Source organism: Stylophora pistillata, chromosome 14, assembly GCF_964205215.1.
Source record: "Stylophora pistillata chromosome 14, jaStyPist1.2, whole genome shotgun sequence".
In the NCBI taxonomy this organism is placed as follows: domain Eukaryota; kingdom Metazoa; phylum Cnidaria; class Anthozoa; order Scleractinia; family Pocilloporidae; genus Stylophora; species Stylophora pistillata.
The window spans coordinates 15,221,180-15,357,413 of record NC_142532.1 but is presented as its reverse complement, the minus strand read 5'-3'; the positions used below and the strand labels follow the sequence as shown (position 1 = coordinate 15,357,413).

General features: G+C 38.7%; 5 protein-coding genes and 6 pseudogenes across 13 annotated transcripts; 4 read left to right on the top strand and 7 right to left on the bottom strand.

Annotated features, from left to right (window-relative positions):
- Positions 1–14,670: 14,670 nt before the first annotated feature.
- Positions 14,671–15,898, bottom strand: LOC148716755 (uncharacterized; annotated as a pseudogene).
- Positions 15,899–22,395: 6,497 nt separating this feature from the next.
- LOC111334204 (uncharacterized) lies at positions 22,396–32,345 on the bottom strand. Of its 5 annotated transcripts, none has more exons than XM_088745580.1 (7): positions 32,247–32,305; positions 31,265–31,330; positions 27,631–27,672; positions 25,296–25,549; positions 24,662–24,806; positions 23,793–23,917; positions 22,396–23,335 (listed from the first exon to the last, which is right to left on the bottom strand). In XM_088745580.1, the coding sequence occupies exons 4-7, from the start codon at positions 25,545–25,547 to the stop codon at positions 23,129–23,131; spliced, it is 729 nt and encodes a 242-aa protein (XP_088601706.1). In that variant the 5' UTR covers positions 25,548–25,549; positions 27,631–27,672; positions 31,265–31,330; positions 32,247–32,305; the 3' UTR covers positions 22,396–23,128. The 5 variants fall into 5 exon arrangements, with proteins under 5 accessions (XP_088601706.1, XP_088601705.1, XP_088601704.1 ...); XM_088745579.1 differs by lacking the exons at positions 31,265–31,330; positions 32,247–32,305 and adding exons at positions 28,524–28,663; positions 28,805–28,912; XM_088745578.1 differs by lacking the exon at positions 31,265–31,330 and having other exon boundaries at positions 32,247–32,345.
- Positions 32,346–32,634: 289 nt separating this feature from the next.
- LOC148716754 (uncharacterized) lies at positions 32,635–34,833 on the top strand. The gene is made up of 4 exons (XM_088746031.1): positions 32,635–33,079; positions 33,151–33,306; positions 33,382–33,512; positions 33,589–34,833. The coding sequence occupies exons 1-4, from the start codon at positions 32,652–32,654 to the stop codon at positions 34,752–34,754; spliced, it is 1,881 nt and encodes a 626-aa protein (XP_088602157.1). The 5' UTR covers positions 32,635–32,651; the 3' UTR covers positions 34,755–34,833.
- LOC148716753 (uncharacterized) lies at positions 34,781–36,462 on the bottom strand. Its single transcript, XM_088746032.1, has 2 exons — positions 36,091–36,462; positions 34,781–35,976 (listed from the first exon to the last, which is right to left on the bottom strand). The coding sequence occupies exons 1-2, from the start codon at positions 36,430–36,432 to the stop codon at positions 35,266–35,268; spliced, it is 1,053 nt and encodes a 350-aa protein (XP_088602158.1). The 5' UTR covers positions 36,433–36,462; the 3' UTR covers positions 34,781–35,265.
- A 5,371-nt stretch (positions 36,463–41,833) lies between these two features.
- Positions 41,834–42,683, bottom strand: LOC148716752 (uncharacterized; annotated as a pseudogene).
- A 14,767-nt stretch (positions 42,684–57,450) lies between these two features.
- LOC148716751 (uncharacterized) lies at positions 57,451–62,225 on the bottom strand. Of its 3 annotated transcripts, XM_088745562.1 has the most exons (6): positions 62,069–62,123; positions 61,743–61,772; positions 60,356–60,609; positions 59,719–59,863; positions 58,850–58,974; positions 57,451–58,392 (listed from the first exon to the last, which is right to left on the bottom strand). In XM_088745562.1, exons 3-6 carry the CDS (start codon positions 60,605–60,607, stop codon positions 58,186–58,188), a joined length of 729 nt encoding a protein of 242 aa, XP_088601688.1. In that variant the 5' UTR covers positions 60,608–60,609; positions 61,743–61,772; positions 62,069–62,123; the 3' UTR covers positions 57,451–58,185. The 3 variants fall into 3 exon arrangements, with proteins under 3 accessions (XP_088601688.1, XP_088601686.1, XP_088601687.1); XM_088745560.1 differs by lacking the exon at positions 61,743–61,772 and having other exon boundaries at positions 62,069–62,225; XM_088745561.1 differs by lacking the exon at positions 62,069–62,123 and having other exon boundaries at positions 61,659–61,778.
- A 6,276-nt stretch (positions 62,226–68,501) lies between these two features.
- Positions 68,502–69,461, top strand: LOC148716750 (uncharacterized; annotated as a pseudogene).
- Positions 69,462–83,867: 14,406 nt separating this feature from the next.
- Positions 83,868–88,174, bottom strand: LOC148716749 (uncharacterized; annotated as a pseudogene). Its single transcript, XR_015995439.1, has 4 exons — positions 86,766–88,174; positions 86,129–86,273; positions 85,260–85,384; positions 83,868–84,802 (listed from the first exon to the last, which is right to left on the bottom strand). The product of XR_015995439.1 is annotated as an uncharacterized LOC148716749 (transcript).
- A 7,101-nt stretch (positions 88,175–95,275) lies between these two features.
- Positions 95,276–108,767, top strand: LOC111346683 (uncharacterized). 2 transcript variants are annotated; one of them, XM_022953957.2, is made up of 6 exons: positions 95,276–95,603; positions 103,012–103,241; positions 103,343–103,468; positions 104,336–104,475; positions 104,860–105,098; positions 107,073–108,767. In XM_022953957.2, exons 3-6 carry the CDS (start codon positions 103,361–103,363, stop codon positions 107,096–107,098), a joined length of 513 nt encoding a protein of 170 aa, XP_022809692.2. In that variant the 5' UTR covers positions 95,276–95,603; positions 103,012–103,241; positions 103,343–103,360; the 3' UTR covers positions 107,099–108,767. The 2 variants fall into 2 exon arrangements, with proteins under 2 accessions (XP_022809692.2, XP_022809691.2); XM_022953956.2 differs by having other exon boundaries at positions 95,276–95,639.
- On the bottom strand, positions 108,494–112,092 carry LOC111335296 (uncharacterized; annotated as a pseudogene).
- An 18,752-nt stretch (positions 112,093–130,844) lies between these two features.
- Positions 130,845–132,649, top strand: LOC148716748 (uncharacterized; annotated as a pseudogene).
- The last annotated feature ends 3,585 nt before the right edge of the window (positions 132,650–136,234 follow it).

The window sequence follows — 136,234 nt, the reverse complement described above, 5'->3', positions numbered from 1 at the left end:
ACTTGAAAGTTTTCACCATTTTGCGAAATAACGGAAAATACCCCTAAAATAGCGGGAAAAAGCAAACAAGCGTCCATGTTTTAATTCATTTCAATGGTTTTTCCAGCTTGGACAATTGATGATCTAAGCAATTACGAAATTAAAGTGTGTGATGTTTACAGTTTAGGTGAAGAATAGGGACTTTAAGCAAACCGAGAACGTGGAAAAACAATAGATATAATTGGCAGAACTATAGCCCAGCACGTGCATTTTAAAACTTTGTACATTTCTTAGCTGTCATTTCAAAACAACAACGTGAAATCACCCAAATTTGCGTTGTCTGCGGAGCGAAACTGCGGCGGCAAATTGTTTTAATTTACGTTTGGAACTCAACGCTACTTTTATGCGTTATGTTGAGTTTGAGGTCTGGCGCTCTATGAGACGGTAAACACATGCAGCCATTTTCGAAATTCTAACTAAAAGTAGAAACTAATTTTTTAATCGATGTCTTCCGTGGCGTTACCGTCCTGACTGGTTAAAGTCCCTATTCACGGCAGGGACTCACATAAAAACATAAAATGTTATCTGTCAGAGATCTCAACGCCCACTTCTACACTTTTTTCCCATTTAAGATCAAAACACCTTCAAGCAGATAATAAAAAAAAGTTGAAAACTCCAACAGTAACATACCACTAGACTAGCGGCAATGACAACAAACATTAAATAAAAGGAAACTGAATTCAAAACTTCAGATACTGGTAACGACTTTGAAATGATCCATTGAATTGCGAGAAGTCAACTTTTCCTCGCAATTGAATTACACATCGCATTAAATCGATTCAAATATTTTACCACACGAACATTTACGACCATGCAAAAGTCACATTGAGAACCCTTCCACTGTAAAGAATAAAAAGCACAGGAAATAATTTCTACCTCACGCTAATGTTTATTCTTACATGTACAAACACATGCGACAGTTTGTCGTCTTTTCCATTTCTTACTGTGATTAAAAAAGCGCCCATTTCACAATTCTCAACATCAGTCCAACGCCTGAAAATCTATCATCTTATTGTAAAATTTGACAGAGGTATTAACAACGGTACTTTGGTGAAGTTTTTGGCTGTGTACAAAATCAAAAATATTTTTTAATCGACGTCTTCCGTGGCGTTGCCGTCCTGACTGCTTAAAGGACCATTTTCAACCGAGATGCCTTGCGCGCCCAAATCATCTTTCATATATGAAAAATACGCTGTTTCCCTCGAAGTTGCGGAATCGCTTTGATATCTTCTTCCATCTTACTAATTAGGGCTTTCAAAGTTCCATCTTGAATCATGTGCGAACAACAAACTATCGTAGTATCCATATCAGTAAATAGTTTTTAATTCTTACATGTATGACGGTGAAAAACATCATTTGAAAAGTTCATGCCGCCGAAGAAGCGGTCTAGAGGAAGGCCGGGTCTGCCCGGCTCGGCAAAGGTTATTCGACTTCGAGAGTCTGTGTATGATTTATGGAGGGCAAGGAAAACAACAATGGGTTTCGGTAACACTACAGACAGCGCTTTTGCAGAAATGTTATTGCATTGTTCCTACGATGGAACTAGAGACTCCGGGGAGATTTTTTCGAGGTGAGAATAATTATTTGACTGTTTTTTACTTGAGATCCTGAGATATGTATGTAAGTGATCTCATTTGTACAAGTCATTATTCTATAATTGAAATGCGTAAAGTAAATCAGTTTTGGCCAATATTGGTTATTTGTTTATATTTTATCTAGTGTTGAAGCCGAACAAATTCCTTCAACATCCATTAAGCTTTGTTCAAGTTTTATACACAGTCTCGATTTATGATTTTTCAGTCTCAAATATTTAGCTGCAAATTTGTTTACTGTGTTCTTCACCAAATCTTTGTTTTTCTTTTTAATAGTGTTTGTGAATGACTATCAGAGTTCGCCACTTAACAATAGCGCGACCCCAAAACAAAGACAAACGACTGCAAAGGATCTCGGATGAAAATGGGCCTTTAAGGTCCCAAATTTGCCCTTGAAGTACGGCAATCCGGCGTGCCTGTGAGGGTCACGTGACACGTCCCGGAATGTCTTAATACAGATTCCACTTGTTCATAGGTCTCCATAGCGCGAGGAAAACTTCGAGAAGATCTTTAGGAGTATTTTGAAAAACCATTTTCATATTTCATTCCAGTTTTATCTCATCTAAGAATCATATTGGAAGCCCGGCCGCTTTTTACTTAATTAATTTATTTTTTATTGCACTGCAACTTCTAGGCTTTTTTAAGTAAGAAAAGTACTTCTTTGTTTGCAGTAAAAGCAAAGTAATGATCAAGTAATTTGGATATATTAACAAAGTTGAAATGGTAAGTTGGCCACCGTAACGATTACAAAAGCTGACGTTTCGAGCGTTAGCCCTTCGTCGTTCCGAAAATATTTTGAATTTGCATTTTCGATATACTTGATCATTAAAGGCTGATAGTTTCGAAAGAACTGTTTGGGGCTGCGTCAGTGGGAGTAACGAAATAATTTGGATATATCAACAAAATTGAAATGGTAAATTGGCCACCGTAACGATTGTTTTCCGACGGCATTATTTTGGTAACGCGCTGAGAGGATTGCTAGACACGCTCAGATACCGAAATTTCCCACGCTTTCCATGCATAACCATACCAGCAGACATTTCGTAAAGATGGGCGATTTTAAATGTGTGTTCTTTTCAGCAATATTCTAAGAAAGAACGTAACCTTTCTGCTCGAAACAAGAGCGTCAGATCTATTTCATTGTGAAGAGTTGTTCTTGCAGCACAAAAGAGTACTTGTATGGTTTGGATATATCAACAAAGCTGAAATGGTAAATTGGCCACCGTAACGATTACAAAAGCGGCTGACGTTTCGAGCGTTAGCCCTTCGTCGGAGCGATATATTGTTATTGTTGATACATCCAAATTATTTCGTTACTCCCACCGACGCAGCCCCAAACAGTTTCTTTAGAAACTATCAGCCTTTATTTACTTGTATGGTTGTTTAGCCTCCCGGGATGGAGTAGAGGAAGACGGTAAGTTATGTTTCGCCCGCCGGCTTTGGATTATTTAACGAGTGCGGAGAAGATCTCACAATTTGTCCCTAGCACAGGAACGAATTTGGCTTGGGATGGGGGCCAAGTAAAGTTTGTAAATATCCTGAGCATCAGAGCAAACAGAAACCGTACAGAGGGATATTCAGGGAGATGTCGAGAAAAATATACTTACCCTTCGGTGTGCTTTGCAAGACTGGACAAGGTATGTCGAGATATCCTCCCACCCGCAGTAGGAGGATACCCCCTCCCCCCAGTGAGACTGGACTTGTGATGGGACCACCCTACTAAGGACATTTTTGTTGCGTTAGTATTGTGAGATATAGGAACATGTGGTTTTCGCTTGAAGTTAGCAGTCTTTTTGTTGGATTTAAAGGGGTGATTTAAACCGTTGTCGAAAGTTGAAGTTATTTAGTAGTCTGAACAAAACAAGGTAACTCATTGTAATGCTGTGTCGGAATACCGGCTACTTTTTAAAATGAACACAGCATAAGATAAAATATAAGTTTTGTCATGCCTCCGAGTTAAATTAGTATTATTAGTTTGGTTTTCTAGGGATATGTAGGAAATAATTATCTGATTATCTAGTGAGACTGTGCACTGCTCCGAGGGGACAACTAGTGATACACAGGTAAAATACTTAGTTCTTATTAACCGAGCGGGAGGTCTGTACGGGAGAATCTTGACCGGGATCGCCAGTACAGACCGAACGCAGTGAGGTCTGTACCAGCGACCGAGGTCAAGATTCTCCCATACAGACCGACCTAACACGGTTAATGAGATGTTTATTATATGACTAAACTGTACATATTTTGAAAGATCATCAACTCTAATATTGTAGTTCGTAATCTCACGAAATTCTAAACAAAGGCACATACTCAAAATTATCGTTGTTTTTCGCCTACTGTTTTACACAACACGTGAGAGCCATAAGCTATTGACTTCTCTTGAATACTGGGATTGATCTAATCTTTATGAAATCACGGTGTTTGGACTATGACAAGTTGTACAACAACTTGGAACTATACAATGAATATATGAAGTTCATATATTTTGAACTGCGGTTGTAGATACGTATGATGCACGATCCTCGCAGTAGAGAGCGCTATTTATGCAATAGCGAAAATCAGACCTGAAAAAAATCAGGCCTGTACGGGATTCGAACCACTGACCTCTGCGATACTAGTGCAGCGCGCTACCAATTGAGCTAACAAGCCAACTGGGAGCAGGCCGTTAAGTTGATTCGTAATAAACCCGTGATGATAAATCGTAACTTGGAACTATGATAGCTTTTTCTAGCGCAGTTATTTTGATAGACGCGTCGAGTGAATCATGACCTATTTTCAACCTGTTCGGTATCGCCAAATCGATTCCAACACTAGTAAGACATTTCAGTTGGAAGAATAACTCAATTTAGAAGGAGCCTTGGAAAAAACATTTGAATAAAACAAAAAGTCAATTAAATTGTATGGAATAAAAAAAGAAGGTTAAATGCGAATGAAATGGAATGATTCGATGTATAGTGATTATACTCGATATACTTACTAGTTTAGGAATTAACTAACAAAGGAAAGAGGTATTATCAGATGGAACATGTCAGAACTTACTTCGGCTGTGATGGCTTGTCCTATTCCATTCCCGGTCACTGCTAACGCATTTTTTCCACCATCTTTGAATACCAGGGCAAAGAATTTTGTCGAACTTATTGTTGCATCGATGGTCTCCACAAAAGCTTAATTTGAAACATGAGTTTGGGGAAGTATATGAACTTCAGAAAACAACAAAGGACAGAGAGTAGACGTAGTAATAGATGATCATTATTTCAGTTCCTGCGCTAAGGGTCCAGGAAACCACTGATTTTAAAAGAGTTCCTCAACCAACCAGCTGGAAAGTCAAACGAATTGCTACAATCGCAAAATTTTCACTGTTTTTTTTTATAATTTTATTAATGTTCCCTGGGCCCTAAGAGACCAGTGATATCTATGAACTTTAAAGCAAATGATAGTAAACTATTAGCTCCAAAATAAAAAATGGCTTGGGTCACAGAATTTTGGTAAAGTTTTGGGATGGAGAGCCTCCCCTTGGCAAGTATAAGGAAGAAATGAAAATACAATTCGCATTTTGATCACTGTTGGCGTTTGGGAAGTAACATATTCCCGCCACCTTTCTTTGAAAAAAGCTTCTTGTTTTCACCCGCCACTAAATTGAAGGTCAGTTGTTGAAGGTTAAAGTGACTGAAGTGACATTTAAAACGCAGTATCTAATATCAAGCTTAACATTCCTACCTCTCTTGCCCTTTCAGTGTTTTTGCGTGAACATGTCGCTCAAATATTTGAACAATAGTTCAAGGGAGTACCATCACATACAGGGATGTGGGGAGAATTCTCAAGAGACATGCATTATATATAACATTGTTGAGATTTAAGTGTCCCGGGGACTTCTGGGCAGGCAATGAAGCCCGCGTTATTCTTTAATATAACAGTATTATTTACGTATTGTCGGGATTGGTGGTAAAAGATCCATTGCAAGTCACATTGTTGTTGCTTGAATCCCTTCTCATAAGACCGTCATTCTTTTTGCTGACTGGGCTCCACAGTCGATAAATGGTATTTGGCTGGACTGGATGAAACTTGATAGGAGACATAAACAAAAGCCACACAGAAATTGATAGGTGAAATTTTATGTAAACGACAACTTCACTGATCAATCCTTTCATTTGATGCGTTTGGCATTTGCGATGTTTATTTCTGGGTATCTGTTCGCAATAGATTACATTCACTTGTGCATCGGAAACGAAAACTGTAACATTCCTTTCAGTTGACATTCCTGATCCGAAGATTGTCGAAACTCGAAACGCGGTATTATGTGTGTGACACGCGCTCTAAAGACTTATCACTACTCAAAAATAAGCCACCTTAATTGCCTTTTTAACCTGTCTTATAATAAGAGCTAGAAATCTCATGCCGTCTTTAAGAAATTTCGTGACTCGGGAGATCCACGTAGTCATGACATCTTTCATCGTATTTCTGAAACTTGACATCACTTAGCTCCACTTTGCCCGGTAACAGATCGGAGAAGGCTTCAAGGAAAAGAGGGAAGAATCCTTGAATATCTTTTGCTTTTGGACTGGAAATGATTTGCTCCGTTTCTTTGTAGGTCACAAGGATACTATTAATCAGATCGGCCATCTCTAGAACGTAAAAAAAAAGAAGGATATATCAGTGCCTTCGTTTGTCATAGATCAGATCAAATATCATACTTTTATCAAGTGAAACTGAAAAGTTCCTATCGTCAGTACAATGCCGAAAATCATACTTCTTGTTCTAACAAGTTGCTTTTATCAGAAAACACGCTGACAGTGTAAATATAACATAAACGGACATTTCCTAGAAGACTTAGCGCAATAGACGAATGCCAAAACTAATTAGAAAATAATCCCCGGGGTCTTAGCTTGAATTGTTTTGTCCATGATGCCTGCAAGTCACATATCTTTTTCCACTTTGGTTTACAAGACCACAGCGAATTTAATGGAGTGTTGGAAGGCTAAAATAAGAAAAAAATCACCAAAACTGAGCGAGAATGTTCAAGATTTAGTGTCCTCTAGAGTAGCTCAAAATCCCTAATAACCTTTCCGTTTATCACATTTGATTTTATTCCTCTTTTTTAAGGCAACGCGGAATTACGTTTTTTAGGACACGATACAGTATATTACCTTAGCGAGGCCATAAAATGCGGTCCACTTTTACAATGTTTTCGCCGTGCGTGTAGTTGACAGTGTGAAGAAGCAAAACTTAGATAGAAGACTGTAAACTTAAGCCCCGGCCAAACGAGAAATGTTGCGCCTCGCAACAAGACGCAACATTGTTGGGTCACCCAACATTTTCTCATTTTGCCACCCTGTTGCGAGTTGTTGCGACTTGTTGGCACTTGTTAGATAAAGTTTGACGACGGTCAAACTTTTTTCGCAACAAGAGCCAACATTTCCTTTGTTCGTGTCCACAATGCGTGAAATTTTCTCGTTTGGCCAGGTCAACGCAATATGTTGCGCTAACTCATGCGTATCGCACACTCAAAATTCGTATCCGCAATGCGGATTCACGAGAATGTTGCGTGTTGTTGGATATCGTTTGGCCACCCTCTTCCATGATAACATGTTGGGCGACCCAACAATGTTGCGTCTTGTTGCGTGGCGCATCAATTCTCGTTTGGCCGGGGCTTTAGCTTTGAAACTCGGCTCATCTTTTGGATAGTTCTTATGCTCACTTATATATTTTGCCAAAGCCGAACTGAAGTTGCACCTGATATGAAATTGTTGTTTTTTTGCAGGTGGGTTATCCGTGGCAACTTAGTTTTGTTTTTAAAGAGCCTATGCACCGAGGCTAAAAATGAGACGGGTTTTGAATGACTGAAGGGGTGATCTACGGACGCTGCTTTAACAGGTTGGTAAAGCTGAAGACAAAACATGGGCACTCCTGTAAGTAGCACGGCCATCCCATCCCCACTCTCTGTTACTGAATTTTGTATCAGGTTGGCCAAAAACCAGGGACACACTGCTGTAACGCGTATAGGATTGAAGCCCCCAAAAGTACAAAAACTGGCCAAAATAGAGGAAGAATAGACCGAGGTATTTTTTAAGTACAAATTATCCATTTTAATTATATTAAATCCAGTTTTCACTTTTCATCCTTGTTATTGTTTTTCTGAGGACCAATTATTGTACTTTCCCAACGAGCATTTGTTTCCTATCACATTTATGAATAATGATTTGTAGCATGTCTTTTTTACGCTACTTTTCTCTCACCAACTATTTTATTTTCTTTCTTTCTTTTTGCTTTTTCTTTTCTATCTTTTCTAACTTTCTGCCACCTGCAACATAATACTATAGGTACTTGTGTTCCCTACGCAAACCGGTAACCGTCAATCTATAGAAACGACTTTTGGCTTGAAGGAGTTCACGAAACTTTTGGCAGTTTACGAAACATTGTCATAAGCTAACACCTCAGTAGAAGTGAAAACAAAAGTCAAGAATCTAGGTATCACCAGGGATAAAACCTTGTCTTTCACTGAAAATATTAATGAAATGTGCAAGAAAGCTGGTTATGCCATAAGATCAATTGGTTGTATTCGAAAGTATCTTCTTTCTGATGGATTGAAAATGTTGGCTAATTTCCTTTGAGATTTCCAGGCTCGACTATTGCAATATTCTCTAAAATGATATCCCAAAATACCAGAGATAAGCTACAAAGAATTCAGAACACCGCAGCTCGAATGATAAAAGGAGCCCGCAGCTCTGATCACATCATACTATTATTAAAGAGGCTGCACTGGCTACCTGTGGAAGCAAGGATTCATTTCAAGATTCTTCTTATCACATATAAGATCTTAAATAGACAATCTGCAAACTGCTGGATATTGGAACCTCTGATCAAGGATTATCATCCACCGAGAACTCTACGATCGTCATCCCGTTCACTATTATGCGCTCCAGCCATAAAATCCAAAACATATGAAGGACGCACGTTCTCCACAGCAGCACCTCAGCTATGGAACACCATCCCAGAACATATGGAAAATGCGGACAGTGTTGCTACATTTAAAACAAAACTTAAAACATTTCTTTTTAAGAAATATTTCAGTTAATTCATCATCCTTGACGTTTTAGGACTGCTAAAGCTTTATTACTGCTAAAGCTTTATTACTTAATTACAGTATTTCATGTATAATGTCATATAGGTTAGAATCTTGATGATGCAATGTAATGGCTATTTAATAGGATTTCATAATGTAAAGCGCACTGGGGTCAGAAATGCACTTAATGAGAATCTATTTTATTATTATTATTGTTTATTAAGGAAGAGGGGAGGTTGTTTACTTGACAAATACCTGGTTTCTTCTATGTCTCAGCTTGACTTGTAACTGTGGGAGCTTTGATAAGTTTGTAATTATAAGCGTCAAGGTTAGTGCAATTTAGTAACACTGCATTGCATAAGAATGCTTAGTAGCTCTTGAACACGGAACATATATATATCTTATTAACCAAGCGCGAGGGTCGTACTGGGAGAATATCGGCCCGAGGTCTTGACAGTACGGACCGAGCGCAGCGAGGTCTGTACAAAATAGACCTAGGGCCGATATTCTTCAAGTACGATCCCGAGCAAGCTTGGTTAATAAGAGATTTATTATACGACTGAAGTTCAAAGGGACACAAGTGCGTTATCATTCGGGACCATTCGGGACAGTGCCGTTCCAATACTAAGAGAAAATTCGACCGGCAATAGAGCATTTTGATTGGTTGATTTTAGTTATTGGCCCTCTGACTTCCCGCGTCGTGTAATAATGATAGTTACTTGCTTGGATAAAGTTTGTTTTCCGTCCTTGCTTGACTGCTATAGAAGACTCTTACATGCGGTAGTAAATTTTTTCCACATGGACTGATGGCCTTATTTTGAAATAAATATAATTACATCTGAGACGACAAAGCGAGCCGCAATTTCACTTTAACGCGTGACACGCAAAAGAAATGCAATATTCCGAACAGCCTTAGTGCTGTTGAAGTCCTAAATGTAATAAAATCCTAAGCGTAATAACATTTTATCCTAAATGTAATCAGCCTCCAGTGCAATAGTTTAACTACGCTTGTGCATCCACATTGAGATGTTTAAGTGACAACTGTTGCAGCAGAGAATCCTCTGACCAAAATTCATGGCGTATTGAGGGCTCGCTTGTTGATTTTAATCAGCGTCTTTTTTTGCAAGAGACGTAGGCCAAGAGGCATTGCCTACAAACCTTCATACTGATGTGCTTTCGGCATCAAATTGGCAGATCTCAAAACAATAGAACGCTGACCAATCCGACCACTTTGACCTAACAGGCTTGGACAAGAGATTTTATATTTTCGGCAAGGAATTTTTCACGGAAAAAACTGCGTTTTCTTTTCAGTTATCACGGATAACGAAAAATTGTTTCACGTACCACGACTGGCATATCGTTCACAGTTTACGGCTTTTAACGTTTTACAATCACGAGTCACGACAATTAAAAACAAACGATCACGTTTCACGGTAAACCCTCTTGTTGGGGCAAAATTTCCCTTTGTTTCCGTTTTTTTCTCACCTACTTATCATTGTGTGCTTGTTTTTGCTCTTCGGTATTTTGTTAATTACGCTTCTTTGCTACGTACCGCACGTAAATTTAGTTAGATAGTTTTGCAGTCTCGCCCCCTTCACGCTATCAGAGTTTTTTGTGCCTATCTGTAAACGCTGTTCCAATCCCGGCTATCCTCAGCATTTGGAATTTACCTTTTTTTCTGACATTTGTAAAACATTTCCTGAGATATAATGTCGTTACTTCGAATTAGCTCTTGCCTGTTAACCCCTAACGGCCCCTGGATTCTCCATATTTATGCTGAGGGGCTCTTAAGTCTTACATTTAGAATGGAGTCGAGACACGCGAGACGAAATTGTTTGTCTGTCCATTTACCCATGCAGATTTAAAACACAAAAACCTGCGACTAGTTTTTGAAGAATCATAGCATGAAAACTAAAAGTTCTTAGCTCAAGCTTGGGATCCTAAAAAAAATTTATGAAAAGAAAAATCCGAATTTGCGGAAGCATCGTAGCAGTTATAAACGGAGGATGTAGTTAATTTAATTTTACCTCCGGTGTTGTTTACCCATTCCGCAGCCTAGAGACAATCATGATCAGAATTTACATAAACTTCAACATAATCAATATTCGGGGATAAAACTCGTTTATTGACGGCAGAAAAAGGCACATCACTTGCATTTTCTTCTCAATATATGGGACATTTTATTTCTATTTCTCCTTAGCGTCTTCCAAAATATGCCACAGACTGTGGTGGACATTATGTTGGAAGAAATCAAAAGTGATAACGCAGGAATATTGGCAGCGGAAGGCTTTTGAAAATTCTCAGAGTATACTTTCCTTAGTCTTAAAACTCATTAAATGGTCTTCAACGCAACCCTTTGCCTCTATTTTAAGTTAGACTTAAAAAAAAAATAAATAAACCCCGTTCTGGCTTGCTGGTATGTCGGCTGATAATGTCCTTGGCTGAGAGATTGTCCTCAAAATTTCATATTTTCCCTCGAAGCTTCGCTACTCGGCCAAATATTCATTTTTCGGACAATCTTTCAGTCGCGGACATTATCAGCCGGCATACCAGCCGCCCGAAGGGGTTTACTTACTAAATATCCAACGTGCGCTCGTCGAATAATTGTTACTTATCATTATCCTGATAGCCATTATCATCATCATAATTATCATCCCTATTATCATCGTTGTCACTGATGATTACTATCCACTGATGATTACTATCATCTTGATCATTGTCATCGCTACTATTAGCATTTTTATAATAATTATGACTATATAAAGAGATTATGAAAGATTTATCGACGCATGTATTAATGAATAGAAATAAAATCATACTTCTATCGTTTTGAAAGGGACCTGCTTTGTCTATCTTTGCAAAGATTTGAAACCATTTTTTTATTATAATGACGAACATTCGATGAATAACTGTTCAAGACGAGAGAAGAGATCTAACTCATTAGTACTGGGTATCAGCGCTTGCAGATTCATTAACTCTTATGCCAAACAAGATCGACTTTGCATGAAACTTTTTGGTTCCTTAGCTGTCAAACGCCATTAATTTTGAATGGTATAGCAACTCCTTTCGAAATATTACCTTACAAGTTTCGATAAAGTGATGTCTATGGAAAAAACTCAGTTTCCCAGTATCAGTCTTTCCAATTTTCCAAGACCTTGTTGTTAATACCAGTTGGTTTTAGTGATCACTCTGCGATTTTTGCTGTCCGTAAACTACATCGTTTGAAACCGCCTCTCCCAAAAGAAGTTGATACCCGGAATTTCAAGCGTTCCAATCATGATGCTTTCATTGAAAATCTAAACAAAATTTCATGGTCATTAATAAATTCCTTTGTAGACGTTGAGGACTCATGGGACTCATTTAAACAGCTTTATGATGAATTCGCTGATTCTCATGCCCCAAGAATCCGCCTGCGAGTCAGGGAACAAAAGATAATTATTTCAATCAACAGCTCTAGGGGACAAGAGGAAATTCACGTGAGACTTGGAAAAACCTAAATCAACTAAGGACCCGTATCCGGGGATTTTTGTATCCGCAAATTTTTTTTATGCGGATACTAAAATACCTGCGTCCACACGTAGCGTATACGAATCGTATACGACCGTCCACACGTATCCGATTCGTATCCGGACATCTCAAAGGATGGGTCAACAGAGCATGCGCATAACAAAGAAAGCTGAGCACGCGATAATTTTGGCGCCAAATTCGCGGCTTTCTTGTTTGTTTACTTGAGGTTTCAAAACGTGTGAGCTTGAAGAACGAAAAAAGTTCCTGTTAAAAAACACTATAAAAAATGTCTCAAGAAAAAAACAGAAAAAAACCAAAGACAGCTCATTTGTTTGGACGGACGATGAAGTATTGCTGCTTCTTAAAGTGACATTGGATTACAAAACAGCAAAGACTATGGTTAATATCGATCGGGAGTCGTGCCAAACCAAATATTCTGTCATTTTAGATCTCTTCAATGACCAATATCCTTCACAAGAAAATGCTTCTTCAATTGGGAAAGATTACCCACATAAGAAAGGGGAACTAACTAAGCCAATTTTGACTTCCAAGCTGAAACATATTCGTCAAAAGTTCCGTCAGGCTGTTGACAGTGGTAGAAGAAGTGGTCATGGCCGCGATGTTCTGTTATACTTCGAGCAATGCGAGTTAGTCTGGGGTGGTTCTCCTGCCACAGAAACCATACCGTCAGGTGTAGAATCTACAGATATTGATGATACCAATACTACTCCTGAATCTGTTAGTACTAACTCTTTTGAAGGTGAGGACGATTCATTTAATACTGGCCAGGAGGCAGTGGGTAGTCCTGAGCCAACACAACAAGCTTCATGCAATTCATGTGGTAAAGACGTCAACGAAAGAAGAGACTTACTAAATGCAAAATTGAAAGAATACAAAGGCGAAAAGTTGAAAAGAAAGCGACCAGCAGATAACCAGCTCTTAAATGTGTCTCAAGAGGAGCTTAAAATTAAAAATCAGCTATTAGAAAAGATGGACAAGATGGACAAAGCCCATTTGAATCACATGGAAAAACTAACAAATAATATGGAGAAGCTTACTGGATCCATATCAGAAGGATTTGCTATGCTAGGGCAAATGATATGCCAAGCCCCCGGTATGCAGCCACACTATATGGCACCACAGCAAAATTACATGTATAATATGCGAGCACCACCCCAAAGACCCATTCATGACAACTCAAGAAACTCGAACAGAGGACATTTTTCTTATACCCAGTCCTTTTTTTCGACTGATGATAACAATTATTAAGATAATTTTTCAAATCATAAAATAAACATAAGTTTTTATTGTTACTAGCATATAAAGCATATTGTTACAGTTCAGTTGCATTAAATATGCAAAAATACCGAGCATAGGCAGTTAATAAAACAGATAACAATTTCGTTATTGGTAACTGAAATGGGTATGTGTAGATGCCAAAATACGTGTGTATAAAAATACATAAGAAAATTTGTTACTGTTAATTTAATACCACACATTTCTATTATTTTGTGAAGTTTTGTGAATAAACTTTCTAGTGCAATGATTGTCATTTGAGTTATCCTTGAATGGTGCAATAGAGTGACTTTCATCCGTCTGTAAAATAGGAATTGTACAATTAGATACTGTTACCCCCTATTAGCTCCTAATAGTCTAACTCAGGACATGCGACAAACTAATCACAGGTAAACTCGGTGAGTGCACACTTCATTTCACACCCTGTAATCTGTAGTTTTTGGGAATAACTCCCTCGCATGATTTACAAAAGCCTTGTTCAAAGGACTCACACTTAAAAGAACAGTATGGACTGAATGTTTTTGGTATAATTTTGCCTTTTGGTAGCCTATTACACCCTAATAGTTGCTATTAAACAATGACTAGTGGTAATTGTTTCACAGACGGATGAAAATCACTCTAGCAGTACACTGATGCAACTATCATTGGCTATTAACCCATTAAGGCTCTATATTATTGCTTATAGTTCTACTAATGAAATTTTTGAAATTTAATTTTTAACGGAGCTGATAATTTCCGGTAAAATATGAACATATTTACACTCCGCGAGATTTCTTTAGCTTTGATTGCAAAGAATAGAATAACAAAGGCTCAAGCCTATAAGCCTAGTGAAAAGGATTATCATGAAGTTCATAGAACACCCTAAAATTCTCTGATTGTCTTGCTTCAGAGCACTTGCTATAGATTATAATTCAAAATGTATCACATTCTGGAGTTTACGTCATCTCACTTGCATTTTGTTATTTCAAATGTTTATTTTTTTGAATAGAGAAGCCCACATTCCCAAATTAAATAAACCATCCTATTTCAAATTACTCATATAGGTGATTTTCAAAATAATTTGTTTCCCCTGATATACACTAAAATAATAAATGTTCAAATCCCTCATCTTCAAGAGTAAAAGTACTGTGTAAGAATGCGCCTTATCTTCTTCCCTCCAACTTCATTGCAGTCAGTTCAGTAATTGTTAGGGTTTACAGCTGGCTGGAAACTTCTATCGTAATAGATGGCTGAAGCAACCTTTTCTTCTCCAACCCTCTCATTATTTACCTCACAGAAATTATGAAGAAGAAAACAGGCATAAATGATATTTGGCAGCTCAGTTATGTTGATGTCCATGGCTCGTCTAAGTGCACCAAAATCGCGCTTTTAATCGGCCAAATGAACATTTAATCACTATACCTGACTGGCATAGTGTCATACCAAAGTACTGCTCTTGAACTGTGGAGCCACCATTTGAGTATTCCTTCATAGTATAAGGCATCAGGGGGTATGCAGGGTCTCCAAGCAGCAAAACTGGAATTGGTTCTTCATCAGGAAGCACCTGTCGTCTACATGGTGGGATGGTCTTATTTTTAAGAAACAAATTGAGCTTTGAATTGGAAAAGACTCTGGCATCATGGACACTTCCTGGTCACTTCATTACAACATCCATAAAACAATAGTTATAATCACAAGCAGCTTAAACATTTAAAGTGCAATGGCTTTTTCTGTTGATATAATCTGTCGAGTTTGTTTTGGGCTGTTTAATTTGTATATGAGTCCCGTCTATGGCGCCTAAACACTGGGAAAAACTATGTGCTCTATGGAACTTCTTCACCAGGTTTGTCACTTCTTCTTCTGTGAAAGGAAGTTTTGTATACTTCTTTCCAAGATGTACAGTGATGGCCTTACATACTTTACCTACAATCTTAGATACAACTTGTCTTGAAATACCAAAAGCATTGTTTGTCATTCGTAACCTTCCCTCATCACTCAAGTAATACAGCGTGACTGCAACTTGTTTTATGACATCCACTGGAGTCCTCATTATTGTTTGTTTTCCTTCGATATATGGCCTAAGTTCGTCGGGTAATTTGTGGAGAGAACCACGGCTGATTCGAAATTTCTCTCTCCACTCTTCCTCAATCATTATTCCACCCACGAAGTTGTCCCACCAAGCACTAGTTCTTCCTGGTCGGACCCAGAATCTTCGTGGCCGTGTTAGTTGTCTTCCCGCTCTTGTGAGAAGTCTTTGGCATCTGATTCCTGAATCAGATATGGCTAGAAGCCGTATAATGCTTATACGTCTTCTCAAGTAGTTAAAGTTTAGATTGAACATTGCAACAGGTAGTTCGAGACACGCTATTAGGCTTGAAAGTAGTCCTAGTAGCATTGAACCCACAACGTTTCTGCTCGCCGCCATTTTGGAAAATCTCGCGCGGAAAAAGACTGGTTCTGATACTGTAACGTCAGCGTATAAAAAAATATACGGATACGAGCGTCCACACGTATCCGGATACACAGCTTATACAGAAATTTCCACTCTGGAGAGCGTATACAGAAATCTGCGGATACGAGCGTATACGGCGGACACGTGTGGACACTAGGTGTATCCGCATAAAAAAATTTGCGGATACAAAAATCTCCAGATACGTGTGGACGGGGCCTAAGCGGCGTTACTGCTCGTACGGCTAATAAAGCGAAAGGCAGGTGTAACATTTTTAATCGCTTCTTTGTCTTTTGTGCGAAAGATTTAAGGTCGACCCGTCAAACATCCATGAAAATTTAAACTATGGAAGATCGTTGTATCGAAGGTTTCTAGGGCGCTTAAAGAATCAAGAAGTTTTACAAAAGCCAGTTCTGAATTATGTATGAGTTAAAAAGAACGGGGATAAACTCGCCTTGCAATGAGTCAGTAACAAACATGACAACCGGGCTGGTACATTTTTCTTTTTCTTTGCCATTATGAACATTGAAGCTAAGAGACATCGTTTTATTCAACCAGAGCTTTGTTTAGTTAACTTTTTGCTCTGCTTTCAGTATCCAGTTTGCTCTGTCCCCACTGAAGAACAGTTTTAAGTACATCAGTGTTATTTTGCTTTTGTCTATGGCATTTCCTTTAGCTCCTGCTATACAAGTAACAAATCGCAAAAGCAAGCTACAAGATAAAGTATTCTAAGAAAACCTGACTTAAATTTGATTCATTTAACTCTGTTACCCAGTTCTAATCTGGCATGAAACCCTTAGAATTCTGAAACGAATTGTACTTCTATTTTATTGGTTCTGACGAATGGCTAACGGTCGAAACGTCAGCTTTAGGAACTTTTAGTGGTCGCTACTCAATTTACATTATCAACTCAGTTGATCAAACCAAATTATCTTCTAAAACCTCCCCACCAACGCAGTACCACAGTTTCTCCAGAAACTTACCCCCTCCCTTGTTCTATTATCGTTTTTCTTCTTTTTAAATGCATGCCATACATTACATATCATTATATTCAGATAGAGTTTGAAAATGGTTCTAGACTTGCGTAAACTACGAAAGGTTTAGATTCAGAAACTTTACCAAAAAGATATGACAGAGTCAAATACAAAGGCGAGTGGAAGAGCTGTGATAACTTTCATACCAAAGATGGCTATTGAACATGGTGCAACTGTCCGTTTGTCGCTTGTACGGGATCACAGGAATAAACCACGCTGGGCGGTGTTATTTGTAGATTTTTGCACAATAGTGTGAACGTCAAAGATATGGACAGAGATGATTGTATTTGCAAATAGGGAGTTTAAGCAAATCACTACGGCTGGCGCTGCTACGGCTATCGTGGTTGACGAGGCTTGGGGAGAGTACGTCGCCGTAGCCCGCCAAAATTCAACTTTAAGCAACGCGAACTACAAACCTACTACGGCTGAGAAGTTAAGCGTCTTCGCGGTAGTTTTTGCACGTCTAAAAACTCAAAATGACTTCGTTCAAAGGGACGAGGGATTCCCACGTTTGTAAAAAAAAATTGTAAGCGATCCTGTGCACAGTGAATGAGTGAATTCAAACATTTAAGCTTACGTGTTGTAAAATTGCCAGTTTGGAGCTTATAAACACCAAAGCAAAGTTTCTACACGGTCCCTCGTACCCCTCGTCATTCCTCGGCTTCAGCTATTTGAATTTCAAGTAGTCTTTGAGGTTTTAAAGGAAAAGTTAGACTTTCTACCAACGCATTTCTCCTTGCGTTCGCTGCGTTCTCCATGTGCACACTGCTTCGATCCTTCGACAAACCCGGCTGCAAAAATAAAGGCAGATTCACTCGGTAAGGGGCAGCAAGCTTGATAAATATTCCCGATAAGCTATTTTTAAAGATGTTAGGTGTATTTCAATAGTTAAAATTGCTCAGGAGAGTGAATACAGCGAAGAAAGAAGCGAGATAAGTTCACGTACCACAGACTACGCCGAAACCTTCCCACTCGCGAAGAAGGATTTCCCGCTACGGCTGGATGGGTACCACTGACATGCGCATTGACTCGTTTCTGGACAACTTTACTTCCGGTAGCCGTAGCAGCGCCAGCCGTAGTGATTTGCTTAAACTCCCTAATATCTTGGATGAAGAGGACTAAGTTTAGCTATCAGCAAATCCACTGTGAATTTCTTAACAGATAAAAATAAGATAATGTTGTCAGTCTTGAGAAATATCCTACGTCGATCTAAAACAACTACCCATAACACCACCCAAAATTATTAGAAGTGTTCTTCTTTTTCCCCGTCATTTGATCTAAAATAAAGACTTCAAAAATAGTCGGTCATTTCCTCATCGAAGTAAGAATTAAAAATGATTACAAATAAAAAGATAGTAAAGAAAAAATTACGCTCTTCTGTTGCGGTAAATCCATGGCTATCTAATTAAAGCAATAGAGCACAAGGTCACGTGGTCACTCTTGCCGTTCACGTTTCACGTAAAGACGGTGCTAAATCTCTATATTACACCCGTTCAATACAAAGTGCTTGGTAATCCATACATATTGGTGTGATCTCTATGGAATAGAGAAGAATCTCCTATGATTTGATAAAAAAAAAAAAAAAAAAAAGAAGAAGAAGAAGCGCTGTGCAACAGCTCTCCATTAAGGAAAACATCACCATTGTAAATGCTTAAGTTGGCATGTGAAAATGCCAATATAAGCCTTTTGTCAAAGACCCAGCTTGGGAAACATGAAGTATAGAAACTCTTTTCTTTCATGTTAAACATTTTTTTTGCTGTTAAAAAGACTACGCTACAAAGATGTAACATTCAGTAGGACAAAAATTTATGCTATTTCAAAAATGAATAATAACTACGTACACAGCCAAGCAATTCAAAATTGTTTGCATGACACTTCACTAAAATGTTTAAGACAATTGGTATCTTAAAGTTAAAAAATGATCAGTAATGCTACAGACACAACTCGCAGGTCCTCTGACTCACGGCGGCCCAATGTCCATTCCTGGTGAAAATTTAACGTTTTTATTCGGGTAACAACTTTTAAAATGATTCGACTTACAATCGTTTCGAAGCAAATTCGTTTGGGTACAAATTCATACAATACAAATTGAGGTCGATTAGATACAGGTAGAAAGTCATATGGAGCATCTTTAATCAGTGAGGGCAGTAACGTTACCCAAGGCAGCCCATCTCCTGGATTGAACCAAGAGAATATAGACTGCAGTTTATAGTTAAACTTGGTCAAATTAACTTGCTGAGACTTAATCTAGCCCTTTCAAACAAAAATTGGACAAAAATAGTCGATCGCTGATGTCACGCTTACATACACATCTTTCTTTTGTCTTTCTTGAGTCATACGGCCGATGTGTTCGCTCCTTTAATTTGAATTCCATCGGAGATGCAATCTCTTCTCGTAGCAACGGTATATCTCGAAACAATTGCCCTCGTGGCTTCTTTTTAACTCCTTTTATCGAACACGGGTAGACCTTATTAGTTTGTATCGAACATGATTGAAGTTGTATCGAAACGCCTTTGTACCTTTAGCAAATCGACTTTGTTGAAATATCAATTCGACCTCATTTAGTGTCGAATTGAATGTATAGAACAATTTTGAATCGAATTCGAAAGGTCATTGAATTGTTGGATCGACACGGTGCAAACATTGCAGCCCGCTATGGCTGCCTGCGATGAAGAAAGGCAGTTTCAACGTCCAAAAAAAAAATTTCGGAGACAGATTATCGCTTTTCGCCGCTGTTTTATCAGAAATTGATTCGAATAATGTTGATTTAAATGTAGTGAAAGTTTTGTTTAAATAACTATGAAACCTGTGGCAAAATTGACCGATTAACTTTTCTCCATTCGTAAGGTTTATTGTGAAACTGACATCGCGTAAAGGTCATGAAAAATAGAGATATTGGCTATAAATCGCAAAGAAATAACTCATCAAAGCGTTTTCACTCCTAGCGCTGTCATGGCTCAGTAATTTTTTTTAAAAAGAGCGCTAAAACAGCTACCTCGAGACAGCACGAGATTGATGATAGTGTGTTAAAGCATCAAATATCGTGTGATTCATGAAAGTGTTTAAACACCTACGTTGGTTACTTGTTTTTTTTATAGTGCTGAGATGTTCTGTATTGACTGTCCGTTTGTTGTGAGCCCGCGTAGTATGCAGCGGTAGTGCTACCATGTGCTCTTATCGATATAATCTTGCTGTTGACCCGCCATCTTGTGTGTGTGTATACTCTTCTGCAACCCCAAAAACATAACAATTTTGTTCTATGAGAACGAATCAGCGTTGATAATCAGTTCCAAACTTGACCTTTTCTTCTGCGATGAAGAATAAGTACAAACGGGCCGCTGAAGGAGTGATGCACAACTGAATACATGTCTACAGTTTCTGTCGGAGTTCCCGTGATCTTGCTTTTCCTGACAAGATCCTCCAAGGAGCTCGTGGAGAAAAAAAGCCGCTCAAAAACCTTTGGATTTTTTTTTTTTTTTTTTTTTTTTAACAAGCTATCACTTGACCCAGGGGTGTCCTCTTGTTTTTCATTGCTTATTCCATCGGTCCAAAGAGCAACAGCTCGGTTAAAAGCGTTTCCATCGCCGATGACGACTTCTCTCTCCATCTGGTCGCCCACATACGTATCTAACTTAAATAAAATTTATTATTTGCAAAAGCGAGCTGTGTGGGCTATCACCAACTCAGACTATCGAGACCACTCTGCCCCTCTATTCTCTAAACTAGGAATTTTAGATATTTTCCAAGTCAATACGTTTGAAATCGCTAAATTTATGTTTGATTTCAAAAATACCTTATTGCCCCCATTGCTTATTGATCTTTTTGTAAGGAATAGCCAAATTCACAACTATGGTACCAGAACAGCCAGTAATTATCGAACGCATTTGTGCCGTACAAATGTAAAGCAGTTTACAATTCTATACCAAGGTCCTAAAATTTGGAACTCTCTTCCTATTTCAGTCACTCGTTCGTCAACTTTCTCAGCTTCAAAGCGAAATTGCAAGAGTTCTTACTTAAATAATCACTGAATTGGCCAAGCCGCACATTCGCAGCACTTTTTCTTTACTTAATTTATTATTGTAAGTGAGGTGGCTCTCCCATAAGCCTGGTGGCTTCTTGGGTCTCCTCGCCTTCTAACTGTTATCGCTGTAATTAGCTATTTTTTTATATTTTTTAATTGTATTTTTTAATTATATTTTTTAATTATATTTTTTAATTGTTAAAATAAGGCAAATAAAGATGATGATGATGACGATGAAAGGAGGTATATGTTTCATCGACTCGTTTCAGACGTCGTACTTTGTTTATCCAATACGTCAACAAGAATGAAAACAGGCTCTACATATCTAGATACGTCTAAAGAAATTAAAGAAGTTATTTCCTAGCGATTTAAGCTAAATTTTGTGATATGTCAAGACCATTACGAGATGACGATTTCATATTTTCATAAGTTTATGGCTATATTTTACAACACATTTGGTGGTTATTCCAACAAAAACTAACACTTACCTTGTATCAACATAACATTAATCCATTTATGATAAAACAGCGGCGAAAAAGCGTTGATGTCTCTCCAATATGGTTTTTTAGACGTCGCAACAACCCTTCGCCATAAATTTCCTTCGAGCAAATAAAATGTTTACCCCATGGTGATCCTAAAAATATCTAATCAACCGCAAGGATCTGATTACTGGCAACTCACTCATTATTGAATTGAGTGATGAGAATTTTAAATCAAATATACAGATCGATTTCTATAGCGCATTTCCATGTAAATGCTCTAATGCGCTTTACAACACTGTGCGGGGGACTTTTCCAGACTGCCGGAGGCAGTTTACAATTAATGAAGGAGAAATTTCACAGATGCCCCCTCCCTCCATTCCCAGTATGCAGGCCAGACCACATCACAGTAATCTCGTGATGTGGGTTCTTTAACGTCCCCTGCCGAAATTAACTAATTGATTGGTGCAGGAGACGGGACCTCCGGTTTTGCGTCCTATTCGAGAAGACGAAGCAATGTGAGTGAAGCGTCTTGCTTATGGACACAACGTCAAGCCCCAGCTAGGACTTGAACCCGGGCCATCTGACCCAGAGTCCAGCGCACTGACCACTGGACTACTCACGCCTTAAGGCTGTATCTTAATTCTGTCAACGTGCGCGGGGCGATCTGCTTAATGTACTGCTGAAAGGTTAGGAGGATGACCAATCAACAGCCCGAAATTGGTAAGAAACACAAAAGCGCTCATGTTCGTGTAGACCCCTCACTGAATTTTAGAGCCTCTGCATTCAGAAAGAAAAGTGAAATTATCTCGACTTTAAACAGCCGAATTATCTTTTCCCTTTCACTCCTTGCATAGGATAGGAATTGTAGACGGTTTTACGGAGAAAGTACTTGACTTAGTAATTTAAACCCATTAAATAGAAAAAGACCACACATAATCGTCTAAATTTTTGGAGGTTTATTATAATAGGTAGACTACAAAGGTCATTGCAGTTCAAGTCTAGATTTAAAATCGGCTCAAATGCAGTAATATGAGTCTGCAAGCAGTTCGGTTCGGACGTAAGCCACCGACTCGAAGAATTCTAAGAGTTAAAAGTCATCTAGGGAAATTTTCCTCTTTCTCAGGTGAAATCATTTTTATAATAAACAAATAGATAATAATATCACCTGGTCTTCCTTGTTTCAACAAGATGACGGGGTACAACATCAAAGAATCAACTACAAATTCCATTAATCTCAGGAATTAATTTGAAGACTCGCGTTATTGGGGTTTAAAGGAGATTACAGGTACTGATTACCGTTTGAAAAACTTACAAATAGTAAATATTTTTCCAATTCATCTTTTTGTGTCTATGAAGATTAAAACATAGTCGTTTTTCTAAAGAGCAAGACATTAGAGCAGCCAGGTTTCACGGCAGCCTTAGCAACCAGGGGATACTGATACGATATTTTCTGATCTTAATTATGACGAACTACCACATTAAAACAAAAAAAAAGACCATCAACAAATTATTTCTACAATGCAAAAAATTACTGGAAAAGCCTCCGACTACTAAAGGTTAATGCTCTGATTACTTTTAGAAGAACTTACGATAATTCAACATTTTCCCACTTAATTCTTTCTTTTTTGTATTCAAGTAGGTTGAAATGCTCAACAGATCTTTGGCTGTCTCAGACAGATTTATCTGGTTTATTAAGAATGAAAAGAGCTTGAGGATTCGGATACTCCGGGTTCCAATTTTCAACCAGAGTTAGATATCCACTAGCATCACATCCCAGATAGTAGTCGCTGTTACGTTGTTTGAACATCGTATAGCTCCAGAAGTAATCAGGCTCAAAGATGGAGTTGTCTGGAGTCTGCACTGCCAGTGGTATTTCCTGAATTGAAAATTGATTTGAATTTAAAGATTTAATCTCTATGGTTGAATTACGCTCTTTTCCCTTGCTGCTTTACATAGCTATAAACTTGGATACTAATGAAACTGTTTCGTCCATGTACTTAGCAATTTCTAATTGAGTGTCGAAAGTAACACGGGATTACTTTAGTTTTGCTTTACTCCGCGCTGTGCTTAACAGCATTGATCTTCGTTTTACGTCATCCGATCGAAAAGTGCTCTTATTTACCTTAGAGTAAAAAGGCAGGCTTTCCGTATAGTACCCAGTTATTTTGAGGAGAAGCCTTAGAAAAAATTTATGAATGATTAAAAAAAATGGAATAAATTGGTTAAATGGGAATAAATAAGAATGACTCGATATATACTGATTACTAGATAGAAAGGTTTGGGAATAGACAAGCAAAGGAGAGAGGAATCAGATAGATTTTATCATTACTTACTACGGCTGTGATGGGGTTTCCTTTTCCATTTCCAGTCAGTGCTAACGTTTTGTTTGCGTCATCTTTGAATAACAAGCCAAAGAATGTTGTCGTAACTCTTGTTTCATCGATGGTCTCCATAAGAGCTAAATTTGAAACATAAGTTTGAGGAACTATATGAATTTCATGAAACAACAAAGGACGGAGAGTTGACGTAGTAATAGATAATCATCATTTTAGTTCCTACGCTGAGGGTCCATGAAACCGGTAATTTAAAAAGAGTTCCTCAATCAACCAGTTGAAAAGTCATACCAGTTGCTAAACCTGCAAAATTTTCAGTTCAATATCTTTATCAATGTTCTCTGGGCTCCTCGAGACCAGTTATGTCTATGAACTTTCAAAGAAATCGTAGTAAACTATTAGCCCCAAAATAGAAATGGCCAAGGTCGCAAAATTTTGGTAGAGGTTTAGGATGGGGAGCCTCCCTTGATAAATATAAGGAAGAAATGAAAATACACTCCCCCTTTTGATTACTGTTAGCGTTTGAGAAATAACATTTTCGCAACTTTACTTTGAAAAAATCCTTTGTTTCCACCTGCTACTAAATCGACGGTCATTTCTTGAAGGTTTAAGTGAGTAAAGTGACATTCGAAACGCAGCATCTAATATTAAGGCGGTTAATATTCACATCTCTCTTCCCTCCTTCAGTGTTTCTGCGTGAATATGTAGCTTAACGACTTGAACAGTTGTTCAAGGTGGCATCATCACACACAGGGATGTGGGGAGAGTTGTTAAAGAGACATGTACTAACAATGTTGCGATTGGAGTGTCTCAGGGACCTCTGGCAGACATTGGAGCCCGCGTTAAATAAGACAGAATTATGTACTTACTGTCACGGCCCGAGGAAAAACTCCCGTTGCAAGTCACAATGTCGTTGCTTGAGTTTCTCACCACAAGACCGTCATTTACTTTGCTGACTGGGCTCCACAGTCGATAAATGGTTTTTTGCTGGACTGGATGAAACTTGGTAGGAGACTAAAGCATAAACAAAAACCACACAGAAATTGATGAGTAAAATTAAATTTTTATGCAAACAGCGTCAGCTACACTGATCAGGCATTTCATTTTATGCGTTTGGCGTTTACGATGTTTATTTCTGGGTATCTGCTCACTATAGCTTACATTCACTGGTGCGTGATCTCATCGGAAACGAAAAAGAAATGTGTGTGCACAAGTTTAACTCGCTAGAACAAAACGATAGCAATACGATACTGTGAGAACATGAAATAAAAGTCGGTGATTCCTCGGATACTCAACACATACTGCTTCAACGCTACTACATTGCAACATTCCTTTCAGTTGACATTCCTAATCCGAAGATTGTCAAATTTGAATTTTTTCAGTCCTTGATTACTCGAAACGAGCTACTACGCGTGTGACAAGCGCTCTAGAGACTTCTTACTAGTAAAAAATATGCCACTTTAAGCTCGCTACTTAATAGGAATTGCCTTTTTTAAGCAGTACCTGTCCTACAAGTTTAGCTCGAAGTTCCATGCCATTTTTAAGAATTTCATCACTCTGGAGATCGACATAGGTTTTGAGTCTTTCATCGTATTTCTGGAACCTGAAATCACTTAGCTCCACTTCGCGCGGTAACACATCGGAGAAGGCTTTAAGGAAAAGAGGGAAAAATCCTTGAATATCTTCTCCTTTTGGACTGGAAATGCCTCGCCTCGTTTTCTTGTAGGTCACAAAGATATTAATCAGGTCGGCCATCTCTAGAATGTGGAAAATTCAGAAGGATATATCAGTGTATTTTGACTGTATTTCGGGTACAGGGTGTCTTCATATGTTATAAATTAGATCAAATATCAGACACTTTTATTGGATGAAATTCGAAGTTTCCCTTGAAAGTCATTAAAAGTGCTGATGCTGTTGTTCTTTTATGCAAATGACTGAATTATTGAAACCGCTTAATGAGATTTTCCTCTACAACGATTCTTCTACCTCTTAACCCTCTTCTTATAAGGTTACATATTCTATTACAACGCCAAAGACATAAATTACAAAATAGCGGAACCCAAAAGATTATCGTATTTTTCTTATGAACTGACCTCGTAAAAATACTATACCTCTCACTTCTGAGTAAAACATTGTGACTTATTGAATAGTTTAAAGTGCACCTACACCCAAAACTTTTTTTTCGCTTAACGAAGTAAGCTTATTTTTTTGAGTATTTCTGCGCAAAAATTTTTCTATTTGCTCAAATCTTCAATTTTCTATGCCCAGTCAAAATACGGAAAATCGGCCGCCATCTTGCCCCACGACCGAGTTTAAGAGGAATGGCTCTTGTGGGTAATGTGACGTCAAATCGAGAACACGAAAGTCTGCTTTTCACACATTTTCACTTGTTTGGGAAGGTTGTAGTCGATAATTGTCCGAAAATATGCCGACTAAGTGTGTTGTAGAAGGATGTAGCAACGTGCGAAATTTGCAAGAGGGTATCGCGCTTCATACAATCTCCATACAACACATCTAGTCGGCATATTTCGGACAATATCGACGACAATCTTCCCAAACAAGTGAAAATGTGTGAGATGCAGACTTTCGCGTTCTCGATTTGACGTCACATTACCCGCTAGCGCCATTCCTCTTTAAACTCGGTCGTGGGGCAAGATGGCGGCCGATTTTCCGTATTTTGACTGGGCATAGAAAATTAAAGATTTGAGCAAATTAAAAAATTTTTGCACAGAAATACTCCAAAAAATAAGCTTATTTCGTTAAGCGAAAAATAAATTTTGGGTTTAGGTGCACTTTAAGCTGCTTGTTCAGATAAGTTTATTATCCAACTTTGCTTCGCATCGCGAAAGCGACGAATTGGATTGAAGTTACGAAAAATGGCGAACAATTTCAACTGCTTTCTGACGACGAAAAGTCGGAATGGCTGGCGAATATCGATTAGATAAATCGAACGAAGAAAAGTAGTTAGACGACAATGAAATTTAATATTTATGGAAGAAAGTAGAAACAGCAACACGACCAAAACAATGAGAACTATCCTTTGCATACTTCTGTCACGCACTTCCCCCAAATAAATATCCGCGAAATTCACCCGCACTAAAAAATAACAAATTGGCGTGTTGGATAATAAATCTGTTATAAAATATTTTGTTTTATACTGTCACTGAGTATATTTGCTCGTTGCTTTTATTTTGAATGGCTCTACGGGCTCGTCAAAATACGGCACAACTCGTAAAAATACTCACTGATACTACGCAACAAAACGTCTAATAAGATACGTATAGACTGTTTCCGTGTCGCGTGACGCGGCCTTTAAATCTTGAACTGCTGAGAATTCAAAATCGCCCTTTATTTCAGTCAGTTAAAAACGTGAAATTATATCAAATGGTATTCCAGGTTTTTCGACTGATTTGTTCTCTATCTATAAATCAGTACACGCGTTGAACCTCACAATTTATCTGAATGACTATATCTTGAAAATTGTGAGAGGAAAGAAGTTTACAGCGAGGCCGACGGCTACAAAGAGGGTCGGATACCTGTTGCCCCGACGTTTGAACTGGAAAAAAAAAACAGCATTTTCGGGAAAAGGTAAACAAGTATATACGAGGGTGAAACGAGAACACATAATCATGATTTGTAGTAATTCAGTCTTTAGCACAATCTAACCCTCTAACTTTTGCCCCGGCTTTTGATGTTTGGTACCCTAGCTCTTACAGAAAAGCAAAGGTTTTCTAAGGTTTTATCTTCAAAAGCAATTCCCCGGAAAGTTTAAAAGGATTCTTAATGCTGTGGAAAAGCCCCTCAAAGGTTAAAGACCCTTTAGGCAATATCTGCTCACCTTTGCTATGCACAAAACTTCTAGGCTATGGCAAGTACACCTCTGCAGGAAGACAAAACTTGTTTATGGTAGGAAAAATTACACAAGGATTTATAACTGCAACTACTTAAACATGTCGTGACACAGCAGTGAAGCTGTCATCGTTTGCATCGCGCTCGTGAGAAGCATCATAATCGTGCCAATAACAGGAATAAAAAAGCCCGTGAAAACGCCGTCTAAAAGATGGAAAGTTCGATTAACTTTAAGGAATTTTGCGTGTGTATTGGATTGCTTTTACTATCGCCGAATGTAATTATTTGTTTCAGTTGTTTGATGGAAAACCTGTAAACTAGCTTCTAGCTAAGTGTTTCTCCACGTTAAACTGTCTATTTATTTTATATCTTATTTTATTTTTTTTAACACACGCAAACTTATTCTTGTTCAGGCGTGCGCGACACTAAATCCTTTGGGAAAATTTCCACCATTTGAATATCACAAATAGGATTTTCTTCCTTCACAAGTCTTGCTGGAAATTATACTTCTTGTTCTAACAAGTTGCCTTTTACGAAAACCACGCTGACAATGTAGATATAACATAAACTGACACTTCCTAAAAGACTTGGACGCAATGGACGAATGCCAAAACTAATCAGTAAAATAATCCACGGGGTATCAGCTTGAATTGTTTTGTGCATGATGCGTGCATGTCCAGTTATTTGGGTTTATTCTTTTTTCACTTCGGTTTACAAAACCGGCGCTTTAATCAATTGAGCTAACGGGGAGGGGGGGGGGGGGGGTTCGAATAAATAAATAATTAAATAATAAGGATATCTAATATTATATATAAAAGATTGTAAAGTATAACAAAGGTATATGCGAAATAGAAAAGTATAATGCTGAGAACAAATCTTAACAATTGATTTCCTAGAGGCGATGAAGTTATCAGCATTTCTGGTATCCAAGTCGATGGTGTTCCAGTCCTTTCCACAGCGTGAGACAGTTTTGTTCAATAAGTTGTGTGAAATAAGGCGATTTCGCTTAACCAAAGACCAACCTATTGACATGATAATGAAGCTATCAACACCTGCTCCAAGATATCAACCCAAAACACTCAACAAGAACATTAAATTCGCTCCATCATTCAAGAATATCAAACAGATGGTTCAAGCTTAAGAAGATAACATTATTAATCCACCTCCAGAGTTTCGAGATGATTATAAGCCTGTTCCTCTTCCAAGAACAAAAACGCCTATCAAAATGCCTGTTCCACCACCAAGAACAAGAATCAATGAGACAAACTAGGCTTTCAAAGGATTCACTGAAACATCTGAAATAAACATCAACAATCATAAAGATCCATTCATTCAGATGCAGAGTACAAGATTGGCTATTCAAAAATATGTTAACCGAAATGAAAGGCCTCAAATTCACAGAGACATTAAAGATCACCTTCGAGAAGCCGAGTAATGATGAAGTTATAACGGAAACAGCATATTTTAACAGTTCACCTCAGACAATAATAAATGAAACGGAAACAGCAGACTCTGTACAATCAACCAAACAACATATATTAAATAAAATTGCACAATGGATATCAGAGGAATCTGGGGCTATTCAATCTATTGATAATCACTACCTGAATACTGTCCTATATAATCCAACGAGGGGGTCTTCCTATATTCAACTTCCATCAGAACAGAGGCATAATAAAAAAAGGATTGATAAATATGAAAAATACGGATAATGAATGCTTTCGTTGGTGTCATATTAGACATTTGAATCCACAAGGGAAGTATCCCAGGAGGATGAAAAAAGTTGACAAAGCTTTCATTGAAAAATTGGATTCCTCAGGAATTGAATTTCCAGTACGTAACTACAAATCAATAAGATAGAAAAGCAAAATAAAATTAATATCAATGTATTCGGCTATGAAGATAAACAAAGATATCCAATATATGTCAGCAAAGAGAGAAATGAAGATCAGATGAATCTTTTATTAATAACAGAAGAGAAAAACTCACATTATGTACTGATAAAATATTTTGATAGATCAATATACAACCAAACTAAACAAAAGGGAGAAAGCACTTTTGCATGTATCGTTTGCAGTGTTTCAGTTCTGAAAAGGTATTAACTAATCATAAAGCTGATTGTCTCATAATAAATGGAGCTCAAGCTATAAAGATGCCGACTAAAGACAACAACATATCGAAATTCAATAATTATCACAAGCAACTGCCTATTCCGTTTGTAATCTATGCCGATTTTGAAGCAATGACAGAAAAAGTATAAGGCTGCCAACAAGCCGATGATAAATATTTCACTGAAGCTTATCAAAGACATACTGACTGTAGATATGGCTAGAAGGTCGTCTGTTGTTATAATGACAAGTACACAAAAGCTATGCAAATCTATAGAGGCCCGAAAGCTTTTTACAAATTCATGGAACAGATGCTTGAAGAGGTAAAATGCTGTAAGGAGGTTATTAAATTCAAATTTAACAAACCACTAAAAATGACAAAAGAAGATGAAGAACAATTCCAAAAAGCTGATAAATGTCATATTTGCGGACAGGAACATACTGAAAAAGATATTCAGATCAGAGATCATTGTCACGTATTCAGAAAATACAGAGGTTTGGCTTATCAAGATTGCAATCTTAACTTTCAGATCAGTGATAAAATACCTGTAATCTTTCACAATTTGAGAGGGTATGATTCCCACTTTATTATGCAAGAAATTGGAGAGATTGTCAATAATAACAAATACACAAATAAAAAAGGAGAAGAGTGTCAAATGAACATCAATGCAATCCCAAATAATATGGAGAAGTATATGGCTTTCATACTTGGGAATCATCTTACTTTTGTTCGGATAGCTTTCTATTCATGAGTTCAAGTCCTGATAAACTAGTCAATAATCTTCCAAAAGAAGTTTTCAAATATACATCACAACAGTTTAAGAAAAAAAAATTCAATCTTAGGACTCGAAAAGGCGTTTATTCTTACGATTACATTGACAGCTTTGCCTAAATTCGGTTCTGTCCTCGTGTACCGGTTCACAAGAGCCGTTACAAAAGACCGAACAATACACAACAGCTAACCAATGACTCCTAAATAAAGAAAGAACAATGGTAATTCCCTTATGAACCGGTACACCAGGACAGAACCCTAAATTCAATGAGACAGAATTGCCAACCAAAGATGAATTTTACAGCATACTGTATAATGAACATATTTTAGATGATGAATACGTACATGCTCAAAATGTATGGAATGCTTTCAAGTTAAAAACAATAGGTGATTAACATGATTAATACCTCAAGGCTGACATATTGTTGTTAGCTGATGTCTTTGAGAATTTTAGAAAAACTTGTCTTCAATATTATAAAATCGACCCTTGCCATTATTTCACAAGCCCTGGACTATCTTGGGATGCTATGTTGAAAATGACTGATATCAAACTTGAATTGATGACTGATATTGACATGTTCCAATTCATTGAAAAAGGCTTGAGAAGAGGTACTGCTTATATTGCTCATCGGTATGGAAAAGCGAATGACAAATACATGAAAACATATGATGAGAAGGCGCCCTCAAAGTATGTCATGTACCTTGATGCTAATAGTCTGTACGGTTGGGCTATATCGGAATACCTTCCAACTTGTGGATTCCGATGGTCGACAAAAAGCAGATCGATAAAACGAACCTTGGAGTTTATACTGAAGAAAGTAAAAAGGGATTAATATTAGAAGTGGACCTTGAATACCCAGAAGAATTACATGATTTGCGTAACGACTATCCTCTCGGACCAGAGAAGGTCAAAGTCACACCAGACATGTTATCAACATATTGCAGAAAAATAGCTGATAAATTTAACATATCAACAGGTATTGTATCAAAACTTATCCCAACATCATCGAATAAAGAGAAATACGTTCTTCATTACCGAAATCTTCTATTATATCTTAACCTTGGAAAGAAATTGAAAAAATTTCATAGAGTACTTGAATTCAATCAGTCACCGTGGTTAAAACAAGACATTGGCCGTTTTCACACTAGAGGACGGACAAATCGTCTGGACGGACAAATCGTCTCAGACGCACAAATCGTCTGATGTGAAAACGGGAAGAACAAACTTTTCGACGAGCAAATCGTCTGATATTTGGCAGTCTGGAAAGACGATTTTTTGAAGACCATTTGTCCGTCGAGAAGAACAAGTCGACGACAGTACGACTTAAATTCATATCAGACCGTGAAATGTTCGATTTTCTTGCCACGAGGAAATAGGACTAGCAACAGAGCGAGGTTTTATGGGAAGTTTCGACGTGGCGGCATTTTGCTTTCTCTTTTGTGTTGTGACTGTTTTAAAAAGCGCATAAGATATTTCAGGTCCTTCTGGCTAACAAAGGAAATCGATCAGAAAGCGACAACATGTAGCGATCTTTCTTGTCCTGTCAAGAAAGATGCAGTTTGCCTTGCGAAAGTGATGACGCAGGAATATTGGCAGCTGAAGGCTTTTGAAATTCCCCGCAGTATATATACCTTCCTTGGTCATGTAACTCACTAAATGGTCTTCAAAGCGACCCTTTGCCTCTATTTTAAGTTAGATAATGGTTAGCCTTCCTATATACCTACCTTGAAATTCAAGTTTTTTGACGACACACAAATGATGGGGCTGATTAGCGTAATGATTAATACATCGGAAATGCGCAATAACTTTTATTCTAATTCTGCATGCGTGGTTTAGTTGGACAGCGGTTTCCTATACTAGTGTACGCGAAAGCGAGGCATCGGGTCAAGCTTTCTCGAATATTACACGAGTTGTGAAGTCAATTTCAGAATGAACGTTGGAAATTTTGAATTATTTCCAAAATCAGTGTTTATATCTGCCGAAGGGTAAGTGAAAATATGAAGCGGTAGGTGTCCTCGTGACATTGCGAAAGGAGGGCTGAAGGAATGGCTGTGTTAAAACTCGTGATATTCCTCTTATTCTCTTCTTGCGCATACCCATAATGCCTTGCGCCTTGGGGGGTAACCTGGATGAAAAAAATGGCGTCTTGTGCTTCGAAAAGTAAGCCTTGCCTGAAATATCCAAAAACCTACAAAGAAGTCTCTGGTTCAACAAAACCAAAACTAAAAGAGCTCTGTAGAGCTTTAACAATTGATTTGGAGAAGTCAGTTGGAAAAAAAGCACTCGTAAATGTCGTTTGCAATGCTTTGAACATATCGACTTCTGGCTCTGTCAAGAGTAAACATGACACAGTCACTACGAAAAAAACTGATATTCCATCGCTTGCATGCCTACAAAAGCTGAAAGACTGGCAGAAAAGCTTAAAAGGAGTCCCTCTGATGATGGAGGAGTGGATTGTAAAAGAATTCTTGATAGGATCTGGCTACAAACAGCAAGCTGTTCGGAAATATAAGACGCTTCGCTCGTGGGAACACAAGCAAGGAATTCACTCTGTAAAGTAAGTCAATCCTTCTTAATTTTAATGTTTCATTTCGTTAAATTTATATTCTCGCTTTCGTATTATTTCAGAGTCCATTTATTGCCAGAATATCAGAAATATTGGGCCCTTAGGGCGAGTTGTAACCCGTCGTTTTCGACAGACAGTGAAGAGAGCAAGTTGATGTACTTGGTCCTAGAACGGTCAACTAGCAAGCCAGTTTTCTCGCACTGTACTTGTACAGTTGGGTAAGTTAACGATTTTGTATTAATATCCTCTGAATTCAATACATAGCTCACGAATTTTGTATTTTTTATTCTTAGATTAAGAGGAGACTGTAGTCATATTGGAGCTCTCATGTTCATGTTGTGTGATGTTGTGGCAGAGGGACAGCAACAGCTTCCTCCTGATCCTACATGCACTGATTTACCTTGCTCTTGGTCTAACCCTAAAGGTAAACATATTTATTATATGATGGTAAAGTATTACAGCAGTCGATACCTTACATGTATGTTTTTTATCTCTTTTAGGAGCCAAGGCTGAGCAAATCCTCATAGAGGATATCAATTTTTACAAGGCTAATTTTGGCAAAGAGCCACCACTGAAAAAGCTTAAACCCTCCCCTTCTGTAACAGAAGTTTACTATGGTGTAGATGAAAGTCAAAGGAAATTGATTGATGAGAGAAAATTGGAATTAAAGCAAAACATTTTCCTTGCAAATGAAGGAAAAGCACTACCGCCTATTTTCCATATCCTTGGATCAAAGAGGGAGGAAAGTATCAGTACTCCAATCCCTACAAATCTGCCAGACATACTACAGGGACATGATGTTCGCCTAATATACTGTTCTGAAGTAGAAATTGAAACAGAATCTACTGAAACTGACAGCTCAGATGATTTCCTGAGCCCTCTTCATGTTCATCCTGCATCTTTGCAAGATATATACAACAAAACACAATCAATACTGGAGCATATCACTGTAGATGATACCAAGATAGAGCAAATAGAGCAGTTGACACGAGATCAGTCAAAAAGCAGTATGTGGCTCAATGAGCGCATTCCCCGCATTACAGCATCTCAATGCAAGCGTGCTCTAATTAGAGAAACCACAAGTCCTACAAAAGCTATAAGAGACATTCTTGGCTATAACGAACGTTATGAATCTAAGTACATGAGGGATGGTATTGATTCTGAATCAGAAACTCTCAGGCATTATTCTAGTATGACTGGACACAAAGTAGAAAAATGTGGTCTCTTTGTTTCTAAGACACATCCATTCCTTGGAGCCTCTCCCGATGGACTCCTGGGCAAGAAGGGGGTCATTGAAGTAAAAAGAGTGCACCCTTATGACGCTGAAAACTTGGAACAAGCTCTCCTCCGGCAGCATATTATCAAGGAAATAGATGGATCACTACAACTCAATCCTAATCATCAATATTACCATCAAGTACAGCTGCAGATGTTTTGTACAGGGAGGACCTGGGCACATTTTGTAGCTTCTGATGGTAAAAACATTATCATCAAAACAGTTCTATATAATAAGGAATTTATGGATGCTATTTTGCCCAAGCAGAAGAATTTTTATTATAACATACTTTTACTAGATCTAGCATACACTAGAGTAAAAGATGGGATAGACAAGATAGGTAAACCAGGTTTTAGTTATTCAATGCTATGTAACTTAAGGAATAACTGATGAGACAGTAACTGCATTGTCACCAATAAATAGAGTGATTTTTATTTGATTCTGAAAGAATTGTTAGGCTAACAGCTGCTAGTAGTTATCAAGCTCTTTGGTTTACTACTTGGTAATTTTCTTTTCACAGTCAAGAGATTATCATTCTAGGTATTTATTGCCAACATAATAGCACACATGTTCATAAGTCTTAAGCTTTCATTGCTTCACATTTCATCAATACATAAAGGTAACATATTAATATATTGTAGAACTTTTTTGCATTAAAAGTCATGACTCATTTATACTTAATACATTGTGGCAGTGAATAAATTTTTCATTACAGAAAATATCACCATTTTAGGATCAAAATAAATATTTTTAACAGGGTTTTTGCAAGACAACACAATCAAAATTGCTTATTTTTGATAAAAAGCTAGACCTTTATGTTTCTTGTTCATTATGTCTTGATGGCTACTATGTATCTTACATGTTTTGCAACAACAACTCTGATAAGTATTATTAAACTTATTTATTTGATTATGGGTGACTGAAAATTTACTAAATACCCACAAACAGTAAAGATTTGCTCTGCGAGGTGAACCATGGACAAGCGTACTTCAAACTGATCTGGCTTTCCTAGCTCTTCGCAATACTCAAGCATTTGGCAAAGATCTTTCAGATGAAAGTATAGTAAGTTGATCCATGTTGTAAAAATTCTACTGATCGTAGATTCGCTTACTCCAAATCGAAGGGCTGAGTCTGTCAGTGTCAACCCTAAACGTAGACGAACTACCACCATAAATAACTCTTCCTCCAAGGTCAGTTTAGCTTGTGTTTGCCTTGTTGAGGAAGCTTTAGCTTGCATACTAGATCCTCTCCAATTCTTCTTTTTATCTAATGCAATGCAATCCAGATAGTCAAAGAGAGCCTTGAAGGTACTGTAATTAGGAAAGCCAGTAAACGTCTGAGACTGCCTGTCATTATTTTTCAAATTATCAAGGTTCAGAGAACGTGACTGAAGACAGTCATTCTGTTCTTCTAGTTCAGCAACTCTCTGGTGTAATCTTGTCAACTCATCTATAACTGACTGATCTAGTTTCAAAGAGTTTGAGTCAATTTGTGTCCTACAGTATTCGTGTTCTTTAAGGCTGTTGTCTGAGCTTAAACAGGCTCCCCAAACATTGTGGTCGTCTATGCATGGCACTTCTTGTTTTGGCCTTCCTTTTACCTCCTTGCATCCCTAAAAACATGTTGAATATTACATACTCGTTAAATCATGCTTGAATATGTATAGGTCGTGTTTTAGATTGGGTTATGGCACATATACTTTCGAATAGACTTCAAGAAAGCTTACCTGTACAAGCCTCCTTCGTTTTGGCTTTTGTGGAATGTTTTCATCGTTTTCGATTGTTTTGAGACTGTTTCTACTTCTCCTAGGCGTCTGGAGATTGTGGCTGTGACAGAAAATTGATGGAGTGTATGATTTACTTTGGGAATCATCAGATTTAACTCCACCAACAAAGTGTGCAGAACACAAGCGAGTATTGTCAGAAGGCTCCCAGTGTTCGCGTCTAATTCGTTGAATCCAAGCTTTTCTTCGAGAAGAATCTTTAGGAATCCTGTAGAACTGTAGTTCTGGGTTTCTTTTGCGGTTGTTTGAGCAGCCGATGCCACAGAAAAAGTCATTTTTCCCCATTTTTCGCTAGCGAATGTCACGCCACGAAAAGAAAATGGCGTCGAGTGAATCACAGTTACCCCCCAAGGCGCAAAGGATTATGGGTCATGTGCAAGTAAAGAATAGAGGATTCCCTGGAGGAAGATACTGACGACATTGAGCTTCAGCTAAGTCAGAAGGTAGGCATTCCGTTGGAAAGGAATGATGTATCTGTTTGTCATCGAATTCCAAGCAGTAGGGCATCAGTGGATCCTGCCATAATAGTAAAGTTTGTGAGACGAGAAATAAGGGAAAGTTTGCATCGGTGTCATCAAGCGTCCAAAAGAATTTATTTAGGGCTATGTAAATAATTCTTTTATTCTTTTATTCTCGTAGGATCAATGTAGTGTGGGATATTTGTATCTGTTATGTAATTTGTTTTCTTCACTTGTGTAACCTGTTATGTAATTAACCTTTATTTTAATATATCAAATAGTTTTCTTCCTTCTTTTCTGGCACCTTGAGTCCACATGTATATAAGGATTTGGGTGGTTTCGGTGTGAGGTTTTTTTTTCTCCCTGTTTTGAGAGAAGGTCACTGGTGAAGGTTTGAAAGTTACGGAGACTCGTTTGGATCAGGGCACGTTTTAATCACTGAAGAGTCATGCAGTAAAATCGTTCCTTTACACGACAGAGAGTTCATTTGTCGGGGAGCGTATGTGTGCCGAGAAGCTGGCCGAAGAAAGCGCAGAAGAAGGAAAAGAGAAGATTATTTTCTGTCAGAGGTTGAAGACAACTGAGGGTGAAGACAGTGAAGACAACTGAGTCAAGAAAAATCTGAGCGACGACCGAATTAAGTGAAGCAGGAAACTTCTACGTTTAGCTGGGTTAAACGTGAGTTTGGCTTGTGAATCGTAAGTTTGGTTTATCAGTTGTTTGTTGGTGGAACGTAGTTGGGTTAAGGACAGGTTAGGCACAGGGACGCGAGGGCGAGCTGAACTGAAAAAGAAAAACCTACCCTTTTTTTATTATATCTTAATAGTAATACTCTTGTCAATAGATTTAGTGTATTCAGTTGTAGTTTTAAATTATCGTCTTCCTGTAAATTAATTATGGTACTAAATAATTCAGCTCATTGTATTGTCGTTATTGTTAGTTACTTTATTGTCTTACTTAGAATAATAAATATTTGTAGGCCAATGTTTAGTTGTGTTTTGGCGTGTCTTATCGGGCTTTTTTTGTGCTGAATGTTTTGTGTGTGTTAGAAGGCGTCCACCTTTGCAGCGTGGTATCGTCACAATCGGGCAAGGAAAAGGATGAAATCCCATGTCATTCAACTTGTCAACAAAATAGTGATTGATAATTGTGAAATAGCTGACCAAGAATCAATAGCCAATGTACTTAATGAATTTTTTTGCTAATGTAGGTAGCAATCTTGTGAGCTCCATTCCTAGTGCTACTCAAACTGCCAGGGAGTTCACGTCACCTCCTATTTGTGATAGTTTGTTTTTGTCTTCGGTGACTGCAAATGAAATTGAAGTAGAAATAGCCAAGCTTAAAGGGATACTCCCTAGCCTGTGATGGAAATTTGAGAATAGACGGATAATGACTTAAATAAAACAGATCTTTTGAAGAACAGGGTAAATCTTTTGTAGTTTTCGTTTAAATTTGAAACTTTTCTCAACGCGTGGTTCGAGCGTAGGGGCTTTGCCTCCCAACGGAAGTGACGTAGGTGGGAGAACTCATTCGACTTCCGTTGAGATTTCTTTTACAAGAGCACCAGGATTTCTTCAAAATCAAAAACGCGCCCCAAAAATACAATAATACCGCAACGATGTGGGGCCGGTGGATGTTCCAATACACGTAGCGATGGAGTAAACCTTCATAAATGGCCCGAAGATCCTTTTTTTCGCTTGGTTATGGACGAGAGCCGTGAAAAACACGCGATCCGATTTTGTGAACCCAACAAACTCTAGCCGTCTGTGCAGCATTCACTATTTCACTGCAGATTCTTTTGAGTAACAGTCGGTTCTGGCGAAATCTATGGGTTTAAAGATGAAAGCCCCTCTAAAATACAATGCTCAGCTGTTCCCTTAATTTTTTATATTAATCCGCCTGTAAAAAGAATAAAAGGCTCGACGACGAAAAGAAACTCTTATCTTCACAAGTCCGTGACACTAGAGCGGGATTATCGAAACAAAATTGACAACAACTACGTGGAGCTTACAGAAAACGGGAAGCTGCAAGGGTATGCACTACCTGTAAAAGAAATATAAACCTGTATGCATTGAATGAAAAATGAAGCAAAAAGCCTTCTAAACTTATAACCGAACTCATTTACCCGGTGCGTGTTCCAGATCCTCGATGCACATACAGAAATTGAACAGCTGTCCCTTTCAAAGAGCGTACTGAAGAATTAGGTTTGGCATGAGCAGAATTCTCACCGCAAGCTCAAGATGTCAGCACCAGAACTCCCAAAATAGGGAAAGATGTCTCTTGGCAGGTTGTCAGACGTCCGTTCCAGTAAAGAGTAAAGGCACACAGCGCACTTTGCTCAAGGAGTTCATTGCGTCCACCCCGCTTCAGAGTGACGAGGAAAATTCGGATCAAGAGGAAGAAGGTGAAGAAGAAGTAAAAGAATGAGGAATTACGCAAGCTTAAAATTTACATAACACGTGCAGCGAATGCGAAAGAATAACAGCTTTATCATGTTAAAAACAAATGCCGGTCGTAATCAAGTTAAGGTCCTACATTTTTAAGGTCAAAAACTGCTGCATTTGTCAAATCTAACGCTCACTTCACTTTGCGAAGTGACAAACGAAGAGATTTCGCCAAAAGGCGAAAATTGTAACACAGAGAAATCGCTTACCTGTCTGTTTGGTAATCGCTTGAATGGATCAGCCTCATCTAATTCATTCGAGGAGTCAGAACTAGCCTCACTGTCGTAAGGCTGAAACACATATGGTTGATTTCCTTGAGCGTCTGCACTCTCGATCACCGACGATGAATCCAAAAAGGAACTACTCGAATCACTGGAGTCGGACTCCATTACGATCGCTCGTATGTTTTTCAGTCCTCCTTTCTTCGTCATTGATCACGTGTTTAAATAGGAGCCATTTCAACTTCCAGTCTTTACATAATGAGTGAATTTCGCGCTTTTACACCAAGGAGTTTAATCGAAAGAAAGGTTTTAGAGAACTTTTTCTTCTTCCAGCAGTTGTTTTGGCAAAAGATCTACATTTTAATTAAATGTTAAAATTTGGTGGAGAGTATCCCTTTCATGCCAGTAAAACTGTGGGTCCTTGCAGTATCTCCATTGTTATTCTTAAGATTCTTAAGTGTGAATTATCAGGTCCTTTACAGACCATATTTAACACATCTTTTCTTATTGGAATTGTCCCTGAGAAATTTAAGATGGCTAGAGTAATCCCAAATTTTAAGAAAGGTTCTCAGACAAGCTTAAATAATTATACACCCATTTCTCTATTCTCTGTTTTTAACAAGTTGTTAGACAAGCTTATGTATTAACGCATAGCCAGAAAATGTGGACGGCAAGCGGCAGTCAACGCGGGCGCAAAAAGAAAAATAAACCACAATGGCGGTTAGAGCGAATAAAAGAGTAAGTAAGGGCTATTACAAGGATTTAATTGATGTGAGCACTGCTGTTGAAAATAACGTGAATAAAAATACCTTCTCGGGTAAGTTGGAATACCAAAAGAAAATATCTGACCTTCACTGTGATCAACCTCTTGAGCCTTTTCTTCGCCTCTGACAAGACAATACCATTCGTTAATGGTGCTATAGGCCAAGGCAATTGTCAAGGCTATTTTTCTTGCTTCTCTGTCTCTTCAATATTGCAGTGAGATGTCCACAACGTTGATTTTCCAAGTTTCAAATGATTTAACTGGCGGTATATCAGACATGGCACATATGAATATAATTATTTTAGCAAAAAATCCCTCCCGCGTTCCCACTTTTTTCGGAAATTTGTATTCAGCGGCTTCTCTGTTTTAGTGTAAATAACTCGTGTATGGGGAATTACGAAGAAAAACAAAGATAGCTGCCAAATAGCTGTCGAGAAGAAGGAAAACAAACCGTCTATGGAACGTTTTCCCCTCAATGATGGCGCCGATTCCACATTGGTCTCACTTTCAAAGAAGCCTGCTTTTCGTCTTGAAAAGGCAGTGCCCTAGAGTGTGTTTTTTCGGGAGAAAAACGTTTGGTTTGCAAGGGTTACATCTCATCTTTTCAATAGTAAGCTGGGAAAACTTGTCGGGACAAGAACGTTTTCTCCTCACGCTCAGAAAGGCATGAAGTTAAGTGATTTTTTAAGAGGTTAGTAAGTTAGGGCTTCATTGTGTTTGTCTAGAGTTCTTGTCATCGCAAAAGGCAGTGGCTTGACTGAAATTATTTTCATTTCCTGTGCGATAAAAATGTAGTTCGATTATAGCTTTATTAATTTTTAAGCTGGGGAAAGTGTCCATTTGAGTGGAAATTACAAAAATTAGGTACGTAAAAAATCTCCTCCATATTTCCTTTATGTTCTGCCGCCAAATTTAATCTCTTTTCGTGTTATATGCGCATGCTTACGGCCAAGTTGGCAGCCATGTTGTCCGAAATTTGTGGCTATGGGATAATTGACTTTCTTAACAAGAGAAAACTTATTTACGGTAAGCAGTTTGGTTTCCGCTCTCACTACTCAACTGAATATGCAGTTCTTAGTATTATTGACCAAGTACAATTGCCCATTGAAGATCATCATTATGATTATTCTTGTGGAATATTCCTAGACTTTAGCAAAGCTTTTGATACTGTTAATCACCAAATTCTACTAAAAAAAGACTTGACCACTATGGTATCAGAGGTGTTGTTTAGGACTGGTTTACTTCATACTTAAGTAATAGATGAAAGTTTGTTTCTGTTGCTGCTATTACGTCAGGCACTCAGACAGTGTCCTATGGTGTGCCCCAAGGGTCAGTGCTTGGATCACTTTTATTCTTAATTTATGTAGATGATTTTCATAATGGTTCAAACTTTTGGATTTCCATCTTTTTGCGAGGCGATAGCCAAAAGCGACTCTAGCTTTTTGAGTGCTTAGCAAACGTCCCAAGGGCATCCATAACTCAATAGTGTACGCTGTGGTGTTACCATTTGTTTTATAACATGACATCGATACATTGGGGCCATAGAATTCCCTTTTATTGAACCAGTGAATGTTCGTGTAGTCTTACATGACCAAACAAATCAAGCGCGCGAAAGGTAGGCATTGCACAACTAGCAGCACGGGTTCACTCGTCAAGTCAATCAAAGACACTTTTACTGAAATCCACGAGAAAAAAGCTCTTTCTGAGCTTTGTATCTATAGACAATCGTTGCAATTGCTCAATCATGAGAGAAGTGTCCGACGAAAGTAAAAAAACCGTCTTTTAATGTTATTTAAAAATTTACTTAATTTCGGAGGAAGAATTGTTGAAAACAAGTTTGACGTTTTGAATACTGCAGTCGCCGAAAAGCGATTTCGTTGCCACTTGTTTGATCTGGAACGATATGGATTGCTGAGAAACTTCTGATGGCTGGCTGTGATTGTTGGTGGAGGAAGAAAATGCTTTCGACAAGACTTGACTGCAGTTGTGATGTCGATGGACGAGAGTTGTAGCTCACCAGAGACTGCTCACTGCAGTGTTTGAAATGGCCATGATGAGGCGGTTTGAAATCCCAGCCAGTTTTACACAATGATTTGTGTAAACTTTGGATAAACGCGCTTCTTCGCTGATATTTTTCATCATTTCAGCGAGGCTGTATATTCCAAGCGGTCGTGCTTCGTACCAAACTACATCTTCCGCTGTGCTGTTTTTCTTCGGACACTGGAAAAAGGCAGTGCACTTTGGATTGACTTTCTGCAGGTAGAGCTTAAGTGCCTTCTAGCCATCATCTCGATCTTGTGTTTCATACATTCTAGCTTCTTTTTCTGTGCTGTTTCTACTTCGTTCAATCCTCCAGGAAGATTCTTCGATATTTCATCGTGGCTCATTGTTGCTTACCTTCGTCCAGCCGCATCGATTTCAAACTTGAGGCTCTTTGTCGTCAAGCTTCTTTTACCTTCACGCCCCCTTCGGCCAAAAAAAAAAAAAAGGACAACATGAAACCAAACGTTCCTCAGCAGGAAAGGGGTTGAGACAATGAAAAGACTTCACTGTATTTCAATTTCTAGAGGTCTTCCCCCTCGATAGCAGGTTTGTGTGAGACATTTTCTTTGCCGCTTCGCTTAGGGCTTCTCATTTGTTTATCAAGCATCAAATTTGATCTTGAAAATCTTGAATCAGTGGAAATTTTTAAGGTCTCTGTTTAAAGGAGGGGCATCGAGGTATCTTTCATTGGAATGATGGAATCCCAGTAAGCTAGATTTGCTGTAATCTTTGCCCTTTTTCGTTGTGGCTTCTGCCTAAAACCTTCAAGTTCGCTTTCACTTAAACTCGCAAATCTCTTTGCAGGTGGTTGAGGAAATGAGAAATCAAATAATGTAACGGATGGCATTTCTGTCTCATTTTCCGGCATCTTCGAAGACCGTTTCCACATTTCCGGCAGAAGAGGCTCCAGCCATTATTTAAAGAAACAGTTCCCTACGAAACATTTGCTCACTTGGAAACATTTGCTCACATCAGCATCGTACACCCATGGGCAAATGGTGTACACTTAATTGACCAATTAGAGTGCGCGCTTTACTTTGGTTGTGTTATAATATGATTTGTAGTCTAATGCAGATGTTCTTATTTTCAAGAAGGTATAAAAAAGCTCCTTATGTTCAAATGAATAATAAAAAATAATAATTTTTAACAGTCACTATACGTTATTTGAAAACGCGAGTCTTAAGGCCCTTAAGAGTGCGTCTTAAACCGAAGTAAGATACCGAGGAAATTATCGATGCAGTTCTCTTGTATTGTTGCTTCTTTTTCTCAATATTTACAGTCATGTTACCTGTAATAGGTATTGTCTTTGTTGTTCTTTGCAAGAAAAGGGTACAACTTTTCACGTTATTTCTGGTCGTGGGGCTGAAGAGGAAAGGAATGAGGGAGAGATAAGGAGAAAGGAGAAAGGAGCTAAGTTCAACTCTTAATAATTTTTGTTTGTTTGTTTGTTTTTAACCTTTGCTTTGGTTGTTGTTTGGTTGGTTGTTTGTGTTAATATGCGATCTTTGATTAAACAATTCGTGAAAAATCTAAACAAAAGTTCTTTTGAATGGAATTTTAACGTTTTGATAGAAACATCTCGAAACATTTTCCAACATCAAAGGTTTATTAATCTTATGACATTAAACTACACTGACATTTTCTACAGACAATACCATTATCTTCAACAAGGCAATTTTTGTGATCAGAGATGACACTCCTTTCTCCCTAAAATCAGCAAGAGTACAGAGCCACATAATTCTTAAACAAAAAGTTATTGATGACGTTTCCTCCTGGACTGTAAGACATTTGGCACATTGACTAAGGTGGTAGCAAACAGGAGTTGTATTATCCCTATCCCACGAAAGATCAATGATCACATTAATAACTTAAAAAAGCCATAATGCAGAGAATTAGGCTGGTCATAATCTAAAACCCAATAATAATATAATGTTATATAAAGGTTATTAGAATGACAATAAAAATAATTTGAGCAAGTAACCAACATTCTCCTCTGCCCTTTGGCCTGTTCGGATAGCTGGGGTCCCCATTTTCAACCAAAGTTGTTTTACCAATGTGGTCGCATCCCAAATAATAGTTGCTGTAGAAAGAATTTCTAAACATTGTAAATATCCAGTGTACACAGGCTCGAAGAGACTTCCGTCCCAAATACTTCCACCCACTGGTACTTCCTGGATAGGGAACAACTTTGAATTAGAATGAATGTAACAATGTACTAGAAGGTAGTGAATATAAATTTCCTCTCCTCTCTCCCCCCTCCTTCATTGCATGATTTTTTAAAATGAGTTTCTGTTAGACCTATCATGGGTTTTAGTGGGTAGGGGGAGGGGTAGGGGGTATGAGATAATTTGGTATATCATCTGAATTGATAGCGTAAATTGGCCAACATAATGAGTTTATCTCACAGGTTTAATTACATCACTATACCGGAGGTGCATATACCTGATAGCGATCCTCGCAATAATGAACACTACTTACGCAGAAGTGAAAATAAGGTCTGAAAAAATTCAGGCCTGCGCACTTTCATATACATTTCTAAAAACCGCAGTGCACCTTTATGATTTCCATGCACTCACTCACTCACTCACCGGAGACATGTTAGCCTATTGAATCGTACATCTTAAAGAGGGTGACCTAACTGAAGGAATCCTTTTATTGAAAAATGATGAAATAAACGGACTAAACTGTAAATAAACTAAAACATAACGGACCTTATCAGTTAATGACCAGTAACAATTATGAACGATTATAAACGAAAGAACGAAGAAACGAATACTGAATGGATGGATGAATGGGTGAGAATCTTATTTTTACCTCGGATTTGACTAGTTTTCCCTTTCCAGTTCCAGTCAGTACATATTGCTTCTTTGCTTTTGTGTCGGAACATGAAAGCCACATATCATGTCTGCTTGAGTACTGATAGGGAAGGAAGAAAAGTTAGAAAGCCACAGAAACGACAGGATGGAGCATCAAATAGTCGTTTATCCCTCCAGAGATGCTTCTCTCATCCGGATACTATGGAATGTAGGCTTCTGTGATATTCAAAAGACTGCATAATGCCTTTGAGGAATGGTGCGCTTGTAAGGCCTACAGTCAAACTCCATACAAACCTAACTTTTGAAATATTAGAAATGGCATGTAATGCCATTTATGATAAATATCTGCCACCCCACACCTAACTTTGGATCTCTCCCGCCCTAAGAGCAAGATAAGGGATATATTTTTTCACTCCGGTTTACAAAACCACAGCGAATTTAGTTTAGTGTTGGAAGGGTAAAATGAGAACAAAAGGAAACAGAAAAAAATTACTAAAACTGAACAAGGATGTTCAAGAAGTAGTGTTGGCTGGGTGGCTTTATTTATAGAGAGTAGCACTTAATAGCTAGAAGCTAATGAACTTGTAGCCCTCAGAACACCCCCCATCCCACCCCTAGGGAGGATATCCATCACAAAGTAATCTCGTGCGTGGAAAATTAGCGTCTCCTACCCCTAACCCTGCAGGAGACGGGGCCTACAGTTTATTCGTCCTTATCCGAGAAGACTAGTATATCTATCCATTTCTTGATATTATAGAAAGGTATCAAATCCTCCTCAGTTATTTTAAGACCATGAGTGTTGGTCCGGCCGGGGCTGCCTCGAACCCTCGACCTCCCGCAACAACACAAACCGGCGCTCTAACCAATTGAGCTAATCAGAAGGCAGTTAGCTCAGTTGGTTAGCTCACTAGTGTCACCCAGAATAACTAAAAATCCCTTATAACCTTTCCGTTTATCACATTCCTTTTTATTCCTCTTTCTTAAGACACCGCGGATAAACGTTTTTTAAGACGCGATACAGTATTTTACTGCCGTGTTTTCATGAGCGGTTTCAGGTCGCTTAGCGAGTGACAAGCGAAAGTCCCGTGAAAACAAATGTTTTTCCAACTCGCTTAAAGTTAAGCGAGTCTGCAAACTTCAATGGAATTCTCATTAAATTCAAGCCTCTAAACCAGGTAGCTTATAATTAAGCGAGTTGGTAACTAATTTAGGCCAATCAGGAGTCGTTTGCGGTCATTCATTTTACAGGGCTGTCAAATCGGAAATACAACATGCGTGGTATTTTTATTCTCCCGTGAAGCTTCTGCGGCAACAACTACTCGCTTCTCCACTGGAATCGCTCTGCTTCTCATGTTTGTATCTTGTTTTGCTAAATCACAAACAAACCGGAAGGTTTGCCTCGAGATACGAAATTGTTCTCGCCAGATATTATTTTCGTAATGGCTTAAAACCATATGCTCGAACCAGAACTGTGGCCTTTCAGGAACCCAAGCGATTTTCTTTTTACGAAATTTCTTATGTAACTGAAAGTAGCACGCCTCTGTTCTTCTCTTGCTGCTTCTGATTGTAAGCAATCGCAGGCTTTGTTGATCGGCCCCTCCGTCGGATGAAAGCCAACCGCATAAACACAGTAATGAAAAGAAGAAGGACGTACATTCAACCATCTTTTCCGTCTCCCGCCATATTATTCCAATTGATTTATTCGCGTCAAATTAACCCCTTTTGGGATACGCACACACTGATCACGAACGTGTTTTTGGTGATTATTTAAATGTAGATTTGCTTTTTCGCTTTTATCTTCAGCTAAGGAATGTACCTAATGAAGCTGGACCTTAAAAGATTTATTCTTTTTTTATAGAGCTGTTTGCAAAGAGATTGACTCTCGATTGATTAGAGCGACATAACTCAGATAACAATGCTTAGCAGCTCTTGAACATGGAATATGTCTATAACTTTTGGACCATTTTTTGGAACAGTTTGTAGGGGGGAGTACACTATTCGTGCTCAGTCTATAAGTACTGAGAGAGGGGTGGGAGGCAGAGTGTTATCACTCACGGAGGGGCTGGAGGTGATTGTAATGGTAAACACCACTGGTTAATGAAGCTTTTACTCGATCGTACAAATTATCTTAATCGGGTTTTCGACTGAGTTTTTGTATATCAAATTATTTGGGAGTTACGAAAACTAAGACCCTCGAAAACGAAGACCTAAGACCTAAGACTCGTCTTAGTTTTCGAGATTAAGAAAACTAGGACCCCCTAAAATCGAATCTGTCGAAATATAAAGTCAAATTGTAACCAAAATAGGCCTAAACTGCCAAATCATATCTTGTCCGATCCTTTCCACTGTGTTCTAGGTCCAATTTAACGGTAGATTTAGGGGTCTTAGTTTTCGTAATTTCAAAAACTAAGACCCCTCTGAGTTTTTGTAATTACGATAACTAAGAACCCCGCCAATTCATTCTGTAAACCTTCTACAAAGTCTAATTACGACCGTTCAAAGACTATAACTCGTAAGACAACCAAAATCCACCTTCATACTTGAAGATCAGATATGCGAGCGAATGAAAATCCGAGTTTCCGCGCCAAAACCTGGCGCGTACGCATATCTTATTCACCTCCGTCACAGGCCCACGCAATCTCGATCGCAGAGACACGAAGAAAAACATCCATCTCCAATGGAAAGCCAGTTTTATGATTTAAAGGATAAACAACAAAATTAAAGACCAATGGGGTAAGGCATATTTTTAGTGTACAATTATACATAGGCAGTGTATGGCTTTCATCCTCTTTCGTTATAAAGCCACAATGCTGATAATAAATATCTGAAAATTTTAAGAAGATGCGGATCGTCTAGCACGCGTATGATAATAGTTTTTGGTTGTTTTACGGATTATAGTCTTTGAACGGTCGTAGTTGGACTTTGAAGAAATTTTACAGAATGGTTTGGTGAGAGTCTTAGTTTTCGTAATTAGGAAAACTAAGCCCCCTAACTTTAGCGTTAAATTTGACCTAAAACTCGGTGGAAAGGATCGGGAAGGAGATAACTTGACAGATTTGACCTATTTTGGTTACAATTTGACTTTATATTCGGACGGATTCGATTTTAGGGGGTCGTAGTTTTCCTAATCTCGAAACCTAAGACGGGTCTTTGGTCTTAGGTCTTAGTTTTCGAGGGTCTTAGTTTTCGTAATAGACTTTCCAATTATTTAGAAAAGAATCAACTAATTTAAAGCAAGAAATTTGGCTTTCGTTCCCATCATTCAATTGTCCATGCAGTACTATATACTAAGTATTATTGATAAAGTACAAAAGGCAATTGAAGACCTTGAGTATTCCTGTGGAATATTCTTGGACTTAAGTAAAGCTTTTGATACTGTAAACCATGAGATACTTCTTACAAAACTTGAGTTCTATGGTATCCGTGGTATTGTTAAAGATTGGTTCACTTCATATTTGAGTAATGGGAAACCCTCTTCAAAACTGGCTTTTACTATTTTGCGAAACGAAACGCATCGAAACGAAATTGTACTATTTTGCGAAAAGAATCCAAACGAAATTCTGCGAAATGGCGTTTTTTCACCTTTATTTAGCAAATATGTCCTCTTCGTCCGAAACAAAATGTGCCCACTAATAAAATGATCAATATTTTTAAGAGCCTGGTCACCTCTCATTTTATTGACCATAATAGAACTCGTTTTGCAAAGTAGTAATTTTGCCAGAATTACTATTTTGCGAAATGGCGATTTTTCACCTTTATTTAGCAAATATGTCGTCTTCGTCCGAAACAAAATGTGTCCACTAATATAATGATTAAGTATTTCTAAGAGCCTGGTCACCTCTCATTTTATTGATCATACTAGAACGCGTTTCGCAAAGTAGTAATTTTGCCAGAATTACTATTTTGCGAAATGGCGTTTTTTCCCCCTTTATTTAGCAAATATGTCCCCTTCGTCGGAAACAAAATGTGTCGACTAATAAAATGATCAATATTTCTTAGAGCCTGACCACCTCTGACATTCCCGCAATAGGAAACAAGTATACAATCAGGCTAGTAAAATCCCAAATCGCATTCTTTCACGAAGCACAGGGGCACAAAAAGCAGCAGATTTCACCAAATTAATTGCCAAGCTTTAAACTTCTGATTTTGTAAAAGATGTTTCACTTTATCTGCGCCATGGAAAAGACACCACAGCAAACACGTTTGCAGCAAAAGAGTTGCATATTGAATGGTTAAAAACATTTTGTTCTGGAACCAATCCCAAATCGCAATGATTTCCCAAGTATTCTTTAATGAATTCTTGTGCAAGATGATGCTTTGTGACGGTTTGTCATTTTTCTCACCTCGATTTACATTGACCATACTACCCAGGCTTGGGAAAGAAATTTTGGAGAGGAACTTGTTGTGGTCAAACAAAAAACCGTTAAACCAAGTCATATGGATCGGCTTGCCAGTCAGGCATGTGGGTTGTTGGTCAAATATAAAATCGAGTTGCGGCAACCATAAATAGAACAGAACAAAATACAAGGAATACAGAGCAGAACAGAAAAGAGAATTACAACAACAATAAAGAGTAAACTCCAAGCCTATAAAGAGCAATTGAGTACAAGAACAAGTAGTTGTCTTTCATTTTGTTTCGGGCAAAGAGGACATATTTGCTAAATGTAGGTGAAAAAACTCCATTTCGCAAAATAGTAATTTTGTCAAAATTACTACTTTCTGAAACTAGTTCTATTATGGTCAATAAAATGAGAGATGACCAGGCTTTTAGAAATATTGATCATTTTATTATTGGACACATTTTGTTTCGGACGAAGAGGACACATTTCCTAAATAAAGGTGAAAAAACGCCATTTCGCAACATAGTAATTCTGTCAAAATTACTACTTTGCGAAACGAGTTCTATTATGGTCAATAAAATGAGAGGTTACCAGGCTCTTAGAAATATTGATCATTTCATCAGTGGACACATTTTGTTTCGAACAAAGAGGACACATTTGCTAAATAAAGGCGAAAAAAACGCCATTTCGCAAAATTTCGTTTCGTTTCGTTTCTTTTCGCAAAATAGTACAATTTCGTTTCGTTTTGTTTCGTTTCGCAAAATAGTATAAGCCTTCAAAACTCGCTTTTACCGGCTGTTGACACGTTCACAGAAGCAGAGACATAAGATCGTTTGTAAATGGAGAAGGGTAGCTTTTTACGTGATCAACACATCGTCATCATCATCATCACCATCGTCGACTTCATTATCATCATAATAATAATCTTGTAAGAAATAGACAACTTTCTTGAGAGACATGTTTCGGCATGCTTATGCCATCATCAATCAATGAAATATGGGCGTTCTGCTTAACGGGCGGTTAAGCAAAACGAAAAATTTACTTTCGCGCTGCGGATTTCATCCAACCACTCCTTCGTAACAGGGAATCGAAAGTTACTACGATTATGGCAGTAACACAAGGCCATCTACGGTATGACTCACTAGACAGCATAAGCATAGAAAGAACGCAACCTTTTGATAATCTTATGCATACATGCTTATCCTTACGTCCGAGCGTTCCATCCAGCGCATAGGCTATCATATGCTTATCCCTATGCTTTCCGAGCTTAGTATTGCAACAATAGTTTTTCGATAAACAAAACAGCACTCTTTTGAGATTCCTTTCCACAAACCTTTACAGTAAGATCTGGAACAGTGATTGTCTTATACTAACTCCTACCCAGACCATATTTTCTGTCTTTGAGGCCTAATTTGAATTCACATCATATTCCTCAAAACGTTCATTTACCAGTTCAACATTTCTTAGAACGATTCACAATCTAGTATGCAAGTCAAACATCAATTTCTATTGACGACACATAAATTACATTGGCTTATCCAATTCCCGAGTTGGCTCACAGAGCCTTTTATTAAGTCAAGGGATAGTGGCATTAAGGAGCTGGGGCCCGTTTCTCGAAAGTCTCGGTAATTTAACGGGCCCGAATCCATGTTTTAAAATCAAAATTTAAAGGATAGGGAAGCAGGCTCTGGCACCCTAAACGAGTCGTCTTTGTTTCTTTAGCAGATCAGATAGTTTTATTGTATAATTTTCAAAACTTATGAAATCCCCATCTTAAAGGAAAACATAACAGTTTTACGGGTCCGTTAAGTTACCAGGACCTTCGAGAAACGGGCCCCTGCTCGCAAAAGCTGCTCCGGAAAGTACAAGAAAGTTTTTGAATAGTACGTTGGAAAATATGAACCAAAATTGCCAAATTTTTGAGTTTTTGATCAATAAGAGTTAATTTCAAATGACAGCTTGTCAAGTTTTGGTCCAATCACACTGAAAATAGAGTTATTTAAACCAATCAAACGTACTTTCTTGCTTGCGTCATTCACACGCATTCGCCATCAGATCCCCACTGGCCCTTTTACTTTGTTTACGCGCAGTTTAATTGCGATGTGAAAATTAATGGGAGGGTTATAAAATAAATAAATCCCGTTCTGGCTTGCTGGTATGTCGGCTGATAATGTCCTTGGCTGAAATTGTCCTCAAAATTTCATATTTGCCCTCGAAGCTTCGTTACTCGGCCAAATATTTATTTTTCGGACAATCTCTCATTCGCGGACATTATCAGCCGACATACCAGCCGCCCGAAGGGGTTTACCTACTAAATATCCAATGTGCGCTCGTGGAATAATTGTTAATTATCATTATCCTGATAGCCATTATCATCATCATAATTATCATTCCTATTATGAGGAACAAAACAGGCATAGATGACATTTGGCAGCTCAGTTATGTTCATGTCCATGGCTCGCTTAAGTGCACCAAATCGTGCTTTTAATCGGCCAAATGAACATTCAATCGCTATATCTGACTGGCATAGTGTCATACCGAAGTACTGCTCTTGAACTGTGGAGCCACTATTTGAGTATTCCTTCATAATATAAGGCATCAGGGGGTATGCAGGGTCTCCAAGCAGCTAAACTGGAATTGGTTCTTCATCAGGAAGCACCTGTCGTCTACATGGTGGGATGGTCTCACTTTTAAGATAGAAATTGAGCTTCGAATTGGAAAAGACTCTGGCATCATGAACACTTCCTGTCCACTTCACTACTACATCCATAAAACAATAGCTATAATCACATGCAGCGTGAACATTTAAAGTGTAATGGCTTTTTCTTTTGATATAATCTGTAGAGTTGGTTTTGGGCTATTTAATTTGCATATGAGTCCCGTCTATGGCGCCTAAACACTGGAGAAAACCATGTGCTCTATGGAACTTCTTCACCAGGTTTGTCACTTCTTCTTCTGTGAAAGGAAGTTTTATATACTTCTTTCCAAGATGCACAGTGATGGCCTTACATACTTTACGTACAATCTTAGATACAACTTGTCTTGAAATACCAAAGGCATTGGCTGTTTTTCGTAACCTTCCCTCATCACTCAAGTAATACAGCGTGACTGCAACTTGTTTTATGACATCAACTGGAGTCCTCATTATTGTTCGTTTTCCTTCGATAGATGGCTTCAGTTCGTCGGCTAATTTGTAGAGAGAACCACGGCTCATTCGAAAATTCTCTCTTTACTCTTCCTCAATCATTATTCCACCCACGAAGTTGTCCCACCAAGCACTAGTTCTTCCTGGTCGGACTCAGAATCTTGGTGGCCGTGCTAGTTGTCTTCCCGCTCCAGTCAGAAGTCTTTGGCGTCTGATTCCTGAATCAGATATGGCTAGAAGCCGTCTAATGCTTATACGTCTTCTCAAGTAGTTAAAGTTTAGATTTAACATTGCAACATTTAGTTCGAGACTCGCTATTAGGCTTGAAAGTAGTCCTAGTAGCATTGAATACACAACGTTTCTGCTCGCCGCCATTTTGGAAAATCTCGCGCAGAAAAAGACTGGTTCTGATATTGTGACGTCAGCGTTTACAAAAATATACGGATACGAGCGCCCACACGTATCCTGATACACAACGTATACAGAAATTTCCACTCTGGAGAGCGTATACAGAAATCTCCGGATACGAGCGTATATGGCGGACACGTGTGGACGCTAGGTGTATCCGCATAAAAAAATTTGCGGATACAAAAATCTCCGGATACGTGTGGACGGGACCTAAGCGGCGCTACTGCTCGTACGGCTAATAAAGCGAAAGGCAGGTGTAACATTTTTAATCGCTTCTTTGTCACTTGTGCCAAAGATTTAAGGTCGACCCATCAAGCAAGCGTGCGATTATTTTTCAAATGGCTGCCTCAATTTGATTGTCCATGAAAATTTAAACTATGGAAGATCGCTGTATCGAAGGTTCCTAGGGCGCTTAAAGAATCAAGAAGTTTTACAAAAGCCAATTCTGAAATATGTATGAGTTAAAAAGAACGGGGATAAACTCGCCTTGCAATGAATCCGTAACAAACGAGACAACGGAGCTGGTACAGTTTTCTTTTTCTTTGCCATTATAAACATTGAAGCTAAGAGACATCGTTTTATTCAACTAGAGTTTTGTTCAGTTAACTTTTTGTTCTGCTTTTAGTATCCAGTTTGCTCTGTCCCCACTGAAGAGGAGTTTCAAATATATCAGTGTTGTTTTCCTTTTGTCTATGGCATTTCCTTTAGCTCCTGCTATACAATTAAAAAATCGCAATAGCAAGCTACAAGATAAAGTATTCTAAGAAAACCTGACTTAAATTTGATTCATTTAATTCTGTTACCCAGTTCTAATCTGGCATTGAACCCTTAGAATTCTGAAACGAATTGTACTTCTATTTTATTGGTTCTGACCAATGGCTAACGGTCGAAACGTCAGCTTTAGGAACTCTTAGTGGTCGCTACTCAATTACATTATCAACTCAGTTGATCAAACCAAATTATCTTCTAAAACCTCCCCACCAACGCAGTACCACAGTTTCTCCAGAAACTTACCCCCTCCCTTGTTCTATTAACGTTTTTCTTCTTTTTTAATGCATGCCATACATTACATATCATTACATTCAGATAGAGTTTGAAAATGATTCTAGACCTGCGTAAACTACCAAAGGTTTTGCAAGACCTTTATTCACTATCTAATTCCATTTCTTTTAGATTCAGAAACTTTACCAAAACGATATGACAGAGTCAAATACAAAGGCGTGTGGAAGAGCTGTGATAACTTTCATACCAAAGATGGCTATTGAACATGGTGCAACTGTCCGTTTGTCGCTTGTACGGGATTACAGGAATATACCACGCTGGGCGGTGGTAGCAGGTATTCTGACTCACAGTGGCCCAATATCCATTCCTGGTGACAATTTTAACATTTTTATTCGGGTAACAACTTTTAAAATAATTCCACTTACAATTGTTTCGAAGGAAATTCGTTTGGGTACAAATTCATACAATACAATTAAACTGAAGTCGATTAGATACAGGTAGAAAGTCGTATGGAGCATCTTTAATCAGTGAGGGCAGTAACGTTACCCAAGGCAGCCCATCTCCTGGATTCAACCGAGAGAATATAAACTGCAGTTTATAATTAAACTTGGTCAAATTAACTTGCTGAAACTTAATCTAGCCCTTTCAAACAAAATGGGACAAAAATAGTCGATCGCTGATTTTACGCTTGCGTACACATCTTTCTTTTGTCTTTCTTGAATCATACGGTCGATGTGTTCGCTCCATTAATTTGAATTCCATCGGAGATGCAATCTCTTCTCGTAGCAACGGTATATCTCGATACTATTGCCCTCGTGACTTCTTTTTAACTTCTTTTATCGAACACGGGTAGACCTCATTAGTTTGTATCGAACATGATTGAAGTTGTATCGAAACGTCTTTATACCTTTAGCAAATCGACTTTGTTGATAAATCAAGTCGACCTCATTTAGTGTCGAATTGTATGTATAGAACAATTTTGTATCGAATTCGAAAGGTCATTGAATTATGGGATCGACACGGTGCAAACATTGCAGCCCGCTATGACTGCCTGCGATGAAGAATGGCAGTTTCAACGTTCAAAAAAAAAGATTTCGGAGACAGATTATCGCTTTTCACCTCTGTTTTATAAGAAATTGATTAGGATAATGTTGATTTAAATGTAGTGAAAGTTTTGTTTGAATAACTATGAAACCTGTGGCAAAATTGACCGATTAACTTTTCTCCATTCGTAAGGTTTATTGTGAAACTGACATCGCGTAAAGGTCATGAAAAATAGAAATATTGGCTATAAATCGCAAAGAAATAACTCATCAAAGCGTTTTCACTCCTAGCGCTGTCGTGGCTTAGTAATTTCTACAAAAGAGCGGTAAAACAGCTACCTCGAGACAGCTCGAGATTGATGTTAGTGTGTTAAAGCATCAAATATCATGTGATTCATGAAAGTGATTAAACACCTACGTTGGTTATTTGTTTTTGTTACAGTACGGAGATGTTCTGGACTGTCCGTTTGTTGTGAGCCCGCGTAGTATGCAGCGGTAATGTTACCATGTGCTATTATCAATATAATCTTGCTATTGACCCGCCATCTTGTGTGTGTGTATACTCTTCTGCAACCCCAAAAACATAACAGTTTTGTTCTATGAGAACGAACCAGCGTTGATAATCAGTTCCAAACTTGACCTTTTCTTTTGCGATGAAGAATAAGTACAAACGGGTCGCTGAAGGAGCGATGCACGACTGAATACATGTCTACAGTTTCTGTCGGAGTTCCCGTGATCTTGCTTTTCCTGACAAGATCCTCCAAGGAGCTCGAGGAGAAAAATGGCCGCTCAAAAACCTTTGGATTTTTTTTTTTTTTTAACAAACTATTACTTGACTCAGGGGTGTCCTCGTGTTTTTCATCGCTTATTCCATCGTTCCAAAGAGCAACAGCTCGGTTAAAAACACTTCCATCGCCGCTGACGACTTCTCTCTCGGTCTGGTCGTCCACATACGTATCTAACTTAAACAGAATTTATTAATTGCAAAAGCGAGCTGTGCGGGCTATCACCAACTCAGACTATCGAGACCACTCTGCCCCTTCACTCTCCAAACTAGAAATTTTAGATATTTTCCAAGTCAATACATTTGAAATCGCTAAATTTATGTTTCATTTCAAAAATAACTTATTGCCCCCATTGCTTATTGATCTTTTTGTAAGGAATAGCCAAATTCACAACTATGGTACCAGAACAGCCAGTAATTATCGAACGCATTTGTGCCGTACAAATGTCAAGCAGTTTAAAATTCTATATCAAAGTCCTAAAATTTGGAACTCTCTCCCTATTTCAGTCACTCGTTGGTCAAACTTTCTCAGCTTTAAAGCGAAATTGCAAGATTTTTTACTTAAATAATCACTGAATTGGCCAAGCCACACATTCGCAGCACTTTTTCTTTACTTAATTTATCATTGTAAGTGAGGTGGCTCTCCCATAAGCCTGGTGGCTTCTTGGGTCTCTTCGCCTTCTAACTGTTATCGCTGCAATTAACTATCTTTTAATTGTTAAAATGAGGCAAATAAAGATGATGATGATGATGAAAGGAGGTCTATGTTTCATCGACTCGTTTCAGACGTCGTACTTTGTTTATCCAATACGTCAACAAGAATGAAAACAGGCTCTGCATATCTAGATACGTCTGAAGAAATTAAAGAAATTATTTCCTAGCGATTTAAGCTAAATTTTGTGATATGTCAAGACCATTACGAGATGACGATTTCATATTTTCATAAGTTGATCGCTCTATTTTACAACACATTTGGTGGTTATTCCAACAAAAACTAACACCTACCTTGTATTAACATAACATTAATCCATTTATGATAAAGCAGCGGCGAAAAAGCGTGGATCTCTCTCCAATATGGTTTTCTAGACGTCGCAACAACCCTTCGCCATAAATTTACTTCCAGCAAATAGAATGTTCACCCTATGGTGATCCCAAAAATCTCTAATCAATCGCAATGATCTGATTACTGGCAACTCACTCATTATTTAATTGAGCGATGAGAGTTTGAAATCAAATCAAGGCTGTACCTTCATTCTGTCAACGTGCGCGGGGCGATCTGCTTATTGTTGAAAGGTTAGGAGGGTGACCAATCAACAGCCCGACATTGGTAAGAAACACAAAAGCTCTCATGTTCGTGTAGATCCCTGAATTGATAGGTGCAGGAGACGGGCTTTACGTCCTATCCGAGAAGACGAAGCAATGTGAGTGAAGCGTCTTGCTTAAGGACACAACGTCAAGCCCCAGCCAGGACTTGAACCCGGGCCATCTGACCCTGAGTCCAGCGCACTGACCACTGGACTACTCACGCCTCAAGGCTGTATCTTAATTCTGTCAACGTGCGCGGGGCGATCTGCTTATTGTACTGCTGAAAGGTTAGGAGGGTGACCAATCAACAGCCCGAAATTGGTAAGAAACACAAAAGCGCTCATGTTCGTGTAGATCCCTCACTGAACTTTAGAGCCTCTGCATTCAGGAAGAAAAGTGAAATTATCTCGACTTTGAACAGCCTAATTATCTTTCCCTTTCACTCCTTGCATAGGATAGGAATGTAGTTTTACGGAGATAGTATTTGACTTAGTAATTTTAAGCCATTAAATAGAAAAAGACCACACATAATCGGCTAAATTTTTGGAGGTTTATTATAATAGGTAGACTACAAAGGTCGTTGCAGTTCAAGTCTAGATTTTAAAATCGGCTCAAATGCGGTAATACGAGTCTGCAAGCTGTTCGGTTCGGACGTAAGCCACCGACTCGAAGAATTCTAAGAGTTAAAAGTCATCTAGGGAAATTTTCCTCTTTCACAGGTGAAATCATTTTTATAATAAACAAATAGATAATAATATCACCTGGTCTTTCTTGCTGCAACAAGATGACGGGGTACAACATCAAAGAATCAACTACAAATTCCATTTATCTCAGGAATTAATTTGAAGACTCGCGTTATTGGGGTTAAAAGGAGATTACAGGTACTGATTACCGTTTGAAAAACTTACAAATAGTAAATATTTTTCCAATTCATCTTTTTGTGTCTATGAAGATTAAAACATAGTCGTTTTTCTAAAGAACAAGACATTACAGCAGCCAGGTTTCACGCCAGCCTTAGCAACCAGCGGATACTGATACGATATTTTCTGATCTTAATTATGACGAACTACCACATGAAAAAAAAAAAAAAAAACCATCAACAAATTATTTCTACAACGCAAAAAATTACTGGAACAGCCTCCGACTATTAGAGGTTAATGCTCTGATTACTTTTAGAAGAAATTACGATAATTCAACATTTTCCCACTTAATTCTTTCTTTTTTGTATCCAAGTAGGTTGAAATGCTCAACAGATCTTTGGCTGTCTCAGACAGATTTATCTGGTTTATTAAGAATGAAAAGAGCTTGAGGATTCGGATACTCCGGGTTCCAATTTTCAACCAGAGTTAGATCTCCATTAGCATCACATCCCAGATAGTAGTCGCTGTTACGTTGTTTGAACATCGTATAGCTCCAGAAGTAATCAGGCTCAAAGATGGAGTTGTCTGGAGTCTGCACCCCCAGTGGTATTTCCTGAATTGAAAATTGCTTTGAATTTAAAGATTTAATCTCTATGGTTGAATTACGCTCTTTTCCCTTGCTGCTTTACATAGCTATAACCTTGAATACTAATGAAACTGTTTCGTCCATGTATTTAGCAATTTCTAATTGAGTGTCGAAAGTAACACGGGATTACTTTAGTTTTGCTTTACTCCGCGCTGTGCTTAACAGCATTGATTTTCGTTTTACGTCATCCGATCGTAAAGTGCTCTTATTTACCTTAGAGTAAAAAGGCAGGCTTTACGTATAGTACCCAGTTATTTTGAGGAGAAGCCTTGGAAAAAATTTATGAATGATTAAAAAAAATGGAATAAATTGCTTAAATGGGAGTAAATAAGAATGACTCGATATATACTGATTACTAGATAGAAAGGTTTGGGAATAGACAAGCAAAGGACAGAGGAATCAGATAGATTTTATCATTACTTACTACGGCTGTGATGGGGTTTCCTTTTCCATTTCCAGTCAGTGCTAACGTTTTGTTTGCGTCATCTTTGAATAACAAGCCAAAGAATGTTGTCATATCTCTTGTTTCGTCGATGGTCTCCATAAGAGCTAAATTTGAAACATAAGTTTGAGGAAGTATATGAATTTCAGGAAACAACAAAGGACGGAGAGTTGACGTAGTAATAGATGATCATCATTTCAGTTCCTACGCTGAGGGTCCATGAAACCGGTAATTTAAAAAGAGTTCCTCAATCAACCAGCTGAAAAGTCATACCAGTTGCTAAACCTGCAAAATTTTCAGTTCAATATCTTTATTAATGTTCTCTGGGCTCCTCGAGACAAGTTATGTCTATGAACTTTCAAAGAAATCGTAGTAACCTATTAGCCCCAAAATAGAAATGGCCAAGGTCGCAAAATTTTGGTAGAGGTTTGGGATGGGGAGCCTCACTTGACAAATATAAGGAAGAAATGAAAATACACTCCTCATTTTGATCACTTTTAGCGTTTGAGAAATAACATTCTCGCCACTTTACTTTGAAAAAAGCCTTTGTTTCCACCTGCTACTAAATCGACGGTCATTTCTTGAAGGTTAAAGTGAGTAAAGTGACATTCGAAACGCAGCATCTAATATTAAGGCGGTTAATATTCCCATCTCTCTTCCCTCCTTCAGTGTTTCTGCGTGAATATGTAGCTTAACGACTTGAACAGTTGTTCAAGATGGCACCATCACACACAGGGATGTGGGGAGAGTTGTTAAAGAGACATGTACTAAAAATGTTGCGATTGGAGTGTCTCATGGACCTCTGGCAGACATTGGAGCCCGCGTTAAATAAGACAGAATTATGTACTTACTGTCACAGCCCGAGGAAAAACTCCCGCTGCAAGTCACAATGTCGGTGCTTGAGTTTCTCACCACAAGACCGTCATTCTTTTTGCTGACTGGGCTCCACAGTCGATAAATGTTTTTTTTCTGGACTTCATGAAACTTGATAGGAGACTAAAGCATAAACAAAAACCACACAGAAATTGATGAGTAAAATTAAATTTTTATGCAAACGGCGTCAGCTACACTGATCAGGCATTTCATTTTATGCGTTTGGCGTTTACGATGTTTATTTCTGGGTATCTGCTCACTATAGCTTACATTCACTGGTGCGTGATCTCATCGGAAACGAAAAAAAAATGTGTGTGCACAAGTTTAACTCGCTAGAACAAAACGATAGCAATACGATCATACTGTGAGAACATGAAATAAAAGTCGGTGATTCCTCGGATACTCAACACATACTGCTTCAACGCTACTACACTGCAACATTCCTTTCAGTTGACATTCCTAATCCGAAGATTGTCAAATTTGAATTTTTTCAGTCGTTGATTACTCGAAACGAGCTACTACGCGTCTGACACGCGCTCTAGAGACTTATTACTAGTAAAAAATATGCCACTTTAAGCTCGCTACTTAATAGGAATTGCCTTTTTTAACCGGTACCTGTCCTACAAGTTTAGCTCGAAGTTCCATGCCATTTTTAAGAATCTCATCACTCTGGAGATCCACATAGGTTTTGCGTCTTTCATCGTATTTCTGGAACCTGAAATCACTTAGCTCCACTTCGCGCGGTAACACATCGGAGAAGGCTTTAAGGAAAAGAGGGAAAAATCCTTGAATATCTTCTCCTTTTGGACTGGAAATGCCTCGCCTCGTTTTCTTGTAGGTCACAAAGATATTAATCAGGTCGGCCATCTCTAGAATGTGGAAAATTCGGAAGGATATATCAGTGTATTTTGACTGTATTTCGGGTACAGGGTGTTTTCATTTGTTATAAATTAGATCAAATATCAGACACTTTTATTGGATGAAATTCGAAGTTTCCCTTGAAAGTCATTAAAAGTGCTGATGTTGTTGTTCTTTTATGCAAATGATTGAATTATTGAAACCGCTTAATGAGATTTTCCTCTACAACGATTCTTCTACCTCTTAACCCTCTTCTTATAAGGTTACATCTTCTATTACAACGCCAAAGACATAAATTACAAAATAGCGAAACCCAAAAGATTATCGTATTTTCCTTATGAACTGACCTCGTAAAAATACTATACCTCTCACTTCTGAGTAAAACATTGTGACTTATTGAATAGTTTAAGCTGCTTGTTCAGATAAGTTTATTATCCAACTTTGCTTCGCATCGCGAAAGCGACGAATTGGATTGAAGTTACGAAAAATGGAGAACAATTTCAACTGCTTTCTGACGACGAAAAGTCGGAATGTCTGGCGAATATCGATTAGATAAATCGAACGAAGAAAAGTAGTTAGACGACAATGAAATTTAATATTTATGGAAGAAAGTAGAAACAGCAACACGACCAAAACAATGAGAACTGTCCTTTGCATACTTCTGTCACGCACTCCCCCCAAATAACTATCCGCGAAATTCACCCGCACTAAAATAACAAATTGGCGTGTTGGATAATAAATCTGTTATAAAATATTTTGTTTTATACTGTCACTGAGTATATTTGCTCGTTGCTTTTATTTTGAATCGCTCTACGGGCTCGTCAAAATACGGCACAACTCGTAAAAATACTCACTGATACTACGCAACAAGACGTCTAATAAGATACGTATAGACTGTTTCCGTGTCGCGTGACGCGGCCTTTAAATCTTGAACTGCTGAGAATTCAAAATTGCCCTTTATTTCAGTCAGTTAAAAACGTGAAATTATATCAAATGGTATTCCAGGTTTTTCGACTGATTTGTTCTTTATCTATAAATCAGTACACGCGTTGAACCTCACAATTTATCTGAATGACTCTATCTTGAAGTTGTGAGAGGAAAGAAGTTTACAGGGAAGCCGACGGCTACAAAGAGGGTCGGATACCTGTTGCCCCGACGTTTGAACTGGAAATATCTATAAAAAAAAAAAAAAGAAAAAAAAAACAGCATTTTCGAGAAAAGGTAAACAAGTATATACGAGGGTGAAACGAGAACACATAATCATGCTTTGTAGTAATTTAGTCTTTAGCACAATCTAACCCTCTAATTTTTGCCCCGGCTTTTGATGTTTGTACCCTAGCTCTTACAGAAAAGCAAAGGTTTTCTAAGGCTTTATCTTCAAAAGCAATTCCCCGAGAAGTTTAAAAGGATTCTTAATGCCAAGGAAAAGCCCCTCAAAGGTTAAAGACCGTTTAGGCAATATCTGCTCACCTTTGCTATGCACAAAACTTCTAGGCTATGGCAAGTACACCTCCGCAGGAAGACAAAACCTGTTTATGGTGGGAACTAATGACACAAGGATTTATAACTGCAACTACTTAAACATGTCGTGACACAGCAGTGAAGCTGTCATCGTTTGCATCGCGCTCGTGAGAAGCATCATAATTGTGCCAATAACAGGAATAAACAAGCCCATGAAAACGCTGTCTAAAAGATGGAAAGTTCGATTAACTTTAGAGAACTTTGCGTGTGTATTGGATTGCTTTTACTATCGCCGAATGTAATTTAAAGCCATGTTGGATGTGCGAGAATTGTCGTGTATGTCTTCTGTTCATCTTAAGACATTGTTCTTTCTAATTTAGAAATTATTCAGTACGTAAACAAAAATAATCGCTAACAGGGACAACAGAAACACGCAAACTTATTCTTGTTACGTCGTGCGCGACACTCAATCCTTTGGGCAAATTTCCACCATTTGAATATCACAAATAGGATTTTCTTCCTTCACAAGTCATGCTGAAAATCATACTTCTTGTTCTAACAAGTTGCCTTTTACGAAAAACACGCTGACAATTTAGATTTAACATAGACTGACACTTCCTAAAAGACTTGGACGCAATGGACGAATGCCAAAACTATTCCTAAAATAATCCCCGGGGTATCAGCTTGAATTGTCTTGTCCATGATGCGTGCATGTCACGTTATTTGGGTGTGTTTTTTTTTCACTTCGGTTCACTAAACCACAGCAAATTTAATGGCAGGGTAAAAAAAAGAAAGAAAGAAACAGAAAAGAAATCCCTAAAACTGAACGAGGATGTTCAAGAATTAGTGTCATTCAGAGTAGCTCAAAATCCCTAATAACCTTTAAGCTAATCACATTTGATTTTTTTCCCTCTGCAATGAGGATCTACTTGTGCAAGAGAAGGAGTTTGTTATTCTTAACAGTAACTTGTTGATGCATGATTGCGTGCAATCAATTTAATCATACTCAGAACAGCTGACAATTAATCGAGCACTTAAAAAGGGCGGGTGGGAGGGTGGATGGAGGGGTGGACCCGGTGAGGGGGGCTTAGGGGGAGATGTTTATATAGGGGTGTTCCAATCGGATATGAAATATACCAGTAAGAAAAAAATTGCATTTACTCATGCTTTACTACAATTTCAGCTCGAAATATTCGCTGAATTAGTTTAAATAGCTTTAATAAATTCAAGTTGATAACTAACTACGTATTATTGAGGGCTGACGCGTGAACCGGCGCTGCATTTGCGCAATGCCCAGTTTTCGCACGTTTGTTTTGTCTGATCATGTAATACAACACGAAAGTTTTTGGTCCACTAAAAGGGAATTCTATTGCTACAATGCATCGATGTTGGATTATAAAACAAATGGTAAACACCAAAGCGTACTCTATTGAGTTATGGATGCATTTGGGAGGTTTTCTAAGCACGAAAGAAGCGTAGAAATCGCGTGAGGCGATAGCTGAGAGCGACTCTAGCTTCTTGAGTATACGCTGTGGTGTTCACCATCTGTTAAATGGGTCACATATATGTATTCAACTAGGAGCTCATAGCACGAGCTGTAACATAACTAGGTTATGACAAAGGTAATTATGGATTTCCATAGCTGTTCTGAAAGCTATTTATGGCTATAATTTTGCTCGCACTTTGAGCATATTATACTGAGGACAAGAAAGATCGGGTCTGCAAAGCTCCGCGTATGTTGTTTGCACTTACAACATTTGGAACGGTATTGTTTCAAAGAAAAGATTAGTTGTATATAAGAACGATCCTTCGCAGTAAAGCACTATTTGAGCAATAGTGGAAATCAGACCTGAAAAAAATTTCAGGCCTGTACGGGATTCGAACCACTGACCTCTGCGATACTAGTGCAGCGCTCTACCAATTGAGCTGACAAGCCAACTGGGAGCAGGCATTTCCACTATTGCTCAAATAGTGCTTTACTGCGAAGGATCGTTCTTATATACGTCTCATAACCGCAGTTCACTCATATATTTCATATGTTTGTTGTTGTTAAAAGATTAGTTGTTGGGTACGCGTAAGTGGGTCAAAATGCAATTCATATTTTTTGTTGATTAAAAAATTTAATATTGTATTGAAATTTTTGACGGCACTAAATGTAACAGTCGGACGCCCAACAAAGAAAAATTGTTATAGTCAAGAATGTGGTCCTGGTATTTTTAATGCACTCGTGGCATCTGTATTTTTAATCCTGTTTCTGTCTTAGCCTTAGTTTCAAACAAGAGAGGTGTACGTCTGTTTTTAATCCTATATTTTCAATTAATACTAACTCTGTTTAGTTATGAAGTCACGACTGCTGTTTTTTTATCGTTTGTTTACATGTGTTAGTTTTAACTCTCTTGGTAACCACTGCATTGGTAATCTCTATCAATAGCCACATTAGAACACTCCAACTTCTTGTGTGTATCGGAACATTCTTTTTTTTTTTTTTTAAGCCTCAAACAAGAGCGATGTACTTTGGAATTCAAATGGTGCAGTACTGCACGTAAACATGGGTAAATTCAGTTTAAGACAAAAAAAAATTCCACTTAATTATGTCAATGGCTCATAATTAGTTAGTGTGGTTCTAAAAGAACAAAATTTCTATAATCAATGGGTTTAAGAATGTCCCCTGACGTCTGTGTTTTCAATTCTAATTATGTCATTGATTAGTACCTTTGTCGATAGTTATGAAGTCGCAATTGTAAAGGTTTTGCTCTTCAGTTTGTTTTTTCGTTTGTTTACAGTGTTAAGTTTCGAAAATATCGAAATGTCATTTATCGTTGCTTAATGAAATGCTTCCTTAAAATGCAATATATACCTTGAAGTTTACTAACGCAGTTATAAGACAAGTATTTGAGCTATTTTTAAAAAATATAGCTACAAAAAGATAATGTTCCTATCTTTGAAATGGTATCTCATCTTGGTTTTACTCAAACCCTCTGGCGCTGTTAAGTTGATCCTATCTCCATCACCTAATGATTTTCTTTTTTTTGCTTAATTATGTTTTTATGACTTAAAAAGTTTTGCCCTTCAGTTTGCGTCCTTTTTTTCATGTGTTACACGGTCCACATAGCACTGAAGCACCAATTTAATAAAGTGTCACACAAAAGCTTAGAAATTCAACCTGCGATATCATCAGACGAAAACCCCCTCAAACTGAAAATTTATAAAAAGATAAGTCTTCCGTTGTTCGAATAACTAACAAGACTAAAACCTCGAAAGAATTGATGATTCCCTGTTATTTTAATTATGAAAAAGTCACGTGAAAAGCAAGACGAACGACGCTGGAAACTGTGAAAGGATCAGAATGGGTGTTAAAAATAAGTCCAGGTTAGGATGTTAACCTGATCGCATTAAGGCTGTTAGAATGCTGTATTTCTTTTGCGTGCCATACGCTAAAATTATATTGCGGTTCTCTTTGTTGTCTTGGACGTAATTACATACGTTTAAAAACAAGCCATTAGTTCATGCGGAAAAAATCTCTACCGCAAGCGGGGGCCTTCTATCGCAGTCAAGCAAGGACGGGGCATGAGAATTTTGATAGTTATCGATATGTTCCATGTTCGAGAGCACTAAGCATTCTTATCTGAGTTACATCGCTCTTGTCAATCAAGAGTCAAGATAGGTGCAAACAGCTCTACTTTCTGGTACTAGAGAGGAATTTTTGGATACGCGAGATCCGCGACCCGATAAACAAAATAAGGCTTTTATGGTTCAGCTTCATTTGGTATATTCCTTAGCTAAGGATAAGAAAGAAAAAGGCAAATCAACATTTAAATAATCATCTAAATTAAGCTTTTCCGAGGACTCTTTAGAGTCTGATGTAAAACCCAAGTTATACAAGGATGCAAGTTAGATATCACAAGGTGTTGATCTTCGATACGAGGTAAAAAAACAAATTTCATAGAAAAATCTCTGCAAAGCAGAAGCGCCAACAAATGAGCCAATAGGCGTGGGTCTCTGAAACTAACCAATCATTGACGAGCCCTAGACCTTGACCTTGGCCACGAGTGTTCAATGAATGAGATCGGAAATTTTTCCACACAGACAGGAAGGTGAGGATTAGTGGAGTGAGAAAGTTAGGAATAAGAGGCCATAAATAATTCAAGAACATTTTATTGGACAAAACCAATAACAGCTCAGTTCTGTTTACTCAGTCTATTGAAACATCTGAAAGAAAACAAGAAGAGAGAGCTTAACTCAGTAGAGGAAGAAAAACAACATTCCTCACCTCGAGGAATGAATCCTGGGCTGGGAGGGCAGGGGTTGTGATATCTAACTCGCATCCTCGTATAACTTGGGTTTTACATCAGACTCTAAAAAGTCCTTGGAAAACCTTAACTATACTTCGGATACAAGTTAGCTATCATAAGATGACTTTAAAGCATACCTTCAATTCCGAGAGCGGCACGACTGACGGCTGACGAAGAAGGCCTGTAGTAAAATTTTGAAAAGGTGGACTCCGAAGACCAGTGTGCTGTCTCTAGGATAGGGTCCAAGGGAACGCCAGCCTCTCTGGCCGCTTACGTGGAGGTCCCACGGGTAGAGTGAGCTTTGAAAAGTGAGGTGTCAATCCATGCTTCGGAAAGAAGGCATTTAGTTCATCTGGCCAATGTGGAAGAGGAAATATGTCTATATGGCTTTTTTAAGAAACGAGTAGCCTATCATCACTTCTTGGTGTGCTTGTACGATCCATGTAATCTGTGATGCAAGAAACCACACATAATATCGGATTAAAGGGGAATCTTGGGAAAACAAAAGTTCCTTGGGCTCCTCCCTTCATCGGGAGGAGAGTTACCTTTCTGTGTCTTGGTAAGAATTGGAATGCTAAATAAAATTCCTTCTGGTTTTTCAATAATATATTTGAGGTCAAGAGAAGTGATTTCGCAAGACCTTCTACCCGATGATAAAAGTAAAAACACGGCCAGTTTATGGGAAAGGGTCTTAAGAGGTAACTGTTTGTTCTCGTTAAGGGACCGGATATAGTTGGTGACTATTTTAACATCCCATGTATGACTATACCGAGGTGCAGGAGGGTTAGTTAAACCAATACCTCTCATAACTCTTATAATGAGGGGGTGTTTGCCAATATCTGAATTATCAATTGGTGGGAGATCGGAGAAGATGAAAGGCAGGAACGATAAGTATTAAGGGTCTTGTAGGCTAAACCCTCAGAGTGAGAATGGGCTAAGAAGTTAGCAAGCATAATTATAGACGGAGAAAGGGGATCAGCTTTCCATCTACTACACCAGCCCAACCACTTTATCCAGGGCGAGTTGTATTGAAGGTAGTAAAAACTTTGAAGCTTCCTCTGAAAGGCCTAAGGTTGCATTTTTCTCCTGATAAGAGCCACCCTGCCAGGAACAGAGTTGCGTTTTGGATCAAAGGGTGCAAGTCCCCCCCTTGGGTAGACAGGAGCGATGCTTTCGGAGGGAGAAGGATGGGACAATCCACTGCCATGCATAACGGAGTGGGGTACCAAAGCTGCGCTTGCCAGACGGAAGCCACAAGCACCATCAGGGCCTCCTCCTCCCGAATCTTTCTCAGGCAGGCGGGGAGAAGAACAAATGGCGGAAATGCGTAACCCTTCATCCCTACCCATGTATGGAGGAGAGCGTCCATGCTCAGGGCTTCCGGATCTGGAACCAACTGAAGTAGTTGTCGAGTTGTTTGTTTGTCCGGCTGGCGAAGAAATCTATGTCCAGGGGACCCCAACTGGTCTGGAGGGCCCGAAAGCAGGTTATGTCCAGTTTCCAGTGCCCTGGGTCCTGAGATAATTTCCTTGAAAGGGCATCTTCTCGATGGTTCAAGTGACCAGGGAGGTATTCTTCCCTCAGGTTTAAGTCTCTCACTAGAGTGCAGTCCCACAATAGTAGGGCTAGTGTGCACAGAGTCTTTGAATGGGTTCCCTAGAGATTGTTTACATAGGCAACTGCGGTTGTGTTTTCCATTCTCAGGAAAACTGTGCAGTCTATGTGGTTCCTTGCAAAAGCTTGCAATGCTCGGAAACGAGCCTTCAGCTCGAGCAAATTTATGTGGAGGGTCTTTTATTCCAACCACCATAGTCCCCGGATTGATTGATTTCCCATGTGGCCCCCCATCCTATTGTACTCGCCGCATCCCATTCTATTATAATGGATGGAGCTGCAGGGCGAAAGGGGCAAGGTTTCACCGTTCGGAAGTGAGTTTGCAACCACAAAAGGTCTGTTTTTGACTCCTCGTCAAAGATTATGTGGGAGTCGAAGTTCTTGAATTCTACTTCGTCATAAGTCTACGTCACTAAGAAGTCACGTGAGATAGCGCGCGGTAAGCAAGCTTTCAGTTGCGTTCGGCTTTCAAGCGAATAGTCCAACGAAAGTCGGTCTCCTGTATACACATTTTATCTGACTAAATTCTCAGAATAATGACGGAAAAAGATGAAAACGAACTCTTACAAGACAAAGACTTTGGTTCTGACGATCACCAACAGGATAAAAACGCCCTCATGATGAATATGATGTCTAGTTTAAGCCGAAATATGGCTGCTATGAGCGAATCGCTCAAACGCATTCATGGCGCCGACGACTCAGAAGCATTTGCTATGAGGGAAAAATTAACGCCACTCTCCTGAATCAGGCATTTCAACTGATGTAAATGAGCTCCTTAATAGAGGTGAGCCATCCCAAACTAGTAAGGCGGAAGAATCTGCCGATGTCTTAGACGATATCGCTCAATCACTGGACGCGTAGGAGAAGACAGCCGGAGCCGTCTCGGAGAAATTGGCCAAAATCGCCAATAAAGCATGGTTACACAAACTTTCGGAAGACCAGATGAAAGAAAAAAGCCAGAAATATCATCGACCATCCAACTGCGCCAAACTTATCACATTGCCTAAGGTGAATGAGGAAATTTGGTCACAACTCCCACGAGAAGCTCGTGGCAAAGATCTCAAACTTTTCCGCCTACAAACCACCGCGTCCAAGGCGCCTTAAGCAGTTGTCAAATCCACCGATTTACTGTTGAAACTTAGCACAAAGGCGACCGAGAAATAGCTAAAGAGCTTAATAACTTACTTGTAATGACAACTGATTCATTGCAATTGCTCGGGCATGCAAGCTATGAAATTTCACAACTCAGAAGAGACGAAATTAAGCCCAACCTTCACAAGGACTATGGTGACTTATGCTCTTCTAACATTCCAGTGACAGACCTACTATTCAGAGACGAACTCCAGACCCAGCTAACTCATATTAGAGCTGCTAATAAAATTGGCTATACAGCCAGAAAATCATCGCACCCGCAGAAGCGACAAAGTAACAACGGCAGGTATAATGGCAAGCAATTTTTATATCGTGCACCGCTGACCCAGGACCGGCAGAACTAAAAAACGTATCATGTCTGCTTGAGTACTGATAGGGAAGGAAGAAAAGTTAGAAAGCCACAGAAACGCACTCGTTGCCTTCTGTAGTACGTCAGCTGCGCATAAAATTAAGTTTATCTATGTTGTGAAATCGAACATGATGTGCTACCTACCATCGCCATCCCGGGACATGTTAAAACTTCCATGCAAATCACAGAATCACCTGAAAGATTCCTCCTCAAAATACCATCATTGATCTTGCTTACTTAGCTCCACAGTCGGTAAGTGGTGTTTATCGTAACTGGATGGAGCATCAAATAGTCGTTTATCCCTCCAGAGATGATTCTCTCATCCGGATACTATGGAATGTAGGCTTCTGTGACATTCAAAAGACTGCATAATGCCTTTGAGGAATGGTGGGCTTGTAAGGCCTACAGTCACACTCCATACAAACCTAATTTTTGAAATGTTAGAAATGGCATGTAACGCCATTTATGATAAATATCTGCCACTCCACACCTAACTTTGGATTTCTCCCGCCCTAAGAGCAAGAGCGATCCTTACGATGATGATAAGGGATATCTTTTTTCACTTCGGTTTACAAAACCACAGCGAATTTAGAAAAAAACTATTAAAACTGAACAAGGATGTTCAAGAAGTAGTGTTGGCTAGCTGGCTTTATTTATAGAGAGTAGCACTTAATAGCTAGAAGCTAATGAACTTGTGGCCCTCAGAACACCCCCCCCCCCCCCATCCCACCCCTATGGAGGATATCCATCACACAGTAATCTCGTGCGTGGGAAATTAGCGTCTCCTACCCCTAACCCTGCAGGAGACGGGGCCTACAGTTTATTCGTCCTTATCCGAGAAGACTAGAATATCTATCCATTTCTTGATATTATAGAAAGGTATCAAATCCTCCTCAGTTATTTTAAGACCATGAGTGTTGGTCCGGCCGGGGCTGGCTCGAACCCTCGACCTCCCGCAACAACACAAACCGGCGCTCTAACCAATTGAGCTAACCGGGAGGCGGTTAGCTCAATTGGTTAGCTCACTAGTGTCACCTAGAATAGCTAAAAATCCCTTATAACCTTTCCGTTTATCACATTCCTTTTTATTCCTCTTTCTTAAGACACCGCGGATAAACGTTTTTTAAGACGCAATACAGCATTTTACGGCCGTGTTTTCACGAGCGGTTTTCAGGTCGCTTAGCGAGTGACAAGCGAAAGTCCCGTGAAAACAAATGTTTTTCTAATTCGCTTAAAGCTAAGCGAGTCTGCAAACTTCAATGGAATTCTCATTAAATTCAAGCCTCTAAACCAGGTAGCTTATAATTAAACGAGTTGGTAATTAATTTCAACCAATCAGGAGTCGTTTACGGTTATTCATTTTACAGGGCTGTCAAATCGGAAATACAACATGCGCGGTATTTCTATTCTCCCGTGAAGCTTCTGCGGCAACAGCTACTCGCTTCTCCTTTGGAATCGCTCTGCTTCTCATGTTTGTATCTTGTTTTGCTAAATCACAAACAAACCGGAAGGTTTGCCTCGAAATACGAAATTGTTCTCGCCAGATATTATTTTCGTAATGGCTTAAAACCATATGCTCGAACCAGAACTGTGGCCTTTCAAGAACCCAAGCGATTTTCTTTTTACGAAATTTCTTCCGTAACTGAAAGTAGCACGCCTCTGTTCTTCTCTTGTTACTTCTGATTGTAAGCAATCGCAGGCTTTGTTGATCGGTCCCCCCGTCGGTTGAAAGCCAACCGCATAAACACAGTAAGGAAAAGAAGAAGGACGTACATGCAACCATCTTTTCCGTCTCCCGCCATATTATTCCAATTGATTCATTCGCGTCAAATTAACCCCTTTTGGGATAAGCACACACTGATCACGAACGTGTTTTTGGTGATTATTTAAATGTAGATTTGCTTTTTCGCTTTAATCTTCAGTTAAGGAATGTACCTAATGAAGCTGGACCTTAAAAGCTTTCTTTTTTTTTTATAGAGCTGTTTGCAAAGAAATTGACTCTCGATTGATTAGAGCGACATAACTCAGATAACAATGCTTAGCAGCTCTTGAACATGGAATATGTCGATAACTTTTGGACCATTTTTTGGAACAATTTCTAGGGGGAAGCACACTATTCGTGCTCAGTCTATAAGTACTGAGAGAGGGGTGGGAGGCAGAGTGTTATCACTCACGGAGGGGCTGGAGGTGATTGTAATGGTAAACACCACTGGTTAATGAAGCTTTTACTCGATCGTACAAATTATTTTAATCGGGTTTTCGACTGAGTTTTTGTATATCAAATTATTTGGGAGTTACGAAAACTAAGACCCTCGAAAACGAAGACCTAAGACCTAAGACTCGTCTTAGTTTTCGAGATTACGAAAACTAGGACCCCCTAAAATCGAATCTGTCGAAATATAAAGTCAAATTGTAACCAAAATAGGCCTAAACTGCCAAATCATCTCTTGTCCGATCCTTTCCACTGTGTTCTAGGTCCAATTTAACGGTAAATTTAGGGGTCTTAGTTTTCGTAATTTCAAAAACTAAGACCCCTCTGAGTTTTTGTAATTACGATAACTAAGAACCCCGCCAATTCATTCTGTAAACCTTCTAAAAAGTCTAATTACGACCGTTCAAAGACTATAACTCGTAAGACAACCAAAATCCACTTTCATACTTGAAGATCAGATATGCGAGCGAATGAAAATCCGAGTTTCCGCGCCAAAACCTGGCGCGTACGCATAAGTTATTCAACTCCGTCACAGGCCCACGCAATCTCGATCGCAGAGACACGAAGAAAAACATCCATCTCCAATGGAAAGCCAGTTTTATGATTTAAAGGATAAACAACAAAATTAAAGACCAATGGGGGTAAGGCATATATTCGGTGTACAATTATACATAGGTAGTGTATGGCTTTCATCCTCTTTCGTTATAAAGCCACAATGCTGATAATAAATATCTGAAAATTTTAAGAAGATGCGGATCGTCTAGCACGCGTATGATAATAGTTTTTGGTTGTTTTACGGATTATAGTCTTTGAACGGTCGTAGTTGGACTTTAAAGAAATTTTACAGAATGGTTTGGGGAGAGTCTTAGTTTTCGTATTTAGGAAAACTAAGCCCCCTAACTTTAGCGTTAAATTTGACCTAAAACTTGGTGGAAAGGATCGGAAAGGAGATAATTTGACAAATTAGACCTATTTTGATTACAATTTGACTTTATATTTCGACGGATTCGATTTTAGGGGGTCGTAGTTTCCTAATCTCGAAACCTAAGACGGGTCTTCGGTCTTAGGTCTTAGTTTTCGAGGGTCTTAGTTTTCGTAATAGACTTTCCAATTATTTAGCAAAGAATCAACTAATTTACAGCAAGAAATTTGGCTTTCGTTCCCATCATTCAACTGTTCATGCAGTACTATATACTAAGTATTATTGATAAAGTGCAAAAGGCAATTGAAGACCTTGAGTATTCCTGTGGAATATTCTTGGACTTAAGTAAAGCTTTTGATACTGTAAACCATGAGATACTTCTTACAAAACTTGAGTTCTATGGTATCCGTGGTATTGTTAAAGATTGGTTCACTTCATATTTGAGTAATGGGAAACCCTCTTCAAAACTGGCTTATACTATTTTGCGAAACGAAACGAAACGAAACGAGCCGAAATTTTGCGAAATGGCGTTTTTTCGCCTTTATTTAGCAAATATGTCCTCTTCGTCCGAAACAAACTGTGTCCACTAATAAAATGATCAATATTTCTAAGAGTGTGGTCTCCTCTCTTTTACTAACCATACTAGTACTCGTTTCGCAAAGTAGTAATTTTGACCGAATTACTATTTTGCGAAATGGCGTTTTTTCACTTTTATTTAGCAAATATGTCCTCTTCGTCCGAAACAAAATGTGCCCACTAATAAAATGGTCAATATTTCTAAGAGCCCGTTCACCTCTCATTTTATTGACCATAATAGAACTCGTTTCGCAAAGTAGTATACTTGCCAGAATTACTATTTTGCGAAATGGCGTTTTTTCACCTTTATTTAGCAAATATGTCTTGTTCTTCCGAAAGAAAATGTTTCCACTAATAAAATTATCAATATTTCTAAGAGCCTGGTCACCTCTCATTTTATTGACCATAATAGAATTCTTAATAAGTAGTTTCTTAGAAATCGACTTTGAAATAAAAGCTAGCGCTAAGAAGTCACGACGTTTCAACTTCTCTGAGGTTATTTTCAAGTGAGTAAGTCTTCCAAATCAGCATAAATATGTTGAAGCAAGTTGAAGAAGATAAAATGTGGCGAACGCTAAAATTTGTGAAAAAGTGTAAACAAGTTTCAATGGAAGAGAATAAAAGAATAAAATAGTAAAATAATAAAATAATCGTAGCACGAATTGTTCTAAACAAATAGTTTGGCTCGATTTGAAGTGCACTGTTTGTTTAGCGTTGGTTTCAGTTCTTTGATAAAAACATTTCAAAAACAAGGCAGTCAAATGTTTAATAGAACTCGTTTCGCAAAGTAGTAATTTTAACAGAATTACTATTTTGCGAAATGGCGTTTTTTTTACCTTTGTTTTTAGCAAATATGTTCTGTTCTTCTGAAACAAAATGTTTCTACTAATAAAATGATCAGTATTTCTAAGAGCCTGGTGACCTCTCATTTTATTGACCATAATAGAACTCGTTTTGCAAAGTAATAATTTTCCCAGAATTACTATTTTGCGAAATGGCGATTTTTCACCTTTATTTAGCAAATATGTCGTCTTCGTCCGAAACAAAATGTGTCCACTAGTGAAATGATCAAGTATTTCTAAGAGCCTGGTCACCTCTCATTTTATTGATCATACTAGAACGCGTTTCGCAAAATAGTAGTTTTGCCAGAATTACTATTTTGCGAAATGGCGTTTTTTCACCTTTATTTAGCAAATATGTCCTCTTCGTCCGAAACAGAATGTGTCCACTAATATAATGATCAAGTATTTCTAAGAGCCTGGTCACCTCTCATTTTATTGACCATACTAGAACGCGTTTCGCAAAGTAGTGTTGTGGGGGTTTCACCACTCGCTTGGCGAATTAACGAGAGGTACAGAGACTCTGTAATTTTCTTCTTTATTTCCTTAAACTGCTGCTTCTACTACGCTAATTTTCTCTCTCTTGTTCCACTGCTTATTTTCTACTTCTTTCAGCAAGGAGTGCTCCAGTATTAAATACAAAAATCACAGACATGTTTGGGTTAGCTAACCCTGGGAATTTCCAAAACAGGACGTTCAGTGTGGGTAAGACTCAAGGTCAGTTTTACCAACTCAAACATGACCACCTAGTAAACTAGTTATCCTCAACCACAACAAGGGATTAAAAATGTCTAGCACGGTAAGTGCTGAGCCAAGTTCAAGCACACACTAAAAATAAATGATCAAAGCTATAGATTCATCAAAATAGCACGTAGGGGCGAAAAGGCGAGACTTAATAAAACAAAAGGCAAACCTAAAAATACTTGAAATATCAAGCCTTGAAAACGCTCTACAACATTCCTCCCCGCCTAAATTAAGCATCGTCCTCGATGCGGACGGTGGGGAAAGATTATATGGAAAACTTAACTTATCTAACACAAAATAATTAAAACTTTTTTTTTGTTGTCTGTTTGTTTTTTTTTTTTCTTTTTGTTGTTGTTGTTGTTTTTTTTTTTGCTTTAACTAATTCAATTAATATCTATCAGTTCGGTCCCAACGCAGTCGAACGGGTGTTAACTAACTGCCTAAAGTTGAGAGTACCAGAATTACTATTTTGCGAAATGGCGTTTTTTTCACCTTTATTTAGCAAATATGTCCCCTTCGTCGGAAACAAAATGTGTCGACTAATAAAATGATCAATATTTCTTAGAGCCTGATCACCTCTGACATTCCCGCAACAGGAAACAAGTGTACAATCAGGCTAGTAAAATCCCAAATCTCATTCTCTCACGAAGCACGGGGCCACAAAAAGCGGCAGATTTCACCAAATTAATTGCCAAGCTTTAAACTTCTGATTTTGTAGAAGATGTTTCATTTGATCTGCGCCATGGAAAAGACAACACAGCAAACACGTATGCAGCAAAAGAGTTGCATATTGATTGGTTAAAGACATTTTGTTCTGGAACCAATTCCAAATCGCAAGGATTTCCCAAGTATTCTTAATTAATTCTTGTGCCAGATGATGCTTTGTGACGGTTTCTTATTTTGCTCACCTCGATTTACATTGACCATACTACCCAGGCTTGGGAAAGAAATTTTGGAGAGGAAATTGTTGTGACCAAACAATAAACCGTTAAACCAAGTCATATGGATCGGCTCGCCAGTCAGGCATGTGGGTTGTTGGTCAACTATAAAATCGAGTTGCGGCAACCACAAATAGAACAGAACAAAATACAAGGAATACAGAGCAGAACAGAAAAGAGAATTATAACAACAATAAAGAGTAAACTCCAAGCCTTCAAAGAGCAATTGAGTACAAGAACAAGTAGTTGTCTTTCATTTTGTTTCGGGCAAAGAGGACATATTTGCTAAATGTAGGTGAAAAAACGCCATTTCGCAAAATAGTAATTTTGTCAAAAATATTACTTTCCGAAACGAGTTCTATTATGGTCAATAAAATGAGAGGTGACCAGGCTTTTAGAAATATTGATCATTTTATTATTGGACACATTTTTTTCGGACGAAGAGGACATATTTCCAAAATAAAGGTGAAAAAACGCCATTTCGCAAAATAGTCATTCTGTCAAAATTACTACTTTGCGAAACGAGTTCTATTATGGTCAATGAAATGAGAGGTGACCAGGCTCTAAGAAATATTGATCATTTCATTAGTGGACACATTTTGTTTCGGACGAAGAGGACACATTTGCTAAATAAAGGCGCAAAAACGCCATTTCGTAAAATTTCGTTCCGTTTCTTTTCGCAACAATTTCGTTTCGTTTTGTTTCGTTTCGCAATATAGTATAAGCCTTCAAAACTCGCTTTTACCGGCTGTTGACACGTTCACAGAAGCAGAGACATAAGATCGTTTGTAAATGGAGAAGGGTAGCTTTTTACGTGATCAACACATCGTCATCATCATCATCACCATCGTCGACTTCATTATCATCATAATAATAATCTTGTAAGAAATAGACAACTTTCTTGAGAGACATGTTTCGGCATGCTTATGCCATCTTCAATCAATGAGATATGGGCGTCCTGCTTGACGGGCGGTTAAGCAAAACGAAAAATGTACTTTCGCGCTGCGGATTTCATCCAACCACTCCTTCGTAACAGGGAATCGAAAGTTACCACGATTATGGCAGTAACACAAGGCCATCTACGGTATGACTCAATAGACAGCATAAGCATAGAAAGAACGCAACCTTTTGATAATCTTATGCATATATGCTTATCCTTATGTCCGAGCGTTCCATCCAGCGCATAGGCTATTATATGCTTATCCCTATGCTTTCGTCGCAAGTAAATACCGAGCTTAGTATTGCAACAATAGTTTTTCGATAAACAAAACAGCACTCTTTTGAGATTTCTTTCTACAAATCTTTACAGTAAAATCTGGAACAGTGATTGTCTTACACTAACTCCTACCCAGACCATATTTTCTGTCTTTGAGGCCTAATTTAAATTCACATCATATTCCTCAAAACGTTCATTTACCAGTTCAACACTTCTTAGAACGATTCACACTCTAGTATGCAACTTAAACATCAATTTCTATTGACGACACATAAATTACATTAGCTTATCTAATTCCCGAGTTGGCTCACAGAGCCTTTTATTAAGTCAAGGGATAGTGACATTAAGGAGCTGTGGCACGTTTCTCGAAAGTCTCGGTAATTTAACGGGCCCGAATCCATGTTTTAAAATCAAAATTTAAAGGATAGGGAAGCAGGTTCTGGCACCATAAACGAGTCGTTTTTGTTTCTTTAGCTGATCAGATAGTTTTTTTGTATAATTTTCAAAACTTATGAAATCCCCATCTTAAAGGAAAACATAATAGTTTCACGGGTCCGTTAAGTTACCAGGACCTTCGAGAAACGGGCCCCTGGTCGCAAAAGCTGCTCCGGAAAGTACAAAAAAAAGTTTTTGAATAGTACGTTGGAAAATATGAACAATAATTGCCAAATTTTTTAGTTTTTGATCAATAAGAGTTAATTTCAAATGAGAGCTTGTCAAGTTTTGGTCCAATCACACTGAAAATAGAGTTATTTAAACCAATCAAACGTACTTTCTTGCTTGCGTCATTCACACGCATTTGCCATCAGATCCCCACTGGCCTTTTTACTTTGTTTACGCGCAGTTTAATTGCGATGTGAAAATTAATGGGAGGGTTATAAAATAAATAAACCCCGTTCTGGCTGCTGGTATGTCGGTTGATAATGTCCTTGGCTGAAATTGTCCTCAAAATTTCATATTTGCCCTCGAAGCTTCGTTACTTGGCCAAATATTCATTTTTCGGACAATCTCTCATTCGCGGACATTATCAGCCGACATACCAGCCGCCCGAAGGGGTTTACTTACTAAATATCCAATGTGCGCTCGTGGAATAATTGTTAATTATCATTATCCTGATAGCCATTATCATCATCATAATTATCATTCCTATTATGAAGAACAAAACAGGCATAGATGACATTTGGCAGCTCAGTTATGTTGATGTTCATGGCTCGCCTAAGTGCACCAAATCGTGCTTTTAATCGGCCATATGAACATTCAATCACCATACCTGACTGGCATAGTGTCATGACGAAGTACTGCTCTTGAACTGTGGAGCCACCATTTGAGTATTCCTGCATGAAATAAGGCATCAGGGGGTATGCAGGGTCTCCAAGCAGCTAAACTGGAATTGGTTCTTCATCAGGAAGCACCTGTCGTCTACATGGTGGGATGGTCTCACTTTTAAGAAAGAAATTGAGCTTTGAATTGGAAAAGACTCTGGCATCATGGACACTTCCTGGCCTCTTCTCTACAACATCCATAAAACAATAGCTATAACCACATGCAGCTTGAACATTTAAAGTGTAATGGCTTTTTCTTTTGATATAATCTGTCGAGTTGGTTTTGGACTGTTTAATTTGCATATGAGTCCCGTCTATGGCGCCTAATTACTGGGGAAAACAATGTGCTCTATGGAACTTCTTCACCAGGTTTGTCACTTCTTCTTCTGTGAAAGGAAGTTTTATATACTTCTTTCCAAGATGCACAGTGATGACCTTACATACTTTACGCACAATCTTAGCTACAACTTGTCTTGAAATACCAAAGGCATTCGCTGTCTTTCGTAACCTTCCCTCATCACTCAAGTAATACAGCGTGACTGCAACTTGTTTTATGACATCAACTGGAGTCCTCATTATTTTTCCTTCGATAGATGGCCTCAGTTCGTCGGCTAATTTGTAGAGAGAACCACGGCTCATTCTAAAATTCTCTCTTTACTCTTCCTCAATCATTATTCCACCCACGAAGTTGTCCACCAAGCACTAGTTCTTCCTGGTCGGACCCAGAATCTTGGTGGCCGTGCTAGTTGTCTTCCCGCTCCTGTGAGAAGTCTTTGGCGTCTGATTCCTGAATCAGATATGGTTAGAAGCCGCATACTCCTTATACGTCTTCTCAAGTAGTTAAAGTTTAGATTTAACATTGCAGCATTTAGCTCGAGACTCGCTATTAGGCTTGAAAGTAGTCCTAGTAGCATTGAACACACAACGTTTCTGCTCGCCGCCATTTTGGAAAATCTCGCGCAGAAAAAGACTGGTTCTGATACTGTGACGTCAGCGTTTACAAAAATATACGGATACGAGCGCCCACACGTATCCGGATACACAGCGTATACAGAAATTTCCACTCTGGAGAGCGTATACAGAAATCTCCGGATACGAGCGTATATGGCGGACACGTGTGGACGCTAGGTATATCCGCATAAAAAAAATTTGCGGATACAAAAATCTCCGGATACGTGTGGACGGGACCTAAGCGGCGCTACTGCTCGTACGGCTAATAAAGCGAAAGGCAGGTGTAACATTTTTAATCGCTTCTTTGTCTCTTGTGCCAAAGATTTAAGGTCGACCCATCAAGCAAGCGTGCGATTATTTTTCAAATGGCTGCCTCAATTTGATTGTCCATGAAAATTTAAACTATGGAAGATCGCTGTATCGAAGGTTCCAAGGGCGCTTAAAGAATCAAGAAGTTTTGCAAAGGCCAATTCTGAATTATGTATGAGTTAAAAAGAACGGGGATAAACTCGCCTTGCAATGAATCCGTAACAAACGAGACAACGGAGCTGGTACATTTTTCTTTTTCTTTGCCATTATGAACATTGAAGCTAAGAGACATCGTTTTATTCAACTAGAGTTTTGTTTAGTTAACTTTTTGTTCTGCTTTCAGTATCCAGTTTGCTCTGTCCCCACTGAAGAGGAGTTTCAAATATCAGTGTTGTTTTGCTTTTGTCTATGGCATTTCCTTTAGCTCCTGCTATACAATTAAAAAATCGCAATAGCGAGCTACAAGATAAAGTATTTTAAGAAAACCTGACTTAAATTTGATTCATTAAATTCTGTTACCCAGTTCTAATCCTTAGAATTCTGAAACGAATTGTACTTCTATTTTATTGGTTCTGACCAATGGCTAACGGTCGAGACGTCAGCTTTAGGAACTCTTAGTGGTCGCTACTCAATTACATTATCAACTCAGTTGATCAAACCAAATTATCTTCTAAAACCTCCCCAACAACGCAGTACCACAGTTTCTCCAGAAACTTAACCCCTCCCTTGTTCTATTAACGTTTTTCTTCTTTTTTAATGCATGCCATACATTATATATCATTACATTCAGATAGAGTTTGAAAATGGTTCTAGACTTGCGTAAACTACGAAAGGTTTTGCAAGACCTTTATTCACTATCTAATTCCATTTCTTTTAGATTCAGAAACTTTACCAAAAAGATATGACAGAGTCAAATACAAAGGCGAGTGGAAGAGCTGTGATAACTTTCATACCAAAGATGGCTATTGAACATGGTGCAACTGTCCGTTTGTCGCTTGTACGGGATTACAGGAATATACCACGCTGGGCGGTGGTAGCAGGTATTCTGACTCACAGTGGCCCAATATCCATTCCTGGTGACAATTTTAACATTTTTATTCGGGTAACAACTTTTAAAATGATTGACTTACAATTGTTTCGAAGGAAATTCGTTTGGGTACAAATTCATACAATACAATTAAACTGAAGTCGATTAGATACATGTAGAAAGTCGTATGGAGCATCTTTAATCAGTGAGGGCAGTAACGATACCCAAGGCAGCCCATCTCCTGGATGGAACCAAGAGAATATAAACTGCAGTTTATAATTAAACTTGGTCAAATTAACTTGCTGAGACTTAATCTAGCCCTTTCAAACAAAATGGGACAAAAATAGTCGATCGCTGATTTTACGTTTGTGTACACATCTTTCTTTTGTCTTTCTTGAATCATACGGTCGATGGGTTCGCTCCATTAATTTGAATTCCATCGGAGATGCAATCTCTTCTCGTAGCAACGGTATATCTCGATACTATTGCCCTCGTGACTTCTTTTTAACTTCTTTTATCGAACACGGGTAGACCTCATTAGTTTGTATCGAACATGATTGAAGTTGTATCGAAACGTCTTTATACCTTTAGCAAATCGACTTTGTTGATAAATCAAGTCGACCTCATTTAGTGTCGAATTGTATGTATAGAACAATTTTGTATCGAATTCGAAACGTCATTGAATTGTGGGATCGACACGGTGCAAACATTGCAGCCCGCTATGACTGCCTGCGATGAAGAATGGCAGTTTCAACGTTCAAAAAAAAGATTTCGGAGACAGATTATCGCTTTTCGCCTCTGTTTTATAAGAAATTGATTAGGATAATGTTGATTTAAATGTAGTGAAAGTTTTGTTTGAATAACTATGAAACCTGTGGCAAAATTGACCGATTAACTTTTCTCCATTCGCAAGGTTTATTGTGAAACTGACATCGCGTAAAGGTCATGAAAAATAGAAATATTGGCTATAAATCGCAAAGAAATAACTCATCAAAGCGTTTTCACTCCTAGCGCTGTCGTGGCTTAGTAATTTCTACAAAAGAGCGGTAAAACAGCTACCTCGAGACAGCACGAGATTGATGTTAGTGTGTTAAAGCATCAAATATCATGTGATTCATGAAAGTGATTAAACACCTACGTTGGTTATTTGTTTTTGTTACAGTACGGAGATGTTCTGGACTGTCCGTTTGTTGTGAGCCCGCGTAGTATGCAGCGGTAATGTTACCATGTGCTATTATCAATATAATCTTGCTATTGACCCGCCATTTTGTGTGTGTGTATACTCTTCTGCAACCCCAAAAACATAACAGTTTTGTTCTATGAGAACGAACCAGCGTTGATAATCGGTTCCAAACTTGACCTTTTCTTTTTGCGATGAAGAATAAGTACAAACGGGTCGCTGAAGGAGCGATGCACGACTGAATACATGTCTACAGTTTCTGTCGGAGTTCCCGTGATCTTGCTTTTCCTGACAAGATCCTCCAAGGAGCTCGAGGAGAAAAATGGCCGCTCAAAAACCTTTGGATTTTTTTTTTTTTAACAAACTATTACTTGACTCAGGAGTGTCCTCGTGTTTTTCATCGCTTATTCCATCGTTCCAAAGAGCAACAGCTCGGTTAAAAACACTTCTATCGCCGCTGACGACTTCTCTCTCGGTCTGGTCGTCCACATACGTATCTAACTTAAACAGAATTTATTAATTGCAAAAGCGAGCTGTGCGGGCTATCACCAACTCAGACTATCGAGGCCACTCTGCCCCTTCACTCTCCAAACTAGAAATTTTAGATATTTTCCAAGTCAATACATTTGAAATCGCTAAATTTATGTTTCATTTCAAAAATAATTTATTGCCCCCATTGCTTATTGATCTTTTTGTAAGGAATAGCCAAATTCACAACTATGGTACCAGAACAGCCAGTAATTATCGAACGCATTTGTGCCGTACAAATGTCAAGCAGTTTAAAATTCTATACCAAAGTCCTAAAATTTGGAACTCTCCCCCTATTTCAGTCACTCGTTGGTCAAACTTTCTCAGCTTTAAAGCAAAATTGCAAGAGTTTTTACTTAAATAATCACTGAATTGGCCAAGCCACACATTCGCAGCACTTTTTCTTTACTTAATTTATCATTGTAAGTGAGGTGGCTCTCCCATAAGCCTGGTGGCTTCTTGGGTCTCCTCGCCTTCTAACTGTTATCGCTGCAATTAACTATCTTTTAATTGTTAAAATGAGGCAAATAAAGATGATGATGATGATGAAAGGAGGTATATGTTTCATCGACTCGTTTCAGATGTCGTACTTTGTTTATCCAATACGTCAACAAGAATGAAAACAGGCTCTGCATATCTAGATACGTCTGAAGAAATTAAAGAAATTATTTCCTAGCGATTTAAGCTAAATTTTGTGATATGTCAAGACCATTACGAGATGACGATTTCATATTTTCATAAGTTGATCGCTCTATTTTACAACACATTTGGTGGTTATTCCAACAAAAACTAACACCTACCTTGTATTAACATAACATTAATCCATTTATGATAAAGCAGCGGCGAAAAAGCGTGGATCTCTCTCCAATATGGTTTTCTAGACGTCGCAACAACCCTTCGCCATAAATTTACTTCCAGCAAATAGAATGTTCACCCTATGGTGATCCCAAAAATCTCTAATCAATCGCAATGATCTGATTACTGGCAACTCACTCATTATTTAATTGAGTGGTGAGAGTTTGAAATCAAATCAAGGCTGTACCTTCATTCTGTCAACGTGCGCGGGGCGATCTGCTTATTGTTGAAAGGTTAGGAGGGTGACCAATCAACAGCCCGACATTGGTAAGAAACACAAAAGCTCTCATGTTCGTGTAGATCCCTGAATTGATAGGTGCAGGAGACGGGCTTTACGTCCCATCCGAGAAGACGAAGCAATGTGAGTGAAGCGTCTTGCTTAAGGACACAACGTCAAGCCCCAGCCAGGACTTGAACCCGGGCCATCTGACCCTGAGTCCAGCGCACTGACCACTGGACTACTCACGCCTCAAGGCTGTATCTTAATTCTGTCAACGTGCGCGGGGCGATCTGCTTATTGTACTGCTGAAAGGTTAGGAGGGTGACCAATCAACAGCCCGAAATTGGTAAGAAACACAAAAGCGCTCATGTTCGTGTAGATCCCTCACTGAACTTTAGAGCCTCTGCATTCAGGAAGAAAAGTGAAATTATCTCGACTTTGAACAGCCTAATTATCTTTTCCCTTTCACTCCTTGCATAGGATAGGAATGTAGTTTTACGGAGATAGTATTTGACTTAGTAATTTTAAGCCATTAAATAGAAAAAGACCACACATAATCGGCTAAATTTTTGGAGGTTTATTATAATAGGTAGACTACAAAGGTCATTGCAGTTCAAGTCTAGATTTTAAAATCGGCTCAAATGCAGTAATATGAGTCTGCAAGCTGTTCGGTTCGGACGTAAGCCACCGACTCGAAGAATTCTAAGAGTTAAAAGTCATCTAGGGAAATTTTCCTCTTTCACAGGTGAAATCATTTTTATAATAAACAAATAGATAATAATATCACCTGGTCTTCCTTGCTGCAACAAGATGACGGGGTACAACATCAAAGAATCAACTACAAATTCCATTAATCTCAGGAATTAATTTGAAGACTCGCGTTATTGGGGTTAAAAGGAGATTACAGGTACTGATTACCGTTTGAAAAACTTACAAATAGTAAATATTTCTCCAATTCATCTTTTTGTGTCTATGAAGATTGTAAACATAGTCGTTTTTCTAAAGAACAAGACATTAGAGCAGCCAGGTTTCACGGCAGCCTTAGCAACCAGGGGATACTGATACGATATTTTCTGATCTTAATTATGACGAACTACCACATAAAAAAAAAAAAAAACCATCAACAAATTATTTCTACAACGCAAAAAATTACTGGAACAGCCTCCGACTATTAGAGGTTAATGCTCTGATTACTTTTAGAAGAACTTACGATAATTCAACATTTTCCCACTTAATTCTTTCTTTTTTGTATTCAAGTAGGTTGAAATGCTCAACAGATCTTTGGCTGTCTCAGACAGATTTATCTGGTTTATTAAGAATGAAAAGAGCTTGAGGATTCGGATACTTCGGGTTCCAATTTTCAACCAGAGTTAGATATCCTTTAGCATCACATCCCAGATAGTGGTCGCTGTTACGTTGTTTGAACATCGTATAGCTCCAGAAGTAATCAGGCTCAAAGATGGAGTTGTCTGGAGTCTGCACCCCCAGTGGTATTTCCTGAATTGAAAATTGCTTTGAATTTAAAGATTTAATCTCTATGGTTGAATTACGCTCTTTTCCCTTGCTGCTTTACATAGCTATAACCTTGGATACTAATGAAACTGTTTCGTCCATGTATTTAGCAATTTCTAATTGAGTGTCGAAAGTAACACGGGATTACTTTAGTTTTGCTTTACTCCGCGCTGTGCTTAACAGCATTGATTTTCGTTTTACGTCATCCGATCGAAAAGAGCTCTTATTTACCTTAGAGTAAAAAGGCAGGCTTTCCGTATAGTACCCAGTTATTTTGAGGAGAAGCCTTGGAAAAAATTTATGAATGATTAAAAAAAATGGAATAAATTGCTTAAATGGGAATAAATAAGAATGACTCGATATATACTGATTACTAGATAGAAAGGTTTGGGAATAGACAAGCAAAGGAGAGAGGAATCAGATAGATTTTATCATTACTTACCACGGCTGTGATGGGGTTACCTTTTCCATTTCCAGTCAGTACTAACGTTTTGTTTGCGTCATCTTTGAATAACAGGCCAAAGAATGTTGTCATATCTCTTGTTTCCTCGATGGTCTCCATAAGAGCTAAATTTGAAACATAAGTTTGAGGAAGTATATGAATTTCAGGAAACAACAAAGGACGGAGAGTTGACGTAGTAATAGATGATCATCATTTCAGTTCCTATTCTGAGGGTCCATGAAACCGGTAATTTAAAAAGAGTTCCTCAATCAACCAGCTGAAAAGTCATACCAGTTGCTAAACCTGCAAAATGTTCAGTTCAATATCTTTATTAATGTTCTCTGGGCTCCTCGAGACAAGTTATGTCTATGAACTTTCAAAGAAATCATAGTAACCTATTAGCCCCAAAATAGAAATGGCCAAGGTCGCAAAATTTTGGTAGAGGTTTGGGATGGGGAGCCTCACTTGACAAATATAAGGAAGAAATGAAAATACACTCCTCATTTTGATCACTTTTAGCGTTTGAGAAGTAACATTCTCGCCACTTTACTTTGAAAAAAGCCTTTGTTTCCACCTGCTACTAAATCGACGGTCATTTCTTGAAGGTTAAAGTGAGTAAAGTGACATTCGAAACGCAGCATCTAATATTGAGGCGGTTAATATTCCCATCTCTCTTCCCTCCTTCAGTGTTTCTGCGTGAATATGTAGCTTAACGACTTGAACAGTTGTTCAAGATGGCACCATCACACACAGGGATGTGGGGAGAGTTGTTAAAGAGACATGTACTAACAATGTTGCGATTGGAGTGTCTCATGGACCTCTGGCAGACATTGGAGCCAGCGTTAAACAAGACAGTTTTATGTACTTACTGTCACGGCCCGAGGAAAAACTCCCGCTGCAAGTCACAATGTCGGTGCTTGAGTTTCTCACCACAAGACCGTCATTCTTATTGCTGACTGGGCTCCACAGTCGATAAATGGTTTTTTGCTGGACTTCATGAAACTTGATAGGAGACTAAAGCATAAACAAAAACCACACAGAAATTGATGAGTAAAATTAAATTTTGATGCAAACTGCGTCAGCTACACTGATCAGGCATTTCATTTTATGCGTTTGGCGTTTACGATGTTTATTTCTGGGTATCTGCTCACTATAGCTTAAATTCACTGGTGCGTGATCTCATCGGAAACGAAAAAAAAATGTGTGTGCACAAGTTTAACTCGCTAGAACAAAACGATAGCAATACGATCATACTGTGAGAACATGAAATAAAAGTCGGTGATTCCTCGGATACTCAACACATACTGCTTCAACGCTACTACACTGCAACATTCCTTTCAGTTGACATTCCTAATCCGAAGATTGTCAAATTTGAATTTTTTCAGTCGTTGATTACTCGAAACGAGCTACTACGCGTGTGACACGCGCTCTAGAGACTTATTACTAGTAAAAAATATGCCACTTTAAGCTCGCTACTTAATAGGAATTGCCTTTTTTAACCGGTACCTGTCCTAGAAGTTTAGCTCGAAGTTCCATGCCATTTTTAAGAATCTCATCACTCTGGAGATCCACATAGGTTTTGCGTCTTTCATCGTATTTCTGGAACCTGAAATCACTTAGCTCCACTTCGCGCGGTAACACATCGGAGAAGGCTTTAAGGAAAAGAGGGAAAAATCCTTGAATATCGATCTTCTCCTTTTGGACTGGAAATGCCTCGCCTCGTTTTCTTGTAGGTCACAAAGATATTAATCAGGTCGGCCATCTCTAGAATGTGGAAAATTCAGAAGGATACATCAGTGTATTTTGACTGTATTTCGGGTACAGGGTGTTTTCATATGTTATAAATTAGATCAAATATCAGACACTTTTATTGGATGAAATTCGAAGTTTCCCTTGAAAGTCATTAAAAGTGCTGATGTTGTTGTTCTTTTATGCAAATGATTGAATTATTGAAACCGCTTAATGAGATTTTCCTCTACAACGATTCTTCTACCTCTTAACCCTCTTCTTATAAGGTTACATCTTCTATTACAACGCCAAAGACATAAATTACAAAATAGCGAAACCCAAAAGATTATCGTATTTTTCTTATGAACTGACCTCGTAAACATACTATACCTCTCACTTCTAAGTAAAACATTGTGACTTATTGAATAGTTTAAGCTGCTTGTTCAGATAAGTTTATTATCCAACTTTGCTTCGCATCGCGAAAGCGACGAATTGGATTGAAGTTACGAAAAATGGCGAACAATTTCAACTGCTTTCTAACGACGAAAAGTCGGAATGGCTGGCGAATATCGATTAGATAAATCGAACGAAGAAAAGTAGTTAGACGACAATGAAATTTAATATTTATGGAAGAAAGTAGAAAGAGCAACACGACCAAAACAATGAGAACTGTCCTTTGCATACTTCTGCCACGCACTCCCCCCAAATAACTATCCGCGAAATTCACCCGCACTAAAATAACAAATTGGCGTGTTGGATAATAAATCTGTTATAAAATATTTTGTTTTATACTGTCACTGAGTATATTTGCTCTTTGCTTTTATTTTGAATCGCTCTACGGGCTCGTCAAAATACGGCACAACTCGTAAAAATACTTACTGATACTACGCAACAAAACATCTAATAAGATACGTATAGACTGTTTCCGTGTCGCGTGACGCGGCCTTTAAATCTTGAACTGCTGAGAATTCAAAATTGCCCTTTATTTCAGTCAGTTAAAAACGTGAAATTATATCAAATGGTATTCCAGGTTTTTCGACTGATTTGTTCTCTATCTATAAATCAGTACACGCGTTGAACCTCACAATTTATCTGAATGACTCTATCTTGAAATTGTGAGAGGAAAGAAGTTTACAGCGAAGCCGACGGCTACAAAGAGGGTCGGATACCTGATGCCCCGACGTTTGAACGGGAAATATCTATAAAAAAAAAAAAAAAAAGAAAAAAAACAGCATTTTCGAGAAAAGGTAAACAAGTATATACGAGGGTGAAACGAGAACACATAATCATGCTTTGTAGTAATTCAGTCTTTAGCACAAACTAATTCTCTAACTTTTGCCCCGGCTTTTGATGTTTGGTACCCTAGCTCTTACAGAAAAGCAAAGGTTTTCTAAGGCTTTATCTTCAAAAGCAATTCCCCGAAAAGTTTAAAAGGATTCTTAATACTGTGGAAAAGCACCTCAAATGTTAAAGACCGTTTAGGAAATATCTGCTCACCTTTGCTATGCTCAAAACTTCTAGGCTGTGGCAAGTACACCTCCGCAGGAAGACAAAACTTGTTTATGGTGGGAAAAAATGACACAAGGATTTATAACTGTAACTACTTAAACATGTCGTGACACAGCAGTGAAGTTGTCATCGTTTGCATCGCGCTCGTGAGAAGCATCATAATCGTGCCAATAACAGGAATAGACAAGCCCATGAAAACGCTGTCTAAAAGATGGAAAGTTCGATTAACTTTAAAGAATTTTGCGTGTGTATTGGATTGCTTTTACTATCGCCGAATGTAATTTAAAGCCATGTTGGATGTACGAGAATTGTCGTGTAAGTCTTCTGTTCATCTTAAGACATTATTCTTTCTAATTTAGAAATTATTCAACACGTAAACAAAAAAATCGCTAACAGGGACAACAGAAACAAGCAAACTTATTGTTGTTACGTCTTGCGCGACACTCAATCCTTTGGGAAAATTTCCACCATTTAAATATCACTAATAGGATTTTCTTCCTTCACAAGTCATGCTGAAAATCATACTTCTTGTTCTAACAAGTTGCCTTTTACAAAAAACACGCTGACAATGTAGATTTAACATAAACTAACACTTCCTAAAAGACTTGGACGCAATGGACGAATGCCAAAACTATTCATAAGATAGTCCCCGGGGTATCAGCTTCAATTGTCTTGTCCATGATGCGTGCATGTCACGTTATTTGGGTGTATTTTTTTTTTTTTTTTCACTTCGGTTTACTAAACCACAGCGAATTTAATGGCAGGGTAAAAAAAAGAAAGAAAGAAACAGAAAAGAAATCCCTAAAACTGAACGAGGATGTTCAAGAACTAGTGTCATTCAGAGTAGCTCAAAATCCCTAATAACCTTTAAGCTAATCACATTTGATTTTTTTCCCTCTGTAATAAGGATCTACTTGTGCAAGAGAAGGAGTTTGTTATTCTTAACAGAAACCTGTTGATGCATGATTGCGTGCAATCAATTTAATCATACTCAGAACAGCTGAAAATTAATCGAGCACAAACCGTAACTGGCCTTAAAAAGGGGGAGTGGGGGGGGGGTTGGAGGAGTGGGCTCGGGGAGGGGGGCTAGGGGGGAATTTTTCTATATGAGCATATTTGGTCTACGACCTTGCCTTAGTTTTGTTGGTGCTAGACAAAACTATAATGCTTTAATATTTAGATTGGCCCACTAATGTGGATCATTTCCGGGTTGTTCATCATTTCTTGGAGGTGATCAAATTTGCACAGGTGCATGATAAAAACTTTTACACTTCCCCAATTTTAAAATGAAGAAAAAAGACAAACAAAGACAAGTATAAGAAACGGGCGGCATTTGTCTGTTTTGATTCTTTACTTGTTTGTCGGTTCATGCAGAGCCTCCTGACCATTTGCCAAGCTCTCGAGTAGGATACAAGTTTGATACTGTTTCTTCGTGACACATGGAAACCTCCGTTCTTCCCCTGCGTGAAAACTATTTCAAACTAGTTTTAAGACAGTTCCCCAGCGATAAGGTCTGGCTGCGGATGGAATGAGTCTTAGTCTATGTAGAGCCAGTCTTCTTTCAGCTCGGATGAACGTCTACGGTTGTTTTGAACAATGTTGTTTTGATACATATTCTTCGATTCGGTTTTTTTTTTATACCCAACTTATATTTCGGTCTTGTCATTTGTGATGGGGATAATCAGTGTACATAAGCTCGAAAAGAACTAACTAGGTGTTTACTGAAAGCGGACTTGGAAGCAGTTGTGGAGTATCGTCGAACTTCCGTACGAGAGATGGAAGCCATCAACAAAATATCGTGGATAGGTATTGGGCTGTTTGGAATTGCTCTAATTACTAAAGGTAAGAAAGTTAAGCGGCGATTTCTTTGTTGCTGTGTAGGTGAGCTCCTAAGCTTTCCGATAATCTAGATCACGTATAAAATTGTAGAGGAGAAACTATCTCTGAGACGATTTTATGAGAAAATATTCGCTGAGGCAATATTTGCACCTGCTGTAAAACGCCATAAGGTTACTTCCCACCTTCGCGGGTGTCCTTCCATCCTCGGAGACCCAGGGGCTGTGAGTCGATTTCAAGTTAAGGGCAGAAGAGCCCCTGGGGACATTGTCTTACAAGACTAGTTCCAAACGGTCGCAGTCGTTCTGGCATCTGATTGGTGCCAGAAAATCTTTGTGTTTTTCTGCCCAATCAGAGTGAAGTGTCCTTTGGAGTCCTTTCGTGTGTTTTAACACGCACATAAACAACAAGCTCTGTTGCTCGCTAAGTTTGTTTGGGCCGTGCGACGAAGCTTTGCCCGAGGTGAAAAGTTTCAGTCTCAGCACACAATGTAAGAGAAATCGATCAGATTGTCCGCGAAATCTTACCGGAAATTATACTGAATACTTTCGCAGGTATCACAAGAGAACGTGTTTAAAAGTTTGCGAGGTTCGCGTAAAACATAATGGCTGCAGGCATTGATATGTCGCTTTAAACGTTAGATGAGATGTAAGCCTAAATCTTTCAAGATTGTTTGTACAATTTGTTGACTGAAACTTTTCCAATCCCGTGAAGTTATTTCGTCGCACGGGCGACGAAAGCACGCAGGTATGTCAAGCAACTGGTGCTTACTCTTACGTAGCTTTCTGTGCGCGCCAAATTCTAATCGTTGCTTTGTAGTAAAGTCTTTCGCAATATGGCCAAGTTGCAGAGAACGTTAAGTACGTGGACGACCTCCAGCAAGCGTTTAAAGAAAGCTTAGCTGTGTTTTCGGTTAGCTAATTAAAATCTGAACAAAAACTAATCATCGAGAACATCGTGGAAAGGAGATATGTTTTCGGACAGTTACCGAAGGGGTTTGGAAAAAGTTTAACCTTTCAACTGCTGTGTAGAGTGTTCAAATTCTTGAGCTCGAAAGGCCACGGATTCTCTTCTAGTCCCTTGGTCATTGTCATTTCATCTCTTTTGTCGATTGTTGAAGACCAAGTTAATTACCTTTGATCATTGGGAATCGATGCTGCTTTCATTGGGGAAAAAAAAACCAAAGACCAAGAAATATTGGATGGAAAGGGCGGGCTTCCTTTATTGTAAATGTCAGCTTAGTACAGGGTTATCTGTTACACACATCTAATAAACAAAAGTTTCCACGTTTATCTTTTTTTTTTTTTCAAGCGAAGATTACAGTAGATTTTGGCCGGGCGTGCACAAAAAGTTGCGTAAGCGCCAGTTGCTCGACATTCCTGCGTGGCCCGTGCGACGAAATAGCTTCACGGGATTGGAAAAGTTTCACTTACAGCAAATTATACAAAAAATCTTGAGAGATTTAGGCTTACATCTCATCTAACGTTTAAAGCGACATATCAATGCTTGCAACCATTAAGTTTTATACGAACCTCGCAAACTTTTAAACGCGTTCTCTTGTGATATCTGCGAAAGTATTCAGTATAATTTCCGGTAAGATTTCGCGGACAATCTGATCGATGTCTCTTACATTGTGTGCTGAGACTGAAACTTTTCACCTCGGGCAAAGCTTCGTCGCACGGCCGAAACAAACATAGCGACCAACAGAGCTTGCTGTATATGTGCGTGTTAAAACACACGAAAGGACACTTCACTCTGATTGGGCAGAAAAACACAAAGATTTTCTGGCACCAATCAGATGCCAGAACGACTGCGACCGTTTGGAACTAGTCTTGTAAGACAATGTCCACAAGGGCTCTTGTGCCCTTAACTTGAAATCGACTCACAGCCCCTGGGTCTCCGAGGATGGTGTCCTTCAGGAAAAAAAATCGTATGCGCGCTAGTTTCAAGAAAACCGTAACAAACCTTACATCAAAAGAAAGCTTAATAAAGGCAGTTTACGATGGAAATATAGTTCAGGCGATGTTTTCTTTGGGGAGAATCAGGAGCCGGTTAGGCGTGAAACGACCGAGGGTCCTTCTTTTGAATTTATCGGGTCGGATCCCGAAGCACGAGCAAAATGGCCGTACAGTCTTATTCGCAAGGCTCCTACAAGGTGGACCTCAATCGCCCTGTATTCTGTGGTTGCTCTAATTATTTCGTTCAAAGTGGATGTACTCCTCTCAAAATCAAATGCGAGATTCTAGCTCCTAAAGTTTGTAAACAACTAGCGCTACACCAAGGGATTATGTCGCTTCCGAAATCGCGAACCAATGGGAAGACGGAACCTCTTGGCGTCAATGACAATGCATCAAGATTTTCCCTAAAATAATATCGCATAGCAGTCACGTTTTTTCTATCTCGCTCTGTTGAACGTTGAGTAATGGGCAAAATTGGCAAAGAAAAAACCCGCGGCAAAGAAGGTAAAGCTGGAAAAACTGCTGAAAAGCAACAGCGAATCGACAGACAGCTTAAGTAATAAGCTTAAGTCTAATACACTTAAGGCCTTTAAAGACAACGTATTTAAATATTATTATGATGACAAATCATGCTTAGCTCATTTTAATCGGTAAATTTTATTGATAGTAGTTTTATATATTCTTACTTGTTTATATTATCTTGTATTATATATTTTATCAATTAAATATTATTTGTAATTAGCTAAATTTCTATTTATATTTGTAATCTTTTTTTTTTTTTTTTTTTTTTTTCAATATATTAATGATTCTATTGTATTTGCATTTATATATTTATTGTAATTAAGAGGACCACAAGTTTATTAGTGTTTGTGCACTATCACGTGCTATCCTCAATAAATAAAGTCTTATAAATTTTACAATATCGTGGATAGGTATTGGGCTGTTTGGAATTGCTCTAATGACTAAAGGTAAGAAACTTATGCGGCAATTTCTTTGTTGCTGTGTAGGCGATGAGCTCATAAGCTTTCAGATCATCTAGATCACGTATAAAATTGTAGAGGAGAAACTATCTTTGTGATGATTTTATGAGGAAATATTCGCTGAGGCAATATTTGCACCTGCCGTAAAATGCATTATCTGTTAACACCTTGTTCCTCCTTGCAAGTAAGTGGTGCAGTATTAGTATATTACTTCGATTAATGTATTTGTGGAGCTTAGTCTAGCTACACGGTAAATGTCAGAAGTAAATACATAAATAAACAAATGCTGGGATCTTTGTGCTGTTTTGCTACTGCTTGTAATTTATGAATATTTATCAATGAGCTATGGGATCGAGGGTCGGGAAAAGTAGAGGATAACTTGACCAAGTACCACAAGTCACTAGTCAGGAAGCTTGTTAATACGACTGCAAATGGTGATATAAAAACTCTCACTAATATGCAGTTCATGTTAGGATTCACAGATCATCAAATTTCCCAAGTTATGGAAAACTTAGCTTGGCTTTTCACATTATCAGATGTTTACAAATTTGTGGAAATATGGGACAAGCGACATGCTCTCGAAATCCTGTCTATTATTAATAATGTGTTTAGAGATGTGAACAAGGGAAATCAATCACATCTCTTGCCTGCTGACAATGATGATGACAATGTTTTTGATGATGAATTGCTGGATGAGTGGAATGAGATTCTTCAAGTTGACAAACTTTTTGAATTGATTGTTGACAATTTGTCATTGTCCCAGCTTCAGAGTTCTCTATTGGAAGAAGGACATGTTTCGCATGAGTCACTAGAAGCTGGTGTGCCATCAGCTGCTATTGAGGGTTTAGAGACAATGAACTTAGAACATTAGTTCACTGTATTTTGTTAAATTGATTTTGACTGTCATCGAGTCTCTTTAACTGCAGTTTGGACATATGTGTGTTTTTATGCAAATGTAGTTGGTATAATTTTAGACTGTTTGAAAATTACTTGAATCAAAAAGGTAGTAGGCTGGATTTACACAGTAGTGGTCTGTCCACAGCTGTTTCTTTTTTCATCCCTAATTTATAAGTGAGCGAGTGAAACAAGTGCACTAGAATGAATGCAGTGACTTGTCATTTGGAACAGTTACTTTGGAACAGGCTAAAGGACCCCCCCCCCCCCCCCCCGTGTTTACACTTGTTCTATTTCTCATGGTTTTTGTTCTTAGAGAAAAGACATGCATGTAGGTCTGTGAACAGACCATGTTTTAGTGGTTTGTTATTCTTGTGGTCATTCAATTATAACTGATCTAAAAGCAATGATGTGGCTCTATTTCATTCTTGTCGCCAGGAATAGTTACTCTTACATGCATTTAGCCTTTATTTGGGGTTGTTACACAATACTCCCTCCCAAAAGCATGGATTTCATTCCATTTTATTGTTGAACAAAACATGGTAATTATCATATGAGAAGCAAATGCATACCTTTTTTTGGTTTTTTGTTTGTTTCAGAGGCACTTCATACAAGAAATATGAATTGACCCATTTCCAACACATATTCATCTAGCTCTGATGCCCCAAGTCATAAATTTCTTGTGCATACTGATCCATTCATACACTTTTGAAGCATGAGAGTTCTCGAGTCTTTCTTTCTGAAAATTAGAGAAATGCTTGTATTTCCTCCCCTCAAGTTCTGTGAAGATGTCAAATTGTATTGCTCTCTTTACTAATTCATCAAGATCCCTAGCTGTTCACGATTCAGCATGTTTGCCTGACTTTGTTGTTCGCTTGATGGTTCCATCAAGATTTGCAAGGAGTGATCTTGAAGAATGTTCAGCACGACACAGTCGCGAAACAGCTTTCTCTGTCACATTATTTTGATTATTTAATTTTTTATTTTTTATTTATTTTTATTTTATTTTCACATTATTTTATTTTGATATTTTGATCTGCTTCCTAATTTTCGCGCGAGAAAATAAATTTATTCAAGGCTCTACTATAGTATGAGAGGGTCTGGATTGAGTTTATTTCCTGTCAACCATTGCTGAATAAGGAAGACAAATATGGCGACAGTTTGAAAGTTTCACAGAGGGGTTTTCTTTTAACGCTTTCCCTTCTGGTGCGTTCTCAAGGATGGTCTAAGATCACAGACTCCACAGAGCAAAAACAGCAATTTTCAAGCTCTTTTGGAAGTATCTTATTGTCAAGAAATGTCTCTTTTTATGGACGATTTGCTTACTTCGAACTTCCCTTTATTTAATGCGTGTCGGAGCTAGTTGACTTCTTGGAGGGTTGCTCCTCAAATCGACGATCCTTTGCCATGGATTACGCTACATTTGAAACAGACTAGAGGTAATGACTAGCCTCCAATATCTAACATTGCTGAAAGTAAGTAGACAAACAACTTTTGAATTATTTTTATGCTAGAAGTACAACTTAATCTCTACTGAACATGTTTTGAGTCGGAGCTAGGGAATTCTCTGACTCGTATTTGTTGTATTTTGGATTTTTGTGGAAATCTTATACATTTCCTTACACGATTTCGCCGCCTTTAACTTCTCAATACGCACGCGCTTCCGGCATTTTGACGCAAATTTCTGGCAATGCAGCTCGGAAACGCTTGCTATGCAGGCTACAGCTACATCGATTCACCCACCGAGTTTTCCTGAATTTGAACTTTAGCTAAGGCAAACTGCTCTAACCTGATTTGAGAGGTGTGCGTCGCAAAAAAGGTGATGAAACTACATTAAATTCATTTGGTGAAGAAACCTGTGACATCTTTGAAAACCTAATCGTTTCTGAACCACCTGAAGGAAGGGACGAGTACAGAGTTGCATTGAAAGCGCTGATCGAGTGATCATTTTGAAGCGTAAAAGTGCGTTGGCCATCATGTTTATGTAAGGTAAACTGCTCTAACCTGTTTTGAGGGGTGCGCGTGGCAAAAATGGTGATGAAATTGCATTAAATTCATTTGGTGAAGAAACATGACATCTTACGAAAACCTAATCGTTTCTGAACCACCTGAAGGAAGCGATGAGCACAGAGTTGCATTAAAAGCGCTGATCGAGTGATCATTTTGAAGCGTAAAAGTGCGTTGGCCATCATGTTTATGTCTTTCGCCTGGTTACACAAATATCTGGCCAACTACAATCGTATCCGTCAGCTGGCTTGAAAATAAAACAGTAGACAATCGAAGGCACCTCATCGCTTCGTCTTTCGAGAAAGGCTATCGAACAAAGTCTTGGGAGACTTGCTGAAAGGCGCACGTGTGATAGCAACTGCAGGTAAACAAACCACCGAAATGGGGATAAAAATTAGCACATGCATCGGGCAATCAGGTCGGGGAAGAATAAACATTGATCAGTGGGGAGATGCCCTTTCCAGTGACCTACAAAGTCTGAATATAGCCAAACAAAGCCAAATGGCTGTAAAGTTTTCACTTAAAACCTGATTCAAGCATATCACCAGATTCCACCTCACCTGACTCAACAATGACCTCTAACACCATTCTCAACTTATGTTGGGTTGTATGGATATAAGCATATAAACTTTGCTATTTAATGCACTCGAACGATGTGATGGAGCATCAGGATCAATCATGGCCACATTTTAATGAATCTCTGTTTGCTTTACTAAATATGTTGGTCAATCTAAGCCATCCTCAGTCATCTCTTGAGAACTTTACAATGTTCTTTGCACTTTCTTGAGTACAGAATTCAAATTCAGCTCGAAATTTTACTGTATCCCCAAACTAGTGGTTTGATACTCTACCTTTAATTGCTTGTAAAAATGTACTAAATTCCATTATGTATGTGTAAAGCAGAATTTAATTTAATTTGTTTCTCCTTCCACCAAACTTATCTATATGCTAATGTTTATAGATTGTGGAGATAGATCTGGTGAAAATCTTTGGAGGATCTTTAAGGATCTTTAAAGATTTTCATGAGGACCTTTGAGGATCCTCCTAAGGATCTTCATGAAGATCTTTGAGAAATCTTTGAGGATCTTAACAATTCTTGTTGTGATCTTCAGGAATCTTTTATTTTCTTGCCAAGATCCTAAAGGATCTTTTATTGTCTTGCCAAGATCTTCATGGATCTTGCATTTTCTTGGCAAGATCCTCAAGGATCTTGCATTTTCTTGCTAGGATCCTTAACAATCTTGCATTTTCTTACCAAGCTCCTTAAAGGATATTACATTTTCTTGCCAAGATCCTTAAAGGATCTTGCATTTTCTTGCCAAGATCCTCAAGGATCTTGTATTTTCTTGCCAAGATCCTTAAAGGATCTGGCATTCCCTTGCCAAGATCCTCAAGCACCTTGATCAGTTGCAGAATCCAGGGTAGCAGAGCATGATTTAGCACGTAAATATTAATTAAAAAAACGTATTTACAATAAAACGTTATAAAACTAGTATGTCCTGTTAGAAAAAGTAAAACTCTTTCTAGTACACTAAAAATCGCGTGAATAAAGCAAAATCTTATTTTTTATGGATTTTAGTATTCTGGAAATTGGCATGAATTCCAGTGTAATGTGTAACATAATTCAACAACACACCATACATGTTCGAAAATTTCTTACATAAAAAAAATACAAATTTCAAATAATCTTTGAAGTTAAACTACACCAGAAATATGGATTTATGAATGAAGTAAGCAAAATCTGTAAATTGATTTTCAAATTCAACGCTATCAAGCAAAATTCTTGAAGTAGTAATATGTAACGCTGTTTACGCAAAATTGCACTATACTTCGAAAACACCAAGATATTGCCACATCAGAAGCACAAATCAATATAAAAAAATACATACAGTGATTCTCATACAATTTATTTCTGTATACGAAGTTTTATTCACTTTACTACAAAAACGGCAGCAATATTTAAAAAAAAACAAATTACGAACACATCGAATGCACATTAAATTTACCTTAAAATTCTTCAACCTCATCTCCTAAAAGGTCTATGATAGCCACACACAAAATTAAATTGCACTTCAAATATCAGATCTGTCATTCTCATATTGCACACCTTCCTTCGGTACTAAGTATCCCCAAATCTAAATCGGTTTAACATATAAACTTATTCCTTTTCTGAATCGCGAACACAATCTTCAGTCAAAGAACTGTACAATGGGCATTGATGTATCAGTTTATACGCAAAGTAATCCCGGACCTAGAAATATTCGCTCTGAAATTGTGTTTCTTCTTCACTTATTATCCCAACAACAACCGAGGTAGAATATGTCTAGAGGGGTATAAATCAATAAATTGCTAACCCCTAAACAGTAGATCGTTTGAGACTGGAAATTACACTGGAAATGTGACTCAATTGTGTGACTTTTTCACCCGAGATTTTACACGCTTCGCTTGCGAAATTTTCAATGGAAAACAAAAAATATTCTGCGGATCAATGGAGAAAGCAACAACAAGAAAAGAAACAGAGACAACAGAAGGAATACTATGAAAGGAACAAGGATATTCTTGCACAAAAAGCAAGAGAAAGAATGCGACTGTACTGTAGCAAGAAAAAGCACGCTGCAGTTCCCGCTGTGGAAACCCGGGCAGCTGTACAAAAAGTTCGAGCACAAGAGAGCCATAAAGGAGCGGAATGCTGCGGCAACTATTTAGAGTCTCCAGTAGAGGTGCAATTATCCTAGATGATGATAAGGTGGATGACTACAATGCTGCCTACCAAAAAGGGTCTTGTTTTTCAGGGGAATTTTTTCCTCAGGGATAATATCATTGACATGACTTACAAACTTGACAGCAAGAATGCCATTGTGTATGCAAACACAGTGAGGTCCATATGTGGAGATTTAAAGCAAATAAAAAGGCACAAGAATATTCTATTTCAGCTTTTGCCTAGTCAGCTGAGGAGATAATGTCATCTTTTTAAAACAATATTTCAATTCCTGTAGATAAACATTAATTTTAAGTATTTTTCAGCAAAATTTCACAATATGACACCTGCAATGCACTATGGGTATTATGAAAATGTGTTTTCCTAATGGATTATCTATGAAAATTGATCAAAAAATTATTTTGTATGGTTATTTTATGAAGTACTTTGATATTGTGATCAATAAAAAATGGTTTTGTGAAAGTTTAAAAATTTTGATTTTACACTATTGTATCCTTGGATTGTGCAACTGATTCTTGCATTTCAGTCTTGCCAAGATCCTCGAGGATATTGCATTTTCTAGCCAAGATCCTTAAAGGATTTTGCATTTTCTTGCCAAGATCTTCAAGGATCTTGGATTTTCTTGCCAAGGTCCTCAAGGATCTTGCATTGTCTTGCCAAGATCTTCAAGGATCTTCCATTTTCCTGTTAAGATCTTGGAAGTTCTTGTCCAGATCTTCAAGGATCTTGAAAAGATCTTGTCAAGAATTTCAAAGATCCTTAAAAGGTCTTGGCAAGAAAATAAAAGATCCTTGAAGATCTTGACAAGAAAATCCATGATCTTTGAAGATCTTGGCAAGAATATAAGAGATCCTTGAAGATCTTTTAAGAAAAGAGATCCTTCACAATCTTGGTAGTTCTTGTTAAGAATTTGAAATATCTTCATTGTTCTTTCTTAGATCTTTGAGGATTATCAAAATTCTTGTTAAGATCCAATTATCCTGCCAAGATCTTTGAGAATCTTCATAAGTCTTGCCAATATCTCTTGTGGTCTTTAACATTCCTCCCAATATCTTCACAATTCTTATAAGATCTTTGACAAACTTCCAGAGAACTTGCAAGGGAAACTCAACAACTTTGCTGCAAATATGTGAGGATATTCAATAAACATTCTTTATAGTAATGATAAGCATCAAATCAATTAAAAACTGTGGAAATAATATATTTTTTTTTATTATAACTACAAAGAGTTATTATATGAACCAATGGTATTAAACAAAAGACGATCAAAAGGAAAGAAAACCTATGCAAGGAAAGTTAACAATTCAGTAGTTTGTGTAGCTTTACAATACAGTGATGTCTAATAGCAAAACTCTGCGATTTTCTTCTTATAAAATAAACAAATATTTATAGGCATAGCAATGGATGCAAGTTATTCAACAGTGTTGTAAATAAGGAATAATAGTGTAATCAATGTAGAGTTAACTAAACAAATATAGCTTCTAATAGGAGAACTATTTTCATGACAGTAGGAAATGTAGAAAAGAAAATTAAAACTTGCTGTAAGTTGTTCAATTGAAAGATCTTAGTCAAGATTCATGTATGCTATATTGTAAGATGTTTTTAACTACGATAACTTATATCACCCTGCACAGGATATCCTGCCAGATACAAATACTCAGCCTGCAAACATCTACTATAAGTCAATTTGTGAGATCCAACAAATCAATCCAAAATTTAGTCATGTCAAGAAGTTCACTAGAAATTTAGAGGTAGCCTCTTTATGACACTCTGATTTATTTCTTATCCTGGTAATCTTTCCATCCACTAATTACAGCATTTTGATAATTCAAAGTTAAGTATACACTTGTCACAAGAGATTTTTTTTATGCACACAAAGGTCTTAGGTAATTAACTATCTGCTCTGCTCCCTGAAGGCCAACCTTTCTATTGTTGGTGATCTGACTCACACTGCTTTTCAGAGTGAAAGGTATTCTTATTACTTGAAATTTGGGGATACCACAGTTGGAAAACAGTGGTTAGAAATAAGTTACTTCACTGCATACAGCTTTGATCGTATCATATTCCAAAATGGTGAGTTACTTGTTACAACTGGTGATTTTGAATGAAGTAAAACCGTAAAAAAACGACAAGAAAAAGGAATGAGAAGGCATACAAATGTGGGCCTAAGTGCCATAAATTTACTTTTAAAAGTTTGACAAGGGTGGTGCTCTTTAAAAGGGAATATTTGAGCTGATAATGCAAAACAATGAGAGAAAATCTCAATGAAAGTGTAATGTTTCTGAATCTTGAGGTTTTTTTTCATTGAAAGTATATATCTGACTACCAATGTCGTACAAACTTCTTGCAGGCCTCTTGATCTCGATCCATACATCTCTCACCATCCCCATAATGATCTCTATCGATAAATCCATCAATGTTTCTTTGAAATATGTCTTGGCAATGAAATGGACATTAAAATGTTTGTTTCCATTGATAAAAGTGCTCATGAACTGCTTGAAATCAGCAAACAAAGCCCCTTGTGAAATGATTCAATGGTCAAATTCAAAATGGCACCTTGTCACAGCAAACGTCAAATGACAGAAAAAAACACTGCTGACCGCTTGTTTGATGCTGGTGTTTATGTATGCCAATACCAAATTAATAGTCGGTTGTGCCTTTATTTTTATCTTCACTAATAGTCGGTAATTGTTTTAGTGCCAAATTACCGAGGAAATCAAAAATGAAGATCAAAATTGAAGCTTTGCAAGGAAGTTAAATGTTTCCATTTGTTTATTTTTGGTTAACTTTTCCCCAAATGTCCTGAGCACTAAAAAATGGTGGAACCTCTAGATTCTTGTGACCTGCTAATGGTTGCTATTATTATTATTGCCTTCTATACAAAACTGAGGATTTGATAAGGATCTTACAAAGATGTTGTGATCTTTGCTAGAATCTTCAGATGTGTTTTTTCGAGCCCTTGGTCCTAACCGAAACAATTACAAAGAACTACAGCATCTATCAAATATAATAGCTGGACGGATGTATACAAAATGAGTTTATGGGAGCACGATAAATACGAGTCCATGTTTTTCATACCCTGACCTCCAGTAAATTTTCATATTAACCGGAGTGATATCCTTTTCAAAAATTAGGGGTGGTCCATGGATCCCGGTCCATGTTTTGTATACATCCGTCCAGCTATTATATTTGATAGATGCTGTATTTTTTTGTAATATTATTGTTTCGGTTAGGACCAAGGGCGCGAAAAAACACATCTTTGAAGATTCTAGCAAAGATCGCAAGGTCTTTGTAAGATCCTTATCAAATCCTCAGGGATCCAAGCAAAGGTCTTAAGATTTTTGAAAGCATCCTTTTAAGACCTTGGAAGATCCTCATTTTTTCCTTGAAGATCTTTAAGTAGCCTTACAAAGATCTTGATATGATCTTTGAAGGGATATCCTCTGAGATCTCTAAAAGATCCTCATTTTTTCTTCAAACATCTTGAAGGATCCTTACAAAGGTCTTGGAAAGATCTTGATAACGATCCTTGTTAAAGTTTCTCATTAAATCCTTGAGGATCCTAGCAAAGATCTTCAAAAGATCTTGGAAAGGATCCTTTTAAGATCTTTGAAAGATCCTTGGTTTTTCTTCAAAGATCTTGTAGGATCCTAATTAGAAAGATCTTGGTAACGATTCTTGTAAGATCCTTATTAAATCCTTGAGGATCCTAACAAAGATCTTGTTATTAGATCCTTGATAGGATCCTTCTAAGATCTTTGAAAAGATCCTTGTTTTGTCTTTGAGGATCTTTGAAGGATCCTGACAAAGAAATTTGCTAGGTCGATCTTTACAAGGATCTTTGTAGGATCCTTGGAGGATCTTCCTTAAATCCTCGAGGATCTTATCAATTTATTTTGCATATAAAGATCTTTGAGGATCCTTCAAAGATTCTTCTAGGATCCTTTCAAGATCCTTGTCTTTGAGGATCCTTGACAGATCTTTGACAATCCTCAAAGATCCTTAAAGATCCTGTGAGGTTTTTCACCATGGTCAGACAGTTCACTGTACTTGTACATTAACAAAAAAATAAACTTGAATTGAGTATTAACTCTGAATGAAATTTCTTTTTCAATTTGCAGATCTATTTTGGGCAGGAAATGATAAGATAAGATTAACAGAAGGCAGTGTCATTACATTACACCAAGGAAAATTGACAAATTCCCGTCGCATCCACCCTATTCCTCAGTTGGAGTGTGTTAGTGGCTGTTCAGTTTGTATATCTCTTAATGGGATCATTTACTGTACGTGGGGTCTTACTCTAAGTGTTGTCCAGTGTTACAACCAAGGGTCAGATGGCTTTAATTTTCAGGTAAATTGTAATAGAAGTTTAATTTATAGTCATGAAGGTTCTGTGAAAGAAAAGTATCCTTTGTTAACTTCTGATTTGTAAACTGTGATACATTTTTGCAGTGGGAATGCCATGCAGACATGGGCACCTTCAATGGACTTCAGGTATATAAGTTTGGAACAGTCGAGGTTAACTGTGAAGGTTATGACTATCCTGAGGATCCATTCATTCTCAAAGATTCCTGTGGGGTACGTATATGTGCATGTGAGATAGTCTATTACATACAATGTAAGCCCACTGGCTTCAATGTTTTCTATTTATTGCATTTACTGATATTTATGGATGTGGTGTAAATTCAATCGACTGGAACTGAAACTGTATCTTAAATTATGAACAAAAATACATTGTTGTAACTGTTTATTTATCTAACCGTTAATATACATTGAAGAAAGACAGGGAGTGAAAGGATGGAAAGTTTTTTATACCTTTGAAATAAGAAAGATGTGAAACATCACTCACAGTCATAGGATAAAGAAATCAATGTACAATCCATGTGAAGGTTAACTCAAATCTTCCAATTTTAAAATTTGATTCCTTTAATTATACAAACTCTCCAACTGAGAATTAAGTTGTTAGCAAGCTTAAGGCCATTTATTATTTTCCTTAGTCGGTGAAAAGTGTTCCTCATTGTGATAGCTGTTCAGCAATGGCAGAAGCTCTCTGTACAGAGTAAGAGTAGGATAGAGTCAATAGAAAGTTGTTAAAAACATTTCATTTGTTTAAATTTTATTTGTACAATTCTCATGACAACTGTTTCACATCTTCCTTTTTTGACAACCAGGCTTAAAGTTTAACATCTCTCTTGTTATGGCACAAATTAGATTACACCTTTCAGGGTACATGTATGGGGTTGGTTCTTCAAAAAGGCAGGTTCGAATGACATGATGCAAACTTGCACCACAAAACCATACAATTACAGCCAAGGAAGTCACTTGGAACATTTCAGCTAATTTTGCGGCTGATGTGGTTTCAAGCATCCTCTTTTGTCACCTTAACTTGTATTCCTATGAAATCTATTAATCAGGATTTTAATTTGTTTTGTTTTGTTGTTGCAGTTGAAATACACTGTTGTTGTGGATAGTGATGTGCGGGAAAGCTTGCGGGAAAGCTTGCGGGAAAGCTTGCGGGAAAGCTGGAAGAGAAGGTGCCCAGAATTCGTGCAGGAAAGGCCAACCACATGGTTGACTGATTGGTGGTATGTATTTTATTTAATAATAATGTATTAATTTTTTTCCTGTCAGGTCCAGCAAAGGAAAACTCATTAATTTTTTTTTTTTTATTACATTATTTTCCCCACTTATAAGTGCTACCTATTAATCATCTGATTTTTGGTATTGTACATTCATTTGAGTGATGAACCATTGCGTTTTGTTGTGATAATTCTAAGTACTCAATGCTTTGTTTTCTGTAAACAACATATGTGAAACTGTTGACTTATTATGTTGTAAGACTGTATACAAATGAAAGCAGGCTCGTTTTGCCATCATACAGTTACCTGATTAAAAAAAAAAAGCCAATTGAAAACAAAGCACAAATCAACAGAAATAACAGGTTGAAATGAAACTCCTTTGCTTTGCAGTCTTTTTCGTCTGAAGCTGTGTTTGGTCTTGTTTGTCTTTGTATGCCTGCTACAAGTTTTTAGCCGCCCTCGTGAGAGGGATGATCCTAATCCTTATGATCTTCATCGTGATGGTTTATTGCATAATCGTCACCTTCACAATGAATATTTCAATTCTTATCACTTTATTTCACTGCCCGAGCCCAATCTTGATACAAGATCGGGTTGGACCTCAGGTTGGACCTCAGGTTGGACCTCAGGTGAGAATGCACTTAACCGCATGCTGTATGGCCTGAAAAAAATTATAATGACTAGCTCCCAGTGGGCTTGTTAGCTTAGTTGATAGAGCGCTGCACCGGTATCGCGGAGGTTATGGGTTCAAATCCCCGTACGGGCCTGAACTTTTCCAGGCCTTATTTCCACTACTACGTAAGTAGGGTTCATTACTGCGAGGATTGCTTTCATACAGACCATTAATATTTCTTAAACAATTAAGTTAAGAAGTTTCGTCATCTTTTGTCACTTAAGACCGATTAAGACTAAAAGAACGAAAAATATAAATTCGCGAATCTGGCTCTTTATATGTAAGTGAAACATGACCGTCTCAAATTTCGCGTGAACGAGCTCTGGATATTATTCGGGATGCGTGAAACGCCCAAAAATATTTACGTGACTGACGGTTACAAAGGGGCGTATAGGGGACCTTCTTAATATATGTTCCACAGAATAGCGGCATTGAAACTACTTGGAGTTACTTTAAACTGCTGGGGTGATGTTGGTTGACCAGTTAGAGTTCACGTTTTGGCTATCGGTCGGTGCGAAATACAGTCTTAGCAGACTTCAGACTGTGGATTGCAGACTGTAGACCGGGTACAAAATGCAGACTGAGAATTTCTGCTTTTCCGAGATCATCTTTCACTATCATTTGCTCCATAGAGGAGTAATCCTTTTCCCGTTTCCTCGTATAGCATGTTTTTAACAAAGCGGCCATTGTATTCGGTTTTTAGCAAAGCGGCCATAATCGTTTTAAGTAGAATTTCAAGCCCTCCTGTAGTCTTCTCACTGCGCGTGCGAGATGTCAGTATTGAAACAAATGACAGCTTTTGCGCATGGTCCGTACTCCTCGCCTTTTTAACCAATATGTGTAAGTGTTCATGTTGCTGACAAAGATCTGGACCGAGACCAAAAGTGTTCCTTTTACTTTATATATTCAATGTTCAGGGGTGTAAACACACTGATTTTCACTTATAAATATTTGCATTGTCCGACATTGACAGCGCGCAGTAAGAAGACTATGAAGGCTTAAAGTTGTATTTGAGAACGATGCTAGCCTGGACGCTTTGTTACAACCCCGAAAAAACAAAACAAAAGAAAAACAACAACAACAAAAAACAGGGAGCGGGCAAGGAATATTCCACAATAGTGCAAATGATCGTGAAAGATGATCGCGGAAAAGCGATTGCGTGACACTTGGTAAGTTGCAAAAAGACATGTTAGCAGTGAGGTACTCAGCACGCATCAGTCGAAAAAAACAGCTTAAATTCTCAGTGTGTATTTTGGACCCAGACTGCAGTCCGCATTTTGTACCCAGTCTACATTTTGCATCCGGTCTTCAGTCTGCATTTTGTACTGACCGTTTCTGAATATTCTTGTACGGTAATCTCGATGGTTCCTTTGCACGTCTACCGTTGACATATCGATTTGTTTACATTTAAGAGAGTGGCAAATTTGCATTTTCTGACCCTTCAGAGTAGTCGTTCTATGCTTTGCAATTTGGATGTATTGTACAATCCTCGGTGAAAGACGATACAAACAGGCAGTTGGGACTCAGTGAACGGTGACTGCAACCGCTCAATCGAGGTGACCGCTTAATAGAGATGAAAATTACAGTGATAAGGGGAAAAAATTTCGGAACTTTGACTACCGACCTCTTAAAACAGGGTGGCTGCTCTGTACGATACCGCTTAAAACAGGTTTGACAGTAGAAGTATATGACATCTGTTTTTAGAATCGTCATAGTAAAGAAATAGTATATTCGGTCCTCAGGTGTACTGAGTGAACCCCAGCTCTCCTGTAGCTAAGTCATTCAGGGCTGTTTTACTGTATGCTGCAAGATATGAAAGACATGATTGGTCAGTAAGCTTACCCATTGCAGCCGAAACCACAATGAAATTATCACGCTGTAGAATAAATAGAGAAAGTCCATAATTTATTGAAGTCCATTTTCTCTGCAGGGTTCGGTGGAACTACACGTCGCTGAAATCTGATTGGATGAATGAAATGTCTGTGGTATGAACCCAGAGCAACTGCAGAGAGCATAAAAAAAAAATCATGACTTATTAATGAAACTTTAGAGATAGACGATAAGAAAATAGTTTCAGAGCATAAGTGAGGTAAATGTCAAAAGACGGTAGGACACTTGAATAACAAGGAAATCGTTGATATCATGTGTAAATTTATAGGAGAGGTTATTCACTTCCTGTCAGCAACAAGGAGAGAAGGCAAGGGGGGATATTGGTCTCCGTAGCACATTAGAGGTCAGCTTTCTGTGTCTATACAGGCTTCAGTAGCTTGATTTGGCCGATAGGTAACATGTTATTGTCATAGCTTTAGAGACAGCTGTGTGCAGTTAATTTTTGCTGCCTAAAACTAAGATTCGAATATTATAGCCAGTGTTTTTGAGTTGTTTCCTTATTCTTGTTGGAGTCGTCATCGCTGAAAAGGAAATGTTCTTTTTTTTCCTAGTCAGTTGTAGCTTAAAATCCATTATCAGTATGCAGTGAGCAAAGATAAATTTTCCGACATATTTTGTTTACATGAGCACCAAGTGTGATTTACCATGTATGATTTACCAAGTACGATTTACAACGTGTGATTGACTCAAGTGTGATTTTAAAAAAAATGTCACTTTCATGAAAATTTAGTGAGTACGCAAACTTTAAGCAGGTAACCTAGCTCCTTTAAGGGGCCATTTTCATGTAAATAAAAGTTTTGCTAAACTGAAATTAATGAGAGCTCCCTTTATTGCTTTTTCCCTCCAGTACAACGAATTCTCTGTCCCCATTTATTTAATTTTGAAGAGAGTGTGTAGTTCTTTCCAAAAAGTGGGAAGATTTCATCATAAAGGAAATTCTTTGGCGACAATCTTTAAACTGAAGTTCTTGTGCTAACATAAAAGCTGGGAGGTTTGAACTTGGGCTCGATAGCCAACCAATAAAACCTTTACTATCACCCGTAAATCCTCCCTTTGAGGAAGGTAATAAAACAAAATAATTTTTGGAGCTCAACTATTTCGCGAAGCCTTCAATTTTTTTGCCGAGTTAAAAACACAAATATCGAAAAGATCATTCGGGGTACTGTCAGGACCACGACCTAAACCGAGTTTTCTAACAAAAATTAGCTTATTCGTCCGATTGTGTTAACGTCTCGCGCTGTTGTAGGATTCTTTCTCTTTGGATTGTAAATACTACCTCACGCGCTCTTAGAATTCTCTTTCATTCGATTGTTACGTAGGTATCACGTGCATTGTTAGAGTTCTCTTCCTTGGATTGTCAAGGTCGCATCTTGCGCGCATTTAGGAATCTGATATCGGATTATTTCTTTGGTATCTCGTGCATTTTAGAGTTCTCTTCCTTGGATTGTCAATTGAATTGAATTGAATCTTTATTAAGTCATAAGATAAATAATCACATATCCTATGTTACAACATTAAAAGAAGGTATATATATAAATTACAGAGAAAATCAAGATAAAAATTATAAGACTAGATTATGTTTAAAAATTAAGCGATTGACAAACGTGTTTTTGAACCTATCAGTGTTTATTTTAGGATGGTGACTTGTCTCTTTCCTCAGATTGTACTTGGTTGATTTCTTTTTTGGCATTATAGCTCTTAAAGGGTGTATTGTATTATTAAAAACATTCTTGAAGATACGTGTGTCCTGTAGAACTAACAATTCATAAACATTAATGTGGTCGGATGTATACTTGCGCTTATAACATCGATCTAAGAAACATTGGATTGTTGTTAATTCGGAATTTACAGCGCCAAATACGGACAGCCCTTATAATATATTTGGTAGAACCAGATTTAGAAACAGATGGTCTATTTCGGCCTGATTGTACCCTTCTTTCCTTAAAGATCTTAAAATGAACAGGCACTTGTTTGCTTTGATTAGTTATTCCCGAATATGTGTTATGAACCTACTGTCTTCCTGAAATGTTACCCCTAAAATAGTAAGCTCTTTTGTCTGTGGTATTCCAGACACCATCGGAAACTCTATTGTACAACCTTTCTTGCGGAAAATGATTTCCTTGCACTTAGATGGATTGCTACACATACCATTACTTCTAGACCACTGGGAAAACTGATTAATCAGTGCGATAGAATTGTCATTATCACCTATCACAGGCGAGATAATGGTTGTATCATCTGCATATTTTACCAGCACGCTCTTATATTCCAAGTGTATCTCTAAATCACTGAGAAAGACATTGAACAAGTGCGGCCCGCTGACACTTCCTTGGGTGGTACCTTTGTTGACACTTTTCCATTTTCCAATAAACCCATTTCTAATGACTCTCTGCTGCCTGTCTTCCAAAAAGCTTAGATAGCAGTTAACTATAATAGGATTTAGGGGGAGTTGCTTCAATTTATGTGAGAGGAGATCGTGTTTCACACTATCAAAAGCCTTGCTGAAATCCATAGCGAATAGGCGTACCGCTTTGCACTCTGGGATATCAAGATATTGATTGACAGTATGTTGGATAGTCAGTAGAGCATTGGTACAGCTCCCTCCCTCTATGTATGCAAACTGTGAGATCCCAGAATGTTCATCGAAGGTCTCCCTTGCGTGTGTTCCTAAGACAGCTTTCTCAAAGCACCTTGCGATGACAGGTGTCACATTTATTCCGCGGAAGTCTGATATTCCCTTAGGTATATCAACCTTCGGCAAGGGGTACAGGTCTGACTTTTTCCAAGAGACAGGCCAGGCGTGTGTTCTAAGAGACAGATTCCAAATCCTGGTGATCACTGGAACGAATAGCTCGGCGTGGTCTTTCCATATAGTATACGGGATGCCATCTGGTCCGGTTGCTGTTTTCTTTATACGCATAAGAGAATTCAGGACTTGTCGCTCTGAGATTTCTGGGACTTCCTGATCTTCACTAATCTCCAGAGGTGTTGGCTTTCTGTAGGCGTGGTCAGTACATAGGTCACCAAAGTAGTCATTTAACGCGTTGAGTTCGTAGTGGCCAAGAGATAGAGAAATCACCGGCTTGCGGCGCTGAGATGTTTTATCCACTTTTTTCCACCAATCCCGAGTTCCAATAGAGGCGATAAAGTCCCTTCTGTTTCTGAAAATCACTTCAGAGATCCTTTTATTTATAACTTTAAGACGGTCTTGATTACTGAATGATATGCGTGATTTGGCTCGTATCATCGATCGAACGAGCGGAGTCATCCAGCCCGGGTCTCTTGAAGACATGCGCACCGTTTTCAGAGGCATGCAGCTATCCAGGTGCCCGAGGATGGTATTTTCGAGCCTACCAACCACTTCATCGACATCAGTTTCCTGTATCATATCATCCCAGTTTTCCTTCGCTAACGCGATATACAGATCACGCTTTCTATGAGCCCTTTGGTCACGCACGTTTACTTTACGGCGGATAGGTGGAAGCTTTATACCGGGTGGTAAAATAACTCCCATGTGATCCGTCTTGGAGAGCATGTGAAAGGGATAGCACTTTGAAAAGAGATCCGTGCGGTTCGTGAAACAGTTGTCCAAACAAGAATTCCCTCTGGTGGGGAAATTAACCAGAGCATTCCAACCAAACATTTCTTCGAAGCGTTTGATATCCAGTTTGTTGACATCGCCACCGCACAACACAACTGTTTGTGGATGTTTGTCTAGTATATTATCCACGGTATTTACAAGATGATTCATTAGATCGATCTCTGCATAATTAAATTTTGGAGGATGATAAACTCCACATATTACAAATCGATGTCCCTTGGGAAGTCGCAGAGTTATACAAATTAATTCATAAAGACTAGAGCGGTAAACATCCTCTACTGCAAGATTGTTCCTGATGTATATAGCAATCCCACCCTTATTGCGCATATCTCTGCCATTCCAATTTCTGTCTCTACGAATGATGGAATAGTTCTCAATATTTACAATCGCATCCGGTTGTGCCGGTTTGAGGTGTGTTTCCGATACGACACAAACATCAATATCTTTAGATCGTAAGTCAGCCTCAAGTCCAACCGCCGCACGCACTCTGTTCTTAGTTTTTGGGAGACTGCAAATATTGATGAACATACACTTGGGAACGGCAAACTCCGAGCAATCGGTAGATGATTTAGTAGGCTCTCGAGGAATAGCTGTAAGATATCTGTTCTTAGCGGGATCTTGGATGCGATAAGGTCTAGCAAACCGCCGGGTTTTAACAACTTCAATGGGTCGACATCTGTCGGAGTGTTGCGATGCAGAGATATTTTTAGTAATTTTCCCCAATCTTCGTAATCCCGGACCTCTGTATTTCAGAATTCCCTGGGATTTAAGGGTATCGAAAACATGAGGCGCAGGTCGGCCCGCCGAACGCCTCAGCGAAAGTAGCCTGTCACGATTGTGAGAGCAATGGATTCTGACTGACCCAATTGCAGGTTGACAAGCAGAGTCCGAGGAGTTGGAGCTCTGTTTTCGTTTACCGTGGTCATTATCCACTTCTTCAGGTCCAGGATGTGGATGGACATCCATATTAACAGTAATGTCGAGCACAACAAACTTCTCAGGGGCGGCCAGGAAGACCATGCCTCGACTGTCCCATTTCACCATAGCCCTTCTTACCCGGAGATTTCGAGACTGGGATACTCTCAGCTCAAATCTAGCCATCCAACTAATGCATCTTGATGTTAAAGATTGATTTCGATAAGCTCTTTCGACTGTTATCATAGTTATGAAGGTAAAAATATAGAAAACTGCAAGAGCTCTAAAGAGCGTGGCAGCCATATTGGCATGCATATATTAATGCATCTTGCGCGCATTTAGGACTCTTATATCGGATTATCTCTTTGGTATCCCGTACATTTATTTATTTATTTTTTTTTTATTTTCTTTCATTCGATTATTAGGTTAACATCTGGCGCACGTTTAGGATTCTGTTTCATCCGATAGTTACTTGAGTAGCTCGTGCACCTTTACTATTGTTAAACGATGAAAAATACAACTATATTTAATCTGAAATATGCTAGGGGTTTCCTTGTATAGGACTCTTATAAATCACTTATCAGTGAAATTGATATCCTCAATAAAGATTATTATTATTCATTATTGGTGTCGGGAAAAGGAAGGGAAATATTATATTACTTTAAGCCATTCGATGTAAGGAATTATAAGAAGGCAGTTTGATTACTTCTTATTCCTTTTGGAAGTCTTTAAGGTAGAGTTTGGTCACGTTTTCTTCGTGGTGTTCGTGAAGTTGACATGGAGACATTAGGGAGTTTAAGCAAATCACTACGGCTGGCGCTGCTACGGCTATCGTGGTTGACGAGGCTTGGGGAGAGTACGTCGCCGTAGCCCGCCAAAATTCAACTTTAAGCAACGCGAACTACAAACCTAGTACGGCTGAGAAGTGTAAAACCAATAAATTAAGCGTCTTCGCGGTAGTTTATTGCACGTCTAAAAACTCAAAATGACTTCGTTGAAAGGGACGAGGGATTCCAACGTTTGGAAAAAAAAATTGTAAGCGATCCTGTGCACAGTGAATGAATGAATTAAAATATTTGAGCGTACGTGTTGTAAAATTGCCAGTTTGGAGCTTATAAACACCAAAGCAAAGTTTCTACACGGTCCCTCATAATCCTCGTCATTCCTTGGCTTCAGCTATTTGAATTTCAAGTAGTCTTTGAGGTTTGAAAAGGAAAAGTTAGACTTTCTACCTACGCATTTCACTTTGCGTTCGCTGCGTTCTCCATGTGCACACTGCTTCGATCCTTCGACAAACCCGGCGGCAAAAATAAAGGCAGATTCACTCGGTAAGGGACAGCAAGCTTGATAAATATTCCCGATAAGCTATTTTTAAAGATGTTAAGTGTATTTCAATAGTTAAAATTGCTCAGGAGAATGTAGAAAGCGAAGAAAGAAGCGAGATAAGTTCACGTACCACAGACTACGCCGAAACCTTCCCACTCGCGTAGAAGGATTTCCCGCTACGGCTGGATGGGAACCACTGACATGCGCAATGACTCGTTTCTGGACAATTTTACTTCCGGTAGCCGTAGCAACGCCAGCCGTAGCGATTTGCTTAAACTCCCTATTTGTTCAGTTCCTACGGTGATTGGAGCTCGTGATGGTGTCTTGGGAAAGTCGTCATTAGTTAAGTTAATTTGTAAGTCTAGGAACGGAAAATCTCTGTGGTAAAAGGTCACGTTCGACTCATCTCGTTCTTAGAGGTGACTTAAGATGTAAACATGTGATAACCATGTTTCGTAACTAGATAGTTACTATGGTTAGCAGGTGGCAACTTGGGGGTGGTACTTGTGAGCCCCCCTTCTTATTCAATTTTTGTGATCATGATGTTGTTATGTAACCCGGTCTTCTAAGGTAATTTTTCTTAACAAACCCTTTCAAGTGTGAATAATATTTTGTGAATAGGTTAGTTGTGATTTTTATATTACCAATCTCGTCTCTGGTCTTGCCGATCTCAACTGTAAGAATAAGAAATTTAAGCTAGAAAATTATTTTGTAACTGCGCAAATAACTCTAAGGCGCATACCGAGTAAGTAGGAACTGTCATGCGTAATCTAACATGATTCGCTAGCTGATATGGAACGATGACGATACATAAAGATTGACAGCTTAATAGTGCCACTTGAAGTGACACCTTTATAAACGGTGACCTTTGCTTTCCTCATTAGTTAGATAGAAGCTAGTCCCCGTTGCAACAAATTGAAGAGAAAAGGGATTAAAGAACGAAGGATCAACTGAACAAACGACGAGTGTTAGAGATTTTTACCTCTAACAGTATTATCGCTCATTAATTATAACGTACGTATGTCTTGCATTTTTAGAATTCTCTCCCTTGTGATTGTTACGTGTCAATATCTCAGTATCTCTTGCACTGTTAGGATTCTCTTTCATTGGACTGTTACATTAGCATCTCATGCACTTGAAGGATTCTCTCTCAGAGGATTGTTAGGTTTTTATACTTGGTATCCTACGCGCTTTAAGGATTCTCAGTTTTTGGTTTGTTACGTTAGTATCTCGCACACTTTTAGGATTCTATTTTACTGGATTGTTACCTTGGTATCTCGTGCAATTTAGGATACTCATCTATTCGTAAGTTGTTTTTAAATAAATTACAAATAGATAAATAGATACTCAAAAGTATCTCGGGTACTCAAGATTTTCTTTCATCGGATTGTTAATTTAGTATCTCTCCCACTCTAAGGATTCTCATTCATTCAATTGGAACGTTAGTCTTTTGCTTACTTTCATTATTTTTAACTTAAAAGAAATATAAAAAGTCGCCCGTCATTAATAATGTAGCTAAACATTCTAGCTAGCGATAGCTTGCAGGACACTCGACACAATCTAAACGTGAGTTGTCGAACAACATGAATGGTGCGCAGTGGTGTGTATAAGGAGAAGTCACCAGCGAAGCCAGCGAGTTATCAATATTAAAGTATTGTGTTCAATTTCAAGCGAAAATCGGTGACGTAAGACAAAACAGACTTGTAGACTATATTTGTATAAAATATAAAAGAACCACTCGAAAACAAAAGAGATATTTTTAAGCATATCATTGAAGAATATATTTCGCTATCCACCTCTGAGCAACACGCGAGGGATTTGCAACGGAAATATGCTAAAGGTCGCAGGCTACAGCATATCATTGCTAAGTACATGTACACTATTGTAGCTCTACTTTTTTTTAGTTCTTATTGTTTTGGTCACTTCAAAATATCATCTTTGCACTCTTGTTCTTACATTACAACAAATTTCGGAGAAAAGCGGCTTAAAATCTAACGAAACCTATCGCGCTGAAACAAAGCAGACACCCATTCCAAAATCTCCATCACAGCATTCAGCAGCCAAATTGGAAATTAAAAAATCAGTTCGGCCAAAAGAAGAACGCTTGAAACACCCAAAGAGGTTCTTCCAAGTGAATTTGATTTAGATTCCTCATTAGAACAGCTGTTTGAAAGGATTGGTGTGTTAGCCAGTAATCTTGCAACGGAAGATGAACAACAGGATGTAAAACCACATTACAAGATCCACTGATTGTCCCTCAAGAACAATCATGAAATACTATCCCAAGAAACTACGTCTATACTACATCAAATCGAAGAGTCGTTGTGAAATTATACTGATCGAAGCCAAGAAAGTATTACTTAACGCCATATAAACCATGTAAGTGAAAAAACACTCCAACTAACTTCTATTTTCAACACACTACTGCGAAAACTTCAAAACTAGTTTCGTCTACGACCTCATCAGTTGATGACAAACAAAAACTAAAAATTTGAAAAATTTTTTGAAAAAAAAAAAAAAATTGAAAATTTTTAGTTTTTGTTTGTCATCAACTGACGAGGTCGTAGACGAAACTAGTTTTGAAGTTTTCGCAGTAGTGTGTTGAAAGTAGAAGTTAGTTGGAGTGTTTTTTCACTTACATGGTTTATAATCGAAGAGTCATCCCCGATAAAAATCACTTCACATGATAACACTGAAAACAAAAGGAGTTGTGGGTCACAAAATTTCTTCAGACTGATGAAATTATAAAATTTACTAGAAGCAGATCAACTTGTGAGCTACCAATCCAGTTAAAAGTAATAACCAAACTGGTGATAAATAGGAAAAATAGGGATATCAATTTGGCCCTGTTTGTCCTGGATATTTTTTCAGGTTACGGCCACTACAAGAAAATCTCCATTGACAAGTTCCTTAAGGATATTAACAAAATGAGTTTCAAGATTTGGATCACTAGTTTCTCGACATTAATTCCGTGTGCGCAAGCCCAGCGATCATCACAGGGCCCGCTTTTATAAACCAATTTCACCTGAGTGAAATATTCCATTTTTCATTTTAGAGGGCGAAGATTGACACCTACTAGATTTAATGGTGCTAATCTGCGCTTAGAATCAAAGTAATCAAACACGCTCAAATCGAAGAACTCAGATGGAATTCCTCGCTTGTTCCCTGTAACCCAATTGACACATGTTTTGTCTGACTTCGGTGACAGATATCGCAATGTAACAGATCATCTTAACTATTCCTTGTTTGCTATTCAAGGAGTTGAATATGAAACTCAGTTAATTCAAAGAAAGGCGAATCTAGTCTGTTAACTAAATCAGGTAGTGATGTATTTCATCCTCATTGTAAAACGTTGATGTAAGTGACAATCCGTTTTTGAATTTGTCACTTACATTGTTAGGAGGGTAGATATTGACTAGATTAATATCAACGTCGTTGCACCTGATCAAAACACTGACAATACGACCTTGTGAGTCCTTCTTCCAAGATACGATTTCGTCTGAGCATTTCGAAAAAATCAAGGTGACGACACCACCCTGTTTCCCGGAGGCAGGGGACCAAAACCTACGGCCCAGCCATCTACGGGATAGAGATTTGATAGTAGATTCTGAATGAATTAACGTTTCTTGTACAGAAGAGACTTCACAGTTGGACTTCTCGTTCAAATCAAACAAGAAATTGTAGGTAAGGGGGTTTGCTAGCCCCCTTGCATTGATAGTTAAAGTTTTCAAGGATTCTGGGAAAAAAAGACACATTTCACTTTTCTAGCCCCCTGACATTAATAGTACAAATTTGAAAATGCTTGGAAAAAAGACTCATTTGAAACATAATAAAGGCTTACTTGGACTTCTTAGAGTGTCTATTTCTTCCTTTTTTCTTTTCAGTAGGGGTAGCTTCTTTTAGGTATGGAGATAGATCAGAAGATTTTCTCTTTAGGTCATAAGAAGTTTCCATATCAGCTTCAGAAGTACTTGGAGGGGTCGAAGACGCGGTAGGAGTAGATATCGAGGATGCAGGAGGAATGGGAATCGAAGATCGTGGCTTTCCAGTGGTGAGAGTAGGTGTAGTGGCTTTCCGGGTGCAAGCGAGAGATGTTTCAGAAAGGCGAGCAGGTGTACGACGAGATAATAGTTGTTTAGGAGGTTTGGAAACGATGAGGCCTTCAGAATCTAAAATCGGGGAATGAGAAGCAGCAGATGACGGTTGAGAGAGTTGTTCGAGCTGTACAGGATCAGACGGTCGTTCGGAGGGCTGTTCGATTACAGGATCAGGCTGGCTAGGTTCAGATGGGGGTAGGGCAGTTAAATCAGGCAAGGATTCATGTTCGGCAGATTTGATGACAAAAAGGTGGCTAGTGGAAGGTTTTCATTAATGGAATCGTCAGAAGCGAGCGGTAGGTTTTCATCAATAGGATCAGAGCTGTCGTGTGCAGACATTTCGATATTAGATGGCGTGGAATTTTTGTGCGTAGGGTTTTCTATAATGGATGGCGTAGAATTATCATGGAGGTCTTCGTTTAGATCTTCAATATTGACTTCTTGGACCTGATCAGTTTGACTGCCTTGAACAACTGGGTAAACCCAGGCCGTATTCGCAATTAACGCCAAAGTGTCCTTCCTGTTTACATATACAGCACAATAATGGTCTTGGACAATTCCGGGCTTCATGGCCGACACCTTCACAATTGAAGCAAATTTTGTTTAGGCATTCATTACTGAAGTGATTTGGTCGATTACATTCGCGACAAGTTGGAGTTTGGCCGTTGTGTTTTATGAAAATCTGATGTTTACCAAAACGAATACAGCTAGGGATTGGCTTGATAACGCGTACCCGATAGTGGCGAAGACCGTTGTAAATGTTTGGCGCGTATGAATGTTTTCCTCGTCGATAGTGCAGAACTTCACAGTAGGGCGTTAAGCGTTTAATTATGGCAAGGTCGGACAGTTCAAAAGGAGCATCGTAAATAGTTAGGAAAGAAAGCGGTTTATCAGTATCTTGTTGAGCGATGGATTCAGGGTCGATGTTTAGAGAGTTTAGGCCTAGAAAGCGTTCTTTACCGGTTGTGGACTTAAAGGTAACGACAACCTCACCGTTAAGTTTACGTTGAAGACACTGTATGTCAGTCGGCGAACTTCAGTTTCAGCAAAAGCATCGAAGACGGCACGGGCAGACGTACTTTTTTGCGGCGTAAAAAAAGCAGACTTCGGTCTTTGGGGCATATTATTTTCTGATACCCATAGTTTTTAGGGTCTTACTTCATTTAGTTCAGTCGTGCGAGCAGCTCTTGAGGCGTAAGAGTCGCCATTAACGGTCGAACGGGGTTTGCAAATTGTCTTCAGCAATCATTTCTTCTAACCTTCAACATTCATTGTAGCATTCTTACTCAGAAACAAAAACAGGAGTGAAAATAGGGCCCAAACGGGCAAACTAATCTCAGATAAATCGCAAACTTTGACTAAGAAGGAGTGCTGAAAACATCCGATCTAGCCAAAAGGCCGAGAAGCGATCACTGTTTCGGCCTTCTGGGCCTCATCAGTGCAGTTTTTTTATGTTTAAGGTGGACGGCCGGGCCCCCGATGAAGGGAGGTGCAGTGCCCGCCGACCTACATGTCTAAGCCCAACCCATGGCAGACGTGCAATGCCTTAGGGATGGGGTCCACCAGAAACGAGGGTCACCAGACGCCAAACTCACTGGGAAATCGAACCCCACCTCACCTAAAAATTACACACTCACTCCAAGGAAGAACGCACTTACAATAATAATACCAGACCAAAACCAAAACGATAATAATAGCCCCTAGCCAGCCAAGGGGTGGCACTGGAAAAAACCAAAACAATAATTATAGCCCCTAACCAGACAAGGGGAGGCACCAGAAAAAACCAAAACAATAATCATAGCCCCTAGCCAGCCAAGGGGAGGCACAACAAAAACCAAAACAGCTAAAAAGCAAACCGGAGGGAGTCACCATGCACGGATGCAATGACACCAAGGGCACACCACTGCCGATAAAACACGCGACGACGCCTATTAGACTTGCACCGCCTGAAGGAGACTGGTAGGTAGGACTTCAGGCGGGCCTTGATGGATGCAATCACCGCCACGGCGCTAGGACGAATATCACGAAACCGGAAATCATTTCTACACAGCCAGATACAAAACTTAGAGACATTGAGAAGGTAGACAAAAACACGCGGAAGAGAAGCAAGGTAACTAGAGTTAAAGCCAAAAAGGACATGACGAAGAGTGATGACAGGACACATAGCAGAGAAACAAAATAGCAAAGACTGCACCCAGGCGAGAACACTCTGAGCAAGTGGACAATAAAAGAACAGATGCTCGAGCGACTCGACCCGGGGCCCACAAAAACAAGAGAGGGGAATAGACAAACCAAACGAGGAAAGACGCCGGGCGGTGTACAGGACGCCGTGAGCAATCTTCCAATTCAGATCGATAACACGGCGATCAAGATGAAAGAAAGATAAGGCGCGCCACGTGGCAGGCCAGTCGATATTGGGGTGGATGAACATAAACTTTAGAACACAATGAGGCTGGACCATGTTCTCAGAGAGAAGATACAGGTAGCAAGACTTGGCAGACATTGTCAAGACAGGAGAACAGACAAGAGGACACGAAGAACCATAAACCAGAGAGTTTTTGGACGTGGCGAAAGCCCCGTCGAGCTTACGCCACGCCAGTACCAGAGCTTGATAGAAGGGTGGCAAGACCCTAGGGTCAAAACTAAAAGGACGAGAAAACACAACAAAAGGAGAGACACCAAACAAGGAATTAAACCAAAAAGACATGAGAGTGACCCAACTGGAAGGAGAAGAGACAAATCTCCTCACCCATTGGCCCAGGAGGGCCCTCACCTTAGACTGAACATCCACCACAGAGAAACCCCTAAAAAGGGGGGATTGAACAACGGCAGAACGAGAGACGAGCTCCCGCTTGCCAGACCAAAAGAAAGAAAAAACCAGGCGAGAGAGCGCCACCTCCACCCAGGCCGGCATGTGGATAAGAGAGGCCACATACCAAACCCGGGAGAGGGCAAGAGCGTTAATAACGAGGGCCTTGCCACGAAAAGACAGAACACGAGCACGCCAAGACTTGAGAACATGGTCCACCGCATTGATGCGAGGGCGCCAGTTGTCTTCCTCAAGGTTACCGGGGCCAATGAAAACCCCCAGCACCTTGAGCTTGACAGGAGACCAGTCAAAAGGAACTGGGGGGTCCGTGCGACCCCGCCATCCACCCAACCAGAGACCCTTAGATCTGGAGAGGTTAATCCTCGATCCAGAAGCTAGTTCATAACACCTATATATGTCAAGAGCAGCCGAGATGCCTTCATCCGAGGTAAGTATGAGATATGTGTCATCCGCGTGCTGAGAGATGGGAGACAGCGGAGGACAACCTGGGAGAGACAGACCCTTAATACGGGGGTCTGCACGAATGCTACAAGCAAGGACCTCCGAAACAAGAACATACAATAGTGAAGATAATGGACACCCCTGCCGAACACCACGAGAAAGACCAAAGAAGGGAGTTAAGTAACCATTAACATTTACTGCACTTTGCACACGAGTATAAAATAAGTCAATCCACGCGACAAAAGACGGACCAAAACCCATGGCGACCAGGGTGGACCGCGTAAAACCCCGATCCACCCGGTCGAAGGCCTTTTCTTGGTCAAGAGATAGGATTGCGACAGGGGTGCCAGAGGACTCAGCATAGCTGACAACATCTCTCAGTAACGCGACATTCTCACCAATGAAGCGGCCAGGGACCCCACACGTCTGATCGCGGTTAACGACGAGATGTATCACGCGGAGAAGACGCCCGGCCATGGCCCGCGACGCTAACTTATAGTCCACATTTAGGAGAGATATGGGGCGCCAGTTCTTGGGATTAAGACGATCCCCCTTCTTGAATGACAGAGTAATGACCCCTCTGCGCTGAGAGAGAGAAAGAGAGCCAGAAGAAAAACACTCATTAAGAACAGCCACAAGATCAGCACCAACCACATCCCAAAAGCGGAGATAGAACTCCATAGGGAGCCCATCTAGACCTGGCGTCTTGTTGCGTGCCATACCCTTGAGAGCGTCAAAGACCTCAGATGGTGTGAGTAGGCCCTCGCAACTATTGGACTGATCCTGAGGAAGAAACGAGGACAGATTACCGAAAAGGGAAGATTGGACATGAGAGTCTGTAGGCGAAGCAGTATATAGACCAGAATAGAAGGAACCAAGAGAAGCACAGAGAGCAGCAGAAGAAGAAACAATTGAGCCATCAGGCTCTCTCAGCGCAGAGATGCGACGGTCGGCGAACGTTTTTTCTCTAAACGAAAAAAATAACGCGAGGAAGTCTCACCTTCCTCAACCCATTTGACTCGCGCCCGAACCTGGGCCCCCTTCGCCACATGAGAATCTAGGCGAGCAAGCTCAGAGAGAGCCGACCGCAGGGGATCCACACAAGAAGTAACCCCCAAATCGACTTTCTCCTGGAGATGTTGAACAAGGCGCACCAAGGCGTCTCTACATGCAGATGTCTTACGGGCCCTACTGGCACAAAAACGGATGGTCAGCCCCTTAATCCGGCTTTTCCCCCTATCCCACCATTTAGCGAGAGAGGGAAAGCGAGGGACAGCAAGACGCCAAGCGGACCATTCCTCCCGGACAAGTTGACAATTATCCTGATCTTCCAAAATTGAGGTGTTGAGCTTCCAGAAGCCAGGGCCAGGAGAAAATTCTAAATTTGGCGTCGGTTGTTTTGACCAATGTTGTTTTGATACTTTTCCTTCGGTTTATTCTTTATATTCGATTTATATTTCGGTCTTTTGATTTGTATTGCGGATAATCAGCATACTTAGACTCGAAAAGAACTAACCAGATGTTTACTGAAAGCTACTTGGGAGCATTTGTGGAGTATCGTTGAACTTGCGTTTACGTTTGAGGGATGGAAGCCATTAATAATTTTAGAACATCGTGGATCGTTATTGGGCTGTTTGGAAGTGCTTTAATTACCGGAGGTAAGAACCTGAAGCGGTGAACTCTTTCTTGCTGTATAGATGAGCTCATAAGCTTGCAAATCTTCTAGATCACGCATAAAACTGTAGAGGAGAAACTATCTTTGTGATATATTATGAGGAAATATTCTCCGGGGCAATGCTTACACTTTCCGTAAAACGCCTTAACTGTTAACGCCTTGTTCATTCGTGCAAGTAAGTGGTGAGGTATAAGTATATTACTTTGATTAATTCATTTTCAAGCTTAGTTTAGCTACAAACAAATGCAAGAAATAAAAACATAAATAAACAAATGCTGGGATTTGTGTGCTGTTTTGCTATTGCTTATAATCATAATCTAACACGCTGACCGCTATGAACTATGGGATCGAGCGTCGGAGTCGATCACTCTCGCTGTCGCGTTCAGGCCCCATGGTCGCGTGTACTATTTGTCCATATTGCCTTCTTCACTCGTCGCTTCCTTCAGTTGGTTCAGAAACGATTAGGGTTTCCAATCTGTCACAGTTTTGTTAACCAATATAATGCAATAGGATGGCTCTTTTTGTGATGCACTGGTGATGTTCATAGAGGCAAACATATTACTATGCGTACCAGAAAAAACACGGGTCCGTACCCATCTCCCAAAACATGGTACTGATTGTTTACACGGTCTAAAATGTGAAGTACGTACTCCTCTTTTGACACGTCCGTACCCGATTTTTCTCCCGTGTAAACGGCCTTTTACTATGTGTGGTTTACCAAGTACGATTTACTACGTATGGTTGACTCGAGTGTGATTTGAAAAAAAAAGTCACTTTCATGAAAATTTAGTGATTACGCAAACTTTAAGCATGTAAGCTAGCTTTTAAGGGGCCATTTTCATGCAAATAAAAGTTTTTCCTAAACTAAAATTAATGAGAGCTCTCCTTATTGCTTTTGCCCTCTAGTACTATGAATATTCCGTTTTAATTTATTTTATTTTGAAGAGAGTGTGTGTAGTTCTTTCCAATAAGTGGGTAGATTTCATCATAAAGGAAATTATTGGGCGACAATCTTTAAACTGAACTTCTTGTGCTAACATAAAAAGCTATGGATTTAGAACTTGAGCTCGTTAGCTGACTAATAAAACTTTTACTAACACCCAGAAATCTTCTCCTAGAGCGAGGAAATAAAAAAAATTTTTTTTGAGCTCAATTATTTCGCAAATCCTTTAACTCTTTGCCGAGTTAAAAACATAGATACTGATAAGATCATTCGGCGTACTGTCAGGACCGCGACCTAAACCTAGTTTTCTTACTCATTAACAAAACTAGCTTATTCGTTCGATTGTTGTGTCAGCGTCTCGCGCACATTTAGGATTCTCTCTCTTCGGATTGTTGATAGAATCGCATCATTGAATAAAATCTCGCATTCTGATTGGTTAACGAAGCGAGGTATTTAGCGTGGAATTGCGAGTTGAAAACGAGGCTAAGTGAAATTTTTTCGTATCTACGTCACTAAGCACAACAACTATCGTCCAATTGTTACAAAGTTTGGTTTCTAAGTCAATTTAAAATGTTTTCAAAACTATTGTCACCTTCTAAAGAGCAAAAACAAACAAAGCGTTTTCAAAGTGAGCCGAGGTTCTTCCTTGTTTTGAATTGAACTTCAAATTCTTGGAGAGGCATGAAAAACCTCTTTCGCTCGCGACAACCCGAAAGCGAGGAAATCTTGTGAACACGGCCCAAAAAAAACAATCTCTGAGCTAACAGGTCACGCCAACCCGGATACATTATCCATCTGCAGCCATGATCTTTTAGGAAAACAACAAAGGATGTCAAGCAAGTTGGCTGGGTTTTCCAGTCGTACAACTACGACTATCACAGCTGCTAACGCCAGTGACGGTCTACGCACTAAAGCTTTGCGAGAAATTTATGTCAACAGCCTTGCACTTCCATCAGTAATTGGCAATAACACAATATCAATGAATAACGGCATTGATGATCTAGCAATAAGAGTTCCAGGTGGATTTTTCACCAATGTATCGTTCAACAACTCTCCAATGAATATCTCCAACTTTTAGTCGAATGCTCATCCCAACAATTCAGCTAATGACAGTCGCCTGTAGTGAATTTCTTCTAATAAAAAGATGAAAGTTTTTGGGCTTTTCATGAAACACTTCTTTAGTTTTAAAGGAATAAATAATCGATCAATACACGTATTTGATCTTCAATGCACTTACCTTATATTAATAGTCCTTTTTACAGTTGTGGGCTTGGTGGCCAGGCCTTTGAACAAGAGTAAGGTTAAGGGTGACCTTGTTATGATAGAGATGTTGCTGCTTTTCAAATGCAAATTTCTTTGTTATCATGCTAACTAGATACAGGTCTATCACAACAGGGTCACCCTTGTTCAAAGGCTTGGCCACCAAGCCCACAACTGTAAAAAGGACTATTGCGATGTTATTGCACTTGAAATCAGTACTTTCATTTGCACACTTCATTTCTCTCAGTTTGCCACCAAAGCCGGGTAAAAGGTATAAATTATTTTCCTTCTCGAGCAAATTATTGGAATTTTGAAAAAGGATGTTAATGATAAACGGCTTGTGAATCCAGTGAAATACCACTATTATCCCTAAATAGTGTGAAGCTTGTTCGAAAATTAATGTAAAATCAAGCACGAGGTACAAATAAGATTGTCGAAGGTTCAAACGTGTACGACTAACCTTGCTTTCTATTCGCTAACATAATGACACTTCTGACAGTTGGCTTTAAAATGGCTTTCTAGAGCGCGCGCACGGGATAAAAACAAACAATAACATTGCCGATTTAATTTCTTGTTTTCTTACTTTCATTCAGTCATGCGATTCAAGGAAAATTGATTACCTGACTCGTGAATTCCGCGTTAAATTGCACTTGAAAACCGATATCGCACTCATCGCTTCGCGATTTTGTGTGATATCGGTTTTCGCGTGCAACTTAATGCGGAATTCCTTCGTCAAGTAATGAATTATCCAATAGTATTTCACGCGCTTTTAGAATTCTCTTTCATTCGATCGTTACTTGGGTACCTCGTGAATTTGTAGGGTTCTCTTCCTTCGAAGTTGTCAAGTTAGCGTCTTGCGGCATTAAGGACTCTCTTTTATCGGATTATTTCTTTGGTATCCCGTGCACTTTTTATTTTTCTTTCATTCGATTGTTACGTTAGCATCTCATGCACGTTTAGTATTATCTCTCATCAATTATAACGTATGTATGTCCTGCATTTTTAGGATTCTCTTCCTTGCGATTGTTACGTCTCAGTAGCTCAGTATCTCTTGCACTGTTAGGATTCTCTTTCATATATTGTTCTGTTACATTAGCATCTCAGGCACTTGAAGGCTCTTTCATGGGATTGTTACGTTTCTTTTTACTTGGTATCCTACGCGCTTTTAGGATTCTCAGTTTTTGGTTTGTTACGTCAGTATCTCGCACACTATTAAGATTCTCATTTATTGGATTATTATCTTGGTATCTCGTGCAGTTTAGGATACTCATCTATTCGTAGGTTGTTTTCAAAGAAATTACGAATAGATGAATAGATACTCAAAAGTATCTCGGGTACTCTCAGTTAAGATTCCCTTTCATCTGATTTTTAATTTATTATCTCTCCCACTCAAAGGATTCTCATTCATTCAATTGGAAAGTTAGTCGATGGTTTTACTTACTTCCATTATTTTTAACTCAAAACATATATAAAAAAGTCGTACGTCATTAATAATCTAGCGGAAACTCCTAGCTAGCGACAGCTTCCAGGACACTCGACACGATCTAATCGTGAGTTGCCAAACGACAGGAATGGTGCGCAGTAGTGTGTACGTGGACAAGTCGCCAGTGAAGTCAGAAAGCAATCAATATTAAAGTATTGCGTTAAATTTCAAGCGAAAATTGGTGTCGCAAGACAAAACAGAGTTGTCGACTATATTTGAATAAAATATAAAAGAAGCACAGGAAGACAAAAGTGGTGTTTTGAAGCATATCCTTGAAGAATATTTTTCGCTATCCACTTCTCAGCAGCCTGCATGGGATTTGTATGCTAAAGGTCGCAGGCCATAGTATATTGTTGCTATATGTTTGACTAAGTACATGTAGACCATTATTGTTCTACTTTTTTTTTAGTTCTTGTTGTTGTGGTTACTTCAAAATATCACTTTTGCACGTCTGTTCTTAGATTACAACAATTTTCGGAGGAAAACGGCTCAAAATCTAACGAAACCTATAGCGCTGAAACAAAGCAGACCCCCATTCCAAAATCTCTATCAAGACATTCAGCAGCCAGGTTGGAAATGGAAAAATCAGTCAGTCCAAAATCTTTATAATGAACGCGCGAAACATCCAAAAATGTTTTTCCAAGTGAATTTGATTTGGATTCTTCATTAGAACAGCTGTTTGAAAGGATTGGTGTGTTGGCCAGTAATCTTGCAACGAAAGATGAACTGCAGGATGTAAAAGTGCTTTACAAGATCCACCAATGGTCCCTCAAGAACAATAACGAAATTCCATACCAAGAAACTACGTCTACACTACAGTAGATCAAAGAGTCTTCCCCGGTAACAATCACTTCACAGGATAACGCTGAAAAGAAAAGAAGTTGTGGGTCAAAATATTTCTTCAGATGATGAAATTTTGAAATTTACTAGACGTAATTCAAATTGTGAGCTACCAATCCACATGCAAGTAATAACCAAAGTGGTGGTAAATAGGCAAAATGAATATATCAATTTCGCCGTGTTTGTCCTGGATATATTTTCAGCTTACGGCCACCACAAGAAAATCTCCATTAGCAAGTTCCTTAAGCAAATTATCAAAATGGATTTTAAGATTTGGACCACTAGTTTCTCAACGTTGATTCCGTGTGCGTAAGTCTAGAGATCATTACAGCGCCCGCTTTTGCAAACCAATTTCGCCTGATTTAAATCTTCCATTTTTCGTTTTAGAGAGCGAAGAGCGATTCCTACTAGATTTAATGGTGTTAATCTGCGCTTAGAATCAAAGTAATCAAACAGCTCAAATCAAAGAACTCAAATGGAATTCCTCGCTTGTTTCCTTAACCCAATTGACATGTGTTTTGTCTGTGAATACGGTGACAGATGTCGCAATGCAGCAGATCATTGTAAATATTCCTTATATGCTATTCAAGGAGTTGAATATGAAGCTCAGTTAATTCAAAGAAAGGCGAATCTAGTGTGTTAGCTAAATCAGGTATGGATGTATTTCATCCTCATTGTCGAAACGTTGATGTGAGGGACAATCCGTTTATGAATTTGCTTCTCCTTCTTAAAACACCTTTTTAGTAAACTCGCTTTTACCGGCTGTTGACGCCTTTACAGAAGCAGAGATATAAGATCATTTGTAAATGCAGAGAAGATTAGTTTTAGTAGCTATGTAGAGTTGAGTATTTAACAATTAATTGCCATGCGCAATAGAAAATTCTTCTATTAAAAATTGAGTAATATATGTCAATAAGTTATTATAAACTATAAAGTACGGCGATAAACTCGCTTTGTAAAGAGTGTACTGAATGAGACAACCAAGCCCCTACATTTTCACATTATTTTGTCATTTTGAAGATTCAAGCTATGAGACATCATTTTGATCAAGTAGAGCTTTGTTTTGTTTTATAAAATGTTTTCACCTGCTTTCAGTATACAGAGTATTCTGCCTCCAAGATGAGTTTCAGATTTATTAGTGTTTTTGCTTTTGTTCATGGCATTTCTTTTGGCTCCTGCTAAACACGTTAAAAAACACAAAGGGAATCGAAGCTACAAGGTGAAAGTATCCTATCCTATACTATTGGGAAGCAGGGATGGCGTAGTGGTGAGAGCACTCACCTCCCACCAATGTGGCCCGGATTCGATTCCCGGTCCCGGGAGTGGGTTGAGTTTGTGTTAGTTCTCTTCTCTGCTTCGAGAGTTTTTCTCCGGGTTCTCCGGTTTTCCTCCCTCTCCAAAAGCCAACATACAGCTGATTCCAGCTGGCTGTATAGCGGCCGCCAGAAGCGCCATTGTAAGCTTTCGGTTCGACATTGTTGAGCTGCGTCGTTGCTGTACTTTGCGAAGGCGATTAGCAGTGAAAATTATTATTATTATTATCGGAAATGAGACAAACAAAACAAGCATCGAGTCAGTCTTTAGCCACTTCCTATATACTTTACAACAAAGCCTTTTTTAAAATTTTGTTCAATACGCAAGGAAAGGCTTTATGATCTTGAAGAAATATAAACTTTAAATTGACAGCCTACGGTAGGCGATTGACGGCAGTTATATATTGTGTTTCTAGACATCTGGAAAAAAAAAAGGGCAAAAACGTAATGAAAGCAATAATAATCTGAGTAATTTGAAGTCATTATTTTTCACTATTGACCAATTATCCCCTGAAAGGTTTCACGAAAAACTTTCCTGTTTCAGCTTATCTATTACACGGTTGCAACTCATCGAAAAACGAAAGAAAAAACACTAAATAAAAGCGAAAAAACCCATTTGGTCAATTTTCGCACGACCTATTGCATTTCTACAATGAAAATAAGGTATAAAATCTTATCCTTTTTTTTTGGAGGCTTTTAATCAAATGCAATTGTTGAAAGAAAGCCTTTCCGAAAATGAGTGTAGCTCAACTGTCTTATCGTCTTCTTAATGCCTCCTGGTTAGCTCAATTGGTAGAGTGCCGGAATGTTGGGTGGGAGGTCGAGGGTTCAAGCCCCAGCCGGACCAACACTCAGGGTCCTAAAAGAACTGAGGAGAATGTGCTTCCTTTCTAGAATATCCAAAAAAAATGGATAGATATTTTAGTCTTCTCGGATAAGGACGAATAAACCGTAGGTCCCGTCTCCTGCAGGGTTAGGGGTAGGAGACGTTAATTTCCCACGCACGAAATTACTGTGTGATGGATGTTCTCCCCTGGGATGGGAGGGGTGGGAAGATAGCAGATCACATCAGCAAAATAGCTGCCATAACTCAACCAGCTCAAACAAATAAAGATGGGATGGGATGAGATGAGATGAGAATCACAATTTAGCGTTGAGAGGAGGTTCAAACAAACATAGTAAAATACCTTAGAGTTATATAGCAATAAAGATATCTTCCGCTGGTCCGCGGCAAAAACAGTATATTCTTGATTATTAAAAACTAGATCATTGGAAAACGCAATTCAAGACTTTTTATTGGCTTAGCCATTATGGTATATCAGCCAATACAAATATGGCAAGCACGTGTCAGCTTAAAATTAAAAGGGAGCTAAAAATTTAATAAAATTTTATAATTTAAATGGTACTTACCAATACTTGGCTGTGTAGCCGCGTGATGCGGTTCCAGTGCAGGCCCACAAATTGACCCTAGCTCACCATAGAGTTTCCAGTAGCTCAGTGGTTAGAGCATCCGACTAGATCACGGAGGGTCGTGGGTTCAAGTCCCATCTGGGGCTCGGATATTTTCTATTACACTAAAAATTGTTTCATCTTTACATGCTCACTTTGGAGGTTGGTTGGCCGCATCTTCATATGCCTTAATGTGACAGCGTGATGCTGTTAGTGAGTTTCCACAGGTGCTTACCAATACTTGGCTGTGTAGCCGCGCGATGTGGTTCCAGTCGAGGCCCACAAATTGACCCTTGCTCACCATAGAGTCTCCAGTAGCTCAGTGGTTAAAGCATCCGACTAGATTACGGAGGGTCGTGGGTTCAAGTCCCATCTGGGGCTCGGATTTTTTATTTTACACTAAAAATTGTTTCATAATTTAAATTAACGTTTTTAATAAAACAATGATTCCCCTCGCGCTTGTTGGATATGAGATGATTATAGCCAACGAGGCGCGTGGCGCCGAGTTGGCTATCTATCATCTCATATCCAACAAGCGCTCGTGGAATAATTGTTAATTAGTTTTTGTATCTATGGACTTCTATAAGGTCACAGATAGTATACTGTCCAGAGTGTAAGTCCGTTCCTCCGTCTGTCCGTCCGTCCGTAACAAAAGAAACCTTCGGATGATGCTCGGAATTCAGTTCGGACTTCTCCAATATCGTCCGATTTTCGTATCTCCCTTCGGCGATCGTGATCACTGGTTTTTGTCTCCTGCAGGTTTTGTATCGCACTGCTGCGATTATTTGCTCCGCAAAAGAAATATTTTGCCCCGTAAGCGAGTTTTTATGTCGCAGTGCTGCAGCTATTTGTTCCTCGCTTGATTGTTTACTCAGAGATCCACATGAAAGATAAAAATCGCTAAATATTTTCGCATGTGTGCAAATAGGCATGCGGATCAAATTTCAATGTGGATATGCAAGTTTGTCAGTGTGAGGAGAGATCTCAAGTTTCGTGGTATTTGTTAATAGGAAGCAACACTAAAATAACCAAGAAATATTTCAGGACGACAGTTTTATTCAAAACAGTTCTTGATTTGCTGATCTAGGCGAAAAACGTACGAATTCATCACGTGTACAAAGTCCATATTTTTACGAAAATCCTTAAGCCTCCCCTATCTACTTTGCACAAGCAGGAGCACATTGCTGTGGCACATCTCGATGACCTTTCCTTGCAAGGGCAAACTTATGAGGAATGTATCCAAAATGTTGTAGACGCCATTGTTTTGTTTGACAATTTAGGCTTGGTTGTGCATCCGGAGAAATCCATTTTTATACCCACACAAGTCCTCACCACCTTTGGATTTATAATAAACTCGGTTACAATTACAATACAACTGACCAGGGAGAAAGCTATCGGTTTACAAAGATCCTGTACTGAGCTACTAGCATGTTCATCTCCATCTATTAGAGAGGTAGCCAGGGTCATTGGGAAAATAGTTTCCAGTTTCCCTAGGTCATGAACGGACCTCTTTATTACCGACACTTGGAAAAAGATAAACCTATAGCCCTAAAGAGGACAGAGGGTAATTTTGATGCAACTATGATTTTATCGAACCATGCTAAATTCGAATTGCAATGGTAGATACAAAATGTGGAAAATGACGACAATGTACTACATCATCCACAGCCCCATCAACAAATTACTACAGATGCTTCCCTTCAGGGATGGGGGCCTAAATCGTCAGGGGTATCCTCAGGAGGAAAATTGGTCCCATTCAGAGTCTAAGCACCATATCAACTATCTGGAAATGTTGGCTGTTCTCTTAGGTCTTCAGACTTTTGCTAAAAACAACGACACACACATAAGAATAATGTGTGATAACACTGCAGCAGTAAACGTCATTAACCATATGGGAACAAGTCACTCAGATCCTTGTAATTCTGTAGCTAAAAAGATCTGGGAATATTGTATAGCTTGCAAGATATGGCTTAGTGCAGCCCATCATACCTGGTAATCAAAATATTGTTGCAGAATTTGAATCCAGAAGAAACCAGAGAGAATCTGAGTGAAAGCTTGACAAACTGTCAAATTTTAATGCTCTGGAGAGACTAGGTCTTAAACCTGACATTGACTTGTTTGCCTCTCGTTTAAACCATCCATATTCTAATTATGTGTTTTACAGACCAGACCCAGAGGCTCTTTCCATTGATGCATTTAGCTTAGATTGGTCTAATCTTAATTTGTATGCTTTCCCTCCCTTTAGTGTTATTCCAACAGTGTTAAAAAAAAAAATTGAGGAGCGAGGGAGCACAGGGGGTTGTTGTGCTGCCGGATTGGCCAACACAAGCATGGTATCCGGTAGCCCTCCAACTACTCAAACAAAAACCAATATATCTGAAAGCCAGGAAAGACCTTCTTCAGCTGCCAAGTCATCCTAAGGAGATTCACCCAATTTGGCACAAACTGAGCCTACTTGTTTGTCTCTATCAGGGAAGGATTAACCAAGTTTGACTTGTCGCCGGGGGCAAAAGATGTACTTGTGGCCTCATGGAGAGAAGGAACCTCCAAGCAGTATCAAATTTATCTTGGTAGATGGCAACAGTACTGTACAGGAGGAAGCATTAATGTTTTTCAACTGGGAGTAACAAATGGTGTTGAGTTTCTTGTTTCGTTGTATAAGTCAGGTCTAGGATACAGTGCTATAAACACGGCGCGCTCCGCGCTCTCCTCATTCCTTGTTTTAGAGGATGGTGTGAAGTTTGGAGAGCACCCATTCGTAGTTCGTTGCATGAAGGGAATTTTTGAGCTGAAGCAATCCCTACCCAAATACTTTGAGATTTGGGACGTTAATGTTGTTTTAGGATATTTGAAAACTGTTGATACCTTGAGTTCCTTGACCCTTAAGAAGCTAACTGTAAATTTGACCATGTTACTATGCCTCACAACTGGACAGGGAGGACAGACCTTACACAAGTTTGATGTAAACTATATTCATGAAATGGATCGGACAGATGCAGAGTAACTATATGTGAGAAACTGAAACAGACCAAGCCTGGAAGACATCTGGCACCCATCGATTTGATTGTTTATCAAAATGTTAAAAAACTTTGCGTCGCGGAACACCTTAGGGAATAATTGAAACTCACAAAACCTTAGCGAAAGGGACACTCGCAATTATTGATAAGTCATGTCAAACCTTTTAAATCTGTATCCAAAGATACCATTTCTATGTGGGTCAAGCAATGTTTAGAGTCAGCTGGTATTGATATTACTAAATACTCGGCTCAAAGCAGAAGAGCTGCATCAACATCCAGTTGCAAGGCTCAAGATTTAAACTTAGTAGAGATTATGGAGAGTGCAGGGTGGTTTAACTCAAGCACTTTTGCGAGATTCTATGATAAACCTGATGACACTGATGCAGCTAATTTCGGCTCAGTGTTACTGAGTTCAGACGCACTATGATCATGGTATGTAATACCTCTCCTGCTCACAATAAAATGTTTACGTCTAATGAGCAGCTCGTGCTACAGGACTTTGAAGTCTCATGTGACTCCGTTGTGACGTAGACTGATTACAAGGAAGAATTACAAAATTAAACGAGACGTACATGTAAGTTGAAGTTTGATTACGATTCTATCTTGTCATCATTCCGGAATCAAGGAGTCACATGCCCTTATTCACCCTCCCCCCCGTAACCTTCGTTCCTTTTCTTGTACGACTCGCGTTGAATACTGATCAGCAATGCGCATGCGCATCTCATGTGACTCCTTCGTTCCGTACTGACGACAAGGTAGAATCGTAATCAAACTTCAACTTACAGGTAAGTCTCGTTTAATTTTGTAATTACGCTTAAATCGTCGCTTACTTGACTTCACGGCAAGAAATTGCGTCGCGTTATGTTGAAAATTCTGAGAGTACAACGATTTGACAAAAAACTTTCTGTTAACTAATACTTTTTGAACACATTGTTTCTCAAACGTAACATTTACCCGGCCATGGAGTTGTCAAATTGTCTGAGCCCAGCTTGAAGTCCGAAAGTTCGGTTTTCGATTTACGGCCACAATTCGCATCGCTTTAGAGAATCGTGGTGTAGTTGACTCGAGAGCTTATTCTGTCACCTTTAAGACCTTGATATCAATTATTTTCCAAACAGTGTATTCTATAGCATTGGTACTTTATATTCTGAGTTCCACAAGGTCTAACTCGATTGCAAAAGAACGAAAACTCCGACTTGAAAATTTTGAAGGTCGGCCGCGCGGACGCCATATTTTAAACTTGATCAATTAGTGTGAACGCATGGAATGACGCCCCTCTAGTACCCCCTAAAGAGAGAATGTTACCAATGGTCAAACATTTGGTGGCAACAGCCAAAAAATCGATTTGGCTCCGAGTCTCAAGTTAGGTTAGCCTTGTGGTGAAACAAAGCACTGCATACTTCGTCTGGCTGAATATCGCATTATTTTCGAGAAAATCGATAATAACAGAATTCCGCCAAAATGGCGCTTTTGAAGCTCAAAAGTTCAGACGAATCACGGAGCGTCGCGCCACGAATTGAAAACACTTGGACTTATAAAAAGTGTCACATCTTGAAAAAAAACATCAATACATATGTTGACAGCAATTTGAGCAATTCTTGATCTTAATTTACACAATCTAATTGAATTTATCTGACCTTCTTCTAACAAGATTAAAAATAGGTCAAAAGTAGCCCGATATTTAACTATGTTCTAAATAAAATAATCCACTGAAAATCTGGCTTTTGGAAGGCGAAGTATAGTTCTTTTCGATCTTCAAAGGGTTTTCAGGGGAAATGATTCAGTGCGATTTAATCAGGTTTTAAATTTGGATAAAATGAGCTGATTTGACGGTGTCGTCAGTTAGTTGTTTCGCAATTCACGTCCAATCTACAGCTTATCTAACATAATATCATCTTACCGTCCATATTGCTGTATCACAAAAGGGAATTGCAGTCCCAAAATTGTTACATCGCTCCCTCAATAGCGATATAACTTGGCAGGATAGTCAACACCTTCTGATAGTGATTGTTAACAAATTATAGCGTAGCTCGGGGTTTCTCTATTCCAATTTCGTTGAAGATGAGGTAAATATTTCACGTAAGAGATCTTTTTTTAAATATAAGTCCTCCACCGACCCGCGAACCAAACGTAAGCGGAATGTTGCCAGTTCAGAAACATTTTTCTCGCGTGAGGATAACATAATTGATTCAAAGTTAGGTCCACTGAAATCGACAACTCCGCAAAAATACAACATTGAACTGTGAGGCACTTGGCTAATGTCAAGTGTTACATATAGAAAACAGGAGCAAACAATGATTTAACTCCGATCCTTATTGAATTTATATTTCTATTCCGTAACTTATTTTTTAGGTGGATAAAGCTCATTTTAGGACAAAAATAACGAAAGATAAGCCTAGTTTGGTGATTAAGGTTACCGTGCACCTTCAGGGGTGTCTCGCGTGCAAGCGATGTAGCGCGTCCGGCTTAAACTGTAGATATCTAAACCCCTATATTAAATTAAGGCTTATAGGACTGGCTATCAGACTATACCAAAAATTTTGAAAAAAAAATTGTTGAATTTTTCACGACTTCTAAATGCGAGCACCCGAATCACCTTTTAAGAGCTACAAATCAAAGGGAATTTGTTCGATTGCTCTCAAATTTTGACAGTAGCTAGTTTTACATATAACCTACCAAAAAGTGTCTCCAAATTTGTTATTTCTAAATACTTTTTTTTCAAGAGCGATTTTTGTACGATCACTACACATTTTTTTAATCCTATTTCAAAAATGTTCTGTAACTTTTCACTGAAATTGAATATGGCAAATCGCAGACACATTTCTTTAGCGCTTTGCATTGGACCCGGAAACGGAGGAACACATTAAATAAGAAATTAGAAGAAGGTCGGATAAATTCAATTGGATTAATTGTGTAAATAAATGATCAAGAACTGTTCAAATTGCTGTCAACGTATGTATTGATGTTGTTTTACAAGATCTGGTACTTCTTATCGGTGCAAGTGTTTTCAGTTTGTGGCGCGACGCTCCGAGATTCGTCTGAAATTTTGAGCCTGAAAAGCGGTATTTTGGCAGAATTCAGTTATTATCGATTTTCTCGAAAATAAATCGATATCCAGCCAAACGAAGTATGCAGTGCTTTGTTTCACCATAAGGCCTACGTAACTTGAGAATATGAGCTGAGTCGATGTTTTGGCTGTTGCCAGCAAATGTTTGACCTTTGCTAACATTCGCTCTTAAGACCTTGATATCCATTATTCTCCAAACAGTGTATTCTATAGCATTGGCACTTTATATTCTGAGTTCCACAAGGTCTAACTCGATCGCAAAGGAACAAAAAATCCGAGTTGAAAATTTCGAAAGTCGGCCGCGCGGAGGCCATATTTTCAAATTTGGTAAATTAGTGTGAACGCATTCAATGATGCCCCTCTAGTACCTCCTAAAGCTCTTAAAATATGTGCGACGGACTCTGGTTGGTCTGTTGATACTCTAACCAAAGGGGAAGTTTGGGGACAATATTCTCCTTAGTAGGGGACATAGGGGAAGAAAACGTTTGCATGCGAGCCAATCGCGCGGTTCGGGCGGTTACGGGCGGTTCAGGTGCTAATGTATTAACGCAATATATTCAAACGATTGATTGCTTCTGGTAACAATTGGGTGATTCCATTTAATAATATCAGCTCCCCCTCTTTAAGAAACTAGTCTTTGATTAAAATTAGCTAACACAAGTCAATCAACTATAACTAATCCAGTAGATATATGCGGTCTAGACTGCTTTCTTTCACCTGATGTTACTTCACGCTGCGAGGCTTGTGCCAGAGGGGACTGCAGTTGTTTGGCGTAACTATTTTAGACTCTGAAGATTTAATAATTTTTCCTTTTGCTCCCGCTGTTGATTCTGACCTCTTTATTTCTGCCCATCCACCCGCTTTTCTGTTCTTCTTATCTTGCCGAGTACTCGTTAGTTTCTAGTGAAGCTGGCAAAGTGATAGACGGAAAGCTTGTCACCGAAT

Bases quoted from the DNA above. Each gene is read 5' to 3' on its own strand.
- LOC111334204 (XM_088745578.1), bottom strand. From the start codon at position 25,547: ATGGCCGACCTGATTAATATCTTTGTGACCTACAAGAAAACGAGGCGA. The intron at 24,807-25,295 runs GTACTGCTTAAA...TTTATGCTTTAG, and splicing joins GAGCTAAACTTGTAGGACAG to TCTCCTACCAAGTTTCATCC. The intron at 23,336-23,792 runs GTAAGTAATGAT...TTTTCAATTCAG, and splicing joins GAAACCCCATCACAGCCGTA to GAAATACCACTGGCAGTGCA.
- LOC148716751 (XM_088745560.1), bottom strand. From the start codon at position 60,607: ATGGCCGACCTGATTAATATCTTTGTGACCTACAAGAAAACGAGGCGA. The intron at 59,864-60,355 runs GTACCGGTTAAA...TTTATGCTTTAG, and splicing joins GAGCTAAACTTGTAGGACAG to TCTCCTATCAAGTTTCATGA. The intron at 58,975-59,718 runs GTAAGTACATAA...TTTCAAATTTAG, and splicing joins TTTTTCCTCGGGCTGTGACA to CTCTTATGGAGACCATCGAC.
- LOC148716753 (XM_088746032.1), bottom strand. From the start codon at position 36,432: ATGGGGAAAAATGACTTTTTCTGTGGCATCGGCTGCTCAAACAACCGC. The intron at 35,977-36,090 runs GTAAGCTTTCTT...ACATGTTTTTAG, and splicing joins AACGAAGGAGGCTTGTACAG to GGATGCAAGGAGGTAAAAGG.
- LOC148716754 (XM_088746031.1), top strand. From the start codon at position 32,652: ATGAAAAAAATGGCGTCTTGTGCTTCGAAAAGTAAGCCTTGCCTGAAA. The intron at 33,080-33,150 runs GTAAGTCAATCC...GTATTATTTCAG, and splicing joins CAAGGAATTCACTCTGTAAA to AGTCCATTTATTGCCAGAAT. The intron at 33,513-33,588 runs GTAAACATATTT...TATCTCTTTTAG, and splicing joins CTCTTGGTCTAACCCTAAAG to GAGCCAAGGCTGAGCAAATC.
- LOC111346683 (XM_022953957.2), top strand. From the start codon at position 103,361: ATGGGCACCTTCAATGGACTTCAGGTATATAAGTTTGGAACAGTCGAG. The intron at 103,469-104,335 runs GTACGTATATGT...TTGTTGTTGCAG, and splicing joins TTCTCAAAGATTCCTGTGGG to TTGAAATACACTGTTGTTGT. The intron at 104,476-104,859 runs GTATGTATTTTA...TTTGCTTTGCAG, and splicing joins ACATGGTTGACTGATTGGTG to TCTTTTTCGTCTGAAGCTGT.